This window comes from Acomys russatus, chromosome 9 (genome assembly GCF_903995435.1).
Source record: "Acomys russatus chromosome 9, mAcoRus1.1, whole genome shotgun sequence".
Taxonomy (NCBI): domain Eukaryota; kingdom Metazoa; phylum Chordata; class Mammalia; order Rodentia; family Muridae; genus Acomys; species Acomys russatus.
In genome coordinates, this window is record NC_067145.1 from 63,476,964 (window position 1) to 63,621,142 (window position 144,179).

The 144,179-nt window shown below is 44.1% G+C and overlaps 1 protein-coding gene across 3 annotated transcripts; it reads left to right on the plus strand.

The window, feature by feature from the left end:
• The first annotated feature begins 11,614 nt into the window (after positions 1-11,614).
• Larp4b (La ribonucleoprotein 4B) lies at positions 11,615-94,621 on the plus strand. Of its 3 annotated transcripts, none has more exons than XM_051151458.1 (18): positions 11,615-11,901; positions 40,293-40,411; positions 42,190-42,249; positions 55,096-55,243; positions 55,465-55,605; positions 64,153-64,231; positions 65,792-65,928; positions 67,854-67,957; positions 70,690-70,800; positions 71,751-71,804; positions 71,892-72,101; positions 78,988-79,094; positions 79,423-79,674; positions 85,470-85,515; positions 87,077-87,241; positions 89,673-89,794; positions 89,874-89,997; positions 93,059-94,621. In XM_051151458.1, exons 2-18 carry the CDS (start codon positions 40,331-40,333, stop codon positions 93,344-93,346), a joined length of 2,229 nt encoding a protein of 742 aa, XP_051007415.1. In that variant the 5' UTR covers positions 11,615-11,901; positions 40,293-40,330; the 3' UTR covers positions 93,347-94,621. The 3 variants fall into 3 exon arrangements, with proteins under 3 accessions (XP_051007415.1, XP_051007416.1, XP_051007417.1); XM_051151459.1 differs by having other exon boundaries at positions 89,889-89,997; XM_051151460.1 differs by lacking the exon at positions 79,423-79,674 and having other exon boundaries at positions 11,616-11,901; positions 89,889-89,997.
• Positions 94,622-144,179: the final 49,558 nt, after the last annotated feature.

Below are 144,179 nucleotides of genomic sequence, written 5' to 3' on the forward strand. Positions count from 1 at the left end.
CCTCACGTAACCACAGTACAATTTCTAATTCAATTAGAAGTTGAATTAGATTAGATTCAAATTAGATTTTACTTTGATTCAAAAAGTGGAAAAATAAGATGTAAGAAAGGTAAATATGTAGACAAAAGGTAGCAGTGGGGACCAGTGAGATGGATGGCTCACTGGGTGAGGTACCTGGTGCCTGACAACACTGAGTTTGATTTCCAGAACCCAGGAGAGAATGCGCGCACATGCGCGCGCGTACGTGTACACACACACACACACACACACACACACACACACACACACACACACACACCCCATGGCAAATGCAACCGCATACACACACACAATAATAATAAATAAAACAAAGATGTGTGGGCATAAATGGGGTCCTCAATGCCCTAGGCTCTGTATTTGTAACTCTTCAATAATGTCACCACAGTAAATTAAAGAAGAACTTACAAAGGAGGGTGATTTTTCCCTATGATTCTTTAGCTAAGAGTCATGTGGAAACCACCACACTAATTGCCTTGACAATTAGTAGCAGAATAAATTGCTCACCTTCTGTGATGCGCTTGGCTGGGTGGAAATCTGATGCAGCACTATTGTAGATGTGTGTATAGTGTGTTTTAAGAGGCGGTAAACAGGAGACTGTAAATGGAGAAAACCTTTTCTTGGTGTGCGTAGGTACCATCCATCTGTCCATCCATCCATCCATCCAGAGGACCAGACAGAAACAGATACAGGAAGCAATGTGGTCTGCCGTACTACACTCCCCCGCCCTGACTGAAGTGCACCGGGAGTGTAGACACCCTGGCCTTTACACCCCAGGATGCTCCCCAGCAGCCTCCTCCCTAGATTCTCAGGGTTTGAGCCTCAAACATGCATCCCAGAGCTTCCAGCCTGGCCTGTTGTGCCTGTCGTGGAACCGCTCAGCTGCTATAACAGCAGAGCTGGTTCCCTGGTGTGCTCACATGCATCTCATATCAGTTGTGTCTCATGGAGACGCGTGACTTGTACACCTCCTTGTGTGTTTAATTCTAAAGAACTAACAGTTACTCGCTTCTCTGACAACTCAGAAGTATTTCTCTTCATTTTAAAGCCTTTGTGGTTAAGAAGACAGACAGTGTCAGCATAAGGAGGAGGACAGGGCCTCAGAAGTTGTCTCACTTGGCAAAGTGCTTGTCACACAAACACAAGGACCTGAGTTTGATTTTTTTTTTCCCACACCCAATGCTAAGGACAGTGTTGTAAAAATCCCTGTACAATCCCAGCACTTAAGAGTCAGAAACAAAGATCCTTGAGGCTTGCTGGCCAGATAGTGTGGCTAAATCAGTGAACTCCAGATTCAGGGGAGGATCCTGCATCAAAACACAGCTCTATCTTCCACATGTATGCACACACAAATGGCCACACAGTTTTTTTTTCCAGAGCTGAGGACTGAACCCAGGGCCTTGTACTTGCTAGGCAAGCGCTCTACCACTGAGCTAAATCCCCAGCCCCGACAGCCCAGTTTTTAAATAAAGAGTGTAAAGAGTGAGTATGGTAACACAGGCCTATAATCCCAGCACTAGGTGGGAAGATAACAAGTTTGAGTCCAGTCTAAGCTGCCTAGAGAGAACTTGTTTATAAAACAGACAAACAAACAAAAACAAGTAGCAAGAAGGAATATAAAGTTTTCTTTGTGAATTTTTTAAAAGTATGTAAAACATTTTAAAGTTGTTTCATTTTTATTTTTGTTACTTTATCTGAGCATGCTACGACGCGGGGGTGAATAAGAAGCAATAACTTGAGTAAGTTCCAGGAAGCACATAACATCCATAGAGACTTTTTCTCTTCTCTCATTCTTGAGTTTTTCCTGGCCAGCGAGTAGATACTCTAACTACCTGGAACACTTACTCCACCTTCTCTATAATTGTCTCCTTGTTTTCTCTACTAGTACCTTTCGTTTTCTTTTCTTTCTTTCTTTTTTCTTTTTACTTTCTGTTTTCTTTAGCATAACTCTTTCCCACCTGTTTCATTTCTGAACATGTTTCTCTCCAGGACTCATTTGCACAGAAATCTGGATCTGAAGCTTCTTTTTGCAACAGACGGAGGCTACCAACGAGACCCACAATAGGTAAAAAAAATGCAGCAAGCAAGTGTCCAAGAAGGATGTGCAGCCCTGACTGGCACAGTGCGACACCACCAAAGCTCAGGGGACATCACGAAGACGGTAAGTCAGAGGACCAGAATGACGGACGCTATCCCCTACACAGGACAAGGAAAATGCACCCATGAACACTCAACAAGACCAGAATAACAACTACACCGATGGGTACTGTGGATGGAGGAAATTCTACAAGGCCCCACCCTAATTGAGGAGCAATGGGTGATCAATGGCTTGAAAGATGGAGAATCAGTTTCCTCCAGGGACAAACTCTTGAGCAGGATGTCCAACCTCAAGTGGCCAGCGCTGAATGCGTGTACAAACGAGAAAGGTGAAATGGACTCAGTGGGTTGCATGCATATATGTATCTATATATGTGTGTGTGCGTGCGTGTGTGCGTGTGTGCGCGTGCGCGCGCGCTGTGTATACATATGTATATCAATAATAACAAAGAAGAGGCCATGAGGGCTGGAGAGGTGGCTCAGCAGTCAAGAGCACTGGTTGCTCTTGCAGGGGAACTGAGTTCCATTCCCAGCACCCACATGGCAGCACACACCTCTCTGTAACCCCAGTTCCAGGAGATCTGACAACCCCACACAGACATACATGCAGGCAAAACACCAGAGCACATGAAATAAGAAAAAAAGTAGGGGTCCTGAATTTTGGAGGAGGAACAAGAAAGGATGCGGGAGGAGGGAGGAGCAGGAGTAATGTAGATGCTCAAGTGTGAAGTTCTAAAAAAAAGTAAGATTATTAAACTAAAATGGGTATCTAAGCTGGGAAGGGAGTAGAAAAGATTAGCAAATATGAAAGTGTTTTTTTAAATACACAACACAGGGAATACAAATTAAAACAGAAATAGATAGCATAGAGAATTTTAGACAGTGGAGGAATGCAGGTAGAACCCTGTTGTTTAAAAAAAGGGGGTCTGTCATGACATTCCTTTTTCAAAAATATTTATTTGTTTTTATCTTATGTGTCTAAATGTTTTGCCTGCATATGTGTATATGTGTCACATGCAGGACTGCTGCCTGAGGAGGCTGCAAGGAGGAGGTCAGAGCCCCTGAAGCTGGAGTTCCAGAGTTGTATGAGATGCTATGGGGGTTGGGGGCCACTCTGCAGAGGCAGCAGATGCTCTTAACTGCTGAGCCATCTCTCCAGCCCCTATCGGGAACTCTGAACAAACAGCACAGTGCTCAAGGCAAGAATGGAGCTTTAGCCTGGATGGGGGTGAGTCAGGGGCACATCAAGATGGACATTTGCCTGGCTTTAAATGAAGTCCACGAAGACATTGCACCTCTCAAGACCAAAGGAATTCTGACTGCCAATAACTCAGTTTCATTTAGCAGAAGTCATATAACCAGGCCCGAACCCACAGGACGCGTTTCTTCTTTCTTCAGTGGATGAAGAAGAAGCTATTCTTCTCTGGGCGGAGACAAACTACCAGAGAGCAGCACATTAAAGTAGATTGCTTCTTTATGGAGAAAGCTATTTGTCTTATACTTGGCTGTGTTAAGCAAAGTATATAGAAAAGGAAGGAGGGAGGGAGGGAGGAGGAAGGAAGGAAGGAAGGGAGACATTTCCACTAAAGGAAATGTAAAAATACCACATTACGACGGGACTGTCATTCTGTAGGCAGAGCACAAAGGACACAGACGTGGGGACTGGAAAATGTTTAGACTCTGGAGTTCCTGTTTAACTTTCCATTTCTTCTCAAGGGAATCTCAGGTAGAATTTTCAGTGTTTGAGTTTCACTTTCCTTACGTATAATATGATGGTGAATTACATTCCAGTGCCATTTTGAGTACTGGGGATGTGGTATAAGAGACGCCTCTTGTGATTTCCAGGTGCTTGGTATACAGGGTTAATAATTACCAATGCTGTCATATAGAAACACTTTGGATTGCTGGTAAAATCCTGTATTGTTGGGAAGACTGCAAGTGATGTCTTCAGCAATACTAAGATGGACGATCAGATTGAAGAGGCAGGGTCTCTGTAATTTTGTGTTCTGTTGTTAATAGTCTCCCCACTGTGTGTTCTGGTCTTTCAAGTCCTAAAGGTCTCCCATGTGACCCACTGATATCATCATTTCTTTTTCTTTCTGAGCCTCTGAAAATACTGTCTATAACTAAGATCTTCAACTCTGGGCCCAGAACCACTTTAAGTCCCTTTGTCAACGTGGAAGTCCGTGCATTTTTGCTGCACTTTGGTTTGTTCCTGGAGACAGAAGCTTATTGTGTAGCTCCAATGGGCCTTGAAGTTCCATCCCTCATGCATGGCTCCAGCTCCCAAGTGCTGGGATTACAGGCGTGCATCACCATGTCAGTGTCAGCGTTTGTTAAAGTGGATATGAGTAACTGTCCTTAGCCACAGGCTCACCACTCCCTGCTACCTCACTCTAGCCGGTTCTTACTCTGACACTCAGACTCAGTCTGGTCCTTAAAGGCATTTGTGTTTGAAATTCTTATCATCAGCTTGGTTTTGCTCACCCAATTTAATTAGGTAGGTCAGAACTCTTTGGGGGAGCAAAGAGCCTAGCGAGCTAGGAGCCAGGAGAGGGATTTCGGTGGTCCTATCAGTGAGGCCGGCCTTTCACCAGCATCAGCCTTGACACTAGCAAAGCACAGACCAACTTAATGCCTGTAACTAGAGTGAGAAAAAAAAAAAAAAATCAGAACCAAAATGGAAAAAAAAAAAAAAAAAAAAAGTAAGTATTGTTTTATAAAGTGTTTTAAGATGGAGGTTAAATATTTTACAGCATAAAACTTACCAGTTTAGTGCTGTTTCATGCATGTGTGATGTCAGGCACCAGTTGCCAATATTACATGGAATTTCGTTTCAGTGGTGTGTCTGTGGAATGGGCTGGAATGTGGTGCGTGTATGATCATGGTCTTATTGTGTTTTATTGGCATGTGTTACTTATGCACAACAATGTTTCATTGTGGCATTTTGATGCACGTGCATAGTGTTTTGGAGAACTTCTTCCTCTCCCTTGTCTTCCTCCTGCTCCTTCTCAGCTGCTTCCCCTCTCCTGTCACATCTGTTAGGATTCCTTACAGGAATACAAGCTGGGGATTATTTAAAATCCCATGGGCTGCTTCACTGCGGAAAACCCTCTTCCTTCCCCAGCAACCACTAACTGCCTATGGACGCTCGGAGCGGACGCTCACGAGGCCCTCGTGCCCAGAAGGCAGTCTTCCCACCACTCTTCCTCTCTCTGTGTCGCTTCCTCTCTGCCCCTGCTCCTTGAGCCTCAGAGGGCGAAATGCGTATCCCACTTATGGCTGAGTATTCAAGAGTCATTTAATATCATTAAAAACACACACACACATTAAAGCTGCACTTATCAAAATTTCCCCTTATGTAAAAATAACTTAAACTTTAGTAACTGGTTGACTGAAACAGAACAGTTTTTTAAAAATAGGGGGATACTTCTTTTTAAAGATCTATAGATTTAGATATCTGACAAAACAAAAACTCTGAATCGGGACTGAGGAATGTGGCTCAGTTGGCAGAATATTTTGCCTAGCATGCTCAAAGCCCTGGGTTTGCTCTCCAGTGTTATGTAAACTGGACCTGGTAGCATGTACCTGTAACCCCAGCACTCAGGAGGCTGAGGCAGGGGGATTAGAAGTTCAAGGTTATCCTTGGCTAAATAGGAAGCTAACAACATGGGACTCTCAAAAAAAATCTGATTTTTGTGTTTCTCTCCCTGCCTGGTACGTATTTGCTCATATGGAAATTGTACGTGGTAAAGAGGCAGCACATGCAGAGAGGCGAGGAAGTCAGAAAGTGTGATCTTTGATGCTGAAGGTGAGGTGCTGGTGAGGCGCCTCAGCAGGTAAAGGCCCTGGCCCCAAACCTGACGGCCTGAGTTCAATCCCTGGAATCCATATGGTGGAAGGAGAGAACTCACTCCTGTAGCCTGTCCTCTGACCTCCACTTGCATACTGTAGTGCACATGCACATGAACACACACACACACATGCACACACACACACACACACAAATCGAAGGAGAGAGTACACATCAGGTGGCTTGGATCCCCAGGCTCCCTCTGGAATTCCTGAGTATTGACTGGCAGCCTGTGACTAATGAGCTTCAAATGTTTCTGAAAGAAGATCTAGGAAACTGTCTGGCTGCAGTCACAGTGACTAATATGGCTAGGGCAGAACACAATCATAGCATTAAGTGACATATGGGAGATTATGCCACTCAACCATATTACATGGAATCTAAGGCTATAAACAAAACAAAGAAACAAAAATAGGCATCTTCATGGAATTCAGAAAAGAGGAGAAAATGATAAAAAGTTCCGGGTCAGCTGGATTCACCACTGAATAATGTTAAAAATAAAAGTAGCTCGCTACGAATTTGCAAAAAAGTCTTGAGAGGCTGGAAGATGAGCTAGTTATGACACCAGAGGTTGGCTTCTGACCTCCATGCCCACGTGCACCTGCACACACGCGTGGACATGCACACACAAAGAACAAAACCCCAAAGCCACAAAATAATGGGATCTGCTGATGTTTGTCTCTCCCTTCACAGACCTCCCGGGAATCATTTTTATCCAGTAAAAAGAGCCATCGTGTCTGTGGATTGTGTACCTGTGTCCATTTTCTAAAGCAACAAAACAGACATTTGTTTCTGAGGAGAGTTTGCTGGGACAGTACACTTCTCAGAAGTGACTGAAATCTTCAGTCCTTCCAACGTCTCTTCAGTCTTACCAACATTTTGTGAGGGCCTCAACCAGACATGCAATCAAGGTGAAAATAGGTCTTTCCTTAGACCTAGTAACCACCTCATGCCTAGGTGTGGGTGGCTACTACGTAGGTGTTAGTTTTGGAATGATCTTCCAGGGCTCGCATCTTCGGTACCTGTTTCCCAGCTTGTGGTGTTGCTCTGAAGCGTTAGGTCTTTAAAAATGCAAGAATTAGTTGGAGGAAGTAGTTCGCTAGGGGTGGGATTTTGAAGGTTATACCCAATCCTGGTTCTGACCTCTGCTTCCTGGTCTATTACCATGAACAGTCTCTACCCCAGACCCCCACTGCCCTGCAGGGCTGGCCCACCACACCATCACTATGATGGGGTGAATTACTGAAAAACCACAGGCCAAATTAACACTTTGCTCTTTACAGTATCTCTCTCAGGTGTTTTTGGCTATGGTAATGCAAAAGTAACTAAAAATTACTGAAAGCAATTGGGTCTCAGCTAGTCCCTGGGGAAACCCACACACGATATCATGAGTTCAAGCTGCAGACCCAACCATCATAAGAGAAAATAGTGTTACATTCAAAGAAGACACAAACCCAACCCCTGAAGTCTTGCGAGAGCAGCCTAGGTCCTTCCTGTGGGTTTTCTGTAAATATACTATCCCCCAGGTATTTCAAAGTGTGCAATACAGAAAGGTTTCTTATCTTTCTAGAGAAGCTGGGAAGACAGTTTCCTGGGTAAGAGTGCTTGATAAGCAAGCACGAGGACCTGCCATGGAAGTCCAGAACTCACACAATGTGTTGTCAGTGCTGTGCGAGGCAGAGACAAGAGGACTTCCGGGGCTGGCTAACTGCAGGCCAGCTCTAGGTTCAGTGAGAGACCCTGTCTCAGTGGAGAGTGACAGAACAGGACCCTGATGGCCTCCACATGTACATGTGTGGGTGAAGGTACCTGTACATGCTCCTGCAGTCACATAGACACAGACACATACAAAGATACACAGACACACACACACACACACACACACACACACATACATGAGAGAGAGGGGGGGCAGAAGAGGGAAGAGGGAGGGAGGGAAGAGGGAGGGAGGGAGGGAGGGGAGAGAGAGAGAGAGAGAGAGAGAGAGAGAGAGAGAGAGAGAGAGAGAGAGAGAGAGAGAGATTCTTTCTAGATATGGTTCCCCATTCCAGGATTCTGTGGCTGTGTAAATCTTAAGTTCCCACTGCAGGCCACACTTGTAGGTCCTTTTTTTGTTGCTTCTCCTCCCTGGTCATTTCAGCATCTGCTCTTCCTGGTTCTGTGCTTGCCCATTAAGCTCTCCGTATGTCTCTTCAGCTTCCTAGGATGCAAGACCCAGGCAGGGGCTTTGTCTGGGCCCCTTTGTTCCTTCAGCAAGGGATCATGGGATATCCCAGGAAATGCACTCCTTCATTTCTTTGAGTGTGTTTTGAGTAACACATTTTCGTGGGATATCTATAAGAAATTGAAATCTTCTGTAGCATTTTCACATTTTGATTATCACAAGGAAATTAAAATGTAAAAGAATAAGCAGGAAGAAGAGATTTATGATCCCCTGTGTGTCAGTAACATGCAGCTTCAGCAACGTTCCACACACCAGCTTGCTCACTGTGTTTGGTCATGAGTCCCCCATGACGGAAGTAGGCACTTGGGAACTCATGAGGTCAGTCAGGAAGCCATTATTGCTGACTTGGTCCACTTGATTCAGGAGCCCACACATTCATCAACTGCAAAATGTCCTTTCCTTTTGGAATTAATAAGTAGTGAAATATCAGATATAACCTCCGCCTGAATAAACTTCCATTCACTTCAGCATTTGTGGCTGTTGTAAGTTCTATGATAGTGGCAGCATGGCTGATCTTTAAAAACAGTTTCTTCTCACTTATTAGTTAGCATTCTACTGTAAAGAAGAGCTTCCCATTTTCTTTCATCATCTCTATTATTTTTACACACACACACACACACACACACACACTCACACCAGTAGCTGTGTAAAGCCATGCTTTTGTTGTTGTTGTTGGTTTTTGATTTTTGAAGATAGGGTTTCTCTGTGTAGCCCAGTATATTCTGGACTTGCTTTGAAGGCTAGGCTGGTCTTGAACTCACAGCAATCCGCCTGCCTCTGCCTCCCTGAGTGCTGGGTATATAGGTGTGCGCCACCACACCCTGCTTACAACAGCTTCTTAAGGGCTCCTCCTAGCCACGTAATAAAATCTTGACTCACTGAACAGGACTAGCCTGTCTCTAACTTCCCAGCTGGTGCTCATTCTATGAAGAAGGCTTGTGAGCAGCCCCTCCACTCTTTGTCTTCAGCCTGGGGTTATCTACCACTCCTGGTTCCTTCCCAAGTTGGCTGAGATCCTCTTCTGAGAACCTACACTCCCTTTTCCCACATATTTGTTATTTTCTTTTAAGTATTGCTCTCCTGTCCCCAGAACTCAATAGAGTCTCTCAAAGCAAAGGAAATTCTTAGAAAATATTTAACTGATGGGCAAAGAGCAGCTCAGAATAATTAGAATTTATGTTGTGATATCCTTGATATCCTTGACTAACGGCAAAATCTGGGCTGGCCTGAAACTTGAGATCCTCTTCTTTCAATCATTTGAGGGCTCTGAATGGGCCACCATGCCCAAGTTAGACATTAAAAGAAATTAGAAAATTAAAAAACTTACTAGTTAGTAAGATAATTTCAAAATACATCTTTAAAAGAAGAGTTTGCATACCTATAATCCCAGCACTCAGGAGGCAGAGGCAGATGGATAACTGAGTTCGAGGCCAGCCTGGTCTACAAAGTGAGTCCAGGCAACTATGGCTACACAGAGATACCTTGTCTCGAAAAACCAAAACACACACACACACACACACCAAAACAAAAACAACAACAACAAAAAAAAAAAACACCAAAAAAACAGAGAAATCAATGTTAAACCAACTTGGGATCCTCCTATTTGTTGGCTAAGGTGCTATGCAGGCTGCTGGGGGAGGAAAGACATCAAGGGTCTTTGCTAGTACTGGACCTTGCATACTGCAGAAATGATCTACCAGATAAAATAAGCCCACTGGTAGGATGGACGTATGAAGGAGACAGAGCCATAGCTTTTTAAGACCTACGATGCTCTGGGTCCTCTCCTTCCCTCCTCACTTTTCTTTCCATGTTAGGGTTGGAAGCCAGGGCCTTCTACATGCCAGGCAGGCACTCTGTCACCGAGCCACACCCCAGGTGGCTCATAGGACAAACCACATATTAAACACTGCTTGACACTATGTAGAGTATGCAGGCTGTGTTTGTTCTGGTGTAGACCCAGTAACTCGCCGAATGCTTAGTACACTAATGTGTTAGGGTGTCTCACCCTACAGGGTAGGAAAGGTCAGGGAGAGGACTGAAGCAGGTGATTTTCACTAGTTTGGGAAAGGCCTTCTTTTCATGAAATAGTACTTGAAGTTATCCTGTAGAAAAGACAACACGGAGCCATGAAGGAAATGCCTGCAGGTACTCTGGATGACACACCAGTTGCATTGCTCTGACAACAAATACCCTGAGGGGTAACAGCAGGCGGAACTACCAGGGAAGGGAAAGGTTTTAATGGTATCAATATTGTATATGCTTTCTAGTATCAGAGGAAATCTTGGTCTTATGCAAGTTATTATCTTTAGAAACACATACGAGTATGGCACAGCAGTGCCAGGCAGTACTTCCACTACTATGGAGGTGGGAGACAAGAGATCAATGTTGAGTTGAAAGCCAACCTGTGCTAAATGGTGAGACTGGTCTTTGAAGAACAAATGGGTCTTCGAGTATAACCGAGTTGCAAGTATTCTTAAGGATAGTAGAATGCAGCAAGGTATTGGGAGCGTGAGGATGGCTTAGTTGGTAAAAAGCCGTAAAGACCTACAGGGCAGAAGAGAATAAACTCCCACAAAAAGACCTAATACATGTGTCCAAGAAGCCTGCTTCCGAAATGCGGACTCTTCAGCATTGGAAAACTATTCCTAGAAACCAATAAGCAGAACAAGTACACAGTAGCCATAGATACAGTTCCAAGAGAGCCTTTTCAATCGGGAAAAACTCGTACGATTTGGAATAACGAAGTATAGACAGGAAGCAACCGGCGCACGAATGTATATAAGTAGGCAGCAAGTTTTAACAAAATGCAACATATTCTTTGTTTTTGTTTTGTTTGTTTTTTAAAGGAAATTGACAAGAGCAAAGTATTACTATTCTCAATTTTCTGGGAAGCGACAAGACCAGGTTTCTTTGGTCATCCCACACTGAAGCTCTGGGGAAGCTGTAGAGGAGTGCGGGACAGGGGTCGAGGTCCTGGGGACAGCGGATCCGTAGCGAGGGGTGCGCTTTTCAGGGCACTGCCCGCCAACTTTGGAAGTCCCGCACGCTTAAGAAACGTACACTCGGCTGGGTTAGCTACAACTGGCGCCCCGGGAGCCAGCGGGCGGGGCTTGCAGAATGGGCGGGGAGAGAGACGGGACGAGCGGCGCGCGCAGCTGCGCGGGGCGGGGCGGGGCGGGGCCGGCAGCCTGCGCGCACGCGCCAATCACAGATGCCGCGAGATGGGTGCGCGCGGAGAGGCCGGGGGAAGTAGAAGGGCGGACTCGAGCCCTCCCTTAGCCAATCACCGCGCAGCGCTGACATGACGCTAGGCTCTCCCGGGCGCCAAACGCCAGTCGGCGGGCCGGGTGGGTGAGGGCGCCGGGGTAGGGCGCGAGGCCGCGCGGGGGTGGGACTTCCGCAGGGCCCCGGAAGTGGGATCTGTGTGTTCTCATGCGAACGGGAAGGAGCGTTGGGGATCGGGAGTCTCGAGGTTGAGACATTTTCGGGCCCGAAAGGGGAAGGATCAGCTGCCGCCGCCGCCAAGCCCGCGCCCGCGCCTCTTTGCTTTCTCCGGCCCGGCCCGGCCGTGCCGCCTCTTCTTGCCGTCTCCCTCCTCGGCCGTCCCCGCGTGTTTTGCGCGGTCGCCGGGCACCGGGGCTGCGGCGACGAGCCCGCGGGCGGCCGGTCGGGCGGGGCGGGCGGCTGACAGGTGAGCGGGCCGTCCTCGGTCACCGACCGGGCTGCCTCCCTCCGCGCCCGGTGCTCGGACCCGCGCCGGCACCAGCCTGTCACCGGGCCGCCATCTTCCCGGAGGGACTGGGCCAGGCGGGCCAGGGCCGGGCCGGGCCGGGGAGGGACCGCGCAGGGCCGGCGCTGGGGCGGACGGGCAGAGACGGGCAGTGCCGTGGAGAGAGCGGCCGGGGAGGCCTGGGTTAGACTGGACCTGGGAGGACCTGCGGGCTGGGGTCAGACCCGACTGACATGGCCCTGGCTAGACTGGACCAGAGCGGAGCGAGGCGTGTGTTGAGTCGACCCCGAGGCCTCCTCCCCGAGGCCCGCGCGGATTTGCCTGTGCAGCCGGAGGAGAACGGGCTGGGGTCGCAGGCCACCAGCGTCCCCAGGGCGGGCGGGCGGGCGGGCGGGCGGGCGACGGGGACCCGCAGTGCGGCGCCGGGGCCTCGCCCCCCTCGGTCCTGCCGGAGACCAGCCAGACAGCGCGCTCGCTGCTGCGGGGAGAGATGGCTCATTAGGGAATCGCATTCCTTTAGAACCAGGAAGTTAGGATCCTGTTGCTCGAGTGTGTGTGTTTGGAATGCTGCTCCCCTTTCCCCTTACACTTGACAGACTTGAGCAAGTTCGACTTTGAAATAGTTAAGAAATAAAAATCAAATGTGAAGACTCCTGGGAGCCGGCCAGCAACCTCTTAACCACCTGCTTCTCAGTGGTGTATAATAGAGCATTAAGTTTGTTTCAGAGTTTAGGTCATTGCATATTGTGACTTTCAGTGAATTTAATCCTGTGTCTCTCTCCCCCCACCCCAATTTTTTTTGGTGTAAGGTGGCCTTGAATTTGGACTCACTCGGTATGTGAGAAAACTACCCGTAGAAAATTATCTCAATCTGACTTCCATTCGAGACCTTCTCACTGGCCGAGGAATACTTTGTCTTAATCATAAACTGAAACTTTGAAGTTTTATGTAACAGAATAAAACTAGAGCTTCCCGTGGCTACAGTGGAATTAGATTGTAGCACACAGTTGAGTAAGGGAGTTTTTAGTAGAGGCAGTAGCAAATGCAAGTGTTTCTTTTAGGGCGTTTAGCTACTCCTTTTCAAATTGAGTCGAATGTTTAAAATGCATTTGCGATTTGTTTTGAGTTAACCTTTGCTAGACCACAAGAGAGAAGAATGATGCTCACTTTTTTGGTGGTCTGATAGTATATTATGTGCAATTTCCATACTCCCTCAACTTGATTGGCTCCCCTTATTTATAGTCAAGGTTAATTGATGGAACTTGAAATGGTTGTGGTTTTTTGAAAGTTTATTTTTTCATTTAGTACATTTCCCTTAAAACTTGCATTAGTTAGAAATATATTTCATCTTGTATTTTGGATACTAATGCGACTTGAGTTGACTTATTTATATGACTAAAAATGGCATGGCTTCGTAGTCATTAGAAGTTCTCCTGAGTACGCCTTTAATCTCAGCACTAGGGAGGCAGAGGCAGGTGGATCTCTTGAGTTCGAGACCAGCCTGGTCTACAGAGTGAGTGCCAGGGCTTAACAGAGAAACCCTGTCTGGAAAAACCAAAAAATAAAAAGAGAAGAAGTTAGTTATCCTCTAGGTGACTGAGTTTCTCAGTCTGTAGGAGCCTCAGAAGACTAATGTAACACGAGCATGTTGATGTTGGCTGTTTTGCTATTTTTATTGTTACTCAATTGCTATCTTTGATATTCTACCTTTTAGCTGTCAACTTTTAATTTATTGGTAGTGTTTTTCCCCCTTGATCACATCTCTCACATAGAAAACAGGTTCTGAGGCAGAATGTTAATTTGGAGAAAAGAGCTATACTATATTTGAGTAAGATCCAGAGAGAAAATAGATGATTATATGGGGGTTGAAGTTTGCTAGATTCATTATACCACATTCTGTAGAAGAGTAGCTGAAATTAAGTAGCAGCAGTTTCATATTTAATGTTCTGGGGGTTTGCCCATTTTGTTAAAACACAAACAAACAAACCCAAAAACTTTGAGGTTTAACGAATTGAACTTATGTGGCTTACCTAAATATGCACACAACATGACAAAGATTGCTTGAAGTCAGCAAATAGATATTTCATTTAACCACCTGTTTTCATGAAGAAGTCTTAGAAAGTTATCTAAACGTAATTCTGAAATGCTAAGTGAGAGTTTGGACATAATTGTTAACGGTGATTAGGATGAACAGCGCTGTCAAGTAGCTGTGTCTGTTCAGGTTTGCAACAAGATTTACAAACTCTTTAGACTTGGCTGGTGTTAACCAGCTAAGAAGTGGCTCACACTCCTCTCACTGTCATTTTTATGTCACGGGGCATTCATACTGCTGTCAGAATATGCACTAGGATTATACTGTAGCTCTTTCACTTTTAGTGAGGTGATGGCCTTTGAGGTTGGGAAAGTGCTATACTGGTTAGTTCCTGTAAGTCCCATTTGTTTTTACATTAGAGTTAAAGGCGGAGTTTACATGTACTTTTCTAACACCTGTAGTGTTCTTGTAGCTACTTAGGGTTTAAGGTATATTGCTTTCTTAATTTCAGATTGGTAGAAGCAGAAAAATTGTAGTGTCCTTTTGAAATTTCTACCATTAAACCATTTCAACCATTTTTTAATGAGAGGAAGAAAAATGCAGGCGTTGAAGCTGGGCCTCCCAAGTGTTGGGGTCAAAGGCATGCGTCACCATTGCCCAGCCCTCATATTCTTTTTTGTATGTGAAGAAATATTCTGTTGTTGCTTGTTTTTGTTTTTTTCTGTGAAAGTTAATTTTAGAGTGTACAGTGAGTGAGTTCATTACTATTTGATGGTTAAATTCATGAGACTTCAGTTTAATTTAAATGTTTTGCTCTAATTTATTTGGCAGTACATAGGAGTAAACCCTGGTACTTGGTTTATGCTAGGCACTTTACCACTGATCTAAACCCCTGGCCCTCTTTTAAATTTTTTTATAAAAATTGTTTTATTGAAGTTAAGAATTCTACTAAGTTGTTCCCTGGCCTTGAACTTGCTACCCACCTGTTTTAGCCTTACAGCAGCTGGGAATACAAGCCTGTACCTCCAGGCCAGCTAGTTTGTCCTTAAGTGTTAGACTTGTTGAGGTCTTTGGAGCTGCTGTTCCCTGTAGTTACCTTAATTAGAAATGAATTTTCTTATTAGGCCATGGAATTGGAATAGTAAGCCTCTAGATTCCCTTAAGAAAAGGAAGGGGCCTTGTGAGGTGTCTGAGCTGCTAAAGACACTTGCTATCAAGCCTGCTGACCTGAGTTCAGTCCCCATAACCCATGTGGTAGAAGAGAGCCAATTTCTGCAAGTTGTCTTCTGACCTCTACACACTATAAATACATGAATGTGAAAACCAGAAGAGAAGGGAGATAAATTTCAAGTTGGAAACATTTCCCCTTAGTGTTGTGCCTTACAGGCGGCTTTATTTCCCCATGTGCACATGGCGTCCTTAGGAGTAGGGGAAACTATTAGCTGTGCTTCCTTCCTTTCCATTCCTTGCTCTCTCCTCCCCCATGCCTCTTGTCTCTGTGCCTTTATACGGTCTGTCTTTGCACCGCTTTTCTGTGGAAGCTGTCGTGACCCCTGTTTTAATCAGGAAGGATTTGCATAGGAGTGCTGCTGCTGATTGTGTGATCTTTCCCTTGCGTGCCATCCCTGCCACCTCAGTCTCTGAGACCTCGGCATTTGAAAATGTTTAGGACTTTATACAGATGGAAAACATTCTGCCTTATTATTTTTTAGAGGGAGCTTAATGATCACTGATATAAGACTTAGTTGTCATTGAAAATAATCCTTTCATCTTCCTTAAAGCTTGTTTATCAGGATGGTTCTTAATTGCTTGATCAAAATAAAATCATCCTCTATTTACACAAACTGTCTTCATCATCTCTATCCAGAGTCTGCCTTTCAGACACATTCTGCTTGCTTGGCCCTTCCTAGAAACTTATCAGGGCGTGCTCACTGTAGCCCCACTGCTTGTGGCTTCATTCCCTGCTCACTTTCTAGGCCTTCCTCCATGGTGTGCTGTCTTAGTAGTTTCTTTGCCTTTTTTTTTCCCCCCCTACAAATCTCTGCTTAGTCCCTTTTTTGTTTTGTTTTGTTTTTTTGAGACAGGGTTTCTCTGTCCAGGCTGGCCTTGAATGCATAGAGATCCCCCTGCCTCTGCCTCTTGAGTGCTGGGATTACAGGTCTGCAACCTGCCTGGCTTTGCTTAGTTCCTTAATACTGTTAAGATTGCTCTTGAGGACTCGTTGCCTCCGTTTCTAAGTTTAACTGAGTGTTTCTCACTCGCTGCATCCTATAGAGTATGCAGTTAACCCAGGGATATTTCTTATGAGGAAGATCTCTTTTATGTTTAATACTTTTTTCCCCCCGCTTTAAGGCCTAGTGTGATGAGGGATAAAGCATGGCTAAGGGCATCTTCCACTTGTGTGAAAGAAAGTGTTGACAATGTCTGTTAACAAAAGTGGACAACTGAAAAGGATATATTGCGGAGCTTCTTCTAGTTTATAAAGTTACTTTTACAATGTTTTAGCTGACTTTTCATAGCTGTATTTAATGGAGAAAGTGGCTTAGGCACAATAATTTAACCTTACATTTCACTGTCTTTCAGTCTTTCCATAGACCTCTTTTTTTCTTTCTGTATTTTGCTTTAAAATTAAATTCTATTAACAAAACCCAAAGCAACGATGGTATTTCTAGTGTATTTTTAATGTGATATTCTATTTAAAGTCATGTACACTGACATTCAGATACTGGTGACAGCTATGCTTTTCCTTGTTAGTTACAGTTGTCGTGTGTTATGTCATGTTTGCCCTAGGCTTGCTTTCATTTCCTTTCTGTATTTTTCCTTTGCATTACTCTTGGCACTGTAACATGCCATATACATTATTTATTTGTGGTCTGTTGTCTGTACTCTAACTCCATGACATATACAGGGCATTTTGTCTATTTTATTCATTAGTATGAACCCAGACACCAGGACAGTATCAGGCACATAATGTGCCATAAATGATTTGTTTGCAATTTTTTGTTTATTTATTTGTGGTGCTGGGAATTAATATTTTTCCCAGACAAGTGCTCTAGAGTTGTACCTGTAGCTCCCTGAGAAATTTAATAAACCCCAGCCTTGTGATGGTGAATAAAGCAAATATCCGGTCTTCATTTGGGTGCAAGGTACACAACCACTTAACCCAGTATAAAAGTACAATGGTCAGTAGGTCAGAGATGTGGCTCTAGAGGGAAGTTATGAGAAAAGACAGGAGATGAAAGTAGCCTTTTCAGCAAAGAGAATGATGCTGCAGTGACTCTGAGGTGGGTGGGAACAAAGAACTTATGACAAATTAATGTAGAAACAGCTTAATGAGGCGAAGGAACTGAAAGAAGTAGGTGGGAATTGGCCTTGGGGCCTAGGATGTCCCTGTGTAGGTTGAGGAAACATCAGGAAACACTTGGAGGTTTTTAAGTGGTGAATTACACGATTAGAATTGCCTTTTAAAAATAATTGTTCGGAGCTGGTGAGCTGAGCAGGTTAAAGGTGCTTGCCACCAAGCCTGACAAACTGTTCAATTGATCCCCAGATCCCACATGGTTGAAAGAGAGAACCAATTCCTGGAGGTTGCCCTCTTATTGCCACATGCACGCCATGGCATGTGCCCATACACATACATAAATAAAGATAATAAATAAAATCAAAACATTTAAGAAAATACTTGTTCTGCTTTATGGAAAGTGATAGGGAAGAGGCAGAAATGAGTGCACTGACAATGAATTTTACTTAGTGGCAAGGAGCAGATTATTCTTCCTTTACTTTATGATTTTCTTGGTCACAGTTGAAAAGACCCACTTCCAGTCTACACGAAGGGTAGCTTGCTTAGATTCCTTTAGTTTGTATGCTGCAAAATCATACATGTTTAAAAAGTAGCTGAAAAATATGCCTTGGGTCTGCTATCATTTGTCAGTTGTTTAAAAGTATATTGTTAGTTCTGATTTTATCAGGGCAAACTAATTAACATTCTTTTTTTTAGTAACATCTCTGGAAAATGGAAGCATTTTTTTGTTGTTGTTGTTGTTTTCATATTTCAGAAAGCTTTATATTTTTATTGTGGGTTGATCATACTACAGGATGCAAACCCCTTAGCCCACTTGATGTGAAGTTACAGGCAGCTTCAGAGATTGTTACTCTTTGTGCACAGTTTCAACATTCATATTATTTTATTTTATTTTTGGTTTTTCGAGACACGGTTTCTCTGTGTAGCCTTGGCTGTCCTAGACTCACTTTTGTACACCAGGTGGGCCTCGAACTCACATCGCTCTACCTGCCTCTGCCTCCCGAGTGCTGGGATCAACATTCATTTTAAAACAATACTTGTACAACCTTTCTGTAGGCTGGGTGTGGTGACACACCTGTAATCCTAGTTCTTGAGAGGGGGAGGCAGAACGAGCAAGAAGGCTTCAAGCTTTGGGTTACATGAGACCCTGTCCCCAGAGCCGGGAGGGCCCAGACTGACACTTTTTTGAGCCCTCCTTTCTCTTTTTTTTTTATTACACTGTATCCTAATGTTTCATTGTTGAGATTTGTATCTTGTAAGGTGTCTTCATTCACTTCAATTGTATTTCTCTGCTTTAGTTAGTAACAGTAGCTAGTAAAAAAGTATTCTCAGTTTTATTTTTGGTTTTTCTTTGTGTAGCCTTGGCTGTCCTAGCTCTCACTTTGTAGATCAAGGCTGGCCTCAAATTCACAGTAATCCACCAGCCTCTGCCTCCTGAGTGCTTAAACTAAAGGTGTGCGCCACCACTGCCGGCTTCTCAGTTGTTTTTAAACCAGAGTTTGCAAAGGGAAAATTTTGGTCTTATTGGAGAACAATGGTACTTCTTCCTAATGGCTTCCAAGGCATCAGAAGATGGGGTGCAGTCCATCGTCTTAACCACTCAGCTGTGACTGTGTGACCAATAACTTTTAAGAGTAGACTTAAAGCCGGGGGTGGCGCACTCAGGAGGCAGAGGCAGGTGGATTGCTGTGAGTTCAAGGCCAGCCTGGTCTACAAAGTGAGTCCAGGACAGCCAAGGCTACACAGAGAAACCTTGTCTTGAAAAACAAACAAACAAAAAGAGTAGACTTAAGCCAGTTTGCTATTAAATATTCAGAAAAGTAAAATCCTTTTAAAAATGCTTTTAGGAGGTAAAAGTATTTAAAAGACAATCTATAGTACTTCAGTTAGTGTGTCAGGAATTCTGCTTATGTGGGTGCTTGGCTTTATTCTCAGCTCAGACTGCGTGCCATGTTCATTAAGTCCTGCTACCTGAGTGGCTGCCGCCCTACTTCCCCAGTTATTGTCACCATGCCAGATGCAAATCAGTGTCGCCCTTTAACAGGTCATTTGGGGTGCAGACCAGCTGTGCATATGAGTAGTTGGTGAGTCAGCTTCTTTGCTCCTTCAGAGAGGGAGAGCCATGAGGAAGACCAAAGGGCAAAATGCAGGAAGCTGGGTGCCCAGTGCTTAGTGTGTGTTCTGCACTTTTTCACAGTGCTTATGTTTTTCTGTAACTTCGATGAACTTAAATCTCTTCTGCTGAAAATATTCTTCAAGACTGGCTAATTTAAGGTAAATTAAATCGAAACACAAAAAAGATTAGAGGTAGAAACTAAAATTGCCCAAACCAAAACTGCCAGAAGTACTCAGGCTTATAGAATTTAAATCTCCATGACATGGAAAATTTAAATTGCGTCTACAGAGTGCCTTCCAATTCAGAGTGATGGTGTTTTAGTAGGTTTCAGCCAAACTTAGGGAGACTCTTGTAGCATACTGTGTCTTTCAAGTTCAAAATATTCAAAGTACTTTTCTTTCTTTCTTTCCTCCTCTTCTTCCTCCTCCTCCTTCTTTTTGGTTTTTCAAGACAGGGTCTCTCTGTGTAGCGTTGGCTGTCCTAGACTCACTTGGTAGACCAGGCTGGCCTCGAACTCACAGTGATCCGCCTGCCTCTGCCTCCTGAGTGCTGGGATTAAAGGCGTGCGCCACCACGCCCGGCCCAAAAGTACTTTTTATTGTGTTGGGTTATAACATATAGTACGTACTTTTCATGAAACATATGATCCGTTGAACACTCTAAATTATGTCAGCTCAATTTTAATGGGGATAGGGAAGGAGGGAAAGAAAATGCTAGATCCCCAGCTTTCAATTGGTGTGAAAGTAGGATTAGATAAGTTTATTTTAAAGACTAGTTACCACATGTTTACTATTAATGTAACATTATTAAGTCACATTAATAAGTTATATTCCAGGTTCCTAAGTTTCTATTAATGTCATTGTTACCTGTCTGGAATTACCAGGTGCTTACATAGTGTTAGGTGAGAACTAATACCACCGTGACGTAGCAGAGTCAGCCTCGGAGATTTCCAGTTTTGGTCTATACTCTTGTGTTAGTTGAGATTCGATAACTAGTTATCAACTGTCAGAAAAGCAGTATCTCATCATAGGTTTTTAGAGCTGAAGGCCCTAAGTACTCCACAGAAGTTGTACGTTTGTTGGTTAGACATGCAGTTAGCTGGTTAGTGACAGAGTTATGACTGTAACTCAGCTCTTTCCCAGGATCTGGATGTGCTCTGCCTCTTCCTGGTGTGGACCCACCCTAGGCTCATTGCACTCGTAGTTGCGGACTCAGCCCAAACACATGCAAACCTGTAAAACCAACCTAGACATTGGTAAAAACATTAGCCTTATTTCTGTTGCAGAATTTTAAAAGAAACATTTTAACTTTAAAGTGGACTTTTTTTTTTTTTTAAGATTTATTTGGATTATTTTTTATATGTGTGTAGTAGGTGAGGAGGGTAGGTGCCTGAAGGAGACCAGAGGCATTGGATCTACCAGAAATTGAGATTATAGGCTACAGGCAATTGTGAGCAGTCTCATATGGGTGCTGAGTGTGGAACTCAGGTTCTTTGAAAGATCAGTACACACTGTTAGTCTTTTTGGGGTTTGTTTTTGTTTTTTCTAGACAGGATTTCTCTCTGTAGCCTTGGGTTGGCTCTCTTGGACTCAATTTGCAGACCAGGCTGGCCTCTAACTCCCTGAGTGCTGGGATTATAGGTGTGTGCCACCACTGCCTGGCTCACGCTCTTCATCTTTTTTTTTTTTTAAACAATTATTTTTATGTAGATGAGTTGCTCTACCTACATGTACACCAGCATACTAGAAGAGGGCGTCAGATCAAATTATAGATGGTTGTGAGCCACCATATAGTCTCTAGGAATTGAACTCAAGACCTCTGGAAGAGTAGTGCTTTTAACCACTGAGCCATCTCTCCAGCTCCCTCACACTCTTAATCACCATCTTTCCAACCCTAAAAGCAGATTCTCTAGAAGCTCTTTAAAAAATGAAGTAGTGTTATTATTTGTTGCTTAAGATGGGGTTATGTTCTGAAATACAGTTAGGCTATTTATTGTGACTATTGAATACCTTAGAATACTTAGCACAAACAGATTGGATAGACTAGTCAATTCATATAACCTTTTGGTGTAGTCAAGATTTACAGTGAGAGATGTGCTGTCTACACAACATGGCATGCTGTTTTATAGTAAGATTTTTTTAAGTAAATGTTAATGTTCAAATAATAAAAGTTTAGTAAAAAAAAACTAATAAGGATCATTTCTGAGCACTATCAAGTATTATCTGTGCATTATTCCATGTGTTTTTATACACCTGGTAGTGCAGTAGGTTTGTTTATATCAATATTGCTACAACAGTGAGTAACATGTTGCAACCAGATATTAGATTTTTCGCAACAGCTACCGCAACAGTAGGCCATTGGAATTCTTAAATTTATTGTGCATCCGGGCTGGGGTGCGCTAGTGGCAGGGTCTGTGCATGTGAGTATAGGTGCTCACAGAGGCCAGAAGGAGGGTGTGGGATCCCTGGAGCAGGAGTTGTAGAGAGCTGTGATCCTCTTGCTGTGAGTGCTGGGAATCAAACTCAGTTCTCTGAAAGAGCATCAAGTGCTCTAAGTCACTGAGATTATTTCTTCAGCCCGTCCCCAGAAGTTTTAGTTCCATTATAATGTATAGGGCCACCATTATGTTTGCATTATCCTTAACTTAAATAGTATAGAATACATGACTGTATTCAAGGAAAATTAAGGATTTTGTCATTCTAGAATATTCGGCAACTTTGATTCAGATAGGGAGGTAGTACTACATGTTGGGATTAGCATCCACCAATTTATATAATATAAGCAGACTGGATTATACTAATTCACCTTTTTTGTTTATTTGTTTGTTTTTGAGACAGTGTTTCTTGTATAACCGTCTTGGGGTCCTGGAACTTTGTAGACCAGGCTGGCTTCAAACGCACAGAGATCTGCCTGTCTCTGCCTCTCAAGTGCTGGGATAAAAGGTGTGCGCCACCACGCTTGGCTGTAGTTCACTTTTAAGAAAGAGTAACTCAAGAGAAATTAATATAAATAACATGTTTTTCTTACTAAAGCATTCATACAGTTGTTTATTTTTAGTATCCTTGGTGTTAACTATGTACAGGTTCAAAAGTATGATGTCATATTTTGCATTTTGTATGTGTGGCTTTTGTTGCTTTTAAAGACAGGCTTTCACTCTGTAGCTCTATGCTGGCCTTGTGCTCAGAGATCCCTCTGCTTCTGCCTCCCCAGTGCTGGAATTAAAGATGTGTGTCGTTATACCCAGTATCCATGGCTTTTTTTAAAAAAAAGAGACTCAAACTAGAGGGAAAGTGATTTTTTTGGAAAGCTTTCATGTGTGTTTTGCTGTGTTTAAGCAAAACAACTGGTGTGTGTCAGGATCTCAGTTTAACAATAGTTTCCCCAGGAAACAGCTCAAATTCCAGCTGTGTGCTGCTTGTCTTAAGGTTCTCAAAATTGAAGCTATTGACTGTCTATTTTCAGGACACCTGTTTTAGAGTCTGGGGACTCTGAGGCCAGAGGACAGTTTGCTTGCACTATCCACTACAGGAAAGACAGAAAATGGTATTGTTTCTAGTTTCATGCTTTTGAGCCCATAATGACAATACTCAACCCTTGTAAAAAGCTGGTGTTGTTTCAACACCTTCGATTTGGATGACACAGCAGTGTGTGTCTGGGGGCTTACCCTAGATGTGCAGGCTTTAGCCAGGTGGGGTAATAAATACCCACGTCTGTACTAGCACTCAGGAAGAACAGGCTAGTGTGCCCTACATAGCAAGACCGTCTTAAAAAGAGAAGGACATTAAAGGGTCTAATGAGAAAGTTTTAATGTTTTCACTGAAGCTGGAGGCATAACACACTGGATAATACTGAACAAGTTCATTTAGTTTACTAAAAAGCAGTGCTGTTGGGAAGCTTTCTGAGAACCCAGGCTGGCTTGTGGTCCTCACGGCTGAGCTCAGGTCCACTTACATGGTGGGCTAGCGGTCACTGAGCCACGCCCTCCCAGCCATTGGAACTACAAACACTGCTTCTGTTACTCTGCTTGCTCAAAATCTATTGCGTGAGGCATATTATCTACTGAAAAGGGAGTGTAATCCTAACTGGCCTGAGTTATAACTCACTTTATGAAATAGCGATGGCTGGAGACAGATCTTTTACAGTACTAAGCCAAAGGGAGATTTGATTCTGAGTTTATTTTGGAACTTTGGTTCTTTTTCAAAATATTGTATCACTTGTGTACATATAAGAGGATGTTCACTATGTTTTAACGATACCATTTACACTGTTATTTTGGGAAACTTTAAAGTGTCTGCAATTGTAATCCTTAATACTTGAAGACTGTTGTTTTGTACTGTGGCTTTGTAAATAGTTTGGTATTTCAGAGTTTCTGAGTCTGGCTGTTGTCTCTCCAGCAATAGTCATGACAAGGTGTCTTAAGCACGTTGTGTACCAGGCACTGTGCTGCCTCCATGTTCTGAGAAGTCCCCACAGTGCTGTTGGTGAGAAAACCCAGATGAATGAGGGTGTTGTGCCTGGTGAGAAGGAGGCCAGCTCCAGGCAGTGCCCATCATACCTCTGACCCCACTGCCTAGTCGGCCCCTTTAGCCTTTGTTCACTGTGAAGATGTCCTAAGAATCTGAAGTAGTAATTTGGTTGAGAGATGATTTTTCTGGAGAATTTAGTGACAATTGGAATATAGAAGTGAAGCATACTTAAGAAAAGGCTAAAATGTATTTGCAGGTTTCTGGCTCAAGTATTGGTCATTTATATGAAATATCGTTTCCAGTGAGATAAGCTTTGAGCAGATTTTTATTTTTATTTTTTTAATTTTATTTTATTAATTTATTCTTATTACATCTCAACGGCTATCCCATCCCTTGTATCCTCCCATTCCTCCCTCCCTCCCATTTTCCCCTTACTCCCCTCCCCTATGACTGGGACTGAGGAGGACTTCCTCCCCTTTTATATTTGAGCAGATTTTTAAAACAGTATTTTTACCTGCTCCTCCCATACAAATAGTTGCTTCAGTATGTGTTTGCCACTAAGAGACTTCTTTAGTGGCTTGTTTTTAATATTAAGTTAATTTTTAATGTCACTCTTTGATATGTAACTCATAGACCACAGTGTACCCTTGTATGCATACACACAAATCTAGAGACTAAAATGAAAATTTTGTTCAAAGTAATTTTACTCTAACTTACAAATACTGTCTTTTTGTGTGTAACCCATTATTTGAATGAAGGTTTTACTTGGAATCATCTCATTTTCTATACTTTCTGTTTTAATTACTAGGCAGTTCTTCTTGCACTTACTGCCCCAAAGAAGAATTATTAGACACACACTTACGGGTTTCTCAGGTCCTGTGTTAGGAGCACAGTGGTGAGCAAGGCGGGCAGGCTGGCACAGGTGTCCTTTCCCTGTGACAACATTTTGGAGTTGGTGGGATAATCATAATTTGATGTGCCATATTCCAGGATAGAAAAGATTACTAACTTAGGTTTTGTTGGGAGGCAGAAAAGTAATATTCAAATACCCGTGTATATTTCATCCCGAAGGCAGGTTAGAGAGTTTGAACTGGACTGGGGCGGCCCATGCTTTAGGAAGAACACTTGCCTGGTGGAGTCCTAGGTGCAGGGAGACTCGGAAGTTAGGATAGTTTCAGAGAGTCCAGCTTTCCGAAGATTGAGTAACAGTTGGAATTTAGAAATGAACCTTATTTGAGAAAAGACTCATTGCAGGTTTTTAATTGGGTAGTTTACATATCCTTGAAAAGGAGGTTATCAGTTTTTATGTTTTAAAAGAGCAGTGGGGTTAGTGAGTTTATTTTAAACAATTGATGTATAGGAGTCTGCCAGATCATAAAAATGTCACTGCCTGTTGATTAGATAGCTCCTTTGAAACTTAGCAGAAGGTTGTGAACCAGCCTTCTGGGAAGTGAGCACAGGGCATGCATGACTCCAGGAACAGAGGTAAAAGCTCTGGAGCCACACAGTTCCTGGTTGCATTCACTAGACTGGGTGCTCTTCCTGTGAAATCTTCGGCACCTGCAGAATGCTCTGCCCTGTGGCTGGTAGGCTCCTCTTTGGCAGGTGTCTTTGCTCTGAGTAATCTGTTTACCAAAGCCTCATAACCCTATTCACATCGATGCTTCTGTTAGTGAAGTTACATAATTCGATTTCTGTAAACAAATACTGTATTTTAGAAATCAGAATAGTCAAAGAATTTTGAATGTTTTCACTCACTAAGAAATGATAAATGTTTGTAATGGAGAGGCTAGGAGATAGCACAGACAGAGCTCACATAAAGAAAAGTTGGGGGCTGGAGAAGAGCTGACTCAGGAGATAAAAGCACTTGCTGCTCTTGCAGAAGACCTGGGTTCTATTCCCAGTGCTCACACACCATCCATAATGCCAGCTCCAGGGCATCAGCAGGCATGTACTTGGTATACATACATGCATACAGGCTAACCGTCAATATGTACAAAATAAAAAGTAGAAAAAGAAAAACTGGATGTATAGTGGTGTGCTGTTAAGTCCAGATCTGGGGAGGTAGTGACAAGAGGATCTGTGGGTTCACTGTCCGGTCAGCCTGACCTAGTTGGCAGTCCCTTTCTTGAAGGAAGTACCTTCTAAGGCATTTCTGAGGGTGACATGAAAGGTTGTGTCCACATACACAGGAGAATAATCCTTCTACAAGCATTGCATATTTAGATTGTTTTAAATGTGTATTAGATATGCTTTAAAGAAACAGCGACAGCATTAGATGATATGTTATGGCTTATGTGAGAAAGAAGAACAGGAGTAGAGTGTGGGAGGCTGAAGACCAAAGGGAGCACACACAAGTTCAAGTTAAGTATGAGGTTCTGTAATTACCGATTTGCTTTTGCAGTTCCTTTCAATTGCACAGGATACAGAGCTTCTTACCTTGCTTAGCACATAGGAAGACCATTTCAGGGTGGTTGAAAAAGAGTGTCTGTAGAAGCAGAAGCACCAGGCCAGAGGGAAGAAGGCAGTGCAGAGTTGCCATCGGGCTGCACTGTGCTGCTGGGAGATCTGTCCAGTAGTACAGCAGCAGGGAGACTGTTAATGCCTGGTGAGGCTGGAGACAGGAGCAGGCTGGGAAAGCATATGTTAGACTGGCTCCAGGGAGCAAGGTCATGAGGGCATCCATTCAGGGCTGACTTTGTTCTTTTGCAGTTTTCTTTTCTCCCATACCTCTAATGTCACACCTCTTCTGTCTTTTGAGTCAAGATTGGGTTACTTTAAAAAAAAAAAAAGTGACTTCTTTTTATATGCGTGAGTGTTTTTTCCTGAGCATATTGTGTGCCTGGTGCCTTAGGTGTGATGTTTTTGTTTTTGTTTTTCAGGAGCAATACAGGGTTATAATTGCTAGGATATCTTTTCATTTCACTGAAGTATTAATATAGATACCATATTTTATCTACATATTTTTATGTGTTCACAAAATATTTAAATTTGAGAAAGAAAACTGCATATTTATTTTTTGTTTTGTTTTCGAGACAAGGTTTCACTGTGTAGCCTTCCTTGCCTGTCTTGGACTTTGTAGACCAGGCTGGCCTCGAACTCATATCGATCCACCTGCCTATGCCTCCCGAGTGCTGAGATTAAAGGCATGCGCCACCACGCCCGGCTATTCATATGTTTCTTAAAGTAAAATGTTTCATCACCATTTATAATGCTGTTAAATGAGTTACTCAGTTTTTTGTTTATTCAGTTATTCAGCCTTGTGTTGTTACTCATGCTGCCTTTGGGTACGAGGGCTCAAAGTAACCCTCCTGCCTCTCCCAGATAGTTGGGACTGCCGCTGTGTCCTCTAGTACTCAGCTCATTGGATTTTAGTTTGTTGTTTGGTTTGGTTTGGTTTTGGCTTTTTGAGACAGGGTTTTTCAGTAGTCTTAGCTGTCCTGGAACTGTCTGTAGTCCAGGCTGGCCAACAACTCAAGAGAGCCATGTGCTTCCACTTCCCAAGTGCTAGGATTACAGGCATGCACCTGGCTTGGCTTTTAGTTAAGGAAGGTGATTGCATGTTCATGTAACAAGACTTGAGGAAATACAATAAGGGCTGCAGTGTAGGGCTATAAAGAAGACAAGTTGCCATTTCTGTAACTCCATCTGCTTGGTCATCAGCAAATAACTGTTCCCTTCTCCAGAGTTCCATGGCCTGCTGGGTTTCAGTGCCCTTCACTACACATTAAAGATACTCTTGCTTTGTTTGGGTTTACTGACTGATTAGTACAGATTAGAAGTATTTTTATTTCCAAAATGAAGTTTTGATTGACCATTCTATTCTAGAAAACTGGACCATTTTAGTTTTTGGAGCAATTGCTCTTCCTTAGGATAAAAAAAGTAAAAATACTGTCTGTCTTGGGTATAAAGTTGTTTTTTTTTTTTGTTGTTGTTTTTAAACTAATCACTTAATGTGTTACATAAAAAGTGCAGATAAATGTTCCAGAAATTGTACTCCCTCATCAGAGTCAGAAACCTGTATATAAGTGCACTCTTACTGTATATAAGTACACTCTTACTGTGTATAAGCGCACCCTTACTGTATGTAAGCGCACCCTTACTGCATGTAAGCGCACCCTTACTGCATGTAAGCGCACCCTTACTGCATGTAAGCGCACCCTTACTGTATGTAAGCGCACCCTTACTGCATGTAAGCGCACCCTTACTGCATGTAAGCGCACCCTTACTGTATGTAAGCGCACCCTCACTGCATGTAAGCGCACCCTTACTGTATATAAGCGCACCCTTACTGTATATAAGTGCACTCTTACTGACATCAGCACTCCATCGATTCCAGGATTGTTTGGCCGATCTACCTGGCTAGGTGGATGTCCCTTACTGCTCCCCCTTTGAAAGTTGTATGTTGAAGAAAATGACTTTGGCAGTAGAGGAGGACTCATCCTTGGAGGAGGGTCTCTGAGTAGCTGTGTTCTTTTGTTAGAACCTCCAAACAAGCTTTGAGAAATCAGAAAGCTCGGGTTTTAGGTGTGGTCTCAGCTCCATTGGCAGGAATAGGTAGTGCCTGTGAGCAGAGCAGTTTACAGTGTCTCCAGCTGTCTAAACCTAAAACCTCCATCTTCACTGTTTTCTATGTGTTTTATTGAGACTCTTTTATATACATTGGGATGGGTAATAGAATGTGATCTGCAGTCTTTGAAGACAGAGAGTGGGGTGAACAGAGATTTTCCCCATTCAGCAATTAAGTGATGATGGTAGATATCTGAGGTTTGATGGTCGGTGGCCGCTGATTGTAAATTCCTTGAAGTAAGCATATGCTGATATCACTGTCTTCTTCATCAGAACTCTTTTTTTTTTTTTTTTTTTTTTTTCAAATTAAGTGGGTGAAGTTTTTGTGGGGAATACTCAGTGGCCTCAAGGAAATGATCGGGGTCTACTCAAAAGATAGTTGATAAAGCTGCCCAGTTAAGAGGTGCATGTATACAGTTTCTAGGGCACAAGCAGAAAAATTGGAGTCAGGCAGCCCTGTGGTTTGTCAGGACAGTTGCAGCACATGTGGAATGTTGACAAGGTATTCTTTTCTTTTCTTTGGGTTCTGTATGTATTTATTTTGTTTGGTATATTTGAGACATGGTCTAGCTGTGTAGGTCCAGACCACCTTCTAACTTGGGGTACTTGTATCTCCACCTCCTAAGTACTAGGATTAGAGGTGTACACCACCCTGTGTCCATCTTCTGTAAAGAGATGACTTGAGTAGTAAGCACATGAGTTGAATTGCAATAGCATTGACATCAAATGAGCAGGACCGAGCAACAGAGGCCTCAAAGCCAGGATGGAAGAAGACACAGACAAGCCCGGCATGGTTGACTTAGTAATGGGCATGGTGGCTACTGATTGCTAGGTGAGACATGGCAAGCCCTGAGACATTAACCCTAGGAAACAGTTCTTTAAGAATAAATTATCAATAAACAGCCACCACCACAACAAATGTAAGTCAGAATGTATTCTAAACAGGCTGAGTTGAGAAACAGCTAACTCTTCATGTGGGGTTTCTTTAACATTTTGACTTAAACCCTTTTCCTCTCTTATATGTTTTCCCAATTTAGGTTAAACAAAATAATTCTGTTTATTGTCTTAAACCCTGCAGAGACTCCAAATGTAGGGTATAGCATTTCCTGATAGTGGTGTTTCCCTGATGACCAAGGAAGAAGCAGCCAAGCCTGCATTTTAGGAAGCTAATCCTAATAGGGCTGTCCCCTTTTCTGCCTGGCTTCTCCTCTTGTGAAATTGTGTAAAGAGTTTGTAGAAACAACTTCTGGTTATTGGGAGAGGGCACAGCAGAAGCGAGAAGTTGCTCTGGGGGTAGAAGGGCTATGTTTGCCTGCATGCTGCAGCTTTTTGGAAGTAAAATTACAGGGCCATTTAAATTCCATTACAGCCACATGCAAAGTGAGAGCTAGGACTCACTCCCATTTCCAAGTCCTTCATGTTATTGTTTTAGGTTTCCTACTTATAAACCAATGCTGGAATGGTGATTTGAAGTTTGTCAGTGTGTTAATGTGTAAGATAACATCTTCCCTTGCAGAGGCTTACCTAATGATATGACTCAGATTCCCAAAGGTTTTTTTGTTTGTTTTATATTAATAAGAATGCCAGCTCAAAATGTTTTCAAACATGTGTCCTCTATAAAACTTTGTGAATGAAAACGAGGACATGATAGCTCCTAGATATAGTTGAGGAGAAAGTTTTATTGTAGATCTGAGAGAGAGAATAGCCGGAGACATCTGGAAGGGTCCAGACTGAACTGGGCCATGAGAGAAGTGGGGCAGGAGGACCAAGAGGCCCAGAGCGGAGGACCAAGAGCTCCAGAGAGTGTGTAGCCAAATGGCTGAGCTGTATAGGAGTCAGAAGCTGGGGAAAGAGAGGCCCAGCCTCTGGGTGGAGATGCTTAGGGTGGGGGTAGGGTGAGAAGTCCTGGGAGGAACCACAGGCACTGAGTGAGACTTGTCCCAGAGTTCTTTGGGACTTGTCAATTAGTATGTCATAAAAGCAGTCATAACTTTTAAAATGTGTGTATGTGTGATCAGTACATAGTTCTAATTAGATTTTTATTAGTTTAACATTTAAAAATACAATTTTATAGCTGAGCATAGTGGTGCACGCCTTTAATCCCAGTACTCAGGAGGCAGAGGCAGGTGGATTGTTGTGAGTTCAAGGCAAGCCTGGTCTACAAAGTGAGCCCAGGACAGTCAAGGATACACACAGAAACCCTGTCTTGAAAACAACAACAACAACAAATTATTATATTTCTTGAAAATGGATACCTTTTCAGTCAGATTTTGCTAATTGTATCTAGTATCTGATTTTATCACTCCTTTCCCTCAGCACAAATAACTCAAACTATATATTTTTTTTAATCACAATTTTCCCACCATTGGCTTTTTCAATAGAAGCATAGATGTACATGCATAGAAGGAAATTTAAAATAATCAATCTTGAAGTTTATTGGCAGCATCTGCTTAGAAGTACAGCAGTGCTGGGTGCCAGTGTCAATGTACAGTTAAACAAGCACTGTACTGAGATTGGATTCATTCTTTTCCTTTGCTAGTGCCTTTGAGTAACACTGTAACACAGTAACTTACTGTAAGAACACTCACTGAAGAGGCTGTTACAGAGATACTGAGTCTGAGAAACAAAGAGCTAGAGTAGCAACCTTATTGGAGATAACAGTCTTTTGCTCTGTAAGTATTTCCATTATTGAAGATGAAATTCTGTGTGTAATCTGGGTGAGGTGAAAGAGAGAAGCAGAGTTGCCTCCCCTGAGGAACTTGGCAATTATTTTTGTTTGTGTGTGAAACTGGAATATGCGTTTTAGGTGTGTGAGAGTGATACTGACAGCTAGGCGAGAATATGATCTAGACACGCCAGCTCCTATGCTGTCTTGCTTCTGTACACCTCTCTAGAAATAGAAAAATTAATGTTGCTAAGAAATAGCTTTTTTTCCGGCCCTAAAATGCCGCAATTGTGTTTTAATAACTTGTTACAGATGCTTTGACAAATTTTTCCCCCTAGTGAATTTATTTAGTTTCAAAGAGGTCAAAGTCTAGTAGGTAAACTGTCTCACTTACAAATACATTAGGACATTAACAGTAAAAACAATTTGACTTTTAAAATCGATTCCCCAGGGATACAAACAGTACTTAGGACAGATCTTAAATTGTGAATATCTGTTTTTCTTATTCAAGGAAAACTGTTTACTTACCTAGTAGAAAATTCACTTACCGGTTTCTTAACTTGAAAAATGTGTGTGTGTGCATACATGCACACATGGTGTGTGAAGTGAGGACAGCTCTCTGGAGCCCATTCTTTGTGCCACCATGTAACACCTCAGGCTCAAGTGAAAATCGTCAGCCCTGTGCTAAAAGCACCTGCACTCTCTGAGCCATCTTGCTTGGCCCTTCACTTACCTATTTTTCTCTTTTGCTAAAGTTTTAAAAATTACGTTGGAGTTCTTGGAGCGTGTGCCTGTATGGTGGCATCTTGTACTTACCCTTGTGTTCCATCCCTTAACTGGTTGGTCCAGTCATGAGATGGCGAAGAGACCCTGGACTTTGACACAATGACTTAAGTATAAAGTCATTGTGTGAATGCTGATGGTGAGCTCTTACTTGGCGAACACTGTATTCAGCCAATTGTGTTTGAGTGATACTGAAAGAAGCATCAGAGGGCTGGGCTGTACTGCTATGTCCTTGCTATGGTGTGTATTTCTGTACAGGGTGCAAAAAATGAAATTTTAATCACATACTGTTAGTCTCTTTCTTTCTACTTTCTTTTGGTTTTTAAATAATTGCAAAGTTATGTGAATTTGTAAAAAAAAAATCTAGTTAAATCTTTACTGTCTATCATTTTATATCATGCTTTTTTTTTTTTTGCTTTGCAGGTATTGTTGATTTTTTTGTTTGTTTGTTTGTTTGTTTGTTCTTCAAGACAGAGTTTCTCTAAGTAGCCATGGCTATCTTCGAATTCACTCTGTAGACCAGGCTGGTTTTGAACTCACAGAGATCCACCTGCCTCTACCTCCCCAGTGCTGAGATTAAAGGCGTGCGCCATCACTGCCCCGTTTTGTCAATTTTGAAATAGTTACAATTATTGTACTAGTTTCTGCTTTTCTGTAGTCAAGTGTCTTATTTCCGTTTATGACCAAAGCCAACACAATTATTGCTCATAAAATGGTTTACATGCTTTCTTTTATTTCATCAGGACACACTTTAAGTATAAATAAATGTGATATATTAAGTATCAGTAATATATCTAAGTTATATGTGTGTGCTTATTTTTTCTTATTAGATTTAAATACACAAAGGTAAAGAGGACAATATCATGACCCTCACTCAGCTGACCTGTTCTAGCTGGTTTCAACAGCCACTAATCTGCCATCTTTGAAGCTTTAACAAAAATCAAAAATTAAAAGAAAAACAAATTCCAGATTGTATTACTTTTCCCATTCCTGTGACAAACTGCCTAATAAGAAGTAATTAAAGGAAAGGAGGATTTCCTGGCTCTCAGTTTGGGGCCATACATTCCATCTTGGCAGGAAAGACACTAGATAGAGCAGGACCAGGAAGTGGATCAGTGATAAGCATCCAAGTTCAGGAAGCAGAGAGGGAGCTGAGCAGAGGGCTGAGCTGTAAGATCCAAGACCATGCCCAGTGACAAATTTCCTCAGCAAGGCTCCGCCTCCTGAGGGTAGCACAGCCTTTCAAAATGATGCCAGCCAGCTGGGGACTAAGGGTTGTTACAAACGTGAGTCTGTGGGGGACATTTCACATTCAAACCACAACATGGATGTATATATATATTTCACTCCACAAGCTATTTATATATGCATGTATTTGTAGGGTAAGTCCTTACTGTAGTCACAATTGGTCTTGAGTTCATGGGCTTGGGGGACATTCCCAACTTGGCCTACCAAGTATCTGGGCCTGTAAGGGTGTGTCAGTATGCTCCATGAATAAAGAATTTTGGTTTGTGCCTCTATTAGACAAAGCCATTTCAAATGAACAGAACTGAAACGTCTTGATTGAATTCAATAAGATCACTATCATTCTGTAATATTCTTTTTATCCATGTAATGTTTTTTTTTTTCTGTATCCCAAATGAAAATTTAAATTCAATTTGACTCAAAAATCCAAACAGTTCACATTAAACCAGGTTATTTGGGTGAAAGCTTTCGTAGTTTGTATATTTTTTCTTCCATTATAAAATGTGTTGAAATTTATATAGAAATGGGGTATCTTTCTTGCTCCACATTTTGGATTTAGCTGATGGCTTTGTCTTATTTAACATGAATCTTCTCCGTATTGTCTTTAAATTGGGAGTCAGATCTAGAGGTTTGATTACATACAGTTTTATTTTTGCAAAAATGGTTCATAGGTGGTATTGGCATGTAAGTGGCCTGCTTCTAGGTTGCTTAGTAACCTATCATGTCATTGCCTGCCACCACCATGTAACTGGCCACCTTGTCACTCTCTTACTTCGTCTCTTTCTCTAGGCTTCCCCTCATGGCCCACTCAGGCCCTAACTCCACTCCCTTTGCCTTCCCTCAATAAATCTCTCCATATCAGAGCTAATGTGTGCCATCTCATTTTTAATGATAACACAATGGTTGGGCTACAGTAGGTAGCCAGCAAACCTCAGGCAGGGCATCTTCCTGTTGCTGCTTCCTCACCTAGCTTTCTATGTGAATGCTAGGCACCCACACTCAGTTCCTCATACTCAGTGCTAATCAGTACTTTGTTGACTGAACTGTCCCAATCCTCACTACCACTCAGAGAAGAAAGTAAAGTCCTGTATTAGCAACAAAACCAAATGGAACAAGGTAGAGAAACACAGTTAAAATTAATTAAAGCCCAAAATGGTTGTAGAACAGAAAGTGGCAAAAATAATGTGGTGTGTGCTGTGGAGCCCAGTTAAAGGCTAGCCGGGTAAATGGGCTAGAGAGGTGGCTGCGGAAGCCTGGCTAAAGTAAATGGAAGAGAGTTTAAAAAGTTCACCCAGCAATGAAAATAAGAAAAGGATTAGATAAATATTAGTGGCGGGGGGAGAGGCACAAAAGCTCTTAAACTCAAAATACTATTCTGAGTGTAGTAAATGGCCTGTAGGAGTGGCTTTTCTCTGGGTTCTCCATGGTGGGTGGGGTGTCATTTCAGTTTGGAGACTTTCTTACAATTTATGTGGGTGCCAGGCACGTGCTAGACAAGTGCGTCTGTCACTGCAGTCTTCACGTTAGTAGCTTCTACACTTTGTGTATCAGGAGCCTATGATGGCCACGTTTAGCTTTGTAGCCTGTGAGCTGGACAGGTTCTCCCTCCCCCGGGTCCCCCAAATTGTACACTCTGAGGCTGACTCTGAAGTGCTTTGGCAATCCGGTAGACCTCTGGAGTGTCAGGGCTCAGTTTGTGTAGCCGCAGACCCTACGGTGGATCTGTATCTCCAGTGTTGACCCATCCCCTGCCCTCAGGCTTGAGGCTACCAGGTTTGGGTGGGACTGCCTTGCCTTCTCCCTGATTACACACTGGAGCCCGGCACTGCTTCCTTTTGCTGAGGCATCCTCCTGCCGTAGCATACTTTTCAGCTGTCCTGTGCCTCCCTCTGTGCTTCCTTATGTTCTTTTACTCCAGTTCTTTGAAATAGTGTTCCTTGTTGCTCTGACTCTTGTCCTTCACTGCAGCTCGAGACACAGCCCCCACTCCACCATCATCTCTAGCACTCTCACATAACTGCACCTGCCCTTCAGAACTGACCTCACTGTGCTGGGGCGATAGCTCCCTTGATGCACAAGCGTGAGGACCTGAGTGTCACTCTTAGGCATTCCACTACGAAGCTGGACGTGACCCTTCACATCTATAACACCAGCACTGTGGGAGCCATAGACAGGAGGATCGCTGAGGCTTGGCTGCCACCCTGCCTCCAAATTCAAAGGTAGAAGACGAAGAGGGATGGAGCAGGCCACCTGGTGTGTGTGCCTGCACACACGTGCATAAATATCTACACACTTAAAACACAGTCACCCTCCCTCTAGCGTCTTCACTATTTGGGGTTGGGGTGGGGAAGTGCTAAGTCTTTCTTTGCTCAGGTGATTCAGAATAATCTACATGACTTTTATAAAGTGTTTTAGGCCTGGGGATGTAGCTGAGGTAGTTGAGTGCACAAAGTCCTGGGTTCAGCTCCTAGCACAGCATAAAGTGGGCATGTTGGGGCATGCCTGCCATCCTAGCATCTAGAAAATGAAGGCAGTAGGACCAGAAGTCTAAAGTCATGTGAGTACATAGGCAAGATCAAGGCCAGTCTTATGAGCTCTCCCACTGTGGTAGGTTGATGGCCCCAGTCTTATGCCATGCCCAGCAGAGAGCATTCCAAAAACATTTTTATCCTTTCTTTAGGTTCTTACAGTCTTTAAACTGTCTTCCATGATGTTCCCTGAGCCTTGGGGTAGGTGATTGTAGATGTCCCATTTGTGGCTGAGGATGCAGCAGTTGCTGATCTCTTTGACCAGTTGTGAGTCACTGTAGTTACTGCTGCGCACTGCAGCTGAAGTTTCTCAGGCCAAAGTTGACAGCCTTTAGAAGGGAAAATGATGAGCAGCATATCATGTCTGTTTAGCAGAACAAAGGCCTCTGACCGCCATAGTCCAGCTTTTTATTCAAGTTTAGTGAGACCAAAAGTAAATTCCCCCTGTGTAGTGGGTCTCAATACCAATCAGAATGAAGTTGGTTACCCCCACACAACCCATTTTACTAGTGGGACATACCTTAACTGGCAGGTTGATAATATACTATGCAAGACCCACTGCAGCAAATGGCTGTTGGTAACAGTTCTCACCCAGTGCCTGCGTGGCCCCATCTTGTCAAGTGTAGCCCTCGGGGAGGACACTTTTTGGTTTGTTTGGTATCTCTAAGATCTGCAACAAGATGATGTGGTGCCTTCATCATCATGTGGTGGTTTCCTGTATTGCTATTCTCAGGTCTTCTTTACCAGCACCTTGGTGTGTGTGTGGGGGGCGGGGTCATCTAATAAACTATGGCTTCTGCGAGTTAGATTATCTACCCGTGCAGAGTACCTTAGCTCAACCTCTTATTTTTAAATTAGCTTACCAATGTGTCCTTAAGGCATTTCATAGATCCTTAGTTTGGCAGGCCTTCCTCCAACTCCTTCCTCTGTTTCCTTATTTCCTTTTTTTCTTTCCCCTTCCATATTCCTTCTTTCTCTCTTTGCTTCCATTTTGGTTTTTTGAGACAGGATTTCTCTATGTAGCCCTGGCTGTCCTGGAACTTGCTCTGTAGACTAGGCTGGCTTTGGACTCACAAGAGATCTGCCTCCTTAGTGCTGGGAGTGAAGGTGGGAGCCGTAGCACCGGGCCTTTATTCCCTCCCCCCCTATTCCCTTCTTATACCTATCTCTCCCCTAGTGCTCTCCTCCACCCTCATAGCACATGTGTTCTGACACTGCCCTCTTCCTGAAATTGCTTGCTAGTTAAATTTCGTTTATCTTTTGAGGCCGGATTTCATCATCATGCAGCCTCAGCTGGCCCGGGGCTTGCTCTGTACACCAGGCAGGCCCGGGGCTTGCTCTGTACACCAGGCTGGCCCGGGGCTTGCTCTGTACACCAGGCTGGCCCGGAGCTTGCTCTGTACACCAGGCTGGCCCGGGGCTTGCTCTGTACACCAGGCTGGCCCGGGGCTTGCTCTGTACACCAGGCTGGCCTCTCAGATCTGCCATTCTCTGCCTCCCGAATGCTGGGATTAAAGATCTATGCTATCATGCCTAGCTCAGATTTTTTTTTTTTTTGATTATCAAATAATTTCAGTTATAAGAATGTTGATAATTAGAACCAGGTTTTTGAGAATAGGGAGAAGCATTATAAAGATGAAAAACCCTCACCATCCTTAGCAGTTGGAAAAATGCACCTAAGGCAGCTCACATCTATAACTCCATTTCTGGAGGATCTAATGCCGTCTGGCTTTCACGGGCACTAAGCACAAACATACACATGGCCAAACACTCATACACATAAAATTAAAGAATAAAAAGAAAGACAGCAGATGACAACAATTGATTGTTGGTTGCTGTTAAGGATATGGGGAAAGAGTCCGTGGAAATGTGAACATGTGTATCTATTATGGAAAATCCTTAAAATTTTACAATTAAGTGTAACCTGGTAGCTGTACTTGAGTCTATACACCTGAAGAACATCCATGTTCATTGCTGCACTACTCTTAATAGTCAGGAAGTAGAGCCAGCCTACATGGCTGCTAATAAATAGCCTGCCTAGAAAATATGGTGCACAATAGGATTTTACGCATGAAATCAAAACATTTGTAGGAAAATGAAAAAATCTAAAAGTTATGTTAATTGTAATAAACCACATTCAAAGACAAACTCACACTTTCTCTCCTATGGAACCTACATTTAAAATTTTCAATTTGATCCTCCATCCCTTTTCCCTTCACTCTCTATGTTTATGAACATGTATTTATGTATGTGTATGACAGTCACAAAACTAGAAATTTCAAGGATCATGAGAGGAGATAAAGAGCTCCTATGGAGATGGGAAATAGGAAAATGGAATACAAGTAATGAAGCATTATTTGGGGCTAACTAGGAGAAGAAAGAGAACTGAGCTAGAAGGCACTGGACGTGGGGGAGCACAGTGGGAGAGGGGGATGAATGAAAACAAGGTGTAACGAGCTGTGTGAGGATGCTGTAAAGAAGCCCATTACTTTGTATCCTAACTGAAAATAGTAGTAAGTGAAAAACAAGTTCCATCTTCATTTCCTCCTCTCCCCCTTTAATTTCTTGGCCTTCTGGTAATTGTTTTCAGAAATGACTAAAAAGGTATCTGGCCTATATTGACCTCTGTATCTTATTTGTGAGGCATTAAAGAAGAAACACCTTCAACTCAGAACTGAATGCTTAGGAGTCCTCACAATAATAGTCGTAAAGTTGTCTCATTCTAAGTCTTTTTTGGGGGGAGGGGTGGGTTTCTCTGTGTAGTCTTGGCTGTTCTGGACTCGCTTTGTACACCAGCCTGGGCTTGAACTCATACGGATCCGCCTGCCCTGCCTCCCTGAGTGTTAGGATCACAGGCATGTGCTACCGCACCCAGCCCTTTTAAGTCATTTTTTAAAATTAGATGAGGTAGTATATGTGAATTTTATTGCCTGATGCTATTTAGAGGGCGTTTCCTAAATGTTCTAGTGTTTATACAGCTGTACTCAGATATTTTCAGTTTCTTTCTAATGAAATCATTTCTTTGCAGTTATTGTTTAATGTAGCTCTGGATGGCTTGGAACTTGATAGGTAGACCAGACTAGTTGACTTCTTGATTCACTTGCCCTTGCTTCTAGAGTGCTGGGATTAAGGGTATGTGCTACCACGCCTCACCCACAGCTGTTGTTCTTGATCAAGATAAGTCAATGAGGTCGTTCAAAAACTATGAAGATACAAATTTTGGATTCATAGCAAAATTTTTGTAATTTTGGAATTGATGGATTCTGTAGTTCTCTAGTTTGTTAATATGTACTTACCTAAAGTATACTTGGTAAGATGGTTCTTGTAGTCAGTCATCTCACATGTGTACATCAAGAAATGTGAAATCTACTTTCATAGCAGACTTCTGTGTAGAGTAATTGATAGCCCTGTGCTACATTAGGCCAGGAGACCTCGTCATCCTAAATCACTGCACTGTTGTGTTCTTTGACCTGTGGCTTCCTATCTTTCCTTCCCAGTCCCAGAAAATTACCATACCGCGCGCGCGCGCGCGGGTGTGTGTGTGTGTGTGTGTGTGTGTGTGTGTGTGTGTGTAGATTGTATTGGTAAAAGAATTTATACAGTACCCAACTTCCATTTATTGCCTGATTTATTTTCCTTAACATCTCCTAGGTTTATGTGTTCAGCAGATAACAAGATTTATTCTAAGTCTGAACAGTCGTATTCCTAACCCTTTTTCCTTAATCCATCAGTGGTTCTCTTATTTCTGTCTGTGCCTTGGCTGGTGTGAGTGATGCTGCAGTGAACTTGGGCTATCTTCATGAGGAACTTACTTCATTTCCTTTGGATGTATACCAGAAAACTGAATTGCTGGATCATGTGTAGTGTAGTAATTCTATTTATAAACTTTTGAGAAATTTCAGTAATGGCTGCACAGGTCCTTTCAGCAGTGTTCCCTGTTCTCCACACCCATGCCAACACTTGTCACTTGTCTCTTTTATCACCATCCTAACAGGTGCATGTTGGTATCTTTTTGTGTTTTTAATTAGCTTTTCCCAAGTGATTACTGAGGTTATATGAATGTCTTAGTATGTGTGTTTGTCATTTTCCATGGGGGTGACGGGGTGACGGGTGCTTGCATTCTTTGGCCAGTTTTGAAATTAGCTTATTTGATTTTTACTCTTGAGCTATGAATATCCCTTGTGCCTTAGTAATTAATTAACCCCTTAATTTTAGGTTTTAAGATGAATTCCTGGGCTTTTCTGTGTTAGCACATGGTTTCTGAGTTTTCTGAAATTGCTTTCACCCATTTGGTCTAAGGGAGAAACTTGCTAGGACTCAGTGAATAACATGAGTGTTCTGGACAGATGTTTCTAAACTACTTGGAATCCAGAAGGGTAAACAAATATTCGGAAAGACTCAAGCATTTTCAGACTTAGTAATTTTACCTTACGACTCAGTCATAACGCTAGGTGTAGTAGTAGCTTACACTTGTGATCCCTGAGTTGGGGAAGCTGAGGCTGGAGAATTGCAGTGAGTTGGAGGCAACTTGGGCTCCTCCTATAATGAGTTCCAGGCTAGCTTAGGTGATAGAATTAGACCAACCCAAAAATAAAGCAACAAAAACTGGTGCTTCGCAACTGACCCTTTCACTCTGTCATTTTCCAGCGTCCTGAGGTTAGCATTATACTTCTCCAGTGGAGCCCATGACTTCTGACCAGGACGCTAAAGTTGTGGCTGAACCGCAGGCACAGCGAGTCCAGGAGGGCAAGGACAGCTCCCATCTGGTAGGTGCTGTTGGAAGGGAGGTCCATAGCCACGTGTCCATTCATTTTCTGACAAAAAGGAAACTCTACATTGTATTTAATAAGAGATTCAAAACTGTAACAATACAGTTTCTTAGAGCACTATGTCAAGTAATGACAGTCTTACAGAGGCAAAAGAAGTTCTTACTCGTCCAGTATTCCTGGGCGAGTCTTCAGAGAGAAAGGCCTGGGGACTTGCTAAGTCTTAGAACAGAAGCGACGTGGACAGCCATAGAGAAGCATAACTACAAAGGACAGTGTGGTTTGATGGTGTTAGTGGGCAGCCTAGCAAGGCCTGTTGATGTTGGTCTTGACATCTGTGTGGGACAGTCCTCCAGCTTTCTGGAGTGAGGGCCTTGTGACCTATTTTCAAAGAAAATTCGGCTTGTTTTATGGTATAATTGAGAAAGTAGTAAAAGTAATTTTTGTTTCTGTTTCTGTTCTGCTGCTCTCTCAAATAGCAAGCTATTAATATTTCACACTGAACTGTGTTCATCTGAAAAAACATCTGCAGCTTTCTTAGCAGAAACTAGGTGATACAGAAAACAATCGCCTATAACTTTAGATACTTAAAGCTTTGTATCAAGAAAATGGAGTTTGGAGTCAGCAAGTGAGTAAAAGCAGTTGTCACACAAACCTGCCAGTCTGAATTTGATTCCCATACTCCACAGTTGGAAGGAGAGAACCAATTTGTGGAAGTTGTTCTTTGACTTCCATGTGTACACTGTGTCACCCCCACCCACACTCACATATATGTTGTACATATGTACATCTAACACACACAAACAATAATGAAACACTGCATGAGAGCACGGCCTGGAGACATGGCTCAGCAACTAAAGAGCACTTGTTGCTCTTACAAAGGATCCAGGTTTGGTTCCCAGCACCCACATAGTGACTGGCAACCATCTATAACTCCAGGTCTAAGGGGCCTGACCCCTCTTCTGATCTCCGTGGGTACCAGGCGGACACTGGGCCCACAGACATGCATGCTGCAAACACTCATGCACATAAAATAGCTTTAAATCTAAATATCTTATTAACATAGCAACCATTATAGTAAATTATATCTAAAGAGTTAGGATTTTATTATACAATTTTAATCCTGGACTGGAGAGATGGCTCAGTGTTTTGTTTTTTTGAGATAGGGTTTCTTTGTGTAGACTTGGCTGTCCTGGACTTTGTAGACCAGGCTGACCTTGAACTCACAGGGATCCACCTGCTTCTGCTTCCTGAGTACTGGGATTAAAGGTCTGTGCCACCACCCCTGGTTGAGAGATGGCTCAGTGTTTAAGGGTACTTCTTGCTCTTGCAGAGGTCAGTCCCAGTACCCATGCTGGGTAGCTCGTAGCCTTTTGTAACTGCAGCTTCAGGCCATCCTGTGGCCCCTGAGGGCACCTGCAAACAAGTTTAAATACATACACACACACATACATATAAATAACAAATCTTTAAATTTTTTTAATCCTGTCAAACAATATTTAAAGTTTCTAAGTGGTATTGGAAAAGTAACTTTTTAAAATTACCCTAGTTGAAATTACCAGAAATTTTGCTTGTAATGTTTAGTTAGAACTTCAAAAATTACACATTTTAAGGCATATACATTTAAGGCATATCTGAATATAATTGTTTATACATTTTTTGCTATGTAAATACATGCATTATTTTCAGTGGGTTTGGTTCTACTTAATTACTATGGTTTGAAATTATGTTTTATTTATGTTTTAATAATGAATTGTTTGGTGTTTTTAATTTTACAGATGAATGGTCCTATATCGCAAACCACTTCTCAAACAAGTTCCATCCCAGCTTTGACTCAGGTAATTTATTTTTGAAATTTATCACAGATTGTCTAGCTATAGCCAAGACTACCAAATATGGCATTTTACCAAATATATATTGTGAAAAGTTAGAAAAATGTAGATATTTCTTAAAAGGAGGACCCATTTGGCACTGTGCCTTTGAGTGTGTTAAATGTTGATATTGTCTCTTTCACAATAGAAGTGTCAGATATTTTAATTTATTCTTAAGAATAGAATTCATGACAATGTTTTCAGTCAGTCTGTTACATGTGTATATATGATTAGCTTTATATTTTGATAATTATTTTTTAGAGTATGCAAGTCAAATTCTAAGTAATAAAAGAATAATGAAGCAGGCTAAATATATAGATCATTGGTAGAGGATTTACCTCCATGTAGGGAGGGATCCTTAGTACTATATAAACTGGGCGTGGTGGGCCGTGCTTGTCATTCTAGCTTGGGAAGCAAGAAACAAGAGTTCAGGGTCTTTTTTTCTACAGAGCAAATTTGAAGCTAGTCTTAGATTCATGAGATACTTTTATTTTTTTAAGAAAAAGGATAAGGCAGTGGGAATATATTGTTTTAAGTCTTGGTTTTTGCATGTAGATGTGGGAAGTACAGCTATAATAGTGCAAATTTAGTTTATCTTTTAAGTTATCTTACAACTCAGCTCGAAATGGTGGCACATGCCTGTAATCCCAGGCAGAGGCAGGGGGATTTTTGTGAGTTCAAGGCCAACCTGGCCTACAAAGCAAGTCCTGGACAGCCAAGGCTACACAGAGAGGGTTGAAGTATTAAATTTGCATTACATTTCTCTGCATGGACTGACAAGGAAAATGTTGAAACTGGAGTATTTCAGAAACTGGAAGGGAAGTAGCAGAGAGAGTGAAGAAGTGGAAGTTTTGGGTTAAGATAGAAAGGGAATGAATAGGAACCAACTGATTTGACAGAAGGGAGCAAGGTCATCAGTTATGCCCTGAACAAGCACAGCTCCCAGGGTGATGTAAGTGGAAGCCAGGTTGCAGTTGGCAGACTCGAGAGTAATGGACACAGCGTACACAGCAGCTTTCTGCCTGAGATCTTGGTGGCAAGAAGATAGCACAGAAAGGGACCAGAAGGGCTTTGAACGTATTTCAAATGAAGACATAGCTACTGTGGGCCATTGTGATGGATCTATTTAAAAAACAAGATCTGATCACTGAAATTCGACAACAAGATTATTTGTTAGAGCCACAGATTCGCTAGAAGGAAACAATCACTGTTAGAAGCACAGTGGGACTCAGCTCCTAAGTCCTATTGCCTTCTCTGCAGCCAGATTGCCCAAGTGTTGTTAGAGTAACTGCTTTGGCCTCAGAGGCATTTTCTGTTGTAATGATTTTCTTGCATTCACCACAAATGAACAGAGATGCTGTTTGAGAGAGGGGTGTACGGACAAGCAGGGTTAGCACTTGCTTTTCCTGGGGAGCGCCGTGTCTTTTCTAATCGTTATATGGGAATTTGATTCTTCTTATGCACTAACTATAGACAGCTTGAACTATGTCAGAATGACTCTAAGCTTTTCATTACATTCAGTTATTCTTTGCATGTGCACACACGTGTGCAGAACTCACACCACATGGTGTGGAGGTCGGAGGACAGCTTGGGAGTCAGTCCCCTCCTTTCACAGTGTTGGTCCCAGAGATCAAACTTGGACTCTCAGGCTTGGCAGTGAGGCCTTTTACCCACTATGCCATTGTACTGGCCTAGTCAGAAAGAATCTTTCAAAACTACTTAAAGATAACAAGATCAGAGAACTAAACCAAAGGAACTGTCTTGGGGATATAGCTTAGTGGAGAGTGCTTGCTTGGCATGTGCAAGGCTGTGGCTTAACTTTCAGCCCCACCCCCAGCCCCGCAGCCCCATTGACAAACTAGGCCTCTTGCTGACATTGTTTCTGAGTGCATGCTAGATTACCTACTACATGTCTGCATGTTGAGTCAGTTGCTTACAGTCATGAAACAGCCATTACTTGCCATTTGTTTGTTAATGACAACTGCCCTCTTTTAACACAGTGTCTTTCAGGTTAAACTTTTTTTTTTTTAAAGCAGTTTTTAATGCTTTTAGGAGTTGTTTTGTTTTGTTTTATTTAAGACAGGGCTTTTCTGTGTAGGCTTGGCTGCCCTGGACTTGCTTTGTGGACCAGGCTGGCCTTGAACCCACAGTGATCTGCCTGCCTCTTCTTCCCTGAGTGCTGGGATTACAGGCGTGCTCCACCACATCCAGCTTAGGAGAATTCTTATAAGGGTACCAACGTATGATTTTTTTTCCCCTTAATTTCAATTTTCATATATTTGTAAAGAGAATAGTATTTGCATCCCAGTGTAGGCATCATGAACCTGAGCGATTATTCTCAGGCTCGTTTGGCTGTTTATGTCTCAGTCCTACCCATATAACACTCTAGAAATTCATAGACACAGAACTGTGGTCTCTGCAGTACTGTAAGGCAAATAGTGGACAGTTTGGTACTTCACCACCAACGTTTCAAATTGTGCTTCTTTATCATTCTATTGTTTTGCCTGACAAAATTAGCATGATTCCTTAATATGAAGAAAGTCTCTAAACTAGAAAATGAGATTAAATTTTTAAGTAGCTGTAAAATGTAGAAATTTTATTTATTTTTAGTGTGTGTGTGTGTGTGTGTGTACATGCATGCAGTGTGTCTGTGCCATGTAGAACATATGGAGGTCATGCATTCCTTCCAGGCATTGAACTCAAGTTGTCAAGCTTGCACGGCAAACACCCTTAGCTCTCCGTGTCGCCTTGCAGTCTCACAGTTATCAATGTTACAGGGTTAGTTCCTGGTTTTATTTTCTTTACAGGCACTTTACAAGCTAACTTCTTTGGTGCTGTTGTCTTATAAAATATAATCCAAGAGATAGTGAACACTGAAAAAAAGACCAGATGTTTGAAATTTCTTGCAGCTGTGCTAATAACTGTAGTTGTTAAACTCACATACATGTTTCTGCCCCGCTGCCCTGCCGCCCCTCCCCTGCTGCCCTCCCCTGCCGCCCCTCCCCTGCTGCCCTCCCCTGCCGCCCCTCCCCTGCTGCCCTCCTCTGCTGCTCTCCCCTGCCACCCCTCCCCTGCTACCCCTCCCCTGCCGGCCCTGCCCTGCGGCCCTCCCCTGCTGCCCTCCCCTGCCACCCCTCCCCCGCTACCCCTCCCCTGCTGCCCTCCCCTGCCGCCCCTCCCCTGCTGCCCTCCCCTGCTACCCCTCCCCTGCCGCCCCTCCCCTGCTTGCCCTCCCCTGCCGCCCCTCCCCTGCTGCCCTCCCCTGCTGCTCTCCCCTGCCACCCCTCCCCTGCTACCCCTCCCCTGCCGCCCCTTCCCTGCTTGCCCTCCCCTGCTACCCCTCCCGTGCTGCCCCTCCCCTGCTGCCCTCCCCTGCCACCCCTCCCCTGCCGCCCCTTCCCTGCTTGCCCTCCCCTGCTGCCCCTCTCCTGCTGCCCTTCCCTGCTCCTCCACCCTCATGCTTAGATCCATGTACCATTTGGATTTCAGCACAAGGAGTCTGATGAATGTCAGGCAAGACTCTTTTGTCATTAGGATTTAGATTTGAGTGGCAGGAACATGTGACTGCTGTGCAAGGAGTTATTTTTGGTATCCGGTTGTTGGCTTGATAGCAAGTTAGAGTGAGCCACACTTGTAGAGGCTCAGAGAAGGACGAGCACTGTGATGTGAGTTTCAAACTTTCGATATGGGCTGTTGCTTCAGCAAAGAACTCAGTAGTGACAGTGACAATGAGAAAATTGGCCTGTTAGAAAAATGTGTGGAAGAGAAGAAACCGGAGAACAAGATAAGTAAAACTTTATCTTCATTATTTGATACCCTTGAAGGTGAGGAGCTTCACAGTGTTGAACATGGACCAAGCCGAGCAGCCACTGGTCTTACTGTGTGGACTAGAGTTTTTACAAGGTCTGGGCGCAAACAGGATCATAGATCAAAGCAGTCACTGAATTCTAATTCCTCTGCCACGTATGAGTTTTTTCATGGGTCTGAAAATGTAGACAAGGGTGACAAGAATTTAGATACTGTTGCCACTGAGCAGAATTCTGAGGTTGTTTGTGACCCACTGTGTGTGAGTAGTGATAGCCAGGCTTACTCTGAAGATGACCTGTCTTTCTCATATATGTCCATGCCTTCTGACCAGCAGGAGAAGACGTTTGTAAGTGATCATCTGCAGAGTTACCTGGCCACTTGTGAAAACTCTTTAATAGAAAAAGAAAAAGTGCTAAATGTTCAAACCAGTAGTTTTAATGAGAATAACTCTGTAAATGTGTCTGCTGGAGAGTTGCAAAATAAAAGCCATATTTGTGTTGGTGACAAACAGTGTAAGAATTCGAGGGAGAACACATTTTATAGTATTTGTGCTATAGATCTGGAGTGTGTGAACATGGAAGAAGAACTGTACACTCCCATGCATGGAGCAGCTGCAGAAGAATGCCGTTCAGCTGCTGCTTACGAAGCTTTGCAAATGGCTGGGCCCTCAGCACACAAGGAAGAACGTGTTACCTCAGATGCCAGGCAGAGGGCAGGAGAGTTAAGGCTGCAGCAGGAAAAGCTGTTATCCCGGGATGTCTTAGGCCCACGAGAAACAAAGGAAGTACTTAGTGAGAAAAGTGAATGCAGTTCTGATCTTGTGGACCACGATCCATCTGATGAAGCACACACCCAAGACCTGCCAGCTGAGTCTCTAAGGGCAGAAGTTTATGCCAAATTCCCTAAAGATCACACAGAACATAGTACATTACATAATCCTGGCCTACTCCCCGGATTAAATATTAACCTAGGCAGTGAGTCATTCAAACGCACATGTACTGTATCTGAAGGGAGAGAGAGCAGTGCTTTGAGAGTAGGAAGCCAGATGAAGAATTCACTTGATAATTTAACAAATGACATTTCCTATGTTGATGAGAATAGTGTACCTGAGGCTATAACAGTTAGTGGTGCTCAAAGTTTAGACCAAATGGTAATGGAAAGAAAGCCTGACTCTGAAAAGCCACTAGAAGGTGATGATTACTTCCACGGCACATCAGGTAGGATCCTTTCCTTTGGTCTAGATAAGATTAATTTAAGTCCCAAAAGGTTAGCTTCAGAGAGTGTAGGCAGTGAGTATCATCCAGTTCATGCTAACTTCAGAGAAGTTGCCTGGAACAAAGTTAACAGTGCTAACCCTGTACCCCAGCAGGGCCCAGTGCTGATGAAGGAGCAGCACCTGGGGGACAGCGCTCTGCAAACTGCAGGTATGCAGCTGGCAAACAGAGGCGAGCTGTTCTTGTGTTCTGAAGATAATTCCACTTATCAAGATGAGGGTGGTAGGATGAGCATTTTAGAGACTGAGAGCCCTGGAGAGAGGGAGTTGAAAAGCTGGCATCAGGCAGACCTCTGTATAGGTAGTAGGGCAGACAGGGCTCAAACAGAGACTGATGACGTGACTCGAGTGGAGCGTGAACCAGACATGGAGGGGGCGGTCCAGAAGACACACCTCCTGAAGCTTGCTCTTTCACAAAGAAAGCCAAGTGACAAGTTTCATGATCACTCCAGACCTCATCAGGAGAACATAACACCCGCTGCAGGCATTCCCACCTGCACTCACACTGAAGCAAGGGAACCAGGCCTGCACCATAAAACAGGAGATAAAGTGCACATGAAGAGTCTAGTTGGTGTATTACACAACCAATCTAGTGGGCCCTTTATACTAGAGAATGCTGAAAAGGAACCACAGAAAGCTAATTATAGAGAGATTAGTGAGGAGAACATAGGAAATGCCAAGTCAGATGCTAAAACAATCTTTCAGTGGGAAACGAGTGTTCTTAGCAAGGTCGTGCCCAGTGGGAATGTGGGAACTTGTATTGGTTCTGACACAGCAGCATATCCTGATTGTGAAACCAGTCTAATTGAAAACGATTACAGAACCGACGGAGGGAATAAATGCCCAGATCTTACTGTTGTACCACCTTTTAACCACAGTTCAGTGTCACCTGAAGAGAAGGAGTGGGTTAATAGTGACAAAAGCCCAGAACTTCATCTCATTAACTCTGAATCAATTAAAGAAGTTTCTAATGCCGTTGGTAATAATGCATCAGAATCGAGCAAACGAAAACTAACATGCAAAGAAGAGAAAGAGAAACTTTGTTTGGATAAAGACAGTATTGGCCCTATCAGCACTGACTGCGTAGGCCCGTGTAGGACAAAAAGAAGAAATGCCAAATCCACTGCTAAAGGAGCCACTTTAAGTGGGGAGATGCATTTTTCAGAAAACTTTGAGATAACGTTTAAGAAAATAGCATCATGTGACACCTCCAGGGAATGCTCCTTATTGAGTGATGCCAACTCTGCTCAAGTGGATGCGCCTACAGCTGCCCCTGGCAGTGCTCCCCAGGAAACCCCTGCCATCCCAGCTGACAGCAAAGGACATGCAGTGCCAAGTGGTGACCTTGTTGCATCACCCACAGAGGACATCCTAAATGTATTTGAAAATCATTCAGAAACGGATTGGCACGGGATCCCCGAAACATTCTATGTTCATTGTTTGAATGAATTTTCCTATTACCCAAAGGGTGGGCTAGCAACTCGGGCACTTTTGGAAGGACTGGCAGGTGGGTGTGGCAGATATCAAGTGGGCTGTCTCTGGGCTAACACAGCCACAGAAAACATGACAGAAGATGCACAAATGTTTAATGAGGATTTACACAGTAAGCCCCAGTACTTAGAAAATACTTCATTTTCCTTGGAACAGACCCCTTATCAGCTACCAGTGTTGGCAGATGGTGTTGTCTGGGAATGGCAACATAGCGGCGGACAGTTAGTGAGTATGCTTTATCCGTGCTTGTTGTGTTGTGCTATGGCAGTTTTTCCCTTTTGATTGTGCTTATGGATATCAGTAAATTCTAGGTTGTAGGCAATCTGGAAGCTTTTGTAAGACTGTGAATGCATCAATTTAACCTTTTTCAAATGAGAAATGTGGATTACTAACGGATATTTAAGTCAGAGTGTGTGTATAAGTTGTTGGTGCTAAAGCATGCCCCCCTAATTACCCCCGCCCCAGCATTGTGCAGACCTCTTCTTATGGATGTTGTGTGTCTCTTACCCTTCTGAGAGAGGCTCTTGTCACATGGCAGTGTGATGTGTTTCAGCAAGTATTTGAAGTCACCTACAGCATGTCACAATTGGCAGAACACAAATGCATTTCAGGTGTGTTTTCTATTTGTATTATGTCTAAGGCAGAAAAATCTACTACTTGTAACTGGCCCTAAATCTTTAGTTTCAGTAAAAAATCACTCATGTCCTGACCTCAGGTTTGGAAGAGCTTTGCCGCTGATCTTGGGTAGCTAACTTGAGCATCTTTCTAGAAGTGCTTTAATGAATGCACATAGTATTCAGTAACAGGAAGCCAGTGTTGCTAAGCATACAGACGCATCGAAATGTTAGTAATGAAAAGACATGTACTTATCACTGTATGTGCAGGGGATTGGTTCCCAGATTCTATGGATGCCACAGTCATCCTCCTGCATACTTGATGACATTCTAAAATACTTGAAATATCTAGTAGTATGTAAGAGCTATGGAAATAATTGTTAAACTGTCTTGTTGAAGGAAATAACAGGGGGAAAAAAGGTGTTTAGCAATGCAGAATATCCCTCCAAATAGTTTTGATCTGTGACTTGTTTAATCTGTGGGTATGAAACCCATAGATACAAGTGGCTGACTTGAAATGGGGAATTTTTTTTCTTTATTCAGCCAATAGTTTATTTGTAGTAATTTTTATGGATCAGTAAGAAAAACTATTTGTAACAGGAAGGAGCTAGATTTCACTCAGATATTAAAGAGAGCGACTTAAAATGGGAATGATCTAGTGCTATGATTGAAGAAAGTGCCCATCAGTCTTGTCACACCTGCCTTTTCTCCATCCCCTCCTTGTTATGGACCTTTTATTTAAGTGTACACGGTCAGTAGTTACTATCAATTGCTAACTGTTGGTACATCTATGCAAAGCGCAGACTGAGTGCTGTCATTATCCTTATGGCTTTAAGTAAGGTGCATGCTGTTTTAAACTGGTTTTTCAACTAAGGGACAATGTCCAAGCAGAATACTGATTTCTTTTATTACCATGTTTGGTGGTGTTACCTTAATTTTCAAAACTTATTTTCAAAGTCGTTACAGACATTTTTAAACTATCCTTATTTTGAGAGCTGTGTCTCTGCAGATGAAGGGCCAAGGGTCTATAACATTGGCGTAGCTCAGAAGTCAGGGCAGCTTCAGGAATACACACTTGCCTAAGGCGTTCCCACCCCGTTGTCTATAATTTTTGGTTTCCCGCATTTACTCCCTTCCACACCCCTACCCTCAGCTCCTCTGGTACCTGTTCAGCAGCCTGTCGGCGAGATCATTCTGTCTTGCATCTATAAAATACACACTGTGATGCAGCACTATTTTTTAATAGAGCACAGTGTTTTGGAGGTACAGAGCATTAGGACTTGCAGGTGCCTCATCCTTCAAAGAGAAGCAGTGTTGACTTTTTAATGTGCAATCACTTAGAATGTGGCACCTAAAGGCAGCTTGCATCTGGCTTTAGTAATTTACCAACCTATAAATTTTCAGAGAAAAAAAATCTGGCTCATAGAGCCAGTAAATGAAACTAGGATTCTTGATAATCCTTTACAAGTTTCATATACCTATAAGCAAAACCCATGTTTTAAATAAATAGCAGGTTGGGTTTTGTTTAATAAAAATATTTTCCTGTTGACTTTTGAGAAGGCAGCTCTTGAGTGTTGTTTGCCTATATAGGGGTGCAGTTTTCTGATTACCGTCATGACCATTGCTCGATTACTTAACCTTTCTCTGTCTTGGTTTTCTTGTGAAATGCCGGTAGTGACTGCTGCCTGTTAAGCTTGTTCTGGTTGGAGAAGGCATGTAGGATATAGTGAGCTCTCTGCTGTTGGTGTGCCATTAGGGCTTGGAGGTCTTCATGCGTCATCCCTTTTGTCACTTTTCTCTCTGAATCCTATTTAGCTGCTCAAATTTGTGTAGCTTTCCTGGTTTCTGGTTTGGACATAGTCACTTAAATAATGGTTTCTTTCTTTCCTTTTTATAAACATTTCTCATTTTAGATTTATTTATGTCATTAAGTACACGAGTGTTTGCCTGCATGTAGCTGTGTACTATGTGTACCATGTGCACACCTGCTCCTGGCGCAGGTCAGAAGAGGGATCCAGCCCCCTGGACTGGAGGAAGAGGTTGTGAACTACCATGTGGGTACTGGGAACCAAACTCTGGTCCTTTGCAAGAGCAGCAAGCGCTCTTAACCGCTGTGCCATTTCTCAGCCCCACCCCCAGCTTCTCAGCCCCACCCCCAGCTTTGTGTTTTGCCTGAATGTATGTCTGCGCCATGTTTGTGTAGTGCCTGAGGAGGCCAGAAGAGGGCGAGAGCTGCAGTTTGATGTGGTTTTTAGCTGCCATGCGAGTACTGAGAATCAAGCCTGGATCGTCTGGAAGAGGGGCCTAGATTTAGCCACTGAGCCATCACTTCAGTACCCAAGATGCAATAATTTCTCAACAGTAGTGTCATAGTCCTATATGAACTAAAACTCAGTCATTTCGTGGAAAAGTCTATGTTTTTTCTGTGCTATTACTTTAAGTGTTCATTCAGTATATTTCCCAAGCACCTTTCTGTTAACGTTCTGAATGCTGCTGGTTATTAGCAACACAGTGGTAAGCAAAATGTGTTTGGAAGACTGGCACTGCCATGCTGTAGTAACTCTTGGGGTTGCTTGCAGGCACTTGACACACAGGAGGCCGTGTAATCTGTTTTTATAAACTACAGACCATGTATTGTTCATGCTGGTCAGCTGGAAACAGCACTAAAATGAAAAAGATTCGTGTGAGTTGGTATTAGTAATTTAAACCATGTATAGTATGTGTATGTGACAGAATTTGTTAATATATTGAATGAAACTGAAATAGAAAAACTTGATTTTGTATTTTGGGATACTGGAAAGAGAACCGGGCCTAATCCCAAAAGTGAGAGAGAAAAGTTATGTTATAGAGAATAATAATAATAGTTATAATTAAATTAAAACAGAACACCTGCATGGTGGTGATGCACACCTCTGATCCCGCACTGGGGAGGCAGAAGCAGGTGGGTCTTTGTGAGTTCAAGGCCAGCCTGGTCTACAGAGTAAGTTGTGGGACAGCCAAGGCTACACAGAAACCCTATCTAGAAAAAAGGAAAAAAAAAAAAAAAAGAAAAACAGAACAGACTCTTTGGAGGATTCTGATGATAGTTTCCTGAATCCAAACTCATGAAAATTGTATTCATTAAATATGTGGGTGTTTTTGTTTTTGTTTTTGTTTTTCAAAAAATGCAATGTGTACCTAAGTAAAGTTGTTAAAACTCTCTGTGTGGGGTGGGGTCACACTTACCTGTGTTCCTATAGAAACTTTGAATATTTGTTTTATATGGATTTTTTTTTAATTCAAGGATTTTTTTTTATTACAGGTTTTTATTCACTTTTCAGGCATGATACTAACATACCCCCTCAGCTGCTGAGCAAGCATCTGTAGCTTGTACACTGGCAGAATGGGCCAAAAGCTTGTCTTGTGACCCATTTTGAAAATAAAGTATCTTGAATTTTAAACACAAAACCAAACCTCTGTGTATGTGTGTATGTGTGTTTAACCAGCAGTATCTCAGTTCCTTTTAGCTTTGTGGGTGTTTTTGCACCAACCATTGTGTTCTGATTACTTAGCACAGTACTTGCATAGCCATGTTTGTGAGCATGTAGAATGTACTTGTTCTGTGGGTGCGAGAGAGAGAGGAGCTGAGAGGAGCCTTTGCAGAGGAGCCAAACACCGAAGATGAATTGGGCATTTAGTTGTAATTAAAGAATTGGTATTTCTTGCTTACACTTACTTGGAGGGAAAAAATCTGGCTTTTTTGGAAATACTTACCAAAGGAAATAATTCCAAATGGGTGCTTGCTTAGGCATCTGTTTTGTGGGCATGGTGTTGTAGTGACTTCCCAGTGAGTGGAAGTAGCAGAAGGTCAGCGTTGCTTTGAGAGGATGAGCATGGATACTGTATGACACTTGTATTGTCAGAAACAACATCAGGGTTTTCACTGGCAGCTTCCCTTAGCTGAGAATGTGGATCAGTCTACCTGTTTATACTTATAAATCTCCATGCTTCCTTAATGTAGCTCATTAAAGGTACTTCATGTGATACGGAGTGCAGACCCCTGGAACAACAGAGCCTGCCTGTTCTCAGCTTAGAACACTAGTTTGAGGCACACGCAGGACTGGGACCCCTTGTCCCTTCGTGAAGAGGCTTTACTTCAGGGTACCATGGCTGGTGGTGCTCTTGAAAAGGCTAGTGGGTTGTTGGAAAAGTGCAATGGCAGGGTGGGGTTAGTATTTGGGAAATAACTGCTACTGGGGTGTTTTATTTTCCATTGGATTGGAGAAAAACTCAGGGTTTGTAAATAGAAGAAAGCCAGGTTGGGGTTTGGTTGGGGTTTTGTTTGTCTGTTCCCTCGTAACAGGGAAAAACAAAATGGAAATGGAGAGTATTCACTTATTAGGGGAATGTTGTAACCTGTAAAGTGCATGAGCAAAGACCCCAAAGGAGATGAAAGGGCATGCTAGACAGGCTGGGCAGCTGGCGTGTCTGGAATTGAGTAAGGCCTAAGAGGTGGTGACCCTGTAAGAGTATTTGCTCTGGTCCTTTGAGCTGGACAATCTTTGGGTGAGGTCTCCAGCATCTGAGCAGAGGATGGATGCTATTATTGTCATTGTAACCAGTGAGCTAATGACTTAATGAGTGCCCAGTGTGTGCCAGGCATCCTGATAAGTGTTCTATGCCAGTGACTTAGTCATTTTTATCATCATCATGCTTATCATCATCATCTGAGTCTTTTTCTTTTTAAAATTAAAGTACTTGTTTAAAAAAAAAGGCAGCATGCAGATGTAAGCAGACCCTAGGTCTATAAACCACAATGCACCTTCTATACAGTTAAAATAGCTTCACATTGGATTTTACACTTTCACTACTAAATATACTTTAATGCAATTATCCACCACCAAACCCTGAAATTTTCCTGGTTACTTTTAAAAAGTGGCAAAAAGTCATTTCCAGGTGATGTTTGTTGAGCTGAGTAACTGCACAGCTGTCTGTAGGGTGCAGGACTCAAGCCCTGGCGGCATTAGCCCAGGTGAGATCCCTAGACTAGAAGTGTCAGCATCACTTGCAGCCCGCTGTAGTAGCCCTGGGGAGTCATTCTGAAGCTGCCAAGGTGATGGGAGGCTCTCAGGAATGGGAGCAAGTGGCTCTGCTGAGAGTGTGAGGTGTTTTCCTCCCTTATGCTACTCTGGCTTTCTTCTGTGCTTCAGGAGCCTTGGCTGCTGGGAGGAGCGTTGAAATTTTTCCATCTACATTGTATTTAATTTGTAAATCTATAAATTGGGATTTGCGTTAGGTCAGACAGGAAACCACTGCTTATACAGTTGTGAGGCTGTCGCTTGCAATGTGTAGTAAGCCCTATACTTAGAAGAAACTGTGAGGGGGATGGGTGGAGTTCTGACTGCATCAGCGTGGTTTCTTTTTGAGCCTCCTTTCGATCCCCAAAGGCTGTGTGTGTGTGTGTGTGTGTGTGTGTGTGTGTGTGTGAGAGAGAGAGAGAGAGAGAGAGAGAGAGAGAGAGAGAGAAGTGAGGCAGGCCTTTTAAGCCAAAATTCTCTTAATATTAGTGCTTGTTTTTTACTATAAACTAACAAAACAGTATGTGTTGAACTTAGGGTGCAAATACATATATGTGAATTTTTTTTCTAGGTCCCAGCAACTAAGGTTTCAGAGCTAAACCCTAATGCAAAAGTATGGGGGACTCCTATGTTACATTTGGAAGCAAGTAGTGCAGCTGTTGGTGTGAACGCCGCGTGGGATGAGGCCCCCGGCCATCCTGAAGACTGCAACCAGCAGGGTGAGTGGGGAGCCTGGTCTTGACTTGGAGGCCTTTGCCTTCCTTAACGTTTTAATCTGTCTTCTCCGCTCACACTTGTGTCCTGCTTTGTGATTGTATTTAGAGCCTTGGGAGCTTTTGTAATTCAACTAACAACTTTGAGTAACTGCCAGTGTAAGCTTTATTTTAAGGGAAAGTGATTCTTCTAACATGGCATCTTGGGATAAAATTGCAATTTATAGGATTGGATGCCATTGGCGATGGTGACAAAAGTCATGAGAATGCAGCACCACCAGACTTACAGGAGGCAGACCAGACAGACATGAGCACTCTGGCTCTGGATCACTCAGAATATGAACCTCTGCCTGAAAATAATGATACGGGTAAGCCTACTTTATGAATTTGTTTTCATTTAGAGTATGGGATTTTAGTTTCTTAGTCTTTGTTTAAATAATGTCCTTTAATGTTCCTTGAAACTGGTGGATTCAGAAATGAGACCATGGAGGGAAGATGTGCTGGAGAATAAGGCAGCTTCTGAGACAAAGGGCATTGAGCTGTGAGACGCACAAGGCTGTTCACAGGGTCAAGTGTTGAGAGGGACCGAGATGGAGAATTAGTGTTGGAATTGAGGTTAAGACAGGTTGGGTGGGCTGAGTGTTGCTAGAGATAGAATAAAGTTTGGATAAAGGCATTTGAAGCCTCATTGCAGAGTCTTGGAAGACAGAAAGATTTCGACTATGTCTGTCCCCTTTGTTAGTGCAGTGAGTGACAAGACGAAAGTAAGAAATTTGGGGAAGTAAACCTAAATACATTTTTCCCTATTTTATTTTTGTTTTTTACTGTTGCAGTGTGTAGTTGCCTCAGGTTTAAGGCAAGTCCTGGCTTGTGAGTCTTCATTGCTGGCTGTCGGCACCTGGAAGTGTAGGGAGTACTCTCTCAGTGAGCAGGAAATGTAGGGAGCACTCTCTCAGGGAGCAGGACGTGGAGTTGGCAGGCAGGAGGGTACCAGGTCTGCTGTGTGAGACACCACTTAGTGTAGGACTCTCAAATGGGACAAGATTAAGTCTTGTCACTTAAGGGAGAAAGGTGTTTATAAATACTCGATCTGCTTTAAACTGTGACAAATGAATAAGGTAAGGATTTATAAAGGAAAAAAATCAAACCATGTTGCTTTCCGGTGAATATGAATTAGCTATCTTGGATTTAAATGATTTAAGCCCCCGTATAAGCAAGGGCTCACCAGCATGTAGCACTTTGATTTGATCAGCTCCTCCTCATTAACCTAACACTAACTGGATAATAATTGGGAAATGACAAGATGTTGGGATAAACTAGAGGGATGGTGAAGTTGACTTTTTGATGTCAAAACAAGGGAATACCATTTAAAGTAGATTTCAAAAAAGAGTAACAGGCACTTTGTATACAAGTGTTGGGGATCCTGATAGTAAAATCAAAGGGATCAAAAATAATCTAAAGTTTAGGTTGCAAACGATACAAAATAGTATCAGAAAATAAAATAACATGTTAAAATGTTTGGAAATTGTAAATTCAAAAGAACTTGGTTCTTTGTAAAAGGGGTATTTAAGCTATTTTTTGGAAGGGGAAAAAAAAAAAAACAAAAAACAGAGACTTTAATTCTCTGTAGTAGCCAGCATGTGTGCTGATGTGAAATGCTTATAGGTACTGGGAAAGCGATTTCTTACCTTCAGTTTTGTTTTTGGTGTGATCTGCAAAACCCAGTCAGTTTGTAAAATGCTAACATAGGCACTGGATTTGATCCCCAACACTGTGGAATGAAACCAGATGAAGAGGAGGGTGAGGAAGGAGGAAATGTGAAGGCACTCGCCACCGCAGAGTGTTAGCGTTTCCTGAGCACAGTCGGCTGCTCTACCCTAGTAGAGCTCACGGGGATTTAAGCCTGACTCTCCATAACGAGTAACGGTCTCAAGCATCTTTATTTTCTTAAGATGTTATTCTTTATTATTCTTTGACAGTTTAATACATGTATGTACTGAAATTTGAGTCATTTTCACCCCAGTCGTCCCCCCCCCAAACTGAGGTCTTACTCATTGATTTTAATATTTTAATTAAGGTCACTTTTGTGACTGTGAATTGAGGCGGCTTGTCAGTGGTGTATCGCTTGCAGCCCCTCTCCCAGCACCTATGAACAGTGAGGGCTTCATGAGTTTCTCTCCACCGTTCATAATGAATGAAACAATAACAGGGTCAATTTTGTGCAGGTCACCACAGCTGCACTGAGGTCAGTACAGTGCCACTTCATGTGCCAGCAACACTGGCAGCACTCTCCGTCTTCTGTTATGTTACCTGAGCCTTGGATGCAGTAATACAGATGTCCCATTAAAGGGTGCTTTTAACTTCATAGAAAAATGGAGCAGAAAGTCCAGTACACAGTTTCCATACATGCCCCCCATAGACTTGTGCAGCCTCCCCCACCGTCACCACCACTCCCCAGCGTGCTGTGTTTGTTTTTTGTTTTTCCTTTTTTTTTATTAATTTATTCTTGTTACATCTCAATGTTTATCCCATCCCTTGTATCCTCCCATTCCTCCCCCCCCCCCCCCATTTTCCCATTATTCCCCTCCCCTATGACTGTTCCTGAGGGGGACCTCCTCCCCCTGTATATGCTCATAGGGTATCAAGTCTCTTCTTGGCAGCCGGCTATCCTTCCTCTGAGTGCCACCAGGTCTCCCCCTCCAGGGGACATGGTCAAATGTGAGGCACCAGAGTACGTGAGAAAGTCATATCCCACTCTCCACTCAACTGTGGAGAATGTTCTGACCATTGGCTAGATCTGGGTAGGGGCTTAAAGTTTACCACCTGTATTGTCCTTGGCTGGTGCCTTAGTTTGAGCGGGACCCCTGGGCCCAAATCTGCCTATCATAATGTTCTACTTGTAGGTTTCTAGGACCCTCTGGATCCTTCTACTTCAGTGTGGTGTGTTTTACAACCAGTGAGCATGTGTGGAAACATCAATATCACCCAGAGTTCCTGGTTTATAGTTTATATGAGGCTTACTCTTGATGTTGTACATAATGCCCTTTATCAGTCTGTAACATCGTGGATATTCCCACTGCCAAAGCAGTCAGCTGTGCTTTCTGTTAACTCCTCCTCCCCAGTTTGTTTGTTTGTTTGTTTGTTTGTTTTGTTTTTAGAGGGTGGTTTTGTTTTGTTTGCCTTTGTAGGTTTGCCCTTTTCAGGTTATCAAAGAGGAAGCAAGCCTTTTCTGCTTGACCTCTTAGGCTTGGTAATATGCATTTGTGGCCCTCTCCATGTCCTCACATGGCTTAACTGCTAGTTTAGCCTGAATAATTCTAGCAAAGCACAGTTTATCCAGTCATTTGCTGAAAGATACTTGGTTGCCTTTGGGTCTTGACAGTAATTAATAAAACGATAGTGAACATTAGTATGCAAGTTTTTGTGTAGACATAAGAGATTTTGAGTCCTTTGGCTAAACATCAAGGAGTATGATTATTGTATTACATGGTAAAGTATGTTTAGTCTGTAAGGAACAACCAGCTGTCTGTGGTGCAGTATTTTAGCCTCGTGTTTTGTTGCTTTGTTGTTAGGCATGTATGTATTAGTCCTTGTTATATCTTCATGGAGATTTGGCCACATCATTAAAGCAGTTAACATGCTATGTCTCCCCCCCCCCCCATATTTTTCAAGATGAGGTGTTATACTGGCTTGGAGCTCAGTCTTCTAACTTCATTTCCCAAGTGCTGGCATTTCAGAAATGCCATCATGCTCAACTTTTCCTATTGGTTTTGTTTGTTTGTTTTTTCTGCATTATGAAATTTATCATTTTGTGTATGTATGTGCATGCTTGCTTGCTGGGAATAGGATCCATCGCCTTGTAAGTACTAGGCATATGTTCCTTATTGACCCAGACCCTCAGCCCCTTACTTACTATATTTTAATGTACAGGTCAGTGGCACTGAATACTGTTGTATAACCATCGCTGTTATGTGTCCTTAAATTCTTTGCATCTTATAAAAAGCTGAAACTTTATAGCCACTGAAATAACTGCCCATTTCCCCTTTCCTAACCCTTGACAGGCACCAATTCTCCTTTCTGTTCTGTGAATTTGCCTCCTTTAGGAACCCTATAACATGGAACTAGACAGCATATATGTTTTTGTAAATGGCTTATTTACTTAATGCCATAATGTCCTTAAGGGTTATCTATATTGTACCATATGTCAGAATCTGCTTTCTTTTCGGGGCTGAATAGTAACACTTCACTATATCTCGTTGTTTGTCTAGTCACTTGGAGTTGCTCCCATCTTTTAGGCACTGTGAGTAATGCTGCTGGTTCTGCATTGCTGATCCCTTACCAAATAGGATTTGCAGACACTTTTTCCCATTTTTGTGGGTTGTCTGACTTAGTTGATAGTTGATGTACAAAAGTGTCTTGTTTTTGTTTTTGTTTTGTTTTTGAGACAAGGTTTCTCTGTGTAGCCTTCCTGTCTTGCACTTGCTTTGTAGACTAGGCTGGCCTTGAACTCACAGAGATCTGCCTGCTTCTGCTTCCCTGAGGGCTGGGATTAAAAGCATGCACCACTGCACCCAGCAAAGTGTCTAATTTTTATAAAGTGCTGTTTGTCTGTTTTTTCTTTTATAATCTGGGGTTTGCTGCGGCATCTGCAATATGGTAGAGTCCAGTATTCTGAAGCTTTTAATTTATGCTTTGCTTTCATCTATGAGTTTTATGATTCTGATTTTACCTATATATAAGGCTATGCTGTCCTCATGATTCTTTTTTGTCTGGTTGTTAAGAATCTTAATTTTTATTTCTGTGTATATGCACATGGACATGTGTGTAGGTAGAGGCCAGAAGAGGCCATTGGAGTCCCAGGAGTTACAGGCAGTTGTGGGCTGCCTGATATGGATGCTGGGAACTGAACTCTGTTCCTCTGTGAGAGTAGCCTGTACGTTTAGCATCTGAGCCATCACTGAAGCCCACCTCCACACCCTTTCATTCTTTGCTCATAGAGATCCTCAGTTTCTCCAGCACTCTGGAAAAGATTGCCTTTCTCCTTTCAGTGGCCTTAGCCTCTTGTTAAAGATCATTTGATTACACACATGAAGATTTATATCTAGGTCTTTTTTCTATTTTTGTGTAGTATTCTGTCATTATGCCAGTATTACCTCGACAGTGTAGCAGAGGCAGGAGAAAGAGGATAGCATTTCAACAACTTACGCGCTGCCATATGCCAGAAATAAAATCAACCTTATTCATGTGGTATACCATACATAAACTAATTTCAAATGATTATGAACAAAAACCATAGAACCTTAAACAGTAAAACTAATAAAAGAAAACTTGCTTAATATTACATTAAGATTTCTTATGTACAGCCTCTAAAGGAAGACTAATAAGAGAAAAATTCAAAATTTGATTATATAAGCATTTTAAATGATCATTTCAAACGGTGTCAGTATCTATAAATCGCATCTGGTGAGGACTTGCATCCAACAAAACTCAGTGAAACCACCCAGTAAGAACATGAACAAATAGACACAGCAACACTGAAAATCTCTGTGTACCCAAGGGTTCGTGAGCTTCCAGTTCCACATGTGAGGCTCCAAGAACTAACAAGTCTGAAATACCCTCAACTCTAGGAAAAGGAGTATGGTCACAGCATAGCTACAGAAGGGGACAGAGAGGTGAACCCCCAGCAGAGAGCTCTGTCTTTCGGAGCCATTGCCACAGTAGGGAACCTGAAACTACGAAGCTCTGTGACTGTGGAGTTTACCTCCAAGAGCTTGCTCAGGGCCTCCCAGTGACTGTTCAGAGACAGTTCTTGGGCTTCTGGTAAAAGGAAGTGGGAAAGACCCATTGTCATGTACTCCAGAGTACACTGTCCTCCTTGACAACAGTTGCCCTCAGAAGGGGGGGCCACACCCCACATCTAACCCTCTCTCTTCTCACCTTACAGTGATGTATTTACCACAAGTTTGATTGAGTAGTGACAGAATCCACCTAATGTGGTTTTTCCTGTGCAGGATCCTGTCTAGAACACCACATTACCCTTAGTCATTATGCTGCTTTGGGCTCCTCACTCTTAACAGTTCTTAGACTTCCTTTGTTTGTGATAATCTTAATGGTTTTGAGGAGGAGCAGCCACGTGTTCTGTGGTACTCCATGTCTATATTATGGAGTAGGGAGAAGTCCACAAGGATAAAGCATCGTTTTCATGATGAAACTTCGCATGATTGCCTTGACGGCCTGCTGAAGTCTCGTTAGTTCTTAACTGTTCTGTAGTTATGATGGGGGGGGCAGGGGGGATGGCTTGTACATGCTGAGTAAAACTGTTGCTTTGTTTATTTTTTGTTATTGTTATTTTAAAAAGAAAATAACCTCACACCTTGTACTATATGTTGCTGGTGGTAGTCATCTGGAGCCTCACTGCTGTCACTCGGCCCAGCAGCCTGTGCTCGGGTGAGCACTCTTCTCTTACTGTCACAACCCTAGCTTCTTAGATGCACTCTCTGACTGTCTGCACAGTCACGAGCATCCTGCACTGCTAAATCAGTCTCCATATACAGCACATCTGTGTCCTCCAGCTAGGTCCTTCAGAACAGTGTTTTGCGCTACCTGTCCCCATGTCCTGGCCACCTGACCAGTCCCTCCTGAATCTGTTTAAGGCAGATAGTTGTCCTTACAGTACGACAGTTGCATTTATCAGCTTTTTAAAGACCCCATTCTGGTCAGCCCTATTTAGGGGGTGGGAGGGTTCTCCTTTTTTTTCTCTTTTTGTGGTACTGGTGATTGAACCTCAGGCTCCTAACATGCTCTGCAGCACTCTGCCCGTGAACTGTATCTCACCCACTTTTTAAAGTACCTATTCTCTCTCTCTTTCTCTCTCTCTCTCTCTCTCTCTCTCTCTCTCTCTCTCTCTCTGTGTGTGTGTGTGTGTGTGTGTCTGTCTGTCTGTCTGTCTGTCTGTCTGTCTGTCTGTTCCTCAGGAACTACACTGGTCTCTCGGATCCGGGGCTCACTAATTAGGCTGAGTCGTTGGCTGACAAGCTTCAAGGATCTACCTGCCTCTGCCTCAGCCCCACTCTGAGCCAGTGTTGGGGTCATAAGTGTGTAACATAAGTGTGTAGCATCGCCCTCAGCTTAGTTACATGGATGCAGGGACTCAAGTCCTCATAGGCCTGCACAGCAAGCACATACCAACTAAGCTACCTCCCCAGCCCCTTGTGCAGTTTATGGTTGGTGATTCCTTCACCCCAGTAAATGATTTTCTTCTCTCACTCCCAGCCCCCGTCTACTTCACATTTTCCTGATAGTCTTCAACAGATGTGTCTCTGGCCACTGGCTTTTCTACTGCTTCAGAGCAGAGGGTTGTCATGCCCTTGGGCAAAGTGACACGCCTTTTGTCTTCCTCTGTTGGCTTTAGTGCCCTATGGTTTGAGTCCTGAATGGTGGTCTGCCCTCAGCGATTGTGTTAGCCTCTTGAACATGCTACTATTACTTCATAGTTTGTCTGTATTAGGGAACCATGGTGATCTTTCCAAAATGTTACCCCCAAATTGGTTCCCAGTCACATTCAAATTAAAAATTGAACAGCCTCCTTGATGAGACTCATCCATGCATCATTCAGTGACTTTCTTTTTTACTGAAGCCCTTCACTCTGCAGTTAGGCCAGCCTCCTCACTGTCTGTCGGCCCCGCCTCTCAGGGCCTCTGGAACTTACCTCTACTTTCCTCATGCACTGTTTGGCCCTTATTGGCTCAGACGGCGCTCCCACGTGGGGCAGCGGCTGCTCTGGCCCCTTGCCAGGCTGCTTCCCTCTGGCTCACTTGAGCCTCACTGTGCTGGCAGTGGCTTCTTTAGCTGTGTGTTGCCTGCCCTTCTCACTGGAATGCTGGCCTCCTGAGAGCAGGGCCTTGCTTGCTTTAGGCTGAATTCACAGTTCCTAAACAAGTAAAAGTCTCTTCAGTGTGGACATAGAACGAGAGCTGAAATGAGATAACCAGGGTAAGGAAGTGTGCAGATCAGCATTGGCACGTCTCACTTTCACTTTCAAGTCTCACAGGTTTGTGTGTTTTGTTCCCGGGTTATTTTAGCTGTTTTGTTTCTTTTTGCTAGTGAAGATTTTGTGAAAGCACAGTGTAACACTGCTGTGAGCTGTCTGTTCTGTGTTTGTTCTAAGTTCCCCACCTTGTCTTTCTTTTTCATACTCTTTAACCCTGACTTTTAGAATACAAGTGTCTTTGCGTTCCCCTGGCTGACTTATGTGTGAACACTCTTCAGTGTTCCAATACCTTTCAAATCAGTGACATTAAATACTACTTCCTAGGGTGTCCTGACTACTAAGGGTGGCAGGGGCTTTCAGCCCAGACTTCACTCTGCTAGAGGACATCGCCTCACCTGCTGCTGTCTGGCTGTACACACATAAGTAACCTGCAGTGCCTGAGCAGTGTCCTCTGGATGTAGAGGAGCTTTTATGCCCTAGGACTCTGATTTTTATGCTTCCATTTGGGGTGGATTGGTTTCATCTGTATTTATCTTTTTGTTGTTGTTGTTCTCATTCTTTCCTTTATCTTTATTTTACTGTTAGAGTCAGTGTTCTTGTTTGTTATCTGAAAATCTTTTTTGAAGTAAGGCAAAACACCAAGGAAGCCCGTGCCTACTATTTTGTGTTGGCAAAGTTACTGCTAACCTTTGTTAGTAATGAAATTTAATCATTGTTTTCTCACCTACTGTTTTTTGTTTTAGGGGAAGTGATTTTGTCTTGTTTTGCCTTTCATGGTTTACTGTTTTCTAGCAGGTAAAATAGCGCTTTTCATATTATTGTGCAGATATATGCAGGCAAAAACACTGAAATGCCCTACTGTATTACCTGATTGGTAAATTTGAAGCCATTTTTTTTTTCTGAGTTGTTTATTACTTCTATGTAGGAGGAAATGAGTCTCAACCAGAAAGCCAGGAAGACCCTCGGGAAGTTCTTAAAAAAACATTGGAGTTCTGCTTGTCTAGGTAAGGCTATTAGTGACGTTTCTAATGCCTGGTATCTCCTGAATTACACATTGGCTATTGGCTACAGATGTGATTTTTTTTCATAGTAGTATGTTTATAAATAACATAAATAAATTGCTAGTAGTGACCCTCAGGCCGGGAATCCCCAGAGTTTGTCTCAGATCCACCTTGGTGATGATTGTCTGGACTGTTGTTTCACTATGGATTCCTGCTTATGCACAACATAGCATGGTCAGTCTGCCATAGCACCTTCCAATAAATGGCCAAACACTGCTTTAGTGGAGTGTTTTATTTATATGGTGCTCACATTTACATTCATGTTTGGCGTAGTTTCCCTTAAATGACATTTTGTTGAAAAAATGTAGACATGTGGATGGGTTTGAGGTAACTGGCCACAAATGAAGTTTGCTGTAGCTCTGGGGACTCCACTGCGTCTGATGAGGGTTCCACAAAGACAAGCGGGCTTGTTTAAGATAAAGGAACAATGTCTGAGCCTTCTTCCTTCCTCTCATCACAGCTTAGTACATTACTGAGTTTTAGCAAATGACATGGTGTAAAAATAAGACACTTGTACAAAATTTGCAAAGCCCTGTTCCTTGCCATTCACAACCCTTGGTGTGTGGCCCTCCCGTAGCTACAAGTGTCACCATCTGAGATAAGGGACAGATGAGCAGAGCTCCTCTCAGGGGAGTCAGTTTCTTCAACTGAATGCTGACTGTTTGCTCTTCTCCGAGAGATACTGTCAGACACTATAAGAAGGTCTGTGTCACCCATTACTGTATTTAGTTTTGTGGTGGTTTTGAGACTTTGTGTGTTATATTTCATATGGTCTTTTCCCAGAGAATTCACCAGAAACATTTTCTTTGGTCCAAATGCCAGGAAGTCGTGCATCTTGTCCTGACTGCTGGTTGTATGGTTTTCCTTCTACCCTGGTAGAAGGTGCTGATCCTGTTTCCTTCTTGTTAACTGTGGCTGTCGAGGAGCCAGAACCTGCAGTACCCCTAATGTGTGTCCAGACTTCACAGTGCACTGGGGTGCTGGTTTTCTCCTGATTTGTTTGTTTGTTTGTTTGTTTGTTTTTGTTTTTTGTATTTCTTCTAGCCTTTTCACTCATTTATCTGGATTTTCTTCTTGCAAAAAAAAAAAAAGTGTACATTTCAAATAAATTGCTCAAACACTGTCCAATACAAGATGAGCTATAACTGCATCCAGCTTTTTGTTCTTTTGGTTTTTTTTAAACAGGATTTTTCTGTGTAGCCTTGGCTATCCTGGAACTTGCTGTGTAAACCAGGCTGGCCTCCAACTTAGAGATCCACGTACATCTGCTTCCTGACAGCTGAGATTAAAGGCGTGTGCCGCCATTCCTGGCTATAACTGCATTTTAAAAGAATTAATCCGCTGGCTAATTTTGATTGTATCAATTGAACAAATATCAAATGGACTCAGTTCTCATTCCAGAACTGTCCCACACCACACCATACCTTGTGTAAATTGGTATTACTAGAGGTGAAACTTTTTAAAAAGAACTATCAGCTAAAAGAGTTTGCTTTCTTTCAACAGGGAGAATCTTGCTAGCGACATGTACCTTATATCACAGATGGACAGTGATCAGTATGTGCCAATTACAACAGTAGCTAACCTTGACCATATCAAGAAACTCAGCACTGACGTGGATTTGATTGTTGAAGTGCTAAGATGTAAGTAGATGACAATTTGAAGGGAGAAGATCGCTGTCTTCACATTACCTGTTGCGTTGTGAGCCTTCTTTACACCAGCAGGCCTCAGACAGGGCTTGTGGGCAAACTAGATACTCTCTGGAGGTCTATAACAGGAGCATTGATTGAATCTATAGTGAAAAGTCAAAAAGATTATGGGCTAACTGAAAGAGAAGAAGAATCTTTTGATTAGAAAATTTTAAAGACAGCTGCTAAATTAATGAAAACCAAAATAAGTAATAACATTTATAAAGTAAAATACATTTGTTTAGCTACTAAAAGAGTTCTTTCCAACTTGTTGCTTAAGCTTTGATGAAGTATTGTACTTTTTCCTTAGAACAATATTGAATAAAGTTGTTTCTCAGAAACTTGACACATACAGTGAATATTTGCTACATAGTAAATGGCACTTCAGGAGATATAAGTCTTTTAAAAGTGTTACCTTTTATTTCCGCACCTTCTCTAGTTTATTTTCTTAAAAGTTAGAAAGTAGCTCTGCCTTTGAAGTGGTTGGCATTAGGATGCTGTATTTGAAGGTTTTAGCCAGTTAGCGTGGAGCGTGGGTCTGTGGGTGAGGCACCACAGTGAGGCTCAGGCTCCTCTGCCCCTCCCAAAGCTTCGCTGGCCTTGGGATGCTTTCTGTACATTCTTTGCTGTGATGTTTTCATTTCCTTTTAAATCAGATTTTTATTATTTAAAAAACCACTTTTTGTACTCAAGCTACAAATCCCAGATAGTAATATTCCCTGTTCCCTCCCTTGAGAATGATGTGTGTGTGGTCCAGCTATAGTGGCAGTTCACAAGGAATGTGGTGTGCTGTATTCCACACATGCTGGGACGTCCGTATTGTTTACAGACGTTTGAATGATTAGATATTGCTGCGTCTGAATTAAAGCCTTATTTTTCCTACCAGTCAGCATTTTTGTAGGTAGATGTCTATGTCGTTTAGTTCCTATTCATTGATAAGACAGTCATTTCAAACATTTTACTGTGTGCATTGGACTTAGTAGTAATATTAAAAGATTGATATCTTCGTTTAGAACTTAATTAGACTTAAAAGACTTTTTAAAAATTTATATGTGCATATATATATGTGTGTGTGTGTGTATATAGTGCTGTGTGTATTTGTTTGCTTGTGTGGTACTTGTGTATTTATGTGGGAGTATGTACCATCGTGTGTGCACATGGAGGTCATGTGGACTTTTGGAATTTTTATTTTTTTTTATTTTCAATGAATTTTAGGGATTGAACTGGAGTCACTGGGCTTGAGCAGGTAGCACCTTTACCTCATTGAGTCACTTGCCACCCTTTTAATTGTATTTTCTAGTCACAAATAAGATTTCTCATTTTTCTATCCCTATACAAAAAGCTAAAGAACTGGCAAACATAATTATCAATAGGACTTTGAAGCAGATCATATATATATTCTCCCCACCCCAGGGCAATAGTTTACTTTCCAGGATTACCTTTTAGAATACAGACTTGGGGGGCGGGTGTAGTTGGGTTTGGTTCCATTGGATCTAGTTAAAAGATCAGTATTTGTCTATATGCTATTACACTAAATCTGTACCACTGACCAAAGTTGTCAGTTTTCACTGTGGAAAGGAGGAAACCATTAATACTGTGTCTGCTGCTTCTAGTATTTGATCTGTTTGGTCACCTCATTGTGTGCATGTTTGGTAGCTCTTGTAGGACCTTTTAAATTTATATATTCCTTCAGTTTGAAAATTTGACAAACAAGATGGGTTTATCAAACTGGTAGTCTGTTTTGGCTTCAAACATTTAATATTTGGCCAATGATACAACTTTTTCCCGTGTGTTTGGTAGTGAGTGGTTCACATTCTGTTTATTTTATATATATAATGTGTGTTTTATCATTTATTTATTTATTTATTTTCTCTTCACAGCTTTACCTTTAGTCCAAGTGGATGAGAAGGGAGAGAAAGTAAGGCCAAACCAGAACCGGTGCATAGTAATACTGCGTGAGATACCCGAGTCTACCCCTGTGGAAGTAAGTGCTTCCTCTGCTTGTGCTGCTTGACATGTTCCTGAGGTGTCTTTGTTGGCAATTGTTTATATATGTATTTCATCTGTTTTTGATGGGGATTATTTAAGAAAAACACAGAAAAGCCTTTCCTCAGGATATACATGCTGATAGAGTGCGACTCACTTGTGGGGGAAATAAATGTCATACCTTTTGGTCTCAGGATTCCTTTACACATTTAAATTTTTAAAAAATAATAGGATTTGTATGTTTCAGTAGCTAGAAATCAAAAATGAAATAGATTAGATATGTAATGGGCGAGGAGAGTACATGGTGTGGCTCTTTATTATTTTACTGTTTGTTTTTGTTTGTGTGTGTTATTTTGTTGTACTTGTTTTGTTTGGGCTTGTGGCATTTTGTTTGGATTTTTGCCTCACTTGATACAACTCTCTTTTTGGTTAGTTGATTCGTTGTTTGAGTTTTGATTTTCTTTCTTTCTTTCTTTCTTTCTTTTAAAGATTTATTTATTATGTATACAGTGCGTATTAGATCACATTATAGACGACTGTGAGCCACTATGGTTGCTGGGAATTGAACTCTGGAAGAGCAGCCAATGCTTTTAATTGCTGAGCCATCTCTACAGTTTTGGTTTTCTAGAGGCCGGATTTCACTATGTAGTCCAGGCTGGCCTTTAACTCATGATCCTCCTGCCTCAGACTCCTGAATGCCTGCACTGTAGGTGTGAGCCATGATGACTGGCCCTAATATTTACCATTCTAGTGCTTTCAGGCACGTCTAGCCTGCACGCAGCCTGGGATAACTAAGAGTGCCATCCGAAATAACTGTAAACTTAGATAACACGTGATGGGTGCTGTGTGCTTCTTGTGTAAGTCACTTGCACGAGTCCTTAAACATGACTTTGTTGAATATATCGCTTTGTTGCATGTCTAAAGGTTGAACAAGCCTAAATCTAGCCTTTCTGTCAGGTTCCTTTTTTTTTCCCCCCTCCTGATTGCTTTGAGATATCTTGTGGTGCAAATCTATTGGTGCTGAAAACAATTTTTTTTCAACTTTAGTATATTTGAGAGAATACCGATTGCTTATTAAAATTTTGTTGTTGTTGTTTGTTTGTTTTTGTTTTTTGGTTGGTTGGTTGGTTTGGGTTTGGTGGGGGTGTGGTTGGTAAAGTTTCTGGATTGACAGAGAGTGCTCCCCCACCCCCAGATCCTAGTTTCTGTATTTTAAACACATTGTTCTCTTCTGGTCTGCATGGTTTCTGCTGGGGGGAAAATCTCCCAGTTATTTTCTTTGTTCCTCTATATTATATGTCTTTTTTCTCTGGCTCTTGAGAAATTGTCTCGTTGGTTCAAGCAGCTTGATTGCGGGTTGCCTTCTGGCAAAGCTTTGAAGTTGATCACTCTGTGTCTCTGTCCCTCGTTCTCAGGCGTCCTGTCTCTGAGCACTGGAGATGGGCACTCAGTTCCTGTTCTGGTGTCATTGTTTGTATTATTTTAGGGATGATCTTACTGATCTTTCTTATTTTAGGCCAGCCTTTTCTAGTTCCTTATATGATTATTACTTCACTAGACACTGAGTGGTTTTGACTTGTAGTAAATACTCTGAAGTGCAGCTAAGCTCCTTGGTGGTGTGTACACGTGTCATCCTGGCTACTCAAGACTAAAGCAGAAGGGGCCAAGCCCAGGAGCCAAACAGCAAGATGACCCACTCAAAAAGGGGGAGGGGGCAAAAAACTACATGTGAAGCAGTTCAGAGCAGCCTTCACACAGGCTCCTTCCTGTTCACTTGCACACCTGTTCTCTGAGTGAAGGATTTCTCACTCTGGCTGCCCACTGAGCTGGCCTGAGGGTTATATTCTACCTGACCATCCCAGTTGTTTTGTTTCTGGCCAGTGACCTAGAGAGAACCCTCCATAAAGCTCTGGAGACTTGCCCATCCTGCGACCCAGAAACCCTAGGCTGGGTGCTCTTGGCCCACTCTTTGTTTTCTCAGGGGAGGCTCTTCTATCCTGCTAATGACAGGTGTCTAAAAAGCCTTTACAGAACATGTTTTATCTTTTTACTTTTGACTTGTGCCATTTGGGACTGTAAATCTAGTTCAACTTGGCCAGAAGCAAAAAAGTTCAGGTAATATTTTTGGTTTTCAAATTATCTTTTAAAATGAAATTCTGTATTTATCAGCATGCTAATAAAATACCATGTTTTCTTCCTCTTCCTTTCCCTCCCCTTCCTTTTCTTTCCCCTCTGTCTCCTCCCCTGCCCCTCCCCCTTTCCTGCTCTTTCCCTTCCCCTCCCCTTTCTTTCTCTTTCCCATCTCACCTCCCACTTCCCCCCACTCCCATCCCCCCTCCCCCACCCCCACGTCCTTCTCTTCTTCTGTTAAAGATTCCTGTACCCCAGCCTGGCCCAGTCTCTGCGTAGCTGGGGATGATCTTGAGTGCCACAATGCTTAGTTGATATGGTATTGGGAATCAAACCGAGGGCTTCTTATGGGCTAGGCAAGGCTTGCTTCCAAGTGAGCTATATCCCAGCCCCTACTGTTCATATCACTTCCAGTTCCTTGTGAGTAGGGAAAGCTGCCAGTCTTCTCTGTGGCGTGTGATCCTGTGTCTACTCCCTGCAGGCTATCTGAAAAAGGGTTACAAGTACATCATAGCACGAGAGGATAAGTTCTCCTCCTAATTTGATAAAGACAAAATTTTGCCTATGAGGACTAAATTCTAATTTCTCTGTTTCCTATAGGAAGTAGAAGCACTATTTAAAGGAGATAATTTACCAAAATTTATAAACTGTGAATTTGCCTATAATGATAATTGGTTTATTACCTTTGAAACAGAAGCTGATGCACAGCAGGTAAGTACGCTCCTCCACCAACCTGCTAAGTCTGTAGTTTACCCATGTGTACCATCAGTGTGTAACAGCACCGTGTTAAGTGCAGTAAAACTGAGTTCTGGGAACCTATGGGTTTGTGTTTGTAGCACTACTGAAAGCGTGTCACATGTCACATCACTTAAGTGTATTGTGAAGAAGCAGTCTTGGAAAATCAGATCTGCCTCATATATGGGAAGAGAAAACTTATGTTTGTAAAGTAGGGAAATTTGCACCTAACCCAAACCTGTGAGGGGTATCCATTGTGTGGCAAGGAGCTTTCAAAAGTATTGAGAACTTTTGTGCTCTTAGAGGAGGGTCTGATTTAGGGGAAACATATTAACAAGTATGAAATGCTAAACAGTACAAATAGAGGGTCAGAAGGAAAAACACAGAAACCTAAAATACAAGAAGGGTAGAGGCACTGTGCTGTGTGGCTTTGGACTGCCTGGTGGGACAAACGGGTGAGCATAGGTGAAGCTGAGGAGCCTACACATGAAGTACGGCTTGATAAAGACGTGATGTGCAGATGGACGTGGGCCTACATAGCTGTCATGGGACAAATATTTCAATCTTGTTTTCTTTCCTTTTAAGCACTTCCTTTGCTACATTACACAATCACAGTTTCAAATTGGGACTAATAAAAAGGAGGCACTATTCCTTTTTGTTTCTAAATCAAGAATTTTAGCTTGTAGTTTTGGGGTGCTCCTATAATATTTATTAATACTTATAAAAGTGTATTTTAACATTGTACAATAATTTGGGGTACAGGTACTATAACAAGAATATTTTTAGGGATCTGTGAATGAAAGTGGGTCAGGAATCACTCTTAGATCCTGTCTGCTATATTCATCCATACATATCACTATTTGAGCTCTAGATAGAGTTAACTTACAAAATTAACTAAATGGTGCTTTGGATGGTTTTACCCATAGGCTTACAAATACCTTCGAGAAGAAGTCAGAACTTTTCAAGGAAAGCCAATTAAGGTAAGCAAGACCATTGCTTATAGCTTCTTTTTTTATCTGATCAGTATTCTTAAATGTTTTAATTGGAACTTAAATGTCTCCAAACAGGCACGGATAAAAGCAAAGGCAATAGCGATAAACACATTTCTGCCAAAGAATGGATTTAGGCCTCTGGACATGAACCTTTACACACAGCAGCGCTATGCTGCGTCGTTCTACCTGCCTCCCGTGTACAGTCCCCAGCAGCAGTTCCCTCTGTACAGCCTGATCGCCCCCCAGACATGGTCAGCAGCACACAGTTATCTCGACCCACCCTTGGTAAGCCTTTTTCTTTCCTTTTTAAATATACTTGACAGATTTACGTTTTAGTTATTGTACCAGGAACTTTGAAAGTTTCAATCCTGCTGTAATAAGAGAGCCATGTGCCTATAATCTGCCTAGTGTCCAGACCTCAGGGTTAGGGTATGGGTTTTTAATTTAATTAGGCAATAAAAATAGAGTTCTGTGCAACAAAAAACTGCAATTCTGTGATCCTTGCCCCCTCCCTCCAGCATTCCCTTTCTAGGACAAAGTACAGCAAAGTCTTGGAACTGGTGTCCTTAACAGAGGGGCATGGCATGAGGAGTTGTGTTGTAGAGGAAGAGGAAGTTCAGTGGATTCCTAGCAGTCGAGGAAAGCAGAATACATGCTGTCTGTCTCACAGAACTCTGTTTTAGTTCTCACACCCACCTTGGGGTTGGATAACAAGATTAACTTTATTGGCCTTTGTTAAGGTCTGTGGTTGTTTCATAAGTTTGTAGTAGTGTGGTCACTTTTCTTCAGCTTGGTGCTACAGTGCCAGGGAACGTGGGTTCCAGTTTTGGATCATTGATGTAGTAAGGTAGAGCATAAATAAGAAAACCAACCTGTGTGTTGAGTTTCTGGAGAGTACAGTCGAGGTCACAAAGGTAGGGCGAGGTCATGTCTGTGGTGCTGATTTAGAGGTAACGAAAGGTTGAAGAGTAGGAAGCATAGAAAGTGATGGTCAGAAAGCAGAAATGACGTTGTTAACTCTGGAAGAGAGAAAGTGTGTTCAGGAGGTGCTCAGGGTCAGGTGTCTGGGTGCCAGCCCCCTGTCATGTAGAGGCAGTACTCACTGGCAGGGAAGCAGGGCAGGCGTGGAAAAGAAGGAACTTGAGACAGAGTTGTTCAGACTTGTTCTGTTAAACACTGAGATACAAAGATAAGTGTCTGTAAGAAAATGAGTGTCTAGGAGCGGAGACTGCAAAACCAGATATAAGTAAAGAGCAGCATTAAACTGACAGCAGGGATTGCTGAGCCGCTGTGTGTCCCTCAATTGGGTTTTCATGTGAACTTATGAGAAGAATCAAAGAAAGGAAGCTCCGAGGATCGATTGTGTGCGAGAAATCACCAGGGTGTTACAGATCAACTTTTATTCTGAATAGAGCAGATGGCTGTGCACAGGGGTAGTAAGTTGTTCTTATGAGAGTCTTATGACTTGGATCTTGTAGGAAGAAATCTAGAACATTTGCCTTAAGAATGGAAGATACTCCATTTTTTCAAGGGTACCTCTCTAGCCATGTACAAGACAGGTAGACTCAGAAAGGAATTAGAGGAGCTGCTTGAACAGGCCTGTAACACCTCCCTCCTAGCACTACTGCAGTAGAAAATGTTTACTATACTAGTTTCTAAGATTCAAAATTATGGGTCAGGGCGTGGTGGCGCACGCCTGTAATCCCAGCACTCGGGAGGCAGTGGCAGGCACTGTGAGTTCGAGGCCAGCCTGGTCTACAAAGTGAGTCTAGGACAGCCAAGGCTACACAGAGAAACCCTGTCTCGAAAAACCAAAACCAACCAAACAAAAAGATTCAAAATTATGTCTGTCTCCAAAACTTTGAGATGACCAGAGGAAAATAGGTGGAGACACAGGCGTAGACAAAGATGTTTGTGTCGTAGAACCTCAGTGGCTCAGGATACAATAGCAACATGGCCATATCGCGTTCTGTTCTGCCTAAAGCTTTGTGCACAGAGAAGAAGCAGTTGCCATAGTAGAGACAGCCTGTACTGGGAGAGAACCTTTACCATATTCACCCAATAAAGGCTTAATATCCAAATACACAAAGAACTGAGAAGTTACACGTTAGAAGAACAAATAAGTAAATGGAAGTCAGTCAGACAGCTTTAAAAGTGGAGCCAATAAGCAGCACGTGCACAAGGTGGGTAGCGCAAATTTGAGCCTCAAAGAAGGAGATAACTGACTTTGTGAAGGTTTCCTATGACCTTCACATGTGTGCTGTGACACATATATCCCTACATATAAATTATACCTCTCACACAATGAAACATATAAGAAGACATACACAGGACCAGTTTATATGTAAATGAAAAGTTGTTCAACTTTCTTAGCCTGAAATAGATGCAATTAAAAACTACACTGAGATTCCACCTGTCATCATGGAGATAAATAGTATGCTGACATGCCAGTGAGGATGCAGGGGAAGGGATTCTTTGTGTGCTGTGCTGGGAATCTAACTTAGTTCAGCCATTATGGAAATCGGCAAAAAAATAAAAGTTGAACTGTCACAGAATCCAGTCACACCACTCGTGGCATGCATCCAGTGTGATAAAAATCCACAGACAGGACAGATAGCCACACACCCATGTTCGTTGTGGCATTGCCTATCAAAGGAGATAGATAGATACAATGGAGGCCCATATGTTCAACCGTAAAGAAGAACAAAATCACATCATTTGCAAGAAAATAAATAGGCCATTTATCACATTAAGCAAAATAATGCTAGACTCAGACAAGTGACACATGTGTTTTCTCATACATGTGGAATATAAAGGTCTTTTTTTATTAATTAATTTATTCAGATTACATCTCAATTGTTCTCCCATCACATGTATCCTCCCATTCCTCCCTTCCTCCTGCTTTCATCCTATTCCCCTCCCCTAGGTCTAAGACCGAGGGGGACCTCCTCCCCCACTATATGATCATAGGCTATCAAGTCTCATCTTGGTAGCCTGCTTATTCTTTCTCTGAGTGCCACCAGGCCTCTCCATCAAGGGGAGGTGGTCAAATATGGGACACCAGAGTTCATGTCAGAGTCAGTGCCTGCTCTCCACACAACTGTGGAGAATGTCCTGACCATTGGCTCAATCTGAGTAGGGGTTCAATGTTTACTGATTGTATTGTCCTTGGTTGGAAGGTCTTTTTTTTTTTTTTTTTTTTAAAGACATGAAAACATAAGCAATTCTAGTTTGGAGGGAGGGACCATCATGGGACGGTGGGCAAGGTGGGTACGATTGAGTGCATTGTGTACATGGATGAGATGCACAGTGAAGCCCTTTACGTTGCACGTGTAATATAGGCTGGTAGGAACTGAAAGAAAAGCTAACGCCCGGCTCTTTTGAGTGAATTTTAATGGGAAGGAAATATACTTTTAAAAACAGTACACTTTGTATGTGCACAGACCCTTGAATATGTAGTCCCTTTCTTTCCCAGAAGCACCAGAAGAAGTCTGTAGAGGAACTGTGTCCATTAACTTCTTCCTGTGAGTGTTCCTTCCCGCATGCAGCTCAGGCCTGCCGTGGGTTACTCTGTCATCCTTGTCACTCCTAGTCTAGATGTCTCCCTTCTAGGTCTTTTTCTGAGATGTGTATTATGTAAAATTATGAGTTTAAACTAATGTTTTGTTCTTACAAGTTTTATTTTTGTTTTCTTGAGACAGGATTTTACTGTGTAGCCCTGAAACTCACTCTGTAGACCAGGCTGGCCTGGAACTCAGAGATCTGCCTGCTTCTGCCTCTGCCTCTGCCTCTGCCTCTGCCTCTGCTTCTGCTGGGATTACAGGCATGTGCCGCCACCACCAGGCTGGTTTTAAAGTCTCCAAAACTTAGGTCTGAATTAAGTGGCTCTTCTAGTGTGTTGTATTTTTTTCCCTTAATTTTTAAGTTAGCCAACAAGGTGTAATGGGTTTTGCTGTTGTACTTTTGGTGCATGTGTCTTGTTAGGCTTGATTCTCTTTCATTCTCTTCTCCCCTGCTCTGGCTTGTTCCCTTCCTCAGATAGTCTCACCCACTTCATGTTAGTGTGTTATCTCTCTTTTTCCCTCTTAAAGCCCTTCCTCCCTCTCAGTATCTCCCTTCTAGTTTTATGATCTCTTCCCTGCATCTACCTATACTACCTCCAAGTAGAAAGAAAACATACAGAGCTGAGCATAATGGTACATGCCTTTAATCCCAGCATTCAGGTAGGCAGAGTCAGATGAATCTCTGTGAGTTCAAGGTCAGCCTGGTCTACAAAGCGAGTCCAGTAAAGCCAAGGCTGTACAGAGAAACCTTGTCTCCAAAAAAAGGAGGAGGAGGAGGAAGGAAGAAAACACACAGTATCTTTCTAAGTTTGGCTTGCTTCACTTAATAGGATAGTTCGTTTGCTGGCTGTTGTGAAGAAAGCACCAGTGAACGTGAATGTGTAATACCCAAGACCTATAATAGTTGGTTCATGTGGTGGCTCTGTTTTTAGTTTTTGAGAAACTGGTTTCTATAATGTAGAGTTACACCATCCATATTCTCACTAGTAGCTAATTAGGGTTCCTCTATCTACCTGCCCTCGCCAGCATTTTCCTTTCTTCATATCTTGGTGATGGCCTTTCTGCCCTGGGTAAGAGAGAATCTCTGTTGTTGTATTGCCCTGGTGGCTGAGGCTGCTGGCTGCTTTTCAAGCACATACTGGCTTGCATTTCCTTTGAGAACTGAGCGTTCAGTTCATTAGCCCGCTTATTAGGTGGATGATTTGGGGTTTGGTATTTAATTTTAGATTTCTTCAAATATTCTGGATATTAATCCCCTCTCTGTTGTATAATTGAGAAATATTTTTTTGCTTTGGTTTGGTTTGGTTTTTTGAGGCAGGCTTTCCCTGTGTAGTCCTGGCTGTCCTGGACTTAATTTGTAGATCAGGTTGGCCTCGAACTCACAGAGATCCATCTGACTCTGCCTTCTTGAGTGCTGGGATTACAGGTGTGTGCCACCATGCCTAGCTGGGAAAGATTTGTTTAAAGCAGTGTAATTCTTATGGACTGTGGAGTTTGTCAAATAGTGGACCCTCCTTGATGAATGTTAAGTGTTTTTGTTTTGTCACTTTAATTTTTTAGTCAAGGAATGATACATTAGCTCTAATAGCTATATTACGTTCATGTGTCTGGTTTCCAGTTGGCACTAAAGAGAATTGCTTGGGTTGTGCCACCCTTTTCCCTTTTATCTTTTTCAACTGTGTTTACTTTTTTTTTAGTTTAGTTTAGTGAAAATTCATGGTTGGAACTGGAAGGTCCCAGACAACTAAATGCCTTGGAAGTAATGTCATTTATTTGGAAAATATTTGAAACTACGTGCCCCAGAGGCTAGAAAATGGTGCCCATGTGCCACAGGGAGAGTGTGGCGTTGGTTTTATCCCTCCACCTTTATGTGGGTTCCAGGGATTGAACCCAGGTCATGAGACTTGGCAGTGAGTACCTTTGCCACCTGAGCCGGGTTTTTGAGTTGAGGTTTTTCTATGTCCTACCTGTCTTGGAGTTGCGCGTGCTCGCGCTCGCGCGCGCGCGCGCGCGCGCTCTCTCTCTCTCTCTCTCTCTCTCTCTCTCTCTCTCTCTCTCTCTCTCTCTCTCTCTCTTTCTCTCTCCCCCTCCCTCCCTCCCCTTTCTTTCTCCCCCCATGTCTCCTCTCACTCCCCCTCTCTCTCTGGACTAAGCTGGCCTCGAACTCACAGAGCTCTGTCTGCCTCTCCCTTCTGAGTGCTGGGATTAAAAGCATGATCCGCCACCACCCAGCTTGCCCATCTTTTTTATTTTTTTAAAGATTTATTTATTTATTAAATACACAATGTTCTGCCTGCACGCCAGAAAAGGGCATTAAATGACATTATAGATGGTTGTGAGCTACCATGTGGTTGCTGGGATTTGAACTCGGGACCTCTGGAAGAGCAGTCAGTGCTCTTAACCTCAGAGCCATCTCTCTAGCCCCACCCATCCTTTTAAAAAAGAACTGTTTCAACGCTGTAGACCAGACTGGCTCTACCTCACAAGTGCTAGGATTAAAAGTGTGCCACCTTGGCTGGCAACACCTAGTTTTATACAAGTGTATGATTTTGTGTGTATCTGTGTAGAGTGATCCCTCTGCCACCCAAGGATTGAGTGGTTGGTACTTAAAGTCCTATATTTAAGCTTTTAAATGTTTTTTAAAAATACATTTGCCTCATATCTTAAGGCCATTATGGCCTGTTGTAATTTTCTTCTGTTCCCCACCCCCCTTTTAAAACAGGGTTTCTTTTTGTTTGTTTGTTTTAGGTTTTTGGGTTTTTTGAGACAGGGTTTCTCTATGTAGCCTTGGCTGTCCTGGACTCAAATTGTAGACCAGCCTGGCCTTGAACTCACATCTATCTGCCTGCTTCTGCCTCCTGAGTGCTGGGATTAAAGGCGTGCGCCACCACTGTGTAGCCTTAGCTGTCCTGGAACTCAATCTGTAGACTAGGCTGGCCTCAAACTCAGAACTCAGATATCAGCCTGCCTCTGCGGATTAAAGGCCTGCCTGACCCTATATTCTTGTGTATATATGCTTTTTAGATTAGTACTTGGAAAAATTATAGTCTAAAAATAGGATGATGTTTAAAGGAGTCTACAATGAAAGTAAACCCTTCAAATGGGTTGAGGGGAGAAGAAATACGCACGCTTAGGAGCAATAAGAACGTGAGAATCCTGCAGCTGGGCACATGGTGAATTTTGCTGAGGTTACTCAGAATAGAGATCATCCCCATCTTGCCACGTTGGAGGTAGTGGTACTTACTAGTTGTCGTGACTTAGTTTAAGCAGTTGAACGTCATCAGGCAGTGCCTGAACACAGAACTCCATGTGACCGGGGCAAGGTTGTATCCTAGGGCTGTTCTCATTGGATTATTATAAATATTAATTAAGATGATCTGGAGAAAATTTTTAGCACTAGCCATGGCTTGAGTTCTCAGTAAACGTTACCTTTAGTAACAATGCAACTTTTTCCTTACCCTGCAGTTATTTTTAAGCATAAAATGGAATTAACACCTGGCAAGAGGAAGACATGATCTGGTTTACCCAAGATACAACAGTGTAAATCCAGTGTCTCATGTTTTTACATGCTTTTTTTTTTTCCTTGTTGTTGTTGTTGATGAATCCAGGTAACTCCATTTCCAAGTACTGGATTTATAAATGGGTTTACATCTCCGACCTTCAAACCTGCCACGTCTCCTCTGACATCACTCAGACAATATCCTCCTAGAAGCAGGCAAGTTCCAAGGGTGCTTTCAATGTTCATGAGCTTCATGTTGCGCTGTTCCAGGTTATCTGTAATGAGAGATCTGTGTAACCACTAATTATGCTCATCAGAGGTGGAACTACCTGAAACTTAGAACTGTACTCTATATGAAGACTAAACCCTAGAGCTGGCTGTAGTAAGGAAATGGTTCTCTTCAGAGAAGGCTTTTGGGGCAACTTTGACCATGTATTTATTAAGTAGGAAGCAGGTCTTGACATACATGTTCCACATTAGCATGCTCATTCTGCCCTCCTTGATTGCTTTATAACTCAGCATATACAAAACATCTCATTTGCAGGAATCCTAGTAAGTCTCATCTGCGCCATGCGATTCCTAGTACAGAGAGAGGGCCTGGGCTGCTAGAAAGTCCTTCAATATTTAACTTCACTGCAGATCGATTAATTAATGGTGTCCGGAGCCCACAGACGAGGCAAGCAGGGCAAACTAGAACACGAATACAAAACCCTTCAGCTTATGCCAAGAGAGAGATTGGAACTGGGCGTGTGGAGCCAAGTAGTCTTGAATCCTCTCCTGGTTTAGGGAGAGGAAGGTAAGTTTCTCCCATATTTTGTCAAGCAGATATTATGTGCCTATCATGAACTACTAATATTTTAAATTTCAATTTAGATGTTTGATAATCATATCCTAATTCACTTGAGAAAAATCAAATAGAAGGCTGTAGAAGGTTTCCCTTGACTCCTCAAAATAGCCAGTTCTAGAGCAGATACTTCAGTGCTTGCTTCCTATTTTTTTACTTAAAAGCATGACATTTTCTTTCATAAAACTCAGGCTAGCATTTAGAAGCTGTACTAGCCTCTGCTCTTCCTGTTTGCAGTTAGTCCTGGCCCTCTCGGTGGCTGCCCTCAACAGATGGCCTCCAGGGTGCCCCACATGGAGCTCAGCTGGAGAGTGCATGCCCAGCATAAACACGGTCCTGGGTTTAGTGCCTAGTGCTCTGCAAATAACAATAAACTAGGACCGAGCAGGCAGTGGGATGTAGAGACAAGTGCAGGCAGGTGACTGTCTAAAGTCCATTTCTTGTAAATTTACTTAAAAACAAAAAGTTGCTCTTGTGAAGCAGTTCCTGTTGTTGAGTAAGTAGTTCTTAGCGTCTTGGTGTTTGTTGTCATTACCTAGAGTGTTTTCCATACATTGAGAATGTCAACTGCTGTGCTGGCTTCTCTCCTGCCACTTAGACTGCCTCTAAAGATGTGAGATTAGAAAAGACGTAGGTGATCTTAGGGTTGGCGCCCTACCCAGTATTGACTAGGCTAGTTGCTAATGTCATGAAACCAGCCAGGAAAATCCTGATTTTCCTCTGACAAATGCTGAGCAAGAACTTATCTAAGCTTTTTCTTTTAACCTACTTTGAAAAGTTTAAGTGGGGGCGGGGGAGAGAAAGAAAGGTCTTAAAATTCCCATACATAAGTAATACAGCATGGTTAGTGACAAATTGAAACTCAAACTGTTGCTTCCTCTTTCTTGATACAGACACAGAGCAAAGGCACACCTCTGAGGTACAGCAGGGTGGGGTCTAGACCACCACAGTAAAGCTGGTGTCATGGCAAAGTGAGCCACACAGAGTTTTGTTTCAGTGTGCCGAGTGATTCGGAGTGCTGAAGGTTAGGGTAGGTGTGCAGGGCCAAGAATACAACACTGCCGTCTTTTGTTCTTTTGTTTTACAAAGCATATGCTGCCGTTAATTTTACCCACACAATGTGTGTATTGGGGGCCAGAACTCTCACCCCTGCTGCCGCCTAATCGCCCAGATATGGCCTCAACCTTTTGTTGTCCCTCCATCACCACTGGCAAGGCCTGGGTCAGCAGTAGTTTATTTCAAGACACCGTATTTTCTCTCTCTAATCTGTAGGAAGCAGCTCCCTCAGCCACTGAAGGGCGGGTAGGGTCATATTCAGGAAGCTCTCGAAGTTCTCTGAGCCCGGTTCTCACCCTGTTTCCCCTCCTCTGAAATGGCTTCCTCCACCGAAGCCCAAACTCTGTTGACTCTTCCCGCCGATCATCAGTGTTTAGCAGCACCGGAAGTGCCAGGTCCTTTCCAGAAGGGTTTGGTTGACTTTACCTGTCAGAGGGATCACTGTTGTCTATGAAATGTAGTTTCCCGTTTTGTTTTGGGGTAAGCAGGCTTCATGTATCATGTTATCAACTTTGGGCCTTGCTCTTCAAGCCCCATGTCCCTCACTTTTGGGAACAGTGTCTCTCATTGAACTGAAGCTCACTACATAGGCCAGGCTGGTTGACTCTAGGGTTCTCCTTGTCCCGAATACCCCAATACCAGGACTGTAAACATACCTACCTGGCATTTTTATTTTTGAGAGTCTGTGCTGTCTCTCTAACGTTCTTATGTGTGTACAAACATGCATGTGTCGAGGCCAGAAACAATGCCAGACATCTTCATCTATTACTCTGCACCTTGATTTTTGAAACAGGGTCTCTCACTGAGCCTAGAGGTGACAATTTGGTATACTTTGCTGGCCAGTGAGCTGCAGGGATCTGCCTGCTGTTCCTTGTGCATGCTGGGGTTACAGGTGCAGCATTACACCTGGCTTGTATGTACCATAGAGCTTCAAACTCAGGCCCTCTTGCTTGCCTGACAGCCATTTATAAGCAGCACCCCTAGTCCAATGCCTGGCTTCTTAAAATGTAGCTTCTGAGGCTCAGACTCGGGTCTTCATTCTTGGGCAGCAAGCATTTATGACTGACCATTTACCCAGCCCCTATGAAATGTATTTATTAAACACTAAGGTCTAAAAGTTGAAGTTATTTTTGACCCATGACTGCAGAATGCTTGCTGTGTTAATTTTTCTAAACATGTTATAAATCTTGTGTATTTCCATCGGAGCTCTTGGACAGCCTGATGCATTGGCAACAAACAGCCATCTGAAGTGGATCTTGTCCATTGAATAACACATTGTCAACACTCGCCTAAAGCATTCAGTAACCAAATTATATTAGTCACCAGCCACCTTAGTCCCTGGTGGAGAGTCAGCGGCCATTAAAGCTTCAGTGCTGCACAGTGACTTCTGCAGCTGTTAAGGCCTAGATTGTGTTTCCTTTCAATGGAAAACTATTTGACTTAGTTGAACCATTCTTGTGGGTCATGGTAGCTGGCTCTTCTGGCTGCTCACTACATCCTCTGCCTCGACACCTGCTACTTCATCTGTGCTCTGCTATAACAGAGATATTTCCTTCCTGCATGTCACCTGCCAACCTCTGCAGCATCTACAGCTTCATTTCCTCTTTCAGCCCCCAGAGGATTAAAAAGAGGGAGCCTTCCTATCCAGCAGACTCGGTCCTCTAGGAATATTGTGGCTAATTTGGCCCTGTGTTTGGATGTGTCCTCTGTTAGCAGGAAGGCCATTGGCTCTCTTATTGCCCGTGCATTCACTGGCTGATGGTGTGGCAGGTACCTAGCTACTTTCTGCACTCATGTGTCTTTTTCACTCAGTGTAATCATTTGTAGATTTTAAAGAGAAAGACTCTTGCTTTTACTTCAGCACCTGGAAGGCGTTGTACAATTCATTTCAATACTGTCACATCCTAGAGAACAAGGGCATATGAAGCTGGTCAGTTAAATTTCAGACCATATATTCACCTATACAGTCACCATCTTACATAGGTGAAGCTCATGACATCCCAGAACAACTGTGGTAGTAACCTCAAAACTCAGACTACCGAAACGTCCACAAGAAAGTTTGAGATATTGCAGTGATTTTTAAAAAGTGTGGCACAGAGACACAGAGTGAGTAAATGACAGGAGAAATAGCATGGAAACGCTTGCTTGGCTGAGGCTGCCCCTTGGGAAAGTCCATAACCACGAAGGACAACAATGGGATAAGTAGGGGGTGTCTTTTGCTTTCAGGGTGTTTTGAGAGTGTAGCTTGAAGACAAATTTGAAAGCAGCAACTCCCACAGGCCCCGTGGTTTAGGAGAACTAACACCTGCCTGTGAGCCACCAAAGAGAAGAGCTACACCGGCCATTTTTATAGCAAACGGGTTATTGGGGACTGAAAAGTCAAAAGGGAACATTGAATAACAGCGCAGTGACACCAACCCAAGGACTATGGTTGGGTTCTTAAAGGCTAGAATCTTGAGAGAAGGGAGCCTGGACCGCAGACACTGGAGAAAGATTGTAAGCGGAAGGGTAAGTTCCTGTGTTCTTCCAGCACTTGCTAATGAAAGTTTCACAAAGCTTCCTGACAGAGGCAGAAGAGTGTCTGCAGGATCCCAAAGGTAGAGCTGAGACTAGAGAATGCCTTGTTAGCCAGGATGCTCTGGCTTGCTGACGTCGTCCCTGTTAGTCTCCCAACGGTGTCTGAACTTTCAGGGAGCCACTGAAACAGGGATATGCTTTTACCAGACAGAAATAGGCTTCACACTAATGGAGACTCTCCCTGTATTCTCAGCAAAGGAGTCGTGTTTCCACTTAATCTGTGACCTAAGTGACGACGTAACACTTCAGAGAGAAGCTTATAAGTACACTTAGCTAACACGCTCTACGTGCACATGCTGAGCCATGAGTGTATGTAGCTTTCGGTTCTTGTTTCTGAACCATGGACTGATGGAACCAGGAGTAGTGCATCCTTCTTTCTGCATCATATGTTCTGTGTCCAGAGGGTGTCCTCAGAGGCAGGACGGCAGTCTAGATCCTCCTTCCTGAAGGACCTAACCAACCACAGACTTCGCATGTCCCCTTCCACTGCTCTTCCCTGAGGTCTTGTTTCCTGTTCATTTTCCTGTTGCTCTGAAGCGCTAAGAGGTTCCCATAGAGTCTCCAAGGCTGCCCTTGTGCCTTCCCAGATAGGATAGGAAACCTCAGCTGCCGGCCAGTGGTCTTGACTTTGTCAGTAGAAGTTCTTAGTTCACAGAGCAGAGGCATGCCATGTGGGCCCAAACATGCGAGCTCCCAGCATTCCTGTACACACTGCATGGCGCCTGTGTCTCTGTCAGAACAGGGCATGCACTGTGCGCAGCAGTCCTGCGGCTGTCCTCCCTCTAGAATCACTGTCGGAGTGATGGGCACTGGTAACATGTTCCAGGATGTCCTGTCACTACATGGGATTACTGCACCCAGTAGGTTCTTAGTGGGCCACTGAGGCGCTCTGAAGGCAGTGATGCATTTCATAAGAGACTACAGGCTGGCAGGGAGGCACCGTTGTCAAGTGTCATTGCTGTGGGTGCACAGGCACCTACACAGAAGCCACGCCACTGTGGAGTCTTGAGGCAGCGACCGTAACACAGGTGCTCAGTGTGCGCTCCATATCAGCACTTGTTACCTCCCTCATCCACATGGCCAGAGGCGCGCTCACTGTGGGACCCTGGGACCCATTCCTACAGGTTACTGCTGATGCCCAGCATTATGGCACAGTACCTCATCTGTGCTCAGGAGTTTAGCCCCTACAAGGCCAACTCAGCAAAAAGGCAGGCTCTGTTTCCTTCAGGAGAATGGGTTTTTACTACAGACACCTGGATCCACTCCAGAATAAAAAAAGTTTGTAGCTAGAGGGTCTTCAGAGCATTCCTCAAGCATAGTGTTCTAATAAGAACCTTTTAGGCAATTATTAATTTTCTATAAATAAATTAAACATTCTCTTAAGTTTATATAATAAATCTCCTTTGGGGAGTCTGTACAGTTAAAACAATAGGAGGGATAAATAAGAAAAATGAACTTACAAGTTGAGGCTCATGGGGGTTTGTTAGACCACAGACCCAGCATGCTGTAAATACTGGTGCAGTGGCTCACTGTATGCTGCAGGGCCTTTCTGCTCACGGGCTGGCTGCTGTTGATAGGAAGGCAAGCTTAGGTTTAGGGACATGTTAGGCTTTTGCAATAAGGGTAATTATAGTTTTTTACTCGTGTTTTGAATAGTTCACCTATATAGTTTGGTGTCAGATTTTTGTGTTGTATATCTTGTCATTCCAGCTGAGGGGCCATTTAAACATTCAAATCTTAAAAATTCTAAGTAGGTGGTAGATAAGTTGTTGTAATAACTACTTTTCTATTATCTTTTTTGACATCCTAATGACTTACTCTCGGCCTTTGGATTTTGCTATTTATACTTTTGTTTAAGACCGTAAGACCATCTTGTTATATGACCCAGGCTGACTATCTTCCTGCCTCGGCTGCCCCAATACTAGAACTGCAGGCATGTGCTATGAAACTTGGGCTCTGATTGTCCTTTTAAAGCTGACTTTTAGAATCAAAATTTATTGGTGAAAGACTGCCTAAGTTACTGCATGCTACTTTGAACACGTTAACAAAGCATAAGCTTGGCAAACTTTCCAAGTGAGAAGAAAAAATAGTAGTCTTTTACTTTCTTCTCTTAGGAAAAATTCCTTTGGCTACCGGAAGAAAAGAGAAGAAAAGTTTACAGTGAGTACATAAAGTGGGATGTGGAGGTGTATGGGGTGTATGGTGTGTGTGTGTGTGTGTGTGTGTGTGTGTAGCCGTGCACTTGGATACATACCAGCCAGAAGGAGACTTGAGGTGTCTTACCTACCTTATCATGCTGAACTAGAAGTCTGCTATTTCAGGTAGGCTGGGTGGCCAGTGAGCTCCTTTGATTTCATGTCTCTTCCCATCAACGCTGAGGTCCCAGACATATAACTGTGGTTATCTTTATACATCAGTCCTAGGGATTTGAACTCAGGTCCTCGTGTTTGTAGAGCAAGCCATCCTATTCATTGAAGCATCTCTCTAGACCAAAATGCTTATTTTTACAAAACATTAAATCTAATAGTAAGCAAACATCAGAGATAATTAAATGGATTAAGGCTAAGATATGAGGAAGAACACTGGGAAAAAAAACTTTAAGGTGATATTCTTAAATAATTGACATTTTGGCCTAATGAAGAAAGAATTGTGGAGTTTTTAGGAATGCTGATGACCAGGTGGTTTAATGGTGTACTCCGGCAATACGTAAATGAGCTGTTCTCAACATTTGCAGGTAGGCGCTTGCTTTTATGATAGTACAGTCTGTATGTGGCTGCTCAGAAAGGTCTTCAGTGTGATAACTATAGTGGGTTTTAAGCAGGAGACACTGGGAGATGTCTAAGACCCAGAGTGGGTGCTGAGACCTGGTTAATGGGGAGCACGCACCACACGCCATGTGGTGGCTTCAGAGGTGTGAGATGCCGTGACCAGACTAACACACGCCTGTCTCCCTTTGCAGTACCATAGATCTTAGCAGCCTGGAAATGCAGATGTCTTTCTTCCCTTTAGTAGAGAACGGTTACTTTTTTCTCAGCAGGAAGCACTTTCTGGCTTCCTCTGTCTTATCTGAATTTCTATCATTACTGCTTTTGCATTTGGGGCCATTATTAAATGAGATAAGGATTTCTTTAAGCAAGCTCTGTGAGATCACATTTGATCACCAAGAGGCCACTAACAGCAGTTGTGAGGACCCATAGCCAGAGAAACCTCAGCTAAAGATTTCCAGTACAGCCTTAATTTGTCACCTTAGATCCATGACATCCTTTAACCTGCTTACATTTGATTTTTTAAAAAATATTATTACAGTTTAGTTTATTTGTATGTGTTGGGTGTGTGTCTTAGCACATGCATGACCCATATATGAAGGTCAGAGGACAACGTGTGTGAGTGGTTTTGTTTTTGTTTTTGTTTTTCTTTCTATCCTGTGGGTCCCAGGGATTAAACTTAGGTCCTCTGGCGTGGCAGCAGGCGTCTTTACCCACTGGGTGCTCTCACTGGCCCATGGCTTACATTTGAACTCTGGCATTGTTGTTTTCTGGACTCTGCTCATGTTTTATCCTACTGGCCTAAATTTCATGTTAGGTGGGCCGTAGAAATTATTTTTGTAACATTTATAGACTTTTTTTCAGACAGATGTGAGAGTCAGAAGGTTCCTTTCTTGCTTTCCTGCTGCCTTGTCGCTCATCACTTTGTGGCCTCACTGGGTGTCATTGTGTTGCAGAGCAGTCAGACTCAGTCTCCAACACCACCAAAGCCTCCGTCACCGAGCTTCGAACTGGGGCTGTCCAACTTCCCCCCGCTACCTGGAGCTGCAGGCAATTTGAAGGCAGAGGACTTGTTTGAAAACAGGCTTTCCAGCTTGATCATAGGATCTTCAAAAGAAAGAGTAAGTTATGTGTCCCAGTTGTACCTTTCCTAGTGTTTTTAAGCTCTGCTCTTGTGCATGGACCTGGCCCAGCTCCTTCACACAGATGAAAAGGAGGAAATAACTGGGAGAGGTTTGAGTTTTGGGTGATTAGAGCTTAGTCGTTTGGTATTGGAGCCAGGGTCGAGCCACCCTGTCTCTTGCCATCTGCTGAGTTGCCGGTGGAACCTATGCTGTACAGATACCTAGATTCATGTTTTTAGTATACAATTTATTTTTATATTATGAATATCGGTGTTTTGACTGTACATATTCTGTGTGAGGATGTCAGACCCTCTGTAACAGCAGTTACAGACAGTTGTGAGCTGTCATGTGGTGTTGGAAATTGAATCTGGGTCCTCTGGAAGAGCAGCCAATGTTTGTAGTTGCTGAGCCATCTCTCCAGCCCCACCTAGGTTCATTTTTGGTGTTGTCGTTTAGAGCTTTTGTTTCACAAAATACAGAGTGAGACACAAGAGTGTGAGTCGCAGCAGAAGCAAGACTTTTGGTAACACACATAGTGTAAGTAGCAAGGAACTTGGGTTCACCTTGCTGCAGCCTGGTCGTCTTGGGTAAGCTCTAGGCTGCAGCAAGGTCCTTCACTGCCAGTCCCAGCTGCGACTCCTTTCTGGGGCTCCTTCTGCGATGTGCTTAGCTAGCAGGTTGTAAGTGGGATTTGTCTCTCTGCCACATCAGTGTTTGAAGACTGTGGGACATGCAGAGACATTACTTTCTGCCCACTTACTAAAGTATGTTGGACAGGGACACACACACAGAGTTGTGTGCAGAGTGGCCCTGGTTGCAGGCATCTTTTATGCTGCAGTTGGCAAGTGTGGCTGCCTAGCAGATCGCACATCTGTCTTTTCTTCAGGGCTCGGGCACTGGTCTGCAACCGAGTTTAGAGCTACAGCAGTGGTGCAGTAGCTATTAGGTATATGGCTTTGCTGCAGTATCTTGAGACTACTGTCAGGTAAAAGGTTAGTTTTTTTCATATTGGAAGGTGGTAATTGCTGCTGTTTTTAGCCATGGAAACTGCTTTCCAGGAGTTTATATGTTTTAGTAAGGGTCTCATGTTAAAATTGGGATGTCTTGGAAATTATAACTCTTAACATCCACATAATGATTTCCAATTACCCTATAAAACAGTAGAAATTACGCATTTCAACAACGATGAAGTCTTGTTTTCAACTTACATCTTCCTCCCTTGGGTAATAAGTAAAAGAATACTAGCAGGCCTCCTCAGCTTTGTAGACAGTTGCTGCTTTGAGTATACTTGAGTTTCTGTGGAAAGCCTTTCTTGAAGAAAGAATTGCTGCTTTCTGAAAGGCTGGGCCTGATCCTGTGGCCACGTTACAGTCTGCACTGCTGCCAGGATGTACATGTGCAGGAACTACAGAGGACTTGGGACATTGGGCCATTTTGCCCCTCCGTGCTTGACTTGGGATTGTGACTCTTTGCAGAGTGTCTGTGTCTCTGCTTTGTCAGAGCTGACGCGTGCAGAATCTGAGCATGCTTTTACAAATAGGAAGCCATTGGCTACCCTGTGCTCTAGGCTTTCTCACTTGAGCAGTCATAAGGAATCTCTGCTTCTCAAGCCAGCAGAGCCTCAGGCAAGAGTGTAAGCTGTACCATTCTCCTGAAACTGCAGCTCCAGTTACTTTATTTTACCTTTGAACATTTACCTAATTTGAACAGAAAGGCAGCTAGTAAATTTGTCCTTTTGTATTTAAACTTGTAACCAATTACTTACTAGCCCTAAAATTGCGGTTGTACTGAGCAAGTCATTGGCGTAATTTCTGGATCACTCACGACTTAGCTGAGTGGCCTTGCTTGTGAAATTGGGTAGAACAAATGAGTGGCCTTACCTGTGAAGTTGGGTACAACAGGTGAGTGGCCTTGCTGTGAAACTGGGTAGAGCAGGTGTATACACCTGCTATGGTTATATACCTCCTACCACCAGGCACTAAGTTTATATAGGTGTGGATATGCTTTGTATTAGTTACAAGAGTGGATCATAGTATAACTATTGACAATTCTGCCCCTGCTTTGGGAGCCCTGACATGCCGAGTGAGTAAGATGTGTTTGGAAGCTGTTGCCTTGAAGACACGCTCACACATGATCATCATGCATTGGTTGAGAGCAAGAAGGCTGAGTGCAGATGACAAGCTCAATGCGGTTGCTGTGTTTCATGGAGGCTTCTTCTGTGTCTTTGTGAGATGACTTGGCAGTTTGCTGGGAGGTTACCACTGTTCTGTTGGCCTGGAGGGTGGACATGTCATTCAGATCAGTCAGCAGGGCTTGGGAAGCAGACTGCACAGAATGGTTAGAGAGTGCCATGGTTCTCATGGCTAGACCCTTAACTTCTTGGGCAAAGATCTGACAACTTGTAAATTGCTACTTTAATGATTTTCAGATCAGTGCAGATGCAAGCACAAACACTGTTCCTGTAGTGGTCTCCAGAGAGCCCTCTGTGCCAGCACCCTGTGCTGTGTCCGCAGCCTTTGAACGTTCCCCTTCCCCAGCCCATTTACCTGAGTGAGTATCAGTGTTCTACCAGCCTCTGCCACACACAAGTATGAGTGACCTGTAATACTAAATGTGATTCTTAAACCAGGTGGCATTTTCACAGGGATCCCAAGGTGGCAGAAAAGCAGAGGGAAACCCACGGTGTGGACAGACTCCCTTCTACCCCTACTCCAACTGCATGTAAATCAGTGCAGGTGAATGGAGCAGCAACAGTAAGTACCTTGCCTGCCTCCACAGCACTAAGTCATTTTGTGTGTATCCTGCTTCCAACTATTTCTAATCATTGGATGGTTTTCATTTGCTGGTGCCTTCATTTCTCTATACGGTATCAGTGAGCCTTTCTATTTCAATATGGGGTCTCTCAGATAGTAGCAAGGTCCCAACTCTGTCCTGTATGGAGTGTGACAATTTCTGCACTTCTGTGTGTGCTGCATATGTAAAGAAGAGCTAGCCGGGCAGTGGTGGCGCGTGTCTTTAAGCCCAGCACTCGGGAGGCAGAGGTAAGCAGATCTCTGAGTCTGATGGCAGCCCAGTCAACAGAGCCAGGGCTGCACAAAGAAACCCCATCTTGAAAAAGAAAACAAACAATGGCAACAACAACAACAAACAAAAACGAAAGAGTCCGCCTGCTTCAAAGGCTTAGACAAATGGGGCTTCTGAGAGGCAAGGTGCATCCATAGCTGCTTCATCCTTTTCAGGGGAGGGACTAGGAGGAGTGGAGAGGGGAAACTGCAGTCGGGATGTACTATGTAAGACAAGAATAAAAGAAAAAAAGGCAAGAAAAGTAATTAAGCAGAATGACTGAAAAGAACAACATGATGTCCTGTTGTCCTGTTTAAGTCCCAGTAATTGGGCCCAGTGTGACAGCTCGGGCCAGGGCAGGAAGATGGCCACAACTTTGAGACCCCTAGTCTCCATAGCAAGTTCTAGCCAGCCGGGGATACATAGTGAGGCCCTTGAGTCTAGTAGTTTTTGTCCTTGATGATCTTACACTTGGTAGGCAGAGGCAGGAAGATGGAACTTGCAAAAGTTCCATTTGAGTGCCAGACTAGCTAGGCTACACAGTAAGACTCCATCTCAGACTCAGGGAATGGAAGCAGGAGCATGAAGTGACCTCACACGTGCTGAGGCCAGCCTGGGCTCCACAAGCTGCCCTCTCAGTCCGTGCACAGAGAGCCCCAGGCTCACTCCCTGTGTGCAGAGCGCCTGTACCAGTCATGTCGTGGGTCAAGGGAAACAGGGCCAGTATTTGTGTCTTTTTTTTTCCCCCTTGGGCCTCTTAGGCATCCATGTTTTCCAACATGCTTTAAAGCTTCATGTTGGGCAGAATTTGGTCACCATTTCATTGCTATGCCTTTATGGCTGTTAACTTTTTTAAGAAGGTACTTCTATAGTATCTTGGGAGGAAAATTGTACTGCAAGAAAAGGAAGCATTGAATTTTTAAAAATTATTTTATTTTTTGTACATATACATTTATATTATCGCACATATATACAATAGATTACCTGTGGCAAAAATAGCCGTGACACAATCAGGAATTACATAAATGTTACATTCTTAGTGTTTTGGCTATTTGTATTTGACAGCTTTGAAGAAGACATCTTTCCTATCTTGTTGCATCTAATTTTCTGAATGTAAATCAATCTCCATCACATATTGTCATTATTAAGTTAGAACACCTATCTAGACCTAAAACATCTTAACCTCTAAACAGTTAATCTTTATTGTAAAACTAAGCTGGTCTTCAACTCCCTCAGAGACTTAAGAAAGAGTAAACTTGATTATCTGAGTATGCCGGGAGTGCAGGTTAGTAGCTTTCCAAATGAAAAGATGACAAGAACAGTTTTCTACCTGAAAAGTCACCCAAAACTCTCTATAATGTTGGAGCATCTTCTTCAGCCTTCTGGCCCAATTTATCTGACAGACATATTTGTGAGGCAGGAACTGTTGAGGACTTGCTTACCCTGTCTTGTCAGAGTTTGGCTGTTGCCTCTGCCTGCATCCGAGCTTGCCCTTTTTAAGGCAGAGTTCTGTCTGTGGTAGAAATGAGGACCTTTTGTCCAGGGGCTAGTTTGCCACATTTGAGGCCATCTCCATAAGAATATATTTCTACTCTAATATGAGATATTGTGCCCATATAACTCAGTTATAACACAAGGTCACTGCCAGTGCTTTGAAAGTGCTATCAAGCTGTTTAGGAGAAATAAGTTATACAAATTAAATGTTAGTAGATTAAATCATGCTCATGTCAAGTGCTACTCTATTTTTATCCCAAGAATATACATCTTAGGTACAGCAGATAGATATGACTCTATAGAAAGACAAGGTCTTCAAAAACCCCAGAGACATGCAGAATATAGCATTTGAAAATGTCTTTGATTACTTTAAAGATTGATTGACAATGAGACAGGTTAACTCCTAGCAACACCCAGCCTACTTCAAAGAAGATAATGAGCATTGAATTTTTTAAAAACCAAAGACATCTGAGTTTTTAAAAAATACTTTTTTTTTTTTTTTAAGTAAGTACTCTATCTGCATATGCACCTGCAGGCCAGAAGAGGGCGTCAGATCTCATTATAGATAATTATAAGCCACCATGTGGTTGCTGGGAATTAAACTCAGGACCTCTGGAAGAGCAGACGGTGGTGCTCTTAACCAGTTCCCATGACATCTGATGTTGTTGTTGTTGTTGTTGTTGTTGTTGTTGTTTTAGTCTTGAAAAAAAAGAACTTTTTCCGAAACAACCATGATTATCTTAGAAAAATGGATATATATTTTCAAATTATTTCCTTTTAACAGCAACTTAGCTTTACAGAATCTAAACAAACAAATAAAAAATCCAGAATTGAACATAAGTCTAGGAAACCCACTTGTGCTTCAGGCTTCTCTCCTCCAGGAACCAGCACTGTTGTATTACTCTTAATTAGTAATCCTTCCTTCTGGAATAATTCCAAACTCTGTGACATATTCCAGCACTACAGTGACAAAGTCATCAAGCCCTAGAAGTATGCCAACAGTTGGCTTATCCCAGAGTGGGTGCTTGGTGCCATACACTGTCAACAAGCTCTGGTGGCAGGAGCTCTGGTGGTGGTCACTAGCTGCTATGGACATGCCAAAAGTTACTGTTGAATTTTGTGAATGTCTTAAAAGTAAAAATACCTATGAAGATGGAATTTTACTTTAAATTAAAACTCACTTTGTGTAACCACATCCCTGAAGGAGCTTTCATCTCTGCCGTTTTGTATTCATAATCCTACATTTTGTGTTTCCAGGAATTGCGAAAGCCCAGTTATGCAGAGATCTGTCAAAGAACGAGTAAAGAGCCCCCTTCCTCCCCGTTGCAACCCCCAAAAGAACAAAAGCCAAACACTGTCGCCTGTGGGAAGGAGGAGAAGAAGCTTGCTGAGCCTGTAGAGAGATGCAGAGAGCCCCCTGCCCTCAAGTCCACTTCTGGGGTCCCCAAAGATCAGAGGAGGCAGCCTGGGCGCCGACCCTCACCCCCAGCTGCCGGGAAACGTCTGAACAGGGAACAGAACACTCCTCCCAAGTCTCCTCAGTGAAAGCCGGATGCCTGGGAGGGGTCTGGAAGAGCTCTGTTCACCACACACAAAGCTCTCCCACTCAGTAGAATGAGCCGCTGGTTAGGAGCTTGCAGTGTCTGTGAGGCCTGTGGGATGCCTGCAAGTTATTTCCTTCTGTGAGTCGGATTTTCCCCCTCTTGAAAAAAAAAAAATCTATTTTTCAGGATTTAATTATATAATATAAACCTTATTTTAGGTTGGTGCTTAACTGGAGGTGATGCAGAAGTCTGATGTTTTTCAGGATAGAAAATGTATTTATCCTAACAAATGGATATTTTTTATTAAGCCTCCATGTGGCTCTGAATGCAAGCTATATATGAGTTTTTCTAAATTAAGGGAACTATGCTACTTCATTATTTTTTTTTTTTAATAACTGGTCTACAAGTGCATATTGATAGGGTGTCCCAACAGATGGATGAGGGCTGATGTCACTAGCAGGGGCAACCTTGGCCTCACAGAGCAAGGGACTGACAATGTCAGGGTACTGACATACTGGCATAGGAGCTGTGTTTTCATCTAAACCATTAGCTAACAGGTAATTCTAGCTTTACAACAAGATACGTATGTATATACAATTTTTTTTTTTTTTTTTTGAACTAATGGGCAGAATGAACCTGCAAAGTGTACCCTAGAAAGACCTGAAACTTTTGAGTGTTGATGTCCTGCAAGCAAGTAACCAGCCTCTCACTCCAGTTCCAAGTGGTTATTATGTAAAATAAATTCAAAGCACATTGTGAATAGAACCTAGATGAAATTAGAAGCTGTTGCCCACTGACATCACACCATGAAGTTGTACCCTGCTGTTTGGTCCCTGTGAGCAGGCCCCCTGGCTCCCAGCCCCGCGTGCCTGCTCTGTCTGTGTCCCACAGTCCTGCTGGAGAGCCTTGTCTTAGCCAGCTCCGTGTGGATGTCTTCCTGTCCCTCTGCGTCGGCACGTGGACTGAGAAGTACCTAGCCGTGAGAGAGTGCTGTTTGCCTGCTGGAGGACAGAATCCTTGCTCTTTTTACCTCCAAGACGAGGGTCTCATTGATTCTTTCTAGAAGCACTGCACGTCTGAAGAACAAGAGTGCAGTGAAGTTAGCAAGTTTATAATAAAGCTACAGATAAATTATTTTGTTTTAAAATGCCTAAAATTTTTCTTTGAGTATTGTAAGCAGCAGACATTAAACTATTTCCTGCTAAGTGTAACCATACAGCTTATTTCACAAAATGCTATTTAACAAGACTGAAGGTGGTTTGGGTTTCTTTCTTTCTTTCTTTCTTTTTCTTTTTTCTTTTTCTTTTTCTTTTTCTTTTTTTTTTTTTTTTTTTTTTTTTTTTTTTTTTTTTTTTTTTCCTTAAAGAAAAAAATTATTTCCATCCAATATTTAAAGACTTGAATTTTATTTAAACTTGAAAATGACTTTGCCTTAACTTTTGTATAAGACAGCTTAGAGCTCACGGAGACCAGCCCCTGGGTTGGCGGGAGTGGATCAGTTACTCAGTTACCGTGTGGATCTCCTGGTGTTGGTTTTGCTGAGAATGGCATCTGTTGTACAAGAACTCCAGTGGTTTTTGTAACACACCATACAGATCTTCAACAGTTGATCTTTTTTCAGATTGTTGAAAAATCCTGTAAATGCAAATAGTCGCTACTGTGTTAAATCTGTGCACTTGGGAGTGTGCTCTGCCTGTACAGTGTAAATAATCAGAACATATGAGAAAGGTACCCTACAGAGAAGAATCTGATAAAAATTATTGATATATTATAAATGTTGCTGTTGAGCTGGATGTAGATAAACTAAATGTTGTGGTTTGAGTAGTACTTTAATTTGTTAAGGTTTTTCTTTTTCCCCTTAGACTGGTGTGTTGAACTGATTTTGCCTCTTTGCTGCAAAAGGGAAATGGAAAGTCTTATTAAAAGCCTTTGGGTGTTTTCATGCTCTTAAAAAGTATGTAAGTACATACTAATCTTATCTGATGTCTAAAGGAGGGTATAGAGAGCAGAGACTGGCAGGATCCTCCAATGAAAGTAAAACCAGAAATGTACTAATTAAAATCATACTGTGCTAAGAAGTGATTTGTCCTGCCAGAGGCAAAGATGGCCTGATGCATGTGACCACTTCCTTCAGAGCAGCTGTCACCCAGTTACACAGGAACATATGCAGCGCTGATGTTTCAGACGCCTGTGAAAAGAGCATAGGAGGAATTTCCTTGTAGATGGCAGATTCTGACAAAAAACAAAAACAAAAAAGAAGAAGAAGAAACAACTGGCCTCTTGAACCCACACTAGCAGATACTGTCTATCTGGAAAGGCGAGCCTGAGGCCTCAGGTCCTTCACATGACATGTCTGCTGCAAGAGGGGCCAAACTAGGATCAGCACCCTTCTCCCCAAGGCTGAGCACTGCAGCACAAACGTGTGCGGCAGACCAGCTGTCGGTGCTTGCTGTCTGCTGCCTGGGAGTGTAAAGCTCAGTAGCCGCATGCAAGGGTAGGTCGGGACACTAATTACTGCTTAGCCAGTGACAGTCTGGCATCAGGAACTATAAAGCCTTGCTCAGATGTGATTTTTATAGCACTCTTTTTCAGGAAGCAAAGGTGATATGCCAAATAGCTGTATAATGTCAAAACAGAGACTTCCTGAACACTTTGAGGTTTTCCACTCAGAAAAAAAAAAAAAAAAGGAAGTTATCACAATAGGAAGCTGTTGGGGTGCATGCAGACTCTTGCTATGTCACATACAGCAAGTGTGATATGTGGTTTTCATATTCTATTTTTTAAGTTTACTCATTCCTTTCAGTATCTCAAGGTATAGAATCCGAGATACCACAGTCACAAATGACATTTTTAACTTGTAAAATTGTGTGATGATGCTTAATTATCATATGGAAATACGGAATAGGAATCTGGCCCCATTTCACCAGACATGAGTTTCAAGTGATTCCTCTCTCAGTAGTCGGTGTCATGATGTCTCTGTGAATCCTTCCTGCCATTGCATCACTGGTTGCCACTGTTGAGTGGCAAAAAAAAAAAAAAAAAAAAAAAAAAAAAAAAAACTTAAAAAAAAAAAGTAAAAAAAAACAAAAAAAGTCTTACATTGCTGTATTAGGGTTTCTGCAGTTGATATTGAAAAAACTGGTCCAGTGTGTCACAGCAGGCGACTGATGGTGCATACCTGTCTTTGTGTCCCCTTCAGTGAGCTGTAGTTGTGGGTTTGTGTGCTTTGTAGCCTGTTATACGGAAAGCAACAGACAATCGAAGATTCCAGGAGCGCTAACAGCTGCGAGTCACAGAACGGCGTGTAACATGGAAGCTTGCCTGAGGGTTTCTGTTTCTGTTTCTACTTTTCATTAAGACTGGAATCAAGCTCACATGTAAACTATCAGTAATTTAAGTTTCCTTTTGTGTCATTCAGTGTAAAACTGTCTAATTTGAAAAAAAATGTAGGTTATGAAAAATAAAGATTTAGGCACTGTTCAGTTTTTCTTTTGATTCTTTTAAATTAAAAGTTTCTTCAAGAATGCATTTTTTAAAAGATCTTTTTGTTTCACTCTGTCCCCATCACTGTGTGTGAGGATAGATAATACACCGGGGCCCACATATAGTCTGGATTTTACAGTCTTCCAGCCCCTTCCTAAGTTGACAACCCACAGCAGAAGATGGATGAAGTATGCAGTCTGTTGGGATTGGAGCTCAGATCCTCTGGGAGAGCAACAAGTAGGCTTAACCACTGAGCCATCTCTAGCCCCCTCCAGCATTTCCTTTTGGTTGGTTGGGTTTAGGACGGTGTGTAGACCAGGTTGCTCTGGAACTCAGATCTGCCCTTAGATTCTGGGATTAAGTGTGTACCACCACCACACCCAGCTTCCAGTGTGTTGTTTCCCTGAGTTTGTGATGCCCCCTTGTTATCCTACACTGACCACCCAAGTACACCTGGCTCTACCCAGGCTCTCTGATTAGCTCTTAGTGACGTCATTCCCTTTAGCTGATTGGTCTCTCATTATTCCCAAGAGTTTCTCTTGTGCAGCTGAGGTCCAGATAGGTGTGCCCCACTGAAGGCGGGGTTCCATCCCTGAGACTCACCGTCCAAATTCCTCTTGTCTGTGTGCTGTATGCAGTAGAGTGGGGTGCTCAGTAAATATTTGACCTTAGTATTTGCAGGTTGTATGTCCTCCACGCACAGCACTGGCCTCAGGAGTTTAGAAAGAGTATGTGAGTTTGCTGTGCCACTTAGTGAAGCTTTAGCCTCGGCAAAGCTCAGTGGTTTGTCTTGATCATAGATTGCCTGCTAGGCTTGCCTGGGTGGTTCTGGTGATCAGCTGGTAGGCTCCCAGATGTTTGGAATTAACTAGCTCATTCCTTCCTTTCTCCAGATCTTAATGTTTAGATCCTCTTTCCCAAATCACGGGCAGAAACAGCTGATAAAAGAGCACTGTAGGCAGCTGACTGGATACAAGCATTTTTGAGCCAGGTAAGCTGTTTGCCTACTGATTTAAAGGCTGTGGATTTTTCCTGCTTTGCCTTAGGAAGGAAACTAAAAAGAAAAGGCGGGGTGGGCCCATCTATCAAGTTTGCACTGCCCTGTTTCCCAGTGCTTAGAGTCTGTGTTCTCAGGAGCAAGCGGGAGACAGCGCATGCTTTGGTTGCCTAGCCAGGTAAGCCGAGCCCTGTCTTCACGTTGCTGCCAGGGTGTCAGCCATGGGTGGTGTGGGGATGCTATTCTAAGCGAGGTCCAGGGGCAGTCCGTGATGACCGAAGGAAGTGCCCTGAGCGAAGGAAGGACAGCAGTGGCAGGGAAAGTATAGCCTCCTGGTGGAGCTGCAGCCTCCCAACTAAGTGTCCGCATTGTGTATTTGGGGAGATGTTGCCTCAAAGGCCCCCAGATTCTTCAGTGCCAAGTTTCTGTTGTAGCTGAAAACCAGAGGTGGTGGCATCTCGTGAATCCTATGTAAATAATCTCTCTTAAGTATAAAAAGGCACTAGTAAATAGCACTGAGCAAAAAACAAAACAAAACCATGTGGTCTACGGTGGTTGCTTGATTGCAGGCCACATTTGAGTGGTGCCCTCGTGATGGCCATAGGAAGAAGGTTTATTAAAATCTGATTTCTAACTCCATCCTGGGCCCGCTAAAGATGCCTAGAAATCTTGTGACCTATGTGGTAGGACCAGTTGAGGTGGCCTGAGGGATGAAGGACTACAGTAGATGCATGTCTTCTGCCCATCTACTATTTTTGTTTTGTTTTGTTTTTCAAGACAGGGTTTCTCTGTGTAGCCTTGGCTGTCCTGTACTCACTTTGTAGACCAGACTGGCCTCAAACTCAGCGATCTGCCTGTCTCTGCCTCCCAAGTGCTGGGATTAAAGGCGTGCGCTACCACCGCCCGGCCCATCTGTTACTCTTTAGACCTGTATGATGTGTCCTGACAGAAACACTGGGTTTACCACAGCTTGTTCTAAGGACTGAGCTGAGTTTTGGGAGACGCAGCAGCAGCAGAGGGAATGTGGCAGAGGTAGGGGATGGGAAAAGCTAGCTCAGAGCTTGTCCTTCGTGCTACACATGCCCTCCAACTCATTCCACACTTGTTCCTTCCAGACAGGATTTGGGCTGTTTGGGGTTGTCTGCTGAGGCCTGCACTGCTGAAGGCCCAGCTCCCTAGAAGTCACTGCCCCAAAGTGTGTGGGGAGGACTCCCATTTAATTGCCAGCTGTCTTTCTCTAGGCCCACTAAGCCTGCCAGTGACTATGGAACAGAAGAGGTGTCTTCGGTATAGTGGATTGGGTAGGCTTTTTTCCTGGTGACAGAATTGGAAAACAGTGCAGAACCTGGTGCCCTCCTGCACAAAGCTTGTGGCCAGTGCACCCAGGACCACTGGGAGTCCATAAGTACCAGGGCCAAATTTGCAAAGTTAAAGGGCACAGCCTTCTGCTGGCCAGCCATGAACAGGAGGCAAGGTGCTGTTGACCTGCTCGCCCAGCACACTGGTGTCTGTTAAGAGTATTGAGATACGGCAAGATACAGCTTTGGCCACGGAGCCTCCAGAGAAGAAGCAAGCAGCCCCGTGTCCTTGGCCTTAGGCCCGACGCCACATCACTACAGTGGAGAAGCCTTTCGCCAGTTCCTGCTGTTTGCTTTCGCCTTATCTTCCTGCTCCTTTTTCTAAGATCTAGTTTTCTAATGTAAGCCAAAGCTCCCTATCAGGCGCACCCTAGTTTTATATGTATTTGGTTTCCTTGGCAGTGTCCTTCGTACTGTGGATTATTTACAAGTGTGTTATTCAGCTTCCTCCTAGCTGGGGATTTTCCTGTTTCAGATTGCTAAAATGATTCCGCTGTGGCCAAAGGATATTATGCTTTCTCTTGTGACCGGATGTGGTTACCTTGATGAAGGCTGTATACATGTCACTTGTATCCTCTTGGTTAAGGGTGTTGCTGCCTCTTTGTCTAGTTCTGTCTCTTCCTGTAGGTGGAGTAACAGCTGTAGTGGCATACGCCTATTCCGTTTTGCTATTTCTCTGTCCATCCTAGGTTTCTGTTTTACTTGTTTTGAAGCTCTGTTGTTTGGTGCATACATGTTCAGGCTTGCTGAATCTACCCCTCTGTTGTCAAAGAATCTCCCTCTTGGACCTGAGTCATTTCTTTGCTCTGAGCTTTCTGCTTTTTCTTTTTCTCTGCTTGTATGGTGCACTGATTTCTTTTTTATTTTCCACCCACCCATATCAGCATATTTGAAGTGAGTTGCTTGTAGGCAGGATGCAGTTGGGTTGCATTCATCTCACTCTGCCACTTTCTGCCTTTTACCTGGTGTACAAAGCCATTTATAATTACTGTGCTTGTCTTCTTTTCTTTCTTTCTTTTCTTTTTTTTCTCCCATTTGTTTTGTTTCCTGTTCGTTTGGTTTTCATTTATTATTATTATTTTACATTTATTTATTTGGAAATGGGCACAGAAGTCAACAGGCAACTTTCAGGAGTCAATTCTCTCTCTCCACCAGTTGAGTCCCAGAGATTGAACTCAGCAAGCAGTCTTGATGGCAAGTTCTCTTACCTGAAGTGCCATCTCACCAGCCCATAGTCTGTTTCTTCTTGTGTGCCTGGATGTTATAACTCCATGACTGAGAACCATGAGACAAGGGCATCCATCAAGTTGTCTTTGCCTGGTCAGGCTCTCCTGGATAGAGTCTACTTCACGAGGCAATCTTCTAGACCTGCTGCACTCTGTCTGTGTGTGTGTGTGTGTGTGTGTGTGTGTGTGTGTGTGTGTGTGTGTGTGTGTGTGTTAGTTTTTAATAAGATTTTAGCAGTGCCTACTGCCTGAGGCTCCTCAGAAGTCAGCGTAAGCGTTTGGAAGCCCCTCGTGGAAGCAGTTTCCTAATTCACACCCAGCCAGCAGTGCTCAAGTTCTGTCTGCTCCAATTTCAGTGTTTGATCCCCTGGCGACTCTGGTTGCTTTAGGGTGAGCCTGTGGCTACATGTCAGTGAGGTAACAGATGTCTGGAGCTTTTTGAAGGATCTGTCTCCTGCCATAACTCTCTAGAAATGACCTTCATCTGGGAGCCGGGGGAGCATCTAGGTTTAAGATAAGAGATGGCAGAGACTAAGAACAGCCATCTTGAAGATAGAACTTGAACCATGGATGAGAATGCTGACATCACAAAGCCCCGAGCCAAGCTAGTTGCAGCAGGTGGCACTGCCTTTAGAGTCTTTTTAAAGATGTATTTATTATTATGTATACAGTACTCTGCCTGCATGTACACCTGCATGCCAGAAGAGGGCATCAGATCACATTATAGATGGTTGCGAGCCACCATAAGGTTGCTGGAATTTGAACTCAGGACCTATGGAAGATCGGATAGTGCCCTTAACCTCTGAGCCGTCTCTCCAGCCCCGCCTTTAGAGTCTTCATGTATACGTCTTAGCAGGCCCTCTGGGACCATCTACAGCAACAGGCTGAGTTCACTGCTGCCGTCTGTCTCAGGGTGGCACTCCCAAGGCCTTTTCTTAAGGAAACTGTTCTCACCCAGCACCTGCTGCAGGGAGACTGGGTTGTGATCCCCTGGCAGGTGGAGGCATCTCTTACCCAGGCCAAGCAGTCTGTAAACAGGCTTCCCAGGAGAGAGGAGTGGGTGAGTCCCGCTCTCCCAAGTTTCCCCATAGGGTTAAAGATCACACCCAAGGACCAAGGATGGAAGCATCTTGGCGGCCTAGGTCCTCAGGCTTTCCCATCTTAGCATTCACTTTCCTCCAGGGTCCACTGCTGGCTGCTACCCATCCCCCAAGTCTAACCCTTACAGGACCCTCCATGCCTGTAACTGTCTAGGTAGTCATCTTCCTGGGCCCATACTTGTGATTATACTTAATCGCAGGGCTTATAATTCCATGATCATGAATGCCCCAACCTGGAAAAGCTCAGCCTGCAGCTGGGTGGGCAGCCACACCCTGTCTCCTGACTGCACGAGGTAGAGGCCAGTGATGTCCTCAAGGAGCCTCTCTGCCCTTGCCTTCCTCAGGTCAGCTGCTTCTGCAGGCACCGAAGATGCTGCTGCTGCAGCGTAGGTACGGTGGGTGTGAGTGCAAGATCTAGAGAGAGCAGCTTTGGCATGGTTTTGAACTGAGAAGGAGTTGCCTGCAAACTGCACCTTTCATTGGTCAGAGTTGGGGCTGATCACTGCTGTCTAGGAAAATGGACCACTGAGGGCCACCAGGGTGGGTGTGGTGGTGCACGCCTTTAATCCCAACCCTCGGGAAGCAGAGGCAGGCGGATAGATGTGAGTTCAAGGACAGCCTGGTCTAAAAAGTGAGTCCAGGACAGCCAAGGCTACACAAAGAAACCCTGTCTTGAAAAAAACCAAAAAGAAAAGAAAACAGGCCAACTGTGCTGGTTAGTCTTATGTTAAACTTGACACACAAACTAGAGTCTCATCGGGAAGGACGGAACCTCAGTGGAGAAGATGCCTTTAAAAGATCTGGCTGTAAGGCTTTTTTAATTTTTATTTTTATTAGTGATTGATTGGTGGAGGAGGGCTGAGCCCATTGTGGGTGGTGTCCTTCATGGGCTGGTGGTACTGAGTTTTTTGGTTTGGTTTGGTTTGGTTTGAGGGTTTTTGAAATCGTTCTTTGGAGTACAGTCTGGTGCTTTGTATTTTTAATTGCTGCCCCCTGATATTCTTGCTGTTTACAAGCAGACTGCCACATACCCCAAGTATTACTGTTTAACCTTGTCTCCCTGTTTGACTAATAAGGAAAGCTGGTACCCGAGGAACGGAAAAAAGTTTGCGGGTTAGTGAGACAGAGAAGATCTTGGGGCGAAGAAGCAGACAGGCCTGGAGGGAGGAGGAGGGCCGCCAGGGGATGGGGAAGAGCCAGGTGGGCCCGGAGGAGGAAGTTCCACGTGGAAAGAGATGGCCCAGCTGGACAACCTTAGCAAGTGTCTTCTTGGGGTTATGGATGGGAGATATCCCAAATAGCAATTAGTAGAAGAAGCAGATGGCATGGGATGGAGGCTGAGAGATAAATGAAGATGGCTTAGGAGGTGATGTGTGCCTTGCCTCTGGTGGAAATAGGCTGTTCTAAAACACATCAGGTGTCTGTGTCCTTATTGACTGTAAAAGCGGGTTAGATAATACCATTGTAATAACCATAAGTCTAATAATAAGCACTTAATAAGCCATACCATTAAACTAACAGCAACAGGGTTTCTCTTTGTAGTTTGGCTGTCCTGTCCTAGACTCAATTGTGGACCAGGCTGGTCTCAAACTCACAGAGATCCACCTCCCTCTGCCACCCCAAGTGCTAGGATTAAAGGCGTGTGCCACCACGCCAGGCTCCCAACTTGCTTTTTGGTCATTGCATTTTTTGGTGGCAGTAGAAACCCTAACTAAGACAGCAACCAGTCTGTCTAGAAGGAAGATTTGAAGGTACTCCTTATGCCCAGTCTTGTTACCCCTCCAGCGGCCAGACCAGTGTTGAGCTGTGCACTTGACATCCCTATTTGGATTTAGCATCTACCTGAGATAACACATTCAAAGTAGGACCCTCCTCCATTCCTTCCGCCCCCCCCAGCAACCCCGCCCCCACAAAAGCAGTATGTCCACTGGTATCCTCAACCACTCACTCAGAAGCCTGTTCCCCTCAGCCTTTGGCCTCCAGAGACCATGCAGGTGCGTCCCTTCACCCATGTTCTGCACATCCATGTCCTACAATCACCCTTATATGGCCTCCAGTTCCCTGCTCCTCCCAGAAGCCCAAGGGTCCCTCTTGCAGCCTTAGCTGTGCTGTGGCACCCCCTTACTTCAGCTCCTTCAGCCTTTGCACTGGCAGAGTGAGTAATGAGTAACCAGCACAAACAGATGGAGCTGTCACCCACCCACATCCGACGTCACCTCTGTCCACTTAGCCCTTCTCCATCCACACTGCCACTTCCTTAAACACACTGAATCACTCCATAGCAAAGCTTTATTTATTATTATGTATACAGTATTCTGCCTGCATGTACACCTGTAGACCAGAAGAGGGCATCAGATCACATTACACATGTGGTTGCTGGGAATTGAACTCAGGACCTTTGGAAGAGCAGGTGGTGCTCTTAAACACTGAGCCATCTCTCCAGCCCCCTTAAGATAATTATTAATCAACTCCATTAACCCAGCCTAGAAATTTTCTCAGACATACCCAAAGATTTGTTTCCTGGGTCATTTTAGATCCTGTCAGGTTGTTATATAGATTTGATGGTATTCTCAGCAAGAATAAGTAGATACAAGATTTTCTCCATATTACAGAGACTTGTCATGGTTAAGGAACATACGATTCTGTTTCCTAAAGTCTGAACACCCCACTCAGACGCCTGTGATACCAGGTCGAGGCTTCACAGCTTCAGAAAGCATAGACAAAGGGAGCAATCATCTTCAGAATCGGGGGAAACATTTGGGCCTCACCCCTCCTCTTAGACACACAAGCAGGTAGGCTCGTCTCCAATGGCAGAGAGTCTGGAAGGGCCTGTGAGGTTGGGGAACTCTCTATTTCAGTGAAGAGCCCCCACCGGGCAGCATCCACACAGCAAAGCAAATGGGCCGTGCGTCAGGTGCGGGGTGATTGCTCACATGCTGCCGCCGTTCCCTCATGCTGTGGACAGGGTCTCTCGCTGACCTCTTCCTCCAGATCCTGCGAGCTGGGACTGTAGGCTTCGGCCACCATGAAGACTGTATGTGCTCCAGGGCTTCAACACTGGAACATGTGTATAGAGACCAGAGACGCCCTAAAAGGCCTTGATGCCTAATGGTCCATGTACTGATGGTGCAGTGTAGGCTTCATCACCACAAGGGGGCGCCCGGTCCTCACCCTCAAGCGGTCAAGGCTGGTCCCTTTGTTTGCAGCAACAGAGAAGGTGGGACAAGCTCTTTTGTGTTCTTGTTTAAAAGGCAAAGAAAATCTCCCGGCCTGCACTTGAGGCAGCTTCATCCCCATCTTCCGTGGAATGTTCCCTTTTCCTCCTCTGCTGCTGGTAGAGCAAACTGGTCAGGGTTCTTCAGAGGCTGCTGGAAACCCTACTACTCGTGTGTGTGTGTGTGTGTGTGTGTGTGTGTGTGTGTGTGTGTGTGTGTGTGTGTGTGTGATTTTTTTTTGAAAATGAAAATAAATTATTTTCATGCAATATATTCTGATCATGGTTTCTTCTCCATATCTCCTCCCAGATCCTCCTCCCCACCAGGCCCACTCGTTTCAATCTCTCTCTCTCTCTCTCTCTCTCTCTCTCTCTCTCTCTCTCTCTCTCTCTCTCTCTCTCTCAGATTTTCTGAGAAACCTCCAGATTGATTTCCAAAGTGGCTGTACAAGTTTGCAATGGAGGAGTGTTCCCCTTGCTCCACATCCTTGCCAGCATGGGCTGCCACTTGAGTTTATGAGTTTTTGAGCCATTCTGATGGGTGTATAATGTAATCTCAGAGTTGTGATTTGCATTTCCCTAATTACTAAGGGTGTTGAATATTTCTTGAAGTGCTTCGCACCAATTCGAGATTCCTCTGTTGAGAATTCTCTGTTTAGCTCTGTACCCCATTTTTAAAATCGGACTGTTTGCTTTGTTGGTGTTTAAGAGTCTTTATATATTTTTGGATAACAGCCCTCTGTCATGTGTAGGGTTGGTGGAGATCTTCTCCCAGTGTGTAGGCCGTCGTTTTGTCCTATTGACGGTGTCTTTGCCTTACAGAAGCTTTTTAGTTTCAGGAGGTCCTTGTTGACCTTAGAGCCTGAGCTATTGGTGTTCTGTTCAGGAAGTTGTCTCCTGTGCCAATGAGTTCCAGGCTCTTCCCCACTTTCTCTTCTAATAGATTTAGTGTCTCTGGTTTTATGTTGAGGTCTTTGATCCACTTGAACTTGAGTTTTGTGCATGGTGATGAATATGGATCTATTTTCAGTCTTCTACATCCAGTTAGCCCAGCACCATTTGTTGAAGATACTTTTTTTTCTCCCGCATTGTATGGTTTTGGCTTCTTTGTCAAAAATCAGACATCCATTGGTGTGTGGGATTAGATTCCATTGATCAACCTGGCTGTTTCTATGCCAATACCATGTGCTTTTTATTGCTATTGCTCTGTAGTACAGTTTGAAATCAGGGATGGTGATGCCCCCCAGAAGTTCTTTTGTCATACAGGACTGTTTTAGCTTTCCTGGGTTTTTTGTTTTCCCATATGAAGCTGATTGCTTTCTAAAGGTCTGTAAAGGATTGTGTTGGCATTTTGATGGGAACTGCATTGAATCTGTAGATTACTTTGTTAAGATGGCCACTTTTACTATGTTAATCTTACCTAGCTATGAGCATGGGAGATCTTTCCATCTTCTGATATCTTCTCTAATTTCTTTCTTCAAAGACGTGACGTTCTTGTCATAAGTCTTTCACTTGCTTGGTTAGTGTTACAGCAAGATATTTTATATTATTTGTGGTTGTTGTGAAGGGTGTTTTTTCTGTAATTTCTTTCTCAGCCCATTTATCATTTGTATAAAGGAGGGCTACTGACTTTTTGTTTTTAGTTAATTTTGTATCCAGCCACTTTGGTGAAGGTATTTATCAGCTGTAGGAGTTCTCTGGTGGAATTTTGGGGGTCACTTATGTACACTATCATATCATGTTGGGATAGAGATACTTTGACTTCCTCCTTTCCAATTTGTATCCCCTCGATGCTCTACGAGACCACAAGGACACTGGCTCAACTATGTTCACAGCAGCTTTATTTGTAATATTCAGAAACTGGAAACAACCCAGATGTCCTTCAACTGAAGAATTGATAAAGAAAACGTGGTACATTTATGGAATGGAATACTACTCAGCTACCAAAAACAAAGAAATCATGCCATTTTCAGGCAAATGGGTGGAACTAGAAAAGATCATCCTGAGTGAGGTAACCCAGACTCAGAAAGTCAGGCATTGTATGTACTCACTTATAAGTGGGGATTAGCCATAAATTATAGGATAGACAGTGCTACAGCCCACAGACCCAAAGAAGCCACGGGAAGATGCTAAATCTTGCTCAGAACAGGAAATAAAGTAGACATCTGAAGTAGATGGAGGGAGGGACCTGGGGGTGAGCAGGGTAAGAGGGGTGAAGAGCAGGGGCTTGCGTGGTTGGAGGACTGGGAGATACAACAGAAATAGGTGTGTGAGGGCATATCTGCAGCAGGGGAGGGTCCATGGGGTGACCTAAATGAGACTTCTAGCAGCCTGAAGTGGTCACTTCCTGTACCAGGCCGGGACTTCCAGTGGAGGGAGGGGACACCAACCCACCCATAAAACCTTCAAACTAAAATTAATACTGCCTCCAAGAAGTGTAGGGTAAAGATGAAGCAGAGATGGAGGGAAAGGCCGACCAGTGACTGGCCCAGCTTGAGACTCACCCTGTGGGAGAGAGCCAACTCCTGACACTATTGATGCTACCCTGCTGTGCTTGCAGACAGGAGCCTAGCATAACTGTCTTCTGAGAGGCTTCATCCAGCAGCTGATGGAGACAGATGAAGAGATCCACAGCCAAACAATAAGCAGAGCTGGGGGCAGTTCTCTGGACAAGTGGCGGGTAGAGGATGCCAGAGGGGACCTCACAAGAAGATCTACAGAGAAAACTAACACGGACCCTTAGGGACTCACAGAGACTGAACCACCAACCAAAGAACATACATGGGCTGGACCTAAAGCCCCTACACATATGTAGGAGATGTGCAGCTTGGTCAACATGAGGGTCCTCTACATTTGAGTAAGGGATCTCCTCTACTCTGTTGCCTACCAGTGGATCCCTTTCCTGTAGCTGGGCTGCCTTGTCAGACCTCAGTGGGAGACGATGTGCTTAGTTTTGCTATGACTTGAGATGTCTGGGTTGATTGATACCCCTTAGGGACCTCCCCTTCTCTCAGAAAAAGGAGGGGGGAGGGGTTAGAAGGGTGTGAGGGTGAGACTGGGAGGAGAGAGGGAGAGGACATGAATCAGGCTTTAAAGACATTAAATTAATAAATAAATGGGAAAGTTTACAAAAAGAAAAAACAGACAAAAACAAGCTGGTGGTGGCAGTGCATACTATTAAACCCAGTACTAGTGAGGCAAAGGCAGAGTTCGAGACCAGCCTGGTCTACAGAGTGAGTCCCAGGACAGCCAGGCCAAGGCCACACAGAGAAATCCTGTCTTCAAAAACCAAAACAAAACACCAAACAAACAAAACAAGAAGGAAAAAGAAGAAACACACACACACCCCCATACAATATGCGCGCGCGCACGCGTGGTGGTGGGGGGGGAGGGAGTTGGGAGAGAGAGAGGGAGAAAGAACCCATAAAAATACAAAATTGGAAATCATGATATATAAGCAAAAGGTGAATAAGACTTAAAAAAAATCCAAATAAAGCAATATGGGACAAAAAAAATTCTACAAAAATACCATTGAGTTCATTGGTCATGGAGCCTTCACTTAAGTGTGGTATGTTTTCCTAGTGAAATGCTATTGGAGAAAATGATTTTTTTTCCTTTGAAAATGGTTGTCAGTTGGAGATAGCCTCTTAGGAGTGTGAGCTCATGTCACTTCCCCTGCTCAGTACCGGGATCCCATCTGGCTTGGCCTGTGTGGGCCCTGTGTGTGCGTGCTGCCACAGTTTCTGTAAGTTCAGATGTGCTTCGGTCCTGTTGTGTCTGGGACACACTTCCCTTGGTGTCATCCATCTCCTCTAGTTCTTGGAATCTTCTGTGGGGTTCTGTGAACCCTGAGGGGAGGGGTTTGATGAAGACATCCCATTTAGGACTGAGTGCTCCACGATCTCTCTTTGCACAGGACCGAGTTCGAGTCTCCGTGTTTCCATCTTCTGCAGCTTCTTTGATGATGGGGCTGAGCAAGACACTGATCTCTGGGTCTAGCAGAATGTCCTTAGGAGTTATTTTATGGCTATGTTCCTTTAGCAGAACTTACTTCTCCCCTAGGTTCATGGCTTATCTAGTCTCATACCCATGGCCACCTGGACAGTCCCCGGCATGGGCCCCGTGCCGTGGAGTGGGCCTCAGATACAGTCAGGTAGTGGTTGGCTGCTCTCACGACACCTGTACTATGGCGCCGCATGTCACAGGCAGGTCATTGTGGTAGATCTCAGGGTCTGTGGCTGGGTTGGTGTTCACCTTTCTACTCTGGTACTATGAAGAGCACCTTCCAGTAGCATGAACTCCAGTCAGTAGGGATGAAGGCTTAAGTTAGGCACCAGCTCGACTTCTCCATGGTCAATGAGAAACATATGCAGTCTTAGCAACATGGCCTTACCATCAGTTAGTAATTCTATATATGATACAGAAGTCCACAATTCTTGCTATGCCTATATGTATAGGCAAGCCCTGATGTCCTAAAGTCTTTCCTCCTTTTCACAGGGCTACCCTACTGCCCAGTTCTCAGATCCATGTAGTTCTCAATCCTCCGCTCTCGCCCTCAGCGATCACTGACCTCATTGGAGTAGCCTTTAAACAAGAGCTGCCAGTCCACTCACTGGCAAGGAACCCAGGATGTTGTTTGCAATTACGTATGGAATGGGTCATTGAGTTGGGGAGGAGGGGTGGGACCTCAGCAGCTACACGGCAGCAGCTTCATGGCAGGGGGTCAGGGCTCAGGGACCACAGCTGTGCACCAGATGAGAAAGCTGGCACCATCTTCAAAACAGGATGAGTGCTCTGTAGTTAAAACCTGCACCTGGGGCTTTTGGCTTTTTGCCCAGACTGGAATCACCTGGAGTCGTCTTCACCCCGGGTCTCCGCTGAGCTGACATTGAGAACTACCCTGGAAAGAGGATACTTCAACTGTAATGGCAATTACCATCATTGTCCAACGTGACAAGGTGGGATCCCATCAAATCTGTTCTGATGCCTGCACCTATCATAAGCATGCACACAAACCAGCACATTCAGGGCTGGCCAGAGAGCTGTGAGCATCGTCAAGGCACCTGTTTCTGGGCCAGCAGCTCTCCACAGCTTTGCCAGAATCCAGATCTGCTTGTGGCTCAGTGTATCTCACTCACCTGCGGACACTTTACAACTATTGGTGTTGGGGGCACTATCAGGCGGCCTGACTCTATTTGTCCTAGTGGGGCCACATTTACATGTCCCAGATGCTCTGTGTGGTGATACCTGACCCATCAGTGGTGGATGTTCCTTACCTCAGACACTTTTTACCGCTGCCACTGCCGCCGCCACCGCCACCACCACTGCCACCGCATTCCAGGGCCTGGGTTCCTCCAGCCTGCTTAAACTAGCTCAGTGCTTCTCAAAGCATAGCTAAAGCAGCAGCTACCAGGCATGGTGAGGCTGGTGGCAAACGTCAGGCCCAGCCCTGCCAGACCAGAAACCTGGGAAGGCCCAGCCACAGAGACGTACGTGTTCATGACCCTTTGATTCTCAAATGGCAAGTTAGTTAATATACTGTCTGAAGGTTCAAAAGATAGGCATTTTTTGGCAGCTTTGTGAGTCAGTGGCTGTCTCTGACACAGAGCAATATATTTTTAAGATTATTTATTATGAATACAATGCTCTGCCTGCATGTACACCTGCAGGCCAGAAGAGGGCATCAGATCACATTATAGATGGTTGTGAGCCACCATGTGGTTGCTGTGAATTGAACTCAGGACCTATGTAAGACCAGTCAGTGCTCTTAACCTCTGAGCCATCTCTCCAGCCCCAGAGAACATATTTTTAACCCACCAAGAACTGTGTCTCAAAGACTCCCAGGATGCTGGGAGTTATGTCACCGTGGTCAGATGAGAGAAGACTCTGATCTGGACTCACAGATTTCTTAGCTCATCACTCACTGGGAGTCACCCTTCTCGCTGGGCTGGCTGCACCTTTAAAGATGATTCAGAAGAGTAACCCCCATGCCTCAAGCTGCACACAGGCCTACAGCACTCAAGGTAAGAACAGACACTCATGTGAACCCTGCTGTCCAAGAGCTCTTGTCTGATTTGTGTGCTTCAAAGCTCATGTCAGAAATACTTGCTGCAGAGCACACTTCCTCAGGGGGGTGTGCATGGGATTTGATACACACATTTATACGCATGTGCATACAACACAATGCATATATACTTTGATGTGTGCATGCATATAAGCACACATGCATGTTCATATGCAGTGGTTGGCCTTCTCAAAGCCACTGGTTAAAACTGTTCCATTGGCTTCTGAGCTGGGTCCCTTTGACTGTCCAGTGTCTGTCACTGTTAGACACAGGCTTGGAGGCCTCGGTATAGCCCTTTTCTGCTGACGACAGCTTAGCCTTGGGGCCCAGAGAGAAAGACTCTGGAAGGAATCTCAGGGTGGGACCTGCAGTCTATTCTAGATGGGTTAAAAAAAAAAAAAAAAAAACCTCTCTATGACTGGAAGGAGACTCGACAAACATGGTGGCCTGTGGCTGTGATCTTAGTCCTCCAGAGTCTGAGGAATGAGCCATGACAAGTTTGGGTCAGCCTGAACTACACAGTAAGACCCTATCTCAAAGAACCGTAAGTAAATAAGTAGAGACTTAGCGGCCATGTGGTTTTACCTGCAGTTGGGGTTCCAGTTTGAGGCAGCCCACGCTGGAGGTTCAAGGCTGCACTACTATCCCTGCCCTGTAGATCGCATACCCGTTTGACCCTCCGCTTCCCTGAGTGACACGTGCCCCCTCCGTCCTCTGATCATCCCCTCTTAAATATCTACTGCACCCTCAGCATCCTCTGGAGGCAGGAGGGCTGTTGAGTGGCTTGTGTGTCACCGGGGCCCACAATGGAGGTGGGAAGCCGATGCAGACCAAGACAACAGGCTGCTAGTAGTTGCTTGGGAAGACACGCACCCCAGTTCTTCCTCTCCTTCCCTCAGCGCCTCACTGGCACATCACTTTGCCCAAGCTCAGAATCTGACAAGAGTGACTTGGGAAGAAAGACCAGGTGGTGGTGGTTCAGAGTTTGGGGATCTCGTTCATGATGCCGGGGAAAGTGGTGTGGGAGGTGAAGCTTGAGGTGGCTGCTGCCTCCATCAGGAAGCAGAGAGACAGATGATGGAGCTCTGCTCACCTTCCCCTCTTTATTCGGTCTGTGACCTCAGCCCAGGGAATGGCGCTCTCTCCACCTTCAGTGTGGGCCTGTTGAGCCTGTCTAGAGGCTCCCCCACATACAGATGTACCCAGAGGTAATTCTAGGTGCCGTCAAGTTGACAATCAGTATCAGCTGCCCCGCTCATCAACATGCCAGGCCCAGGAGCAGCGGTTCTGCAACTCCATGGGCTGGCATAGGCTGTTGGACACACATGGCTTATCCGTGCACACTCACCGGGGTTCTGGGTATGTGAGACATCAGGTGTGTTTCCTGGAGTGGGGCCACCTGAGCTCAATCTATCTCAAGTGCCAACAGATTTGTTTCCCCATTTACTGGGCCATGAATTCTCTAACGCTTGTCTGAATTACTCTCCAGGTGCTCATTAAAGCCAATCAGCTGAGTAATAATGTAGAGAAAGGAGAAAAGAGATCAGTGCTAACATACTTTTTAAAACGAGGCTGCTTTGTGCCGTGTCATAATTAAGTTGTTCTCCACTCCTCAAACACACAAGCTCTGAGGAGGAGAGCATCTCAGCTCAGGAAGCAAACGATTGCATGCTTGACGTGATTCGAGATTAACTTGCACGGCTGAAGCAGCAAGCGTAGAGATGCTGCTGCAGAAAGTGATGAATGAAAACCCTTACCTCGTCGTTGGTGGCATGGCTGGCAAACAAGCTCCAGAAAAAGACAAGGACAGGAGCCAGCCACAGAAAGAAAGGCAAGAATGCCACACTAAGGAATGGCTTCTCTTGCGCAGGGAAGCCAGCTTTGCTAGGATAGAGGTGGTTCAGCCTCAGGGGATGCTGACCTCCTGATGTAGGAGAAGGCAGTGACTTGGCTCCTCTTCCACCGACTTGCATGCCTATTACATACTTGTCCTATGTAGCGTTGGCAGATCCTACCATGTCCTTCAGCTGGACCACATGAGCCACACATCTCCCCCCACCCCTGAAGTGCCTAGATGACTGGGAGATGAAGGGAAAGGCATCTCTTCCATCACTCCCTGGCCGGCTGAGTCCTGATTTTTTTCCTGCACAAATGGGCTTGGCTTGAAAGGCCCTTGAGGCTTTTGAGCTTGGTCTGGTCACAGACCACAGTGGTGGCTGATATGTGAACCACAGTCTGTCACTGTGGGTGCTGGCTGAGTGCAGAGCCAGAGGGAGCTGTGTAAACACTGGGGTCATCTCCCTCTCCCTCCTCCTTTCCCTCCCCCATTCTCCTTCCCTCATCCCGCCCCCCGAGCCATGACTATTTTTGAGGTTCATCTAGAGAGAATAGGCATATCCACCTGGCTGTGCAGCCATCGTCACCCCTTCATCCTCCCAAACTGAGGCTTCACCTCTGTGAAGTACAAGCTCCGCCCTAGCCCTGGCGACCACCATTCCACTTCCGGTGTCTAGCAGCTTTACATAGGGGAGCCGCTAGAGCGAAGGCCTTTGTCAACTGTCGTCCTCAGCGCAAGGTCTTAAGGCTCATCCACGATACAGTACAGGCCACCATTTTCTAACTATCTTTAAATTCCTGCATATTTTTGTTTGTTTGCATGTATGTGTAGTGTGTGTCTGTTTGTCCGCATGTACATGTGTTGTACATGTCTACCTGCCCTTGCATGCATGGAGGCCAGAGGAGTAGCTGGGCGCCCTGCTCTATTCCCCTGAGACAGGCTCTCTCACTGAACCTGGAGCCACGCTAGCAGCCAGCAAGCCCCAGTGATCCCCCTGTCTCCGCCCCTCCACAGCACAGGAGTTACAGGAGAATGCGTGACTTAGTGTCTCTGGTTTTATGTTGAGGTCTTTAATCCACTTGGATTTGAGTTTTGTGCAAGGTGACAAATATGGGTCCAGTTGCATGTTTTTACACATAGACCTCCAGTTAGACCAGCACCATTTGTTGAAGATGCTATCCCTTTTCCATTGAATGGATTTGGCTTCTTTGTCAAAAATCAAGTGACCATATGTGTGTGGATTCATATCTGGGTCTTCGATTCGATTCCACTGATCAACCAGCCTGTTGCTGTGCCAGTACCATGCTGTTTTAATTACTATTGCTTTATAGTACAGTTTGAGATCTGGTATGGATATTCCTCCGGAGCACCTTTTATTGTACAAGATTGTTTTAGCTATTCTGGGTTTTTTGTTTTTCCATATGAAGTTCAGAATTGAACTTTCAATGTCTTTTAAAAAATTGTATAGGTATTTTGATAGGGATTGCATTGAATCTGTAGATTGCTGTTGGTAGGATGGCCATTTTTACTATGTTAATTCTCCCGATCCATGAGCAAGGAAGATCATTCCATCTTCTCAGGTCATCTTCAATCTCTTTCTTCAGAGTTTTGAATTTTTTTTTCAAACAAGTCCTTCACTTGCTTAGTTACAGTAACTCCTAGATATTTTATATTGCTGTGGCTAATGTGGAAGGGTGTGGTTTTCCTAATTTCTTCCTCTGCAAGCTTGGCACTAAGTCACTTGGAGGAAAAAGTGGGAAAGAGCCTGGAACATATTGGCACAGGAGAACACTTCCTGAGCAGAACACCAACGGCCCAGGCCTTAATGTCAACAATTAATAAATGGGACCTCATGAGGCTGAGAAGCTTCTGTAAGGCAGGAGACACTGTCAAGAGAACAAAGCGACAGCCTACAGACTGGGAAAAGATCTTCACCAACCCTACATCTGACAAAGGTCTAATATCCAAAATATATAAAGAACTCAGGAAATTAAACACCACCAAACCAAATAACCCAATTGAAAAATGGGGCTTGGAACTAAACAGAGAATTCTCAACAGAGGAATATCAAATGGCTGAGAAACACTTAAAGAAATGCTCAACCTCCTTAGTCATCAGGGAAATATAAATCAAAACAATTCTGAGATTCCATCTTACACCCATCAGAATGGCTAAGATCAAAAATTCAAATGACACCACAGGCTGGCGAGGATGTGGGGAGAGAGGAACACTCCTTCATTGCTGATGGGAATGCAAACTAGTACAGCCACTTTGGAAATCTATCTGGTGCTATCTCAGAAAAATGGGAATAGGGCTTCCTCAAGACCCAGCTATTCCACTCCTTGGAATATACCCAGAAGATGCTCCAGCACACAACAAGAAAATTTGCTCAACCAGGTTCATAGCAGCCTTATTCATAATAGCCAGAACATGGAAACAGCCTAAGTGTCCATCAGTAGAAAAATGGATAAAGAAACTGTGGTACATATACACTATGGAATACTACTCAGCTATTAAAAACAAGGAATTCCCGAAATTTGTGGATAAATGGATTGAGCTAGAAATGTTCATAATGAGTGGGTTAACCCAGAAGCAGAAAGACTCAAATGGTATATACTCACTTATATCTGCATACTAGCCCAAGGCATATGTCCCATGAAAGCCTTCACTTACCAGGAAACTGGGACAGAGGGGAGGACATCCTATTGGGACTCTAAATGAGAGAAGCATGGGAGAATAGCAAAGTAGAAGGATCCAGAGGATCCTAGAAACCTACATGTAGAACATTATGATAGGCAGATTTGGGCCCAGGGGTCCTGCTCAAACTAAGGCACCAGCCAAGGACAATACAGGCGGTAAACTTTAAGCCCCTACCCAGATCTAGCCAACGATCAGAACATTCTCTACAGTTGAGTGGAGAGTGGGATATGACTTTCTCATGTACCCTGGTGCCTCACATTTGACCATGTCCCCTGGAGGGGGAGACCTGGTAGCACTCAGAGGAAGGATAGCAGGTTACCAAGAAGAGACTTGATACCCTATGAGCATATACAGGGGGAGGTAATCCCCCTCAAGAACAGTCATAGGGGAGGGGAATAATGGGAAAATGGGGGGAGGGAAGAATGGGAGGATACAAGGGATGGGATAAACATTGAGATGTAAAAAGAATAAATTTAAAAAAAATGCGTGACCATGCCCACCTTTTAACAAGGGTTCTTGGGATTTGAACTCAGGTCTTCATGGTTTTTCTATCAAGAGCTCTTACCTGCTAAGCCATTTTCCCAAGCCCCTCCTTGGTACTTTAAAGTTAGAATGTGTGTGTGTGTGTACCCAACCCGTTGTGTTTTTTCATCTCTCATGGATGCTTGCCCAGCCTTCATCTCTTGGCTGCTGTGAATATGCCGTTATGAACAGGGGTAGCAGACATCTTTGGAGACCCAGCTTTTAATTTCTTAGGGTGTATACTCAGAAATGGGGCAGTGTCTGGATTTGGCTTTTGTTAGTGCTGCTGCTGTCCTTGTTTTTAGGGGGGGGGAGTTTCACCTCTATCTTCCAAGCAAGACACCTGGCCTGGGTGTGTGTGCTTCCTCAGGGAGCCTTGGTTGGTCCTTGCCTAGGTGCAGAGCAGAATCTCCTTGTCCTGTTGTTGCACATGAGCCAGTTTGATCCCAAGGCCATATTCATAGCCAAACACATGAGTTTAGTTGAGTGGAGGCTCTCTGCCACATAATGAATCTCCCTACATTCTCCAGTGTAGCCTGAGGCTCCCCCTCCCCCCAACGCGTACTTGGTTAACCCTCCTTGAAGGAGGTCTGCAGGCCCAGGGCTTTTGTGTAGCAGTGCTATCTGCTTGTGTGCACTGAGCACCAGGCTCCACCTCTTGGGTTCAGGCTTCTGTAAAGTCTAGCTCGGGGCTGGGTATTGTGATTCACCAGCTCGGAGCCTCTTGGGACTTCTAAAACCGGCACTTCCGAGCCCTGACTCAGTGCTGAAGGAGGCATTTGGTTCTGTCCTTCTCTTGAGTAGGAAGGCATGACTCACCGCCTCCTTCTTGCCTGCAGTTTAGGAAGAGCCCCTGACACTAAGCCCTGGCTGATGCTAGACTGCAGCTCTGGATCAGGCCCTCTCTGCCTTTAAGTGGGCATGGATCTGCTTGCTTTTTCTTTTTCTTTTTCTTTTTTTTTTTCAAGTGAGGGTGGATGAAGGAGAAACAAGGTGAAGGATTTTGAGTGGCTGAGCCAAAACATCAGTAGGGGCCTCTCACCTGCTTTTGCCTGCTGCTCCCTGACAGAAGGGCCTTTCTGAGACAGGTTCATCTGCCACCTTAGATCAGACTGTCAGGTGGGACTCCTGGCCCCAGGGCAAACTATCCCTGTAGTGTGAGTGTGTATGTGTGTGTGTGTGGAGAGGGAGGTAGTTCATGGGTGTACAAATATGCACACGTAAAGGCCAGAAGATGCCCTCTGGTGTCACTGCTGATGAGCTAGCTATCCATCCTTTTCTGAGACAATGTCTAGCCTGGAATTCACTTAGTAGGCTAGACTAGCTGGCCACAGAGCTCCAGGGATCTGCCCTTCTCTGGAATTACAAGTGTGTATCAGTGTGTATCGCAGGCCCAGCTTTCACATGGGTTTTAAGGATGGAAATCAGGTCCGCATGCATGTACAGCAAGCCTCCCTACAGGTTTTTACTCTCTAGAAAAAGGTATAAATTTATTTATTATTTTATGTGTTTGAGTGCTTTGCCTGCATGTGTGTAAGATCGCTATGCACATGCTTGGCTATATAGGTTGAAGTTCAGAAGAAAACTTCTGATCCCTTGGGACTGGAGTTACAGATGACTTTAAGCCACTGTGTGGGTGCTGGAGATCAAGCCACGTTCCTCTGCAAGAGCACCATAAAAGGCCTCCAGTACAAATTCACCTTGAGGCCAGCCTGGATTACATCAGACCCTGTCCGAAGGAAAAGGAGGAGGAGAAGAGGGTAGGGGCACCCAGGTGAAAATAGCCCATGTAAGCTTTGCATCAGACTTAGAAACCCCCAAGTGCTTCTGACTGCGGTAGCAGCAAGCATCAGCCATTAGCAGACGGAAGCTGTTGGCTTGGAGGGTTCCCCACTGAAACATTCCCGCATGTCCCAGATTTTCAGGCACATGAGTCCTGGGCACAGTCTGACAGAGCATGCAAGCAGTTTTTTTTTTTTTTTTTTTTTTCCAAAAGGAGGGAGGGTTCCCTGGCTTCTCCCTCCTCCCCCCACCCCCACCCCCTGCAATCATGGCCGGGTACACAGGGCAGGCTGAGTGCATCCCTGGCTGTCTGCCAGGCCTTGAAGGCGAGCTTAGATTGCTTGGATGGGCTGCACTGAACCCATCTTATAAATAATCCACGAGCTCTGAGCTGCCTCCCCCAAGGCCAGGTCTGCTGTGAGCTGTGCCCAAGGAGATCAGTGCATGGCTCAACAGAGCTGTCTTGCTTTGATCCCACAGAGCACAGGTGAGCCTTTCTGGATTCAGAGATACATGATAAGATCTCAGGCCCAGTGTCCAGGCTTGACCTTTGCTCCCCTAGATTTACATTCCATGCAGAGAGGCTGAGGAGATGGCTCAGTCATCACAGTGTCTGCTGTGTACACATGAGGACCTGACTTTGGGTCCTCAGCACCCACATGAGAAGCCAGTGCAGTGCTGAATCGCAGAGGCAGGAGGGCCACTGTAGTTCACTGACCTGCCCATCTTACTGTGAGTGAGCTCTGGGCTCAGTGAGAGACCAAGACCCAAAAAACAAAGTGCAGAGTAATCCAGGAAGGTACCTGGTGTCAACCTATGGCATCCATAGGCATGCACACACATGTGCACATGTGCCACAGGAGTGCAAATACATGTGCACATGTGCCACAGGAGTGCAAATACATGTGCACATGTGCCACAGGAGTGCAAATACATGTGCACATGTGCCACAGGAGTGCACATATAGATAAGCAAATAAATGAGCAAAGTAAAACGCAATGGACTTGAAAAGAGAAACTTCCTTTCTTCCTTCCTTCCTTCCTTCCTTCCTTCCTTCCTTTCTTCCTTCCTTTCTTCCTTCCTTCCTTCCTTCCTTCCTTCCTTCTTTTTTTAATTCATTAGCAGGGATTGAAGCCAGGACCTCACACATGCCAAGAGTGTGTTCTATCACCTTGCTACATTTACAGTCTTCTCTTGGATCTTATTATTATTGTTAATTGCTATACAGTTATACTGTTTAGTTATTGGCTTTGTTGCTGTTGTTGTTGGGCTGGGTCTCACTCTGAAACCCAGGCTGGTCTGGACTTCACCTATGTAGGCAGAATGACCACAAACTCAAGGCCAGACCTTCCTCCCTCCACTTCTGGATTTCTGAAGGTACAGGCCTGTGCCACTACCCCAGGCTCATTCTTGTTCCATATAGTTTTGTTTGTTTTGGGGTGGGGACTTACTAAGCTGCCCAGGATGACCTTGGACTCCTTCTGTCGTCTGGGATAGCCACAAACTTGCAGTTCTCCTGCTTCAGCCTCTGGAGTGACTGGGATTACAGCCCTGCACTAACGAGCCCTGGCACGGTGCCTGAAAGCTGCTTTCCTCAGCACAGAACTTGCCCTCAGCAAGACAGACACCTCAGGATGCCGCAGCCTATGCAGGAAGCCAGGAGGCATTGCTTCCATGCATTCTGTTGGTTTTGAATAAGTCCAAGGCTAGCCCAAGTTCATGCAGAGTTCATGCACAAAAGCCCAAGTATCAAGAGATATCTGTCATCAGAAAATATCTGTCTTAGTCCCTGTTCTATTGCTGTGAAAAGACATCGTGACCAAGGCAACTCTTACAAAGGAAAGCGTTTAGCTGAGGCCTGCTTACAGTTGCAGAGGTTTAGTCCATTATCACTATGGTGAGGAGCAGACAGGCATGGTGCTGGAGCAACAGCAGAGACAGAGAGACAGAGAGAGACAGAGAGAGAGAGAGACAGAGAGAGAGAGACAGAGAGAGACAGAGAGAGAGAGAGAGAGAGAGAGAGAGAGAGAGAGAGAGAGAGAGAGAGAGAAAGAGACTGAGCCTGGTGTGGGCCTTTGAAACCTCAAAGCCAACCCCCAGTGACACACTTCCTCCAACAAAGCCACACCTGCTCCAACAAGAGGATGCCTCCTAATCCTTTTTATATTTATTTATTTATTTTGGTTTTTCAGGACAGGGTTTCTCTGTGCAGCCTTGGCTGTCCTGGACTCACTTTGTAGACCAGGCTGGCCTTGAACTCACAACGATCCTCCTGCCTTTGCTTCCCAAGTGCTGGCATTAAAGGCGTGCGCCACCTCCTGGCTCCCTCATTCTAATCCTTCTCAAATAGTTCTGCTGACTGGGGACCAAACATTTAAACATATGAGCTTAGGGGGACCACTTCATTTAAATCTCCACAATACCTTTGCAGACCAAAGACTAGGCGGCTGGAACCCAGTTTTTGGAACCCAGTTCTTGGCTGTCTTTACAGACTGTTGTATGCACGGCTGTAGCTCAATTATACAGGATTTTGTTGTTGGTGTTGATGTTGTTGTTGTTGGTAATAGGGTTTTGTTTTGTTTTTTCGAGACAAGGTTTCTCAATTATACAGGTTTTATGGATGGATAAATTATATAAACATTAGAATATTGTCACAGATTAAATTTTGAGACCTTGCCAAAACTCACAGATTTCTAGAAGGCATGAGAAGCACATGCTTATGATTGGCAGCACCCCGGAAAGGGACTTGCTTCCTGCTAAACTTTCAGAAAGTTGGTACCCAAGGCAAACTTTCACCCCAGTCATTCCACTGGTGCAGAACAGCGCACCTATTGGCCAATGCTGGTATTGCAGACCAACTACATCAGATGTCACATATTCTTAAGAGAACTGAATTTGCACATTAGGCATTCAGTGGTAAGTAATGCACACTGCCTCCTGGAAAGTAACAATGGATGGTGTCCCAGCCTAGAGAGAGTAGACTGGAGTGTCTCCAAGAGTTTCTTTACTATACTTCCTCAACACGTCTCAAGATCATCTTCTCTGACACAATTTTTAGTTGACTCCCTTTGGAGAATACTTGGGGGAGGGGCGGGGAAAGTACTTTTAATGTTATTTTTTAAAATGTGTATGGGTGCTTTGCCTATGGGTATATCTGTGCATTACTTGCATGAAATACCAGTGGGGGCCAGGAGAGGGCGTTAGATCTTTATGTAGGTGCTGGGAATTGAACCTGGGTCCTCTGGAAGAACAGCCAGTGCCGAGCCATCTCTCCAGCTCCTGGAAAATACTTTTACCACAGAATTGTGAAATGAAAGTCAATTAGAGGCTGGGTGTGGTAGTGCACGCCTTTAATCCCAGCACTCAGGAGGCAGAGGCAGGCAGATAACTGTGAGTTCAAAGCCAGCCTGGTCTACAAAGTGAGTCCAGGACAGCCAAGGCTTACACAGAGAGACCCTGTCTTGGGGAAAAAAAAGGGGGGGGGGTGCTAGAGAGATGGTTCAGTGGCTAAGAGCACTGTCTGTTCTTCCAGAGGTCTGGAGTTCAATTCTCAGCAACCACATGGTGGCTCACAGCCATCTATAATGAGGTCTGGGGCCCTCTTCTGGTGTGCAGGCATACATAAAATAAACAAATAAATAACAAAAAAGTCAGTTGGAAAATGGTATTTTCACAAGTATTTTATGAAATCATGTCATTTATCTGATAACACATGCTGTCAGTAGGATGAAGTGAATGCTAGATAGACAAGAGGTGCCGTGCAGGGTTAGCTTCTGAGTGCACAGCGGAAGCAGAGACAGCGTGTAGTCTGCAGCCGTGTCTGCCGGGCAGCTTCCCCCAGTGACCATGGGTGTTTTGGCCACCTCTGGCTTAGATGTACTGAGAGATTCACTTTTCCCAGGATGATGGCCATGGCTCGGTTTCTATTGATTCTTTTGTGAACTGAAATGAAAAGGTTGAAAAGACTGAGATAGCTTACTTTGTTTGCTTGTTAGGACTTCCTTCCTGTTTCCTTTCCTTTCTTCTTTCTAGATAGATTGGCCTGGAGGTTGCTTTGTAGATCGGGTTGGCCTTGAGCTCACAGAGCTCTACCGGCTTCCGCCTCTGAGTCTTGCTTGTCTTCATTAAGTACAGAGGAACAACTGTTCCTGTTTAAGAATGAGTCTCAGCTATGTGAAAAATCAGGTTGTCTCAAGTGAGACGTTGGAGCCAGCTGTGTTAGAACGTGGCCTGTTACCTTAACACAGTGCTTAGGGGAGGCAGGGGGATAGCCACAAATTCCAGGCTAGCCTGGGGTGCGTTGAAGACCCAGTCTCAAACATTTTTAGAAGTCAGAATAAACAACGACAAGATAATGCGCAGTGTAGTCAGGTGCACACCTGCTCTGCTCCGTCCCATCCACGTCTCTGCCTTCCCATGCAGTGGCAGGGTTTAGGCGTCAGCCCTCAGGAAAACATTTCAGAAGGAACATCTGTGTTAATAAATTCTACTTCCAAACTCCCATCAGAGTCAGAATTAGGGCAAATGCCCCAGGGTGTGAGCACAAGGTGAGGGAAAAATACTAGAAAATTCCAATTTATTTTTCAGCCTCCTTACTCCCCTGTACGCGCTTACTGCTGCTCCGAAGCCTCGTTCTGAGCACACCTCTTGATGCCCAGGGGATGTGAGCCTGGGGGCCTTAGGGCCTTGCTGCTAGGAGCTTGACCCACTGACCCAGAGCATGGCTATCACTCAGGCCTTGTCGGCAATGCAGAGTGTCAGTCCTGACAAAGCTACCCACTCAGATTCTGCGCCATGCAAAGCACAGACAAACTTCGCTGCACTGGCTGTCCTCTCCCTTCCCTTCTTCTCTTGTGACAAGGTCTTTTTATGTAGCACAGACTGAGGCCAAACTTTCAATCTTTTTGCCTTGACCCCAAGTGCTGGGATAATAGACATGAACCACCATGGTCCTACTCTTTCATTGTGGTCCATTCTCTCTCTCTCCCTCCTCTCTCTCTGTCTCTCTGTCTCTCTGTCTCATTCTCTCTCTGTCTTTCTCTCTCTCTCTCTCTCTCTCCCTCCCTCCCTCCCTCCTTTCCTTCCCCCTTCCTCCTCCCCATCCCTCTCTCCCTCCCTCCCTCTTTTCCTTCCCCCTTCTTCCTCCCCATCCCTCTCTCCCTCCCTCTTTTTTCTCCCTCCCTCCCTCCCCTCCTTCCTTCCTTCTTTCCTTCCATGCATCTGTAGGCTACAGCTTAACATCAAGTATCTTCTTTGCCCACTCTTCATCTTATTTGAGACAGAACCTAGAGGTCACAGATTCAGCTACACCAACTGGCTAGTGAGCTACTAGGACTCTCCACCCCACCCCCACACCCCCCACCCCACCCTCCACCAAGTCCTAGGATTGTAGACATACACAATTGCTGCACCTAGCTTTGAAATGTGGGTGCTGGGAATCAAACTAAGGTGGGTATTAAGGATCAAACAAACTTCATGTGTGTGTGGCAAGCACTTTACCCACCAAGCCAGCTCCTTGGCTTCCCACTCTTTTCTTTCAGTCTCTCCATGATGTCTAGGTATTTTAAACACACACGGTGCCTGGATATCCCTGCTCTGCTTGCAAGGATGCTTAACTTACGGGTTACAGTAAGCAAGTCGCCACAGGAAGAAAACAATATAAAACTCAGGGGTGGGTAACAGGTTTTTGCCACTGAAGAACACACAGGAGCAAGAGTGTGTGTACCCCACCCCCAAGTTGTCTGGTTGTTTGTTTTTGATGTCTAACCATGCCTTCCTGAGCACAGGCACACAGATGTGTCTATCCTTTGTACACCTCAACCTCTTCTCCGTTGGTCTCACCTACCCTTATCTCCAGCCATCTCCTGCCTCACACCTGTGACCCTGGAGCAGCCAGTGGGACTAGTTTGTTTAGAACACAAGCAACCACTCCATGTCTCTGCTGTAATGGTCCAGTGATGGCTGTGAATTTTATAGCAAATGACAAGTTTTCAGTATGTTCTAGAAGGTTCTGGATACCCTGGCCCAGGTCTCTTTCTCCCATGTCTGACTGTCCCCTCAGTCCAGGCACTAGCTCATCTTGTCCCTGTGCAGACCCCAGGTAGCTCTGCCCCAGATGGTGCCTCTCAGCCCCACAGCCTCTATCTCCTCCCAGGCTTTGTTTTCTCCTGAGGCTTCTGGCTATTATGAATTTGTTTGTAACCAGGAAGGGCTTGGACACTCAAGCCTTTAGGCACAACAAGAGACTGTATGATTATTTGTCGAATGAATGCTTGAGCATTAGGTACTGTGTTTCAGGAATTTCCAGTGTAGCCGGACAGCAGATTCTAAGTTGTACATTCACAGGATAGCTATGCTCCCAGCTCTTTTTCTTTTTAAATTTTTACCTAAATCTTCCCCAATCTTGTGCAGGCTAGAGTCTTCTAAGTTCAAAAGTTAAATCTTATCAGTTCAGTCTCTGTCCTTTGTCAGAATCTTTTTCCAAAGATTGTGTCAGTCAAGGTGGGTGATTAATAGGTAAAGTGACTGCAGAGCGTGAGGACCTGAGTTCAGATGCCCATTGCTGTGTACAGCTGAGTGCAGTGATGTTTTCCTGTAACCCTAGCACTCCTACAAGATGGAGGCAGAGACCACAGGCCAGCCAGCCTGGAGTGCACAATCGGCACCAACGGCCTTCTTGCCTGTCAAGGGGAAGGCAAGGAGCAACACCAGAGGCTGCCCTTTTAACTCCATAGACATGCCATGGCACGCACAGGCCTGCGATCACACACACACACACACACACACACACACACACACACACACACACACACACACCTCACTACCGCCACCACAAACACAAGCACACAAAGCTGTTTGTTTATTTGTTTGTTTGTAACCAGAGCCATGGCACCTTGGGTTTTGCTCTGCCCAAGTTTCAGGGAGTGCTCTCACCTGGCCTGGCTTGGAGTTGCAGCAGCCTGAACAAAGCCAGGTAGGGCCCCAAGCTGTCCAAGAGGAAGGGTCACCGGCTTTTAATTAATGGTGCACCTGTCCCATCTTTCTTTTCATCCAGCCAGCGCCCTCTAATGCAAACAGGATGGGAGACTCTTTTCATCTCTGTGTGCTATGGCTGGCCCTAGTCTCCTCCACTCAGCCCCACCCACGTGTGCCCTCAGTCTCCTCTCTCATCCATGTTAGTGCCTCAGGTCCTGTTCCTGGGTGGGTACCAGGTCTGGCAGCTACCAGTGCGAGCCTGTCCAGCATAGCCAACCTATCTCTGAAACTGCCGGGAGGACCTGGACCTTCAGGCAGGGCCAGGAATTCAGTACTCTGGGTACAGGGGTGGGGGGTGGGGTGGGGGGTGGGTAAGAAGGGGAGGGTGGGGCGCAGTCGCCCTGCCTCCGTTGGCTCCAACATCCTGGTCCCATGCCTTTGTACTTGACCTCTTTCAGAACACAAAAACACGACAAAGACGTCTCCTTGTTGTTCGGAAAACCCGTCCTGTGCTCTGTGCACATGTCTGTGTCTCTGTGGATGCAGGATCCAGAGCTCATCCTCCGCTGTCGTTCTGCAAGCGCAATCTTCTTTTTTTTTTTTTTTTTTTTTTTTTTTTTTTTTTTTTTTTTTGAGACAGGGTCTCTCTGTGTAGCCTTGGCCATCCTGGACTCACTTTGTAGACCAGGCTGGCCTCGAACTCACAGCGATTCGCCTGCCTCTGCCTCCCGAGTGCTGGGATTAAAGGCGTGCGCCACCACGCCCGGCTGCAATCTTCTTTTTTGACACAGGTTTTTTTGTTTTTTTGAGACTAGCCTCTTACTGGCCAGGAATTTGCCAAGAAGGCTAGGTCAGAGGTCCCTGGGCATTTGCCTGCCTTCCCCACCCTGATACCGCCCAAATCTGGGGCCATAAGCACTCCTCTAGCATGCCTGCCTTTAAAAAATTTTTTTTAACATTTTTTTTATTTAAAAAATTGTTTTAACTGGACAGAGGCAAGTGAGTTCGAGGCCAGCCTGTCTACAGAGTGTTCTAGGACAGCCAGAGCTACACACAGAGCCCTCTCCTCTGATATATTAAAAAAATTTATTTTATTTCTAAATCTATGTATAGGTGTGTTTTTATGTGGGTATGTGCATATGAGTGCAGAGGCCAGAAGAGGGCGTTGGGCCCCCTGGAGCTGGAGTTACAGGTGGTCATGAGCCCCTTGATATAAATGCTGGGTCCAAACCCAGCTCTTATGCAAGAGCTAACCCATCTCTTCAGCCCCATATCTGATTTTTACTTTTAATTTGTTTTTGAAAAAGGGTGTCACTTTGTTGACCCTGGCCAACCTGGAACTCCGTCTGTAAACCAGGCTGGCCTCAGACTGATAGAGGTTCACCTGCCCTTGTGCCTACTTACCATATTAGTATTGGAGGAGCTGCCACGCCCAGAAAGGGTCTTCTGTTTGAAAACATGTGTGTTCTTATGCAGACTTGTACCACATACAATGAATATACACAGTATAACAAGCTTTGTGAGTTACAGGTCTGGAAAAGCAGAAGGCTCGGAAATGGAGTGTGTGAGAGGCGTCTCCAGAGAGAGAGAGAGAGAGAGACAGAGAGACAGAGAGACAGAGACAGAGAGACAGAGATAGACAGAGAGAGAGAGAGAGAGAGAGAGAGAGAGAGAGAGAGACAGAGAGAGAGACAGAGAGAGAGACAGAGAGACAGAGATAGACAGAGACAGAGAGAGAGAGAGAGAGAGAGAAAATGCTGGAGTGGCATGGAGTGGGTACTCAGGTTTAGGATTCTACTGCCTGAAACAGGGAGGAGAGAAAAGGAAGGAAGGTTGTGAACTTGGGGGAGGGGCTTAGCGGGGGGTGGGCGGCGGCGGGGTGTGGGGTGGGGTGGACGCAGAGCAGCGATGCAAGCGGCCTCTAGGTTAGAGAAGACCTCAGTACCGAGCACTTTTTATTCAGATCTTCTTACTCTTTTGCGATGTGCTTCCAGCGATTCGCGGTGAGTGTACACAGGACTTACAAGTTGGTCGAAGTGGCTCTACTTTGAACTCACTACCGCGGCCATGTACTCCACTCTGCAGAGTCTGATCAGTCTCAAGCCCTGTGTGGCCTCTGGGAACTAATTGCTCCACGGATCGCTCTAACACTCCCTCTTTCCTTGGCTCTGGCCCTTAGCCCACTAAGAAGTTTATATTGATCATGGGGAAAAGGTGTTTAACTGGAGCCCCTCCGCATGCAAATGAGCTTTTTCTCCCTTCTGGTAACTGTCTCACAGCGACTTTCTCCACTCTGGTAAAATGTGTCTCCCAGTGACTTTCTCTATGCTAGTAATGTCTCACAAATAGCTTCCATACCCGGCCCCAGACTCCAGGGTCTGCCTCTTTCAGTCTGAGGAAAACACCTGGCCTCTGCTTTGTAGGTCTTCTGAGTCAAGATTGCAAAGTGTTTTCAGGCATTTAAAAACCACCAGCACCACCACCACAACAACAATAGCAAAACCTCACCCAGAGCCCTGTCACACACCTGTCCTCCCAGCAAAGGCAGATGAAGATGAATCTCTGAGAGCCAGCCTGGTCTACAAACCAAGTTCAGGACAGCCAAGGCTACACTGAGAAACCCTGTCTGGGGAAAACAAAAACAAAAGCAACCCCCCTCAAAAAAAAAAATCTATGTCCACTGTTTTCCTTCCTAAGAATCTGGGTCTCACACACACTGTTTTCTGTCAGGACATAGAAACAATTTCAATATCATGTACATTTCGCATTTATTTATTAAATAAATTACACCTACTTTTCTAACTTTTTAAACAGAAAGTCAAGTCTGTATATTGTTTATTCCTTTGTGGCCCCAAAGGGAATGATTTTCTTCCTTTTTCTCTTTAAGCTTGCGTTAAGGCCATACACTTTACTTGTGACACAGTTTGCCCATTAAAAGTGTTCCTTCCAGCGGGCGGTGGTGGTGCACACCTTTAATCCCAGCACTTGGGAGGCAGAGGAAGGCAGATTGCTGTGCATTCCAGGCCAGCCTGGTCTACAAAGCAAGTCCAGGAGAGTCAAGGCTACACAGAGAAACCCTGTCTCAATAAATAAATAAATAAATAAATAAATAAATAAATAAATAAATAAATAAAAGTGCTCCTTCTGAGAGCTTTCAGTATGATGGACCGCAGAGTTGTGTCACCTTCGGCACAACTGACTGTAGAACATTATCAATATATGAAAAGACACACAGACACCTTAGAGTCACCTCATTCTCTTTCGCCTCTGAACCCCACTCTCCTCCTGGCAATCACTGATCTACTTTCTGCATCTATACTTGCATGTTCATCGGTATTTCCTCATTCCTCATCCCGGCTAACTGTCCAAGCCACTGATGATCGCCGTTCAACTTTCTACTTCAGTGACGTCAGCTTTTCATTTAAAATTTTATGTATTGATTGGTGATTGATTGATTGGTTGGTTGGGGTGGAGTAAGTGGAGCAGTCAGAGGACAGCTTTTGGAAGAGGCTCCTTCCATCCTGTGGGTTCTGGGACTCGAACTTAAGTTTTTGGCCCTGGTGGCAAGTGCCCCTATCCACTGAGCCATCTTATGGGCCAACATCAACTATCTTAAACAATATTTGCCTTTTTCGGTGTGTTGCTTATTTCATTTAACATAAGGGTCTCCATGTTTGTCTGTGTTTTTGCAAATTACAGGATCTTACCTTTTCTGTGTGAATAAGCAGTGTTCCGTTGTGTATTTGTACCACATTGTCTTCACCCATTCGTCTTATTTCTAAAAAGATTGTCTTTATTTTTATTTTCTGTGTATGAGTCCTTTGCTTTTGTGTATGTAAGCAGACCACATGGTTGGAGGCCCTCAAAGGGCAGAAGATTCCTGTCAGATTCCTGGAAATGGTGTTACAGGTGGGTGTGGCTGCTGTGTGAGTGCTGGGAACTTAGCCCAGTCCTCTGCAAGAGCAGCAAGAGCTCTTACCAGTTAGCCGTCTTTCCACCCTTATCCATTTTCTTGATGGGCACTATATTTTGGCTGTTGCCTAAGCTTGAAAGTGCAGATGTCTCATTCACATACTATTTTCATTCACTTTGGATATATACTCCCAGTGGTCAGATTGCTGGCAGATTTAGTCCTATGGGCTTTGTTTGGTTTTAAGCAGTATGTTATTGATATTTTTAAAATAGGGATTACAATGAATAGGTAAGTTTCTTTGGATTATATGATTATTTTGACAATATTCATTTTTCCAGTCCACAAATGTGTGACTTATTTATGTCTTCTATTTCCTTTATTGGTGCTTTCTCATCTTTGGCTGAGTTCATCTGCCTCCTTGGTTAAATTCTTCTTAGATGATTTTTTTCCTGTAGTTATTATAAATAGGGCTGTTTTCATTCTCATGTAATTTGCCATTATGAAATGTTTGTATGCTGATCTTTATATCCTACATTGGTTTTCTTTATTAGTTCCAATGACTCTTTATTGAAATCTTTTAGGACTTTACATATACGAAATCATGGCATCTGCAAACAGGGACGATGTCTTCCTTTGCAGTTGGCAGTCCCTTCATTCCGTCTTCTGCCTGGGTGCTCTGACCAGTACTGTCAGTGTTGTGCTGAATAGAAGTAATTTTAAAGTGAGCATCCTTGTCTGGTTCCAGAACCTCGAGGGAAAACTCTGTTTCCCCAGTCAGTACGACACTGTCTTTGCTGTGTTGATGTGCTGTCCATGGATCTGCAGTAGTTTGGTTTGGTTTGGAGGTTTGGGGTTTTTATTGTGAAGGGAGTTGGAGTTCGTCTGATGTTCTTTCTGTGGAAATCACAGTATGGCTTCCGTATTTTATTCTGTTAATGGGATGTGCCACAGACACATTTGTTCATTTACTTATGTTTTGTTTACTTATGCAGAACTGTCTATCCTTAAGATAAATTCCACTTGATTTGATGAATGATTTTTTAAATTTATTTTTGTTGAAGTGTGTGTAGTTGAATTTGGTATGCTAATCTTTTTTTAAGTGTGTGTGTGTGTGTGTGTATGTGTGTGTATGTGTGTGTATGTGTGTGTGTATGTGTGTATGTGTGTGTATGTGTGTGTATGTGTGTGTGTATGTGGTGTGCGTGTATGTGTGTGTATGTGTGTGTATGTGTGTATGTATGTGTATGTGTGTGTATGTGTGTATGTATGTGTATGTGTGTGTATGTGTGTGTGTATGTGTGTGTATGTGTGTGTATGTGTGTATGTATGTGTATGTATGTATGTGTGTGTGTGTGTGTGTGTGTGTGTGTTTCTCCCTAAGAACCTTTGTGTCTCTGTTGATCAGGGATGCAGGTCTGTGCTTTCTCACCAAGGCTGACCTCATAGACTGAGGTTGGAAGAACAGCTTTCTCCCTAGTTCTTGGCGTGGTTTGTGAAGAATCAGTGTCCTTAAGTGTTTGACAGTGGTAACCAGTGAGGCCACTGGGTCCTGTGGTTTGTTTGTTTTTCTCTCTCTCTCATGGGAGATATTTTTATTACTCTTCAACATGTTTGCTTGTTCTGATTCTTCACAATTCAGTCTTGTTAGGTTGTGGCTATCCAAGAATTTATCCACTTTTCTAGGTTTTCTGGTTTATTGGTGATTGACTGTCTATGTCAGGACCCTGATCCTTTGTGTTTCTAGAATAACCATTATGTGCCCTTTGCTAGCCATTTTCAAGTCTTCTACTTTTTCTCTTTTAGTTAGTTTAGCTAATAATTTCTCAGTACTGTTTATAGTCTCAAAAACCCTGGTTATGTTGATCCATTGTCTTTTTCAGACTTAAAAAAATGTATTACCTCTCTGATCTTCATTTCTTGTACTAATTTGTTTTCTGGATTTTTCTTAATCCTCATTTGCGTACTTCCGTAGTGGGAACGTCAGGTTGTGTGAAGCCTTTCTTAAAGTACTTATGACAGTAACTGGAGACAGAAGCTGGTCAGGTAGGGTAGGGACCCCATAACAGCTGTCCTGAGAATGCCTTTGCTGTCCAGCCAGCAAGGCCAGGGAAGAGCTCTGGTTCCTGGTGCCTTCTTATCAATTCCCTGCATGAGCACCTGGATGCTTGTGGGTAGGCCAGCTGGATTCACCAGCTCAACCCCCTCCCCACATCCCACACCAGTTTCTGCCAGAACTCCTATAAGAAGGCCCCCTCTTGTTTTATAGGTGCCCTGCCGCCTCCCTCGTCCCTCCTCCCTCCATCCCTCCATCCCTCCGTCCCTCCTTCCTTCTTAAGCTCCCAACGATGAGTCTAGAATAAACTTCATTGGATTCAGGAGCCAAGAACCTGAACACCACTGGATTGGGGTGGTTTTGGGTTGTTATCAAGTTTTCCATGATCCTAGCCCCCTAAGCCAAGCTCACCAAAGATGGAGAAAGGTTGGGTCACTCGCTGAGACACCTCAGTATTCCCATACCACTTACTTCTTCTCCTCTTTGGACTGCCTTTCCTCCAACACCACAGACTTTAGTGTGTGGTGTTTTCATTTACATTTATCTCAAGAAGTTTTTAATTTTCATTTTGAATTTCACTATTGGCCTGCTGTTTATTTGGGAGCCTGGTATTTAATTTTTGGCTGTTTCTGATGTTTCTGAACTCCCTCCTCCCACCCCTCCCCTACTCTAATGGTATCATGGCCTGAAAAGACACTTTGGCCTTGAACTCGCCTGCGATGTTCTGTCATAGTTGACAGGCGTCATGCCTGGCTTGTGAACCTGTCTTGCTACCATCTTCTTTCAAAACAGATTTTATTTTTCTCTGTGCATCTATGGGTGGGTACGTACAGTGCATGTAGGCCAGAAGAGGGCGCTGCATTCCCTGGAGCAGGAGTCACAGGAGGCTGGAAGCTGCCTATTATGAGTGCTGGGAAATTGTGTTTTATGTGTAGTTGGAAAGAATGTGTAGCCCGCATTCTACAGTGGATTGAGCAGTGTGCAAATATCTGCTACATCTGTTTGGCCTAGAGTGCAGGTGAATAAGGCGTCTCTTGATTTTGCTGGCTCTATGACCTATCTGCTGTTAGAAATGGGGTGTTCTGTTCCACGGCTCTTACTGTTCTATTGTTTATCTCTTCCCATGCATCGACTCATATTTGCTTTATTATTTTACAACTCTAAGGCTTTGGGGTTTGTTCTGTATTTTTTCTTTTTCTTAAGTCAGGGTCTCATGGTGTAATCCCGGCTGTCCTAGAGCTTGCTATCCATGAGGCTACTGTACTGGCCTCAAACTCACCTCTGCCTCTACCTTCCAAGTGCTGGAATTAAAGGCGTGTGCCACCACACCTGGCCCTCTCCTCTAATGTTGAAGTATAGATACTTCTAGTAATATCCTCTGGAAATGTTGCACCTTTGTTACTATCTAGTGGCTTTCTTGACTCTTTTTAACAGGTCTGTTTTGTTTTTACTTAAAGCTCTATTTTATTTTGTATAAGTGAAGCAGGTCCTGCTCACATTCTTACACTTGCCAGGGTGTCCTTCACCACACTTCGCCTTCACACCGTGTGTGTCTCTATAGGTAAAGGAGTCTCTTGCAGGCAGTGTGTACCTGACCTGGGGCTTGTTCTATTGTTTGAAAATAGAGTTTGGCTGTGTACCTGGTGCTGATTGTCTTAGTTTCTGTTCTATTGCTGTGAAGAGATGCCATGACCATGGCAATTCTTATGAAGGAAAACATTTAATTGGAGCCTCAGTCTCTCCTTTGTAGGAGAGTCAGGAGAACTTGGGATGATCTGGGAAACATGGACTGGCCCCTCAGAAAGGTTGCTCTTTGCTCCAGAGGTTGTTCCCGCCCTCTCCTCAGATTGCAACTGTTAAAAAATAATGGAGTGTGGGACGGGAGTCAATCAGGGAAAACCGGGAGTCCAGAGAAGGGCGGGAGCCGAGGCCTACAAAAAAAAGTCGACCAGAGCTCCTTGATAGGAGATATTTATCTGTTCTGATAAAGTTTGTAAAAAAAAAAAAAAAAAAAAAAGTGTGTGTGTGTGTGTGTGTGTGTGTGTGTGTGTGTGTGTCCTGTTTCTGTTCCCTGTCCATCTGTAACTTCAAGTCATCCTGTCAGCTGCTGTTATTTTCTGTCTAGGACCCTAAGGATGTGTGCTACTTTCACTCCAGGGCAGCTGCCTGTGTTCAGGTCCCTCACCTCAGAGCCCTAGCTCTCAGACTTCAGTGGCCCCTTGTTGGCTCTGTTTCTTAATAATTAAACTTTATTATACAACCCAACTAGCTTACACAAGAAGGAAAAAAGGTTAAAGGGACAAAAGAATGAGCCTTCCAGTATCCGTCCCACGAGACGGGTCCTTAGGTGTCTCTCTGGCCCGCGTGCTGGTCCGGCCTGTTCGCTGCTCCACACACGCTCAAGCCCAGGCTGAACCTGTTCTCTCCTCCCTACCTGCCTGAGTCAGGTGGGAAGGGTGGTCTCCTTCTCCCATTGAGGGTCAATTAGAAAAACAATAGCCCAGGTGGGGTTCCCAGGTCTGCTTCCTGAATTCCAGGCCCAGGATGGCTCCACTCAGTCTGTCCAAGGTATTCATGGGGTGCCCCAAGGGTAAAGCCCGCCAAGATTGCTTCCACCTGTGACAAAGCTTAATCTTTCCCACAGCCCCATCTGCCTCCAAGCATCACTTCGTTTTTATATCTTTGTGTATCTTCTTTCTAGAACGCACAATTCTTAGTCCATCCTATACGATGAACTTGGTGGTGCCCCTTGCTGATCACCCTTTACCCAATATCCCTCTAGTAGCTTTGTTTCTGAAGACTAGCTGCTAGGTATAGAAACATTGGTTTTTGGTTTTTTGAATCTTCCCCATCTCTCTTTTAGACAGAATCACTCCCAGAGTACTGAAACCCCTTCTGAGGTGGGCAGTGTTCACACTGTCCTCAATCCCCGCACTCACTTAGGAGCTAGAGGCAGGTGGATCTCTACAAATTCTAGGCCAGCCTGGTCTACAGACTGAGTTCCGGGACAATCAAGGATACACGTAAAACTTTGCCTCAGAAAGCCAAAAGAAGAAGAAGAAGAAGAAGAAGAAGAAGGAAGAAAGAAGAAGAAAAGAAAGAAAGAAGAGAAGAACGAGAAGAAGAGAAGAAGAAGACGAAGAAAGAAAAGAAGAAGAAGAAGAAGAAGAAGAAGAAGAAGAAGAAGAAGAAGAAGAAGAAGAAGAAGAAGAAAGAAAGAAAGAAAAGAAACTCCTTGGTGTGTTCAACTTCCTTTCAACTTTATAAGACCCTTTCTTGTAATATATCTGTGGGTATTTGTAATTTGATTCATCTGACTGATGATCTATGACCTTCCTATACATGAATACAAATATCTTACATCTTTCCTATTTCTTTTTCTTTTCTTTCTTTCTTTCTTTCTTTTTTCTCTGTTCCTACATTGTATCTGTAGTCAGGAAGTAGAAAGAAATGATTGCTGGTGTTCAACTTTATTTGTCTTTCTTACTCTGTCTCGGACCCTAGCCCATGTGATGGATTCACCCACATTTAGGGTGAGCCTTCCCTCATTAGCTAAACCTCGATAGAAACACCTTCATAGACATACCCAGATATATACTTTATTAGTGACCTAGGTATGTATTTATGTTTATATTGTGATTGCAATTCTGTGTTTTTGATGTGAAGTATGTGTAATGTACAAGTGTGCACATGTGTATGTGTGCGTGAGGGGGTGGGTACATGTGCCCCTGTCTGTATGGAAGCCAAAGGGGGACATATGATGTCCTATTTTGTCACTTTGTGCCTTATTCCATCAAGACAGGATCTCTTACTGAACCTGGACTTAGGGTGGTAGCCATCAAGCCCAGTGATTCTCTGTCTCTTTTTGGGGTGCTTTTTTTGTGCACTATGTGAAGATTGTATCATTTAAATGCTGGTTTCTGTACCAGCGGAGAGCTGAGTGCCGGCCAGCCTTTGATGATGTTAGTCCTTTGCTGCATCACATTTTGTAAACACACACTTCTTGCACCTTCTGATTGACTCAGTAAAGAGCTGAAAGGCCAATAGCGAAGGCAGGAAGAGAAGACAGGACTTCGGGGCAGAGGTAGGACCCTGGGAAAGAGTCAGGTGCCAAGAGTCACCAGCCAGACGCAGAGGAGGAGACAAGTACTGGGACTGAGGTTCTGAGGAGAGGCGACAGGCCACGTGGTGGGACATAAGCCAGGCCAGCACTGTCCAGTTAGAATCACTGAGACTCTGCACAGCTATAGTGCCTAAGCCAATAATGAATATAATGAGTCTCTGTGTCATATCGGTCCGAAGTGAGTCCCATGTTAGTCTCCACTCTCCGCCTCAATTTTTTTCCCCATGGGTTCTGGGAATTTGAACTCAATTCCACATATTTATGCAGCAAGTACTCTTACCCACTGAGCCATCTCCTTATCCCCTGTATTTTATATTTTAGCCAGTGGCACACAATATTCCAATTCCTTCACCCTGGTATGGACAACCCAGGCATAGTTACTCCTGTCAGTTTGTTGGACCCTGGAGTCCAATTCAGGAAGGGGGTCCCCACGAGAGACCACTCAAGTCACACAGGCTGGAGATATAGGTAAAATTTATTACTGACACATCAGAAGTCCCAATTGTTGATGTGTCAGGGTCCCTCAGCACTCGGGAGGTGAAGGACCCCGAGTAGCTGTTACAGGCTAGTTTTTAAAGGCTAAAACCACAAAGCGGGGGGGGGGGGGGTTGCTTCTCAAGTTAGACCAGATGGACATTAGGACATCTGGCATTGGGAAGCTCTGTGGGGGCTTGGGGGTGGGCCTCTAGAGCGGTTATTGAAAGCTATATGGGGACATCTGATATATGGAAACTTACATGTAACTATTCTGGGAACTAGGGTGGAACTTTTGAAGTTAGCATTAACGAGAACTGGGAGAGGCGAGCAAGGCTGGACAATCGAACAAGCATCTTGTATTTTACAATTTTACAGTTTCTCAAGTTATGTCTTCAGTTTCTTTGCTATGACCCCTTTCAGGAGCATCCACCCTCACTTCATGGAACATTCTGACGATAGTTGACTTAGAGTCTCATCAGGTGACTTCACACCCCCTTAGTGCTGTGTCTGTGGATTGTCCCTTTCCACAAAACTAGGGATTTCCACAGGTTCTTCTCACGCTAAGTAATTCAGGGTTGTATGCTGGACAATTTAATATTACATTAAAGGGCTCTAGGTCCTTTAAAATCCTATAGGAGATGTGTGTATGTATGTGTAAACCCTCCCCCCAGTGGAAAGTCAAATCCATGCTTGCATAATTCAGAGGTAAGCCTGGATGTTCCTAAGCATCGCTATGAATTCATTTTCCTGAGCTTCTTTTCCTACAGTCTATGGCAGTTCTCAAATATTCAATCATCCAGCCAGAATTCTAGTGCCTACCTCGCTCTACTAAGCAGTTTGAGTTGCAGCTTCTGCATTAGGACCAGGCCGGTGGAGAAGAGAGACTGAAAGTCACAGGGTCTTTCCTCGCCTGGCTTGCCCTCCTGGCTCCTCCCAATGGGGAGGGAGGCCATATTTAAGCTCTCTAGATAGGTCCTGCTGGTGCTTAGGGGTGGAGGCGTGAGTGGTTAGGAAAGGAGAAAGGTCGGAGCTCACTGAGCATTAGGGAATCCTTTCCCCATTTTCTAAGCCAGAACTAGAGGGCCCTCCTGGGGCTTTCTGCATCAGCATTATCTAGTCTGAAGTCTGAGCATAGGTGAGTTTTTGCTGCGGAAGACAGGGGAAGAAGACCTCATGCAATGAGGTGTAAAATTCTGCTTCCCCCATGTGTCTGTCACTATTTAATTTTTAGAGACTTCAATTAAGCTGTTCTGTGTGTTGTGTTAGTGGCATGATGGGCTGTGTTTGGCAGGAGAGACAATGGTGCTGTGTCACTCCATTATTCTCTCGCTGCAGCTTCTCACAGCTCCACGAAAACTTAATATTTTAGTTTTCCGTATAAATGCAGAAACTTCAAAGAAATATTCCTCCTGGGATACATCCTATATTTGTTAGGTATAGTTTATATAAGCTTTTAATTTTTGTACTCTTCATGCCCCTCACCCCTGGCTTTATGGGTTGGGTGGTCATAGGTAAGCGGGGCTGATATAGCGCTGGCTGGGGGTTGGGTGGTCATAGGTAAGTGGGGCTGATACAGCCCTGGCTGGCCCTGAGCTCCCTGTGTTGCCATTTTATTTTTCTATTGCTATGGGGAGACATGACGAACAAGGCAACTTACAGGAGAATACATTGGTGCTTGCCATTCCAGAAGATTAGAGTCTATGACATCATGGCCAGGGGCATGGCAGCAAGCAGGCAGGCACAGGGATAGAGCAGTAGCTCAAAGCTTACATCCTTACCAGAAAGTCGGGGGGGGGGGGGGGAGACAGAGAGAGAGACAAAGAGAGACAGAGAGAGACAAAGAGACAGAGACAGAGAGAGAGAGAGAGACAGGGGAGGGGGCACAAGCACTAACTGGGAATGCCATGGGCTTTTGAAACATTTAAAGCCCACCCCAGTGACACACCTCTTCCAACAAGGCCACACCTCCTAGTCCTTCCCAAAATATTTCCACCAACTGGGGACCAAGCGTTTGACTATATAAGCCTGTGGGGGCCATTCTTATCCAAACTACACAGCAGATAACCCCAAGCTCCTGATCCTGCTACTTCGACCTCCCAAATGCTAAGATACAAGAATATGTTACCGTGACTGGCTTTCCTTCCGGAGGTTGAGAGGGTGTTGAGACAGGGTCTCACACTGTAGCTCAGGTGGACTTTGAACTTGCAACATTCCAACTGCCTCCACTCTCTTGTACTGGGATCACAGGTGTGAGCTGCCGTGCATAGCTTCTTCCTTCATGTTTGAGGGTCTAGGCTTTCATCTGTCATCAACACCTTTTATTCCAAAGAACTGCCTTGAGAATTTCCTGTAGTGTGGGTTTGTTGATGGCACGCTTGTCTTTTGTATGAAAATACCTTCATTTTATTTTGATTCCTTAGAGATACTTTTCATGATACACAGAATTCTGGGTTAAGGAGGGTTTGTTGTCACTGGTGTGGTAGTGATGGTTTGTTGTCACTGGTGGTGGTGTGGTAGTGATGGTTTGTCATCACTGGTGTGGTGGCGATGGTGTGTCGTCACTGGTGTGGTGGCGATGGTGTGTCGTCACTGGTGTGGTGGCGATGGTGTGTCGTCACTGGTGTGGTGGCGATGGTGTGTCGTCACTGGTGTGGTGGCGATGGTGTGTCGTCACTGGTGTGGTGGTGATGGTTTGTCATCACTGGTGTGGTGGCAATGGTGTGTCGTCACTGGTGTCGTCACTGGTTTGCTTATTCCCTTTCTGTACCTCAGGGCTGTGACTCTTCTGTTCTCATTTGTATCTAATGAAGCTTAGGCTGATATCTCCATTGCTGCTCATCCCATGTAAACTGTTGAATTTCTCTTGGTACTTTCCTGGTATGGCTTTCAGACTTTTAACAGTTTATGCTGTTCCCCACAGGGCCTTCTTTGCATTTGCCCACAGTACTTACTATTCAGTGAATACGTGTACTCTGTAAATGCATACCTCCCATCAGACTTCAGGAAAACTATAGCCACCCTGCCCCATTCTTTCTCCTCTCCTGCAACTCCTCTTGTGTGTCACTTGTATGTTGCTGCTGTTACTGTCATTTTTAAAAAAGATTTATTCTTAAATTATGCGTATGTCTGTTTGTGGGTATGTGCCCTCAGACACCAGAGGCTATAGATGATTGTGAGCTGCCTGGAATAGATGCTGGGAACTGAACTTGGGTCCTCTGAAAGAGCAGGACAGACCCTTAACAGCTGCACCATCTCCTGATTCCCACTACTACGATTTCTAAGATAGAATGTCACTCTGTAGCCTAGGTTGTACTTGTTTTGTATTCTTCATGACTCGGTTTCCTGAGCACTTGGACTACGGGTGTGTACCCTGAGTTACGTTGTTTGGCATTGCATATTGAAACCCTAAGGCTTTCATCTTTTCTCACCAATCTTTATACTCTGTGGTATTTTCAGTGAAAATTGCCCCCCCCCACCCCGGTATTTGCCTGTTTAGTCCCCAGTTGGTGAGCAATTTGGTAAGATTCGGAGGTGTGGCCTTGTCAGAGTAAGTGTGTCACTGTTGGAGGAAGTATGGGTTACTGGGGACAACAAAAGTCCATGCCCGGCCTGGTCTGTCTCTCTCTGCCTGATGCCTATAGGTCAGGATGTAGCTCTCAGCCACTGCCGCTGCTGTGCCTGCCTGCAGCTCACCACAATGCTCAAGAACTAGGCCTCTGAGCGGTCAGCAAGCCCCCAGTTAAATGCGCTCTTTTCTCAGAGTTGCCTCGGTTATAGCCTCTTCCCAGAAATAGAACAGTGGCTAAGACACCCTGTTAATTTTATGCAATCTTCACATTTATTTACTGTTTGCATTAATTATTTTCCATTTGGGCATTGAGTACATACAGTGAGTCTTCTATTTCAGATACATTTTTTTTTTCAGTAATAAAGGGATGTTTATATTCATCTGCCCACTTATTTTGTAAACATGTATTATTTATTTATTTATTTTTGGTTTTTCAAGGCAGGATTTCTCTGTGTAGCCTTAGCTGTCCTAGACTCACTTTGTAGACCAGGTTGGCCTCAAACTCAGAGATCCACTTGCCTCTGCGCCCCCCTACAGTCCCCCCAGTGCTAGGATTACAGGTGTGAGCCACTGTACCTGGCTTGTAAACATGTTTTGTTTTCTGTGAACAAGATTTATTTGACTTTATTGATAGCAGTTATAATAGGTGCTTTTTAAACATTTATTTTTGTTTCATGCGTATGAGTGTTGGCCTGAACGTATGTATATGCTCTATGTGCACACGGTGCCTTAGGGGAGGCCAGAAGAGAGCGTCAGAGCCTGGATCTGGAGTAGTGTACTGTTAGCTGCCATGTGGGTGGGCGCTAGAAACTAAAGCCTGGTCATCTGCAGGGGCAGCAAGTGCTGCTGAGCCATCTCACCAGTCCTGTAATTGACACTCGAAAGTCATTAGTTTCGACAGCTGTTTCATCTCAGATTTTGTCAGTCTTGCTTTCTCCGGAGGGAGAGTTCCTTTTTCCAGAGCTTTGCTTGTTTGTATGAACATGAGGTAACTCTGGACCTGTCAGACATTGAAAATGTTACCTGTGACTACTCAGGGTTCTGGTTTCTTTTAATGCTGAGCGTCAGTTCCTGAATTTCACAGTCCACAGGGTTGCTTGGGTGGCAGCTTCTAGGCTCCATGTTTTTTCTTTTTAGTAGCTCTTCTTCCAATCTGCCCTATATATGTGTACAAAGAAATTCCTTTTCTGGTTTAACCTTCTGTGATTTTATGTCATTCGTGTTCATTCATATTCTCTACCTCTCTCTCTCTCCCTTCCCCCTCCCTCCCCCTCTCTCCCCTCCTTCCTGCCCTCCCTCCCCCACCTCTGCCTCTTTCTCACCATATGAAGCCCCTGCCTAGAAGCTATGATGCAGGGGCCCTCCCTTGAGTGTGAGATCCACCCTTTACCCACCAAGGCTCCATACCCCTCTCCCTCCCTTCTACCTTAAGGGAACAGACTTTTTACTATATCTAAAATTTATAGTCATTTCCTGCATAAATATTTGCCTAGTAGGATCTTACTAGGCATTATTGAAAATAGAAGGCTTTCTGCTTAACGTACACTGTATACTTGTATGGAACTTCCCTCAGGTAACACAGAACCATGTACAGTAAATATGCACAATGAACGTTTAAAACAGAGCAATGAAGGAGCAGAAGGCATTTCTTATCTCATGAGAAACACTTCCGGCCTAACACAGATGCTCTCCATCTTTTTCATTAAAATTTCAATGGCAATTTAGCTTTTAGATCCTGCCAAGAATGTTAGTGTGTCGGGCTAGAAAGGTGGATCCACAGTTAAAAGCACTGCTGCTCTTGCAGAGGATGGAGAGTCAGTTCTCAGCACCCACAGCACGTGGCTCATAGCTTTGCATAACTCTAGTTCTAAGGAATCCAGTACCTTCTTCTTGCTGCTGTTGACACCTGCATGTACCATACAGAGAAGCGCGCACGCAGGCACACACACACACACACACACACACACACACACACACACACACACACACACCACACACACCATACACACACACCACACACACCACATACACCACACACATGTTACACACACACATCACACACACACACACACACTATACATAAATAATAATTTTTTTTAGAAAGAGTGGTAGTATCGTTGCTCCGCATTATCTGTTCTTCATTTCCTAGTCACTGTTACTAAGATATAGCTGTGAAATAAAAAAAAAAAATCATCCTACCCTTTATACCACCCCTTGGCTAAATACGTTTATACAGGTTTGTTTATTTATGTATGTGTATGTGGGGGCACACGTGTGGAGGCCAGAGGACAGCCATGGGCACTTGCTTCTCCCTCACTAACATGTAAGTTGTAGCTCATTAGGTTTGGTGCCGAGAGCCTTTGCCTGCTTGCTGAGCAGTCTTGCTGGTCAGAAAATCTTATTTCACTGATTTTTTTCCATCATGTTTGTTTGTCATGACAGGTGAATCTGAGATAGTGGCGGTAACGTCCACCACGGCCTTGCACTGTCAGGCAGGCGCTCTACCGGTGACTCTACCCCCCGCCTGGTAGTGTTCATTAATTTTGTGTGTGTATATGTGTCCTTAACTTTATTCCCCATCTTACTGTAACTTTTATTTTTCTTCTTACCCATTTTTTCCCAGTTTTTATCCTTTAATGATAATTCTTCTGCTCTGCTACTGTCCCATGTCACGCTCACAGGTAGAGGCCACCTCCCTGAAGAGAAAGTGACAGTGTGGGACAGGCTAACTCAACCAAGGCTCTCTTGATTTTCTTCCTTCATTCCCCTCTCCCTCCCTCTTCCCCCTCTCTTTCTTTTTTTTTCTTTTTCTTTTTTCATTTTGAACTTGATTAGTGACGTCACTGAAACTGGCCAGAAGCAGCATGCTTGAACAAAGCCTTAGAACAACCCACAGAGAGTAGGAAGGGTGAGACCAGCTTACAGTGTTAGAGTTTTGGCTTAGTTGAGCAGAAATTTGCTTTTGAATTTTTTAGTAAATGTGCAAGGAAATAATGTATCTTTTCTTAAGATGAAAAGCAAAATAGAGAATTCACAAATGTATAGGACAGTTCATATAAAAATCTGCCTATGGGGTTAGCCAAATAATTGCACACAAAATGAAGGCTTTATTTGCTTGAATGACCTGCAAAATTATTTTATCTTCCACAGAACCTCTGTGGAAAAATAATAGAGGGCCTGGGGGAAGACATTGAAAAATCCTCAGTACATTTATTCATTTTTTAGTGTGTGTGTGAGTGTACGTGTGTGTGAGTGTGTGTGTGTGTGAGTGTGTGTATGTGTGTAAGTGTATGTATGCCTGAGTGTGAGTGTGTGTGAGTGTGAGTGTGTGTGTACATGGGAGTGTGTGCACAAGTGCGATCCATGATGCATGCTTGGAGGTCAGAGAAATTGGTTCTTTCTTTGCCCTGTGTGGATCCCGGGGACTGAACTCAGGCATCAACCTTGGTGGAGCCTTTTCCTGCTGAATCATCTTGCCAGACTCAACATCTTAAAGTATCTACATAAGAAGAACAAGGACCAGCTGGGCGTGGTGGCGCATGCCTTTAATCCCAGCACTTGGGAGGCAGAGGCAGGAGGATCACTGTGAGTTCGAGGCCAGCCTAGTCTACAAAGCGAGTCTAGGACAGCCAAGATAACATAGAGAAACCCTGTCTCAAAAAACCAAAAAAAAAAAAAAAGAAAGAAAAGAAAAGAAAAGAAGAAGAGGCACCTGGGCGAATGAGCTGTCCATTGGCTAGTTCTGAACAGGGGTTCTATGTTTACTGCATGCATTGTCCTTGGTTGGTGCAACAGTTTGTGCAGGCCCCCCCTCCCCCGTCCCCATGTCCAGATCCGAGATCTTAATGGTCTCCTTGTGGGGCTCCTGAACCCTCTGAGTCTTTCTTATAAAAGGGAGCATTTAACAGGGCTGGCTTACAGTTTCAGAGGTTTAGCCCATCATCAGCATGCTGGGCAGCATGGCAGCATGCAGACGGGCATGGTGATGGACAAAAAGCTGAGATTCTACATCCAAATGTGCAGGCAGCAGGAAAAGAGCAAAACTGGGACCAGCTTGGGCTTTTGAAACCTCAAATCCCATTAGTGACACACTTCCTCCAACACGCCAATACCTCCTAATCCCTCTCAAGCAATGTCACTCCCTGGTGGCAAAGCATTCAAATATATGAGCCTATGACGGCCGTTCGCGTCCAAGCCAACACAGGCAGCATCAGTATCTCATTCGTTACCTCTCTGTGAATCAGCTCCCTTGGCCTTGGGACTTTATGATGCTCTTGACGCCGGGGCTCAGCCCTGTGACTTGCCGTAGCCGTGGAACGTCAACAAGGTTTGGCAGGCTTGGCTGGCTAGCCCTCTCCGCTCGCGTCTGCTCAGCCTCCCTTGCTGCAGAGCACAGATATCCCATCATCCCAGCCAAGCATCTGTCAGTCTGCAGGCTCAGGGTAGTAGCAGCTCTGTGGGCAGGGTAGGAAGAGCTGCCAGCCAGTCACCCAGCATGTGGGTGGGTGTTACTGGATCTGGCTGTTATTGCAGACACAGACCATGAAATCAGAAGGCGACTGGCTTCCTTCTTGGTTGGTAGGTTGGTTGGTTGGTTTGTTCTGTGGTCTCATGTAGCCCAGGCTGGCTTTGAATTCTCTTTGTTGCCAAGGATGGCCTTAAACTCCTACTCCTTTCACCTCTAGCTCCCAAGTGCTAGGATTATAGGCATGTGCCAACACATCTAGTGACTGTAAAGATTGTTTAAATGCCTAATATTTAACCAAGTAACCATAATTTTAGTAACAGAAATACAAATAGGCTAACGGCTTCCAAGGTGTTCATGGAAGCATTACTTGTTATAGGAGAGTGGTTTAAACATTCTGAATTTATTTCAGTGGCAAGTGGTTGAATAAATTAGGCTATGTCTGAGTAATGTAATGTCTTGGCCTGTACACTACAAAATACTTGAGACAGTAGATGTTTATTTCTCATAGCCCTAAAGGCTGGGAAACCCAAGGTCACGCCACTAAATCTGTGTTTGGAGAGGGCTCTTAACTCTGCTTCCAAATGGCACCTTGCAGCTGTATCCTGCAGACAGCACAAATGCTGTACCACCACCGGTCAGAAGGTCAGAAGGGGTGAATGCCATGTCCTCTCCAGCCCTGCGGCAGGACCCTGAGAGCCAATAATGAGGGCGGGTGGTGCCCTCAGATGTTAATTGTCTCTTAGATCTTCATCTGCTAATATGGCTGCATTGGGGATTAAGTCACTCACTCTCTCTCTCTCTCTCTCTCTCTCTCTCTCTCTCTCTCTCTCTCTCTCTCTCTCTCAAGACAGAAGGATCTATTTTGATTCACTATATGAAGGTACAGTGCAACATGGCAGGAGAGGCATAGGCTGCCTGGTCACGGTGTCTTTGCAGTCAGGAAGCAAAGAGCAATGAGTGCTGGTACTCGGCTT

Coding starts and splice junctions, on each gene's coding strand:
- Larp4b (XM_051151458.1), top strand. CDS start 40,331: ATGACTTCTGACCAGGACGCTAAAGTTGTGGCTGAACCGCAGGCACAG. Junction 67,958..70,689: donor CCGAGTCTACCCCTGTGGAA/GTAAGTGCTTCC, acceptor TGTTTCCTATAG/GAAGTAGAAGCACTATTTAA. Junction 85,516..87,076: donor AAAGAGAAGAAAAGTTTACA/GTGAGTACATAA, acceptor ATTGTGTTGCAG/AGCAGTCAGACTCAGTCTCC.